This window comes from Erigeron canadensis, chromosome 9 (assembly GCF_010389155.1).
Source record: "Erigeron canadensis isolate Cc75 chromosome 9, C_canadensis_v1, whole genome shotgun sequence".
Classification (NCBI taxonomy): Eukaryota; Viridiplantae; Streptophyta; class Magnoliopsida; order Asterales; family Asteraceae; genus Erigeron; species Erigeron canadensis.
The window spans coordinates 36,840,399-36,984,577 of NC_057769.1; the positions used below are offsets into that span (position 1 = coordinate 36,840,399).

The 144,179-nt window shown below is 32.9% G+C and overlaps 13 protein-coding genes, 1 non-coding gene and 1 pseudogene across 16 annotated transcripts; 6 read left to right on the forward strand and 9 right to left on the reverse strand.

Annotated features, from left to right (window-relative positions):
- Window positions 1-3,484: 3,484 nt before the first annotated feature.
- Window positions 3,485-4,716, reverse strand: LOC122582157 (60S ribosomal protein L29-2-like). Its single transcript, XM_043754513.1, has 3 exons — window positions 4,625-4,716; window positions 4,352-4,469; window positions 3,485-3,731 (listed from the first exon to the last, which is right to left on the reverse strand). Exons 2-3 carry the CDS (start codon window positions 4,451-4,453, stop codon window positions 3,651-3,653), a joined length of 183 nt encoding a protein of 60 aa, XP_043610448.1. The 5' UTR covers window positions 4,454-4,469; window positions 4,625-4,716; the 3' UTR covers window positions 3,485-3,650.
- A 2,721-nt stretch (window positions 4,717-7,437) lies between these two features.
- On the reverse strand, window positions 7,438-17,614 carry LOC122581323 (calmodulin-binding transcription activator 6-like). 2 transcript variants are annotated; one of them, XM_043753537.1, is made up of 14 exons: window positions 17,533-17,614; window positions 17,274-17,354; window positions 15,613-15,738; window positions 15,391-15,506; window positions 14,427-14,515; window positions 14,258-14,303; window positions 13,578-13,686; window positions 13,050-13,160; window positions 12,907-12,965; window positions 11,889-12,272; window positions 10,754-11,451; window positions 9,260-9,824; window positions 8,345-8,653; window positions 7,438-7,883 (listed from the first exon to the last, which is right to left on the reverse strand). In XM_043753537.1, the coding sequence occupies exons 2-14, from the start codon at window positions 17,335-17,337 to the stop codon at window positions 7,836-7,838; spliced, it is 2,724 nt and encodes a 907-aa protein (XP_043609472.1). In that variant the 5' UTR covers window positions 17,338-17,354; window positions 17,533-17,614; the 3' UTR covers window positions 7,438-7,835. The 2 variants fall into 2 exon arrangements, with proteins under 2 accessions (XP_043609472.1, XP_043609471.1); XM_043753536.1 differs by lacking the exon at window positions 17,533-17,614 and adding an exon at window positions 17,444-17,532.
- A 3,791-nt stretch (window positions 17,615-21,405) lies between these two features.
- Window positions 21,406-25,551, forward strand: LOC122582214 (acetate--CoA ligase CCL3). Its single transcript, XM_043754575.1, has 3 exons — window positions 21,406-21,695; window positions 23,179-23,775; window positions 24,455-25,551. The coding sequence occupies exons 1-3, from the start codon at window positions 21,468-21,470 to the stop codon at window positions 25,352-25,354; spliced, it is 1,725 nt and encodes a 574-aa protein (XP_043610510.1). The 5' UTR covers window positions 21,406-21,467; the 3' UTR covers window positions 25,355-25,551.
- A 722-nt stretch (window positions 25,552-26,273) lies between these two features.
- LOC122583762 (transcription factor MYB13-like) lies at window positions 26,274-27,858 on the forward strand. Its single transcript, XM_043756134.1, has 3 exons — window positions 26,274-26,406; window positions 26,929-27,058; window positions 27,189-27,858. The coding sequence occupies exons 1-3, from the start codon at window positions 26,274-26,276 to the stop codon at window positions 27,856-27,858; spliced, it is 933 nt and encodes a 310-aa protein (XP_043612069.1).
- Window positions 27,859-28,278: 420 nt separating this feature from the next.
- LOC122581945 lies at window positions 28,279-32,352 on the reverse strand. The gene is made up of 4 exons (XM_043754276.1): window positions 32,128-32,352; window positions 30,681-30,837; window positions 30,538-30,596; window positions 28,279-30,170 (listed from the first exon to the last, which is right to left on the reverse strand). The coding sequence occupies exons 2-4, from the start codon at window positions 30,793-30,795 to the stop codon at window positions 28,458-28,460; spliced, it is 1,887 nt and encodes a 628-aa protein (XP_043610211.1). The 5' UTR covers window positions 30,796-30,837; window positions 32,128-32,352; the 3' UTR covers window positions 28,279-28,457.
- Window positions 32,353-40,274: 7,922 nt separating this feature from the next.
- On the forward strand, window positions 40,275-44,080 carry LOC122581346 (COBRA-like protein 7). Its single transcript, XM_043753563.1, has 2 exons — window positions 40,275-40,869; window positions 42,480-44,080. The coding sequence occupies exons 1-2, from the start codon at window positions 40,344-40,346 to the stop codon at window positions 43,907-43,909; spliced, it is 1,956 nt and encodes a 651-aa protein (XP_043609498.1). The 5' UTR covers window positions 40,275-40,343; the 3' UTR covers window positions 43,910-44,080.
- A 692-nt stretch (window positions 44,081-44,772) lies between these two features.
- LOC122581332 (two-component response regulator ARR2-like) lies at window positions 44,773-48,844 on the reverse strand. 2 transcript variants are annotated; one of them, XM_043753547.1, is made up of 6 exons: window positions 48,414-48,844; window positions 47,412-47,564; window positions 46,823-47,194; window positions 46,651-46,727; window positions 45,290-46,456; window positions 44,773-45,197 (listed from the first exon to the last, which is right to left on the reverse strand). In XM_043753547.1, the coding sequence occupies exons 1-6, from the start codon at window positions 48,610-48,612 to the stop codon at window positions 45,120-45,122; spliced, it is 2,046 nt and encodes a 681-aa protein (XP_043609482.1). In that variant the 5' UTR covers window positions 48,613-48,844; the 3' UTR covers window positions 44,773-45,119. The 2 variants fall into 2 exon arrangements, with proteins under 2 accessions (XP_043609482.1, XP_043609481.1); XM_043753546.1 differs by having other exon boundaries at window positions 44,773-45,200; window positions 48,414-48,840.
- A 15,994-nt stretch (window positions 48,845-64,838) lies between these two features.
- On the reverse strand, window positions 64,839-64,912 carry TRNAT-AGU. Its single transcript has one exon. It is a non-coding gene; the product is annotated as a tRNA-Thr (tRNA).
- Window positions 64,913-69,504: 4,592 nt separating this feature from the next.
- Window positions 69,505-72,791, reverse strand: LOC122583763 (cation/H(+) antiporter 15). Its single transcript, XM_043756135.1, has 3 exons — window positions 72,581-72,791; window positions 70,898-71,893; window positions 69,505-70,797 (listed from the first exon to the last, which is right to left on the reverse strand). Exons 1-3 carry the CDS (start codon window positions 72,785-72,787, stop codon window positions 69,505-69,507), a joined length of 2,496 nt encoding a protein of 831 aa, XP_043612070.1. The 5' UTR covers window positions 72,788-72,791.
- A 1,392-nt stretch (window positions 72,792-74,183) lies between these two features.
- Window positions 74,184-75,124, reverse strand: LOC122581780 (root allergen protein-like). The gene is made up of 2 exons (XM_043754059.1): window positions 74,944-75,124; window positions 74,184-74,658 (listed from the first exon to the last, which is right to left on the reverse strand). The coding sequence occupies exons 1-2, from the start codon at window positions 75,122-75,124 to the stop codon at window positions 74,363-74,365; spliced, it is 477 nt and encodes a 158-aa protein (XP_043609994.1). The 3' UTR covers window positions 74,184-74,362.
- Window positions 75,125-79,384: 4,260 nt separating this feature from the next.
- On the forward strand, window positions 79,385-81,106 carry LOC122581779 (probable CCR4-associated factor 1 homolog 6). Its single transcript, XM_043754058.1, has 3 exons — window positions 79,385-79,610; window positions 79,821-79,863; window positions 80,059-81,106. The coding sequence occupies exon 3, from the start codon at window positions 80,061-80,063 to the stop codon at window positions 80,910-80,912; it is 852 nt and encodes a 283-aa protein (XP_043609993.1). The 5' UTR covers window positions 79,385-79,610; window positions 79,821-79,863; window positions 80,059-80,060; the 3' UTR covers window positions 80,913-81,106.
- Window positions 81,107-82,086: 980 nt separating this feature from the next.
- On the reverse strand, window positions 82,087-84,804 carry LOC122580811 (cytochrome b561, DM13 and DOMON domain-containing protein At5g54830-like). The gene has a single exon (XM_043752973.1). It carries the CDS (start codon window positions 84,802-84,804, stop codon window positions 82,087-82,089), a length of 2,718 nt encoding a protein of 905 aa, XP_043608908.1.
- Window positions 84,805-87,920: 3,116 nt separating this feature from the next.
- LOC122583764 (acyltransferase Pun1-like) lies at window positions 87,921-89,090 on the forward strand. The gene has a single exon (XM_043756136.1). It carries the CDS (start codon window positions 87,921-87,923, stop codon window positions 89,088-89,090), a length of 1,170 nt encoding a protein of 389 aa, XP_043612071.1.
- A 6,050-nt stretch (window positions 89,091-95,140) lies between these two features.
- Window positions 95,141-100,642, forward strand: LOC122583765 (annotated as a pseudogene).
- An 814-nt stretch (window positions 100,643-101,456) lies between these two features.
- Window positions 101,457-110,691, reverse strand: LOC122582620. The gene is made up of 10 exons (XM_043755039.1): window positions 109,661-110,691; window positions 109,510-109,557; window positions 107,854-108,861; window positions 106,109-107,002; window positions 105,738-105,887; window positions 103,641-103,744; window positions 103,131-103,491; window positions 102,923-102,994; window positions 102,303-102,418; window positions 101,457-101,970 (listed from the first exon to the last, which is right to left on the reverse strand). The coding sequence occupies exons 1-10, from the start codon at window positions 110,594-110,596 to the stop codon at window positions 101,565-101,567; spliced, it is 4,095 nt and encodes a 1,364-aa protein (XP_043610974.1). The 5' UTR covers window positions 110,597-110,691; the 3' UTR covers window positions 101,457-101,564.
- Between the last annotated feature and the right edge of the window lie 33,488 nt (window positions 110,692-144,179).

Consider the following 144,179-nt stretch of genomic DNA (forward strand, 5'->3'; position numbering starts at 1 on the left):
GTATAGAATACTTTAATAGAATATAAATAAAAACATTGATAAATTAAAAAAATTAGAATATTTAAAACAGAAATTCAATGTATACCATAAATTATCACACTTTTTATCACATTTTGCACGAATTCATCAAATTACGACCATCTTCTGTATACTGTAGCTGTTTATTGTTTATAATTAAGATAACTAAGAGCCTAAGAGATCTACTACAATAATCCACATCCTCATTGTTGGATTAATTAATTATCGTTATGAGAGATTATTGTTACAGCCAAAGTAATAGTTCCTATCAACTTATAAACCACACCATACAATTTTTATAATAAGCAATACATGATATTATTATATACTTTTGGTTTGTAGAGTGCTAAAAGCTCTTAAAAAAAAAAGGTGTTTGACAGGAGGGACTCATAGAGAATATAAATGTAATAGAGAATGAAAATGGTGAGAAAGAGAATAACTATTTGAAAAGATAATGAATTTCGTTGTTTGATATCAGAATAGATATATAAAAAAAATAAAATTTTAAATAATAATAAATTTAAGAGTTAATTGCAAGATTGGTCCCTGTGGTTTGTACAAATTAGCAAGGAGGGTCCCTTTTCGAGAATCGTTGCAATGGGGGTCCCTATTTTGAGAATTTTTTGCAAAATTGGTCCCTTTTTGACGGATCCGTTAAAGGTGGTCGTCAAGTGTGCACGTGTGCCGCACGTGTGGGGGTATTTACGTACTTTCTACCCCACAGGGACCCCCATTGCTAAAATGAAAAAACCACAGGGACCAATCTTGCAACTTTTTAAAAATCCATCACTAAATAATACTACCTTTTGACTTTCCCAATTTTTTTTTTATTAAGTTATTAACTTAAATATAATTTATAACACTTTTTAACTTTTCTTGATTATTTGTTGTTAAAAAACTAAAAACATATAACCACTAAAAATTAAAAGGTATTATTTAGTGATGGATTTTTAAAAATTGTAAGTTTATAAAACTTTTTAAAAAGGTTAAAGGTATTAGTTACTGATGGATTTTTAAAAATTGTAAGTTTATAAGACTTTTTAAAAAGTTAAAAGTTATTATTTTTTTTTCGAACATTCAGTTGGTATGCGACATCACGGCCCATGGTCAACATCTCGTATTTAGTGATGGATTTTTAAAAATTGTAAGTTTATAAAACTTTTTAAAAAGTTAAAAGGTATTAGTTAGTGATAAATTTTTAAAAATTGTAAGTTTATAAAACTTTTTAAAAAGGTAAAAGGTATTAGTTAGTGATGAATTTTTAAAAATTGTAAGTTTATAAGACTTTTTAAAAAGTTAAAAGTTTTTTTTTTTTTCGAACATTCAGTCGGTATGCAATATCACGGAAACCTCACCGTATAATGGTGAAGTCTTGCACGTACCCTAGAGAACGAGATGTTGACCATGAGCCGTTACAAGTATTCGAAGGAAAAAACCCCAAGATTTGACATCCCTAGGGATCGAACTCAAGACCTTGAGTAAAACCTGGGATGCCTCTGAGTAGTTGGACTAATCATCATTAGCTAAAAATTATTATTTTAGTGATGGATTTTTAAAAATTGTAAGTTTATACAAATTTTTAAATATTTAGTGGTGCGTTTTTAAAATTGTAAGTTTAAAAAGTAAGTTTTATAAACTTAGAGTTTTTAAAAATTCATCACTAACTAATACCTTTTAACTTTTTAAAAAGTTTTATAAACGTACAATTTTTAAAAATCCATCACTAAATAATACCTTTTAATTTTTAAAAAGTTTTATAAACTTACAAATTTTAAAAATTCATCACTAACTAATACCTTTTAACTTTTTAAAAAGTTTTATAAACTTACAATTTTTAAAAATCCATCACTAAATGATACCTTTTAATTTTTAGTGGTTATATGTTTTTAGTTCTTTAACAACAAATAATCATGAAAAGATAAAAAGTGTTAAAAATTATATTTAAGTTAATAATTTAATAAAATTATTTTATTTTTTTTTTGGAAAAGTTAAAAGGTATTATTTAGTGATGAATTTTTAAAAAAGTTGCAAGATTGGTCCCTGTGGTTTTTCCATTTTAGCAATGGGGGTCCATGTGGGGTGGAAAGTACGTAAATACCCCCAAACGTGCGGCACACGTGCACACTTGACGGCCACCTTTAACGGATCCGTCAAAAAGGGACCAATTTTGCAAAAAATTCTCAAAATAGGGACCCCCATTGCAACGATTCTCAAAAAGGGACCCTCCTTGCTAAATTGTACAAACCACAATGACCAATCTTGCAATTATACATATAACATCTTAAAAACAAAAAGAAAATTTCATTCTCGCCCATTCTCTACATTCTCTACAATTTGTAGAGAATGAAAAGAATGGAATTCAATCTCCTTACTTCATTCTCATTCTCTTTCTTCATTATAAACAAAAAACGAAGTCCTTCTCATTCTTTTTCTCCCATTTTCATTCATTCATACCAAACACCTCTTTAAATGCTTGAATAGTTCCATATATTTATCAATCGTCATAAGTTCTTTATTTAAATGAACAGATTTAAGACCATGTACCTCTTCAAAATCTTTTTAACATCAAATTTTTCATAAAGTTCATTAATCTTAATTAATATCCATTTAACTTAAGAGTTTTGTTTTTATGATATATTGATTGTGAGAATAAGTTAAAGTACTTGAAAAAGTTTACATATGTCAAAGCTCGAAATTTCGTCCTGATGTTGACCCAGCCTAGCCTTAGGAAACTATGCATAGTTGCACCAATTTCTGGAAAAATCTTACATAGGGCAACCCGAGACTTGAATCTCTACCCCATGGGTAAAACCTTGATGCCTCATCACACGGACCATGGAGCATTGGCTAACTTGAAATGGTTTATGGATCGACGTATGGCATAACATTACACACTTATGAACCGTTGTAGATATCCCAACTTAAAGTTACTTTATTACGTATGAATTGTTTCCAGATAGAAACCTAATTTTTGGTTTGTTCTACTATAAGTTTCTTTTGAGTTTTGACTTGGCACCTGCTTCATGTGATTAATTTACTCAAGTAGTATAAAATTCATAGCTTTTCAAGTATACAAACAGGCATATGAACATGCTAACATTGGGAGTATACATCTTCCCTTTTGTAGTCTACATCATTTGAGATTATATGGTTGATCTTCTTTCCATTGTATCAAACATCAGTAACATAACATTCCGATATCAGAATATAGATTCCCAAATAATATCACATCACAATATCCATATCCAAAAGCACAAAATAAATAACATTACAAGCCGCATATATGCCTTTATTTAGTGGGGTTAAATCAACTGTTTTAAATGAAATCGATATGCAAACTGTATACATCATATTGATCTATATTAGCTGAAAGCCATTACACCATATATGGTGTAAATGAAAATAGAGATCACTCTAGGTTTCTTACCTGAAACACAAGAATCTGGGGACAACATAAACAAAGATCTTAAGTCTCAAAATCAATTTTCATTGGAAGCATAGTCAAAAACACAAAATACCATACAAAATCTAAACTTGATTCAAGTGTCGCCAGACAACATAGTAGTACTAATACTTGATAACATAAACAGAAGTAAAGTGATCACAAGCCATAAGAGAAATCCCTATAACATCTATTCCTCGGCAGCAGAATCACCACTTTGCTTGTTGTGCTTCCTTGCATACCTCTGATTCCTCAAGAACTTGGGGTCCATCTGCATCCCATACAAAAGTAGTTTCAATAAATAGAAAGATCAAAAACACCATTACTGCATTTCTACACGTACCCTTTTACAGTTAATTAATGCAAATTCACAAAAAAAAAATTAAAAAAAAATAATACAGACTTGATGATAAACATATTATCAGATTCTAACATATGCATACCTAGCGTTTCTAATATTCATGAACCATTCAGCAATAATACGAGGATCAATTATACAACATTCCTAGTATATAGTATTACTACACTTAGGAGTAGAGAAAATTGAAACAATCCAGCTCATTAACATTGATCCTATTACCGATGTAAACTCATAAGTCGTAAACTTAAAAGGGTACATCTAGGTTTGCTCATTTGTAAGCAATCATCAATGCACCAAGTGCTCGACGATTAAAAATAAGTTCCGTCTATGCCAATAAGCAAAACAAAACTACAATCGAGAGCCGTAACCATAAGTCAATAAAAATCATAAGCAGTTAAACCTAAGCTTATCGGATGCTTTTCATACGTCCATAAACGCATCAAAAATATATATATTTCTAAGTGTAGCAAATATATTGGTGAATAAGACATAAATAAAAACAAAATATAGAAAGAGATTAAAAAACATACGCCTTTGGTGGAAGTGTGTCTGTGTTTCCTGGGCTTCTTGATTCCATTCCTGTGGGCCTTGTGTGACTGGTTATGCGCCGTGTGATTCTTTGATTTCGCCATCTTCCTTCTTCACTCTCTGTTTTCACCACCAAATTCATTCACTATTATTATTACTTCATTACATATACAAATAATAATATACATACAGATCTATGTCATAAATTACTGGAAACAAGACTGTAGGATTTTTTAAAATTTTAATATAAAAGGAAAATATAGGAAGAGAGAAACCTGTTTGGCTGCCGCTTGAGTTTGCTTCAGGAAAGAGAATTATTATTAGGGCAAAAATGAAGGGGTTATATTTCTCTCTTTTAAGAACCCTGATTTTTGTGTTTTTGGGTGGGCTTTGTGTATTGGGCTCAGCCCATGTTGATATATGTGAATTGTTTAAGGTTTTATTATAACATGGGCATAAAAGGATTTAAATCTATAACTTTTTGGTTTTATTTTTATGTTTCATGTGTTTTAGCACTCACTAGTGGTTGGAAGTTGGAACCCTTGTCTCTGGAAACAGAGGTCATGGGTTCGATCCTCATGCCCAGCAAGGTTAGAGGTCATTTTCTACCTTTGGTAGAACCTGGAAGCAGTCTCTCTACCTCTTTGACAAGGGTAAGACTGTCTACATATCAACCTCCCACATACACCGTCGAAGACGGTATTAGGACCCAAAACCCGTAGAAGACGACATTGAGAGTTACTTTTATGTGTTTTAGCACTCGACTAATACCATTGAAGTCTGCAAAGTTAAAAACGACAATGCGTAAAATAGACTCGTGTATATTTGAGTCAGAAGACTTGTTTTGAAGAATTACATGAATATAAAAAACCTAATCCATTTATTGTTACACTAGACAACGCTATGCACGATGTATATTTTCTAATGTGCATTTTCAGTGATAAAGAAAGATAACTGTCCGCTTCTCATTTCAAAACTATAGCATTAGTAACATAAACACATATGTTTTATTCGCTTTAAATAGAAATGTTTATGATTATCTTTAAGTTGATTTTGAAGTGTATGATCCATGTACATGTTACTTTTTTTAAAACATTTTAGATAAATGAAAGAAATTTCCAAAACAAAAACATATTATTGATGTTAAGTAACTTAGTAAAACGATAATAATCATCCATGAAATAGAAGATGTGCAATAAATTAACAATGGAGGTGTTTCTAAGCAACTAGCCAGCTAGGGTCCATGGTTATCTTAAGGCATTTCCCTATCCCGACGCTGTTATCACCTCATCTTGACTGTCACATCAGCCTTTTCTATTTAGGACGCATCCAAGATGATACGTCGATTAACATATACATATTATGAATATGCAATCTAATATCATTATACAATAGAACGGAGTTTATACGGATCACGTGCAACCTAACATAGGATGGTGTGAGGAGGATTAGGATATTTGGGTGGCGATTCCCTGCTTGTAACTCGTATTATGTATGCGGTTTTACGTCATCCGATCCTATAATGGTGATATATGTTTTACTTATATTTGCTAGATGATGATAAGAGAGTTTTGTTCTTCTGAGAGAATTGGAGTGTAAAGAGTTTTATGTGAAAACTTCTTATGTTCTTTCTTTATGATTTGAGTTACTATTTATAGTAATAAGGATGACCCTTGGTGATTTGAAAGGGTGTCCCTTGGTGATTCGAAATGGTGTCCTTTGTTGATTTGAAAGGGTATCCTTTGATGATTCAAAAGGGGGTCCTTTGGTGATTTGAAAGGGTGTCCTTTCATAACTCGAAAGGGTGCGTTTTGGTGATTTGAAAGGGTGTCCTTTCATAACTCGAAAGGGTGCGTTTTGGTGATTTGAAAGGGTGTCCTTTCATATCTCGAAAGAGTAAATTTTAGTGATTTGAAGGGTACCCTTAGGTGACTTGAAAGGTTGTCCCTTGTATATATATTATTCCTTTGGCATCGTATGTATACCATGTTATCTTATGTATACTATCACAAGAACTACCATCCTCTTATTATACCATCATCTTCACCTCATCCTCAATTAAAAAATTATAAACCTCAACACATATATACTCATACATACCACCATTCTCTCTTTTCTTACACACATAATTATAAAATGGACCCCACATATAAGTTTTCCAACCCTTTCTTATTTTTGACGAGAAATGATGATTATTTTTGACGAAAAATGATGACTGACCAAGGATGAGATGGTGCCTATGGCGTCCGCTTATGACGACATGCACGAAGACGAAGTCCATAGGGAATAGCCTCATGAACCTGAACATCCCTTTTCCGATCATTGATATGCATCATCAATAATTCATCATTGTCATGAGAAATGAGTAATAGATTGTACATTTATACAAATATCTAAAACATGATAATTTATCATTTTATTGTAACATTTTTTAATTTCTTTTATTACCAACTAATTGATTAATTTAATGAACATAACTCGACGTTATTTAGTTTTAAGTTATCACAAAAAACAATCAAATAAGAGCAATAAATTTAAAAAAATACTTTTGTTTTTGTAATTTAAAAAACTCCATAAAGAATCGTTATCGACTCTATATTACAAATGCTGCTACTGACTTGGATTACCAACGCAACGCAAAGCATTTTTCCGATATCTTCTACCCTCTCAAATATATGACATTTGACACGATAGAGAACTAAACACCACTACAGCTGCCTACTAACAAATATACATTGGTTAGGGAAAATAAAAATTCAACAGAAGTATCACGCCAGATTTATCAATACAAGTACAAAAATTCAACACAAGTTTAGAAAGCCCAACTATGGCTAACATGAAAATCCAACATCTACAACATCCAGCCAAGATATCTTGTGGTCAAAACAATGAAAAAAATCAATAGATGAAGAGATCAGTAGCATCTTACAAGATATCTAGTAAGTAGTACAGTTCCACCACTTTATGAAACATATCTTGCTCTTCATACAAGTTTAATCTTAACTTAAACAAGAATGAATGGGAACATAACTTAAAAACAATATGCAACATCAAAGTAAGATCCACTTGAGCCTAAATTCAAAGAGAATTAACCATACAACATTTCTACATATATTACTATATATTGCAATCTTTGTTTCCCAATTGTAGGCTTCACTTAAAGGGATATTCAGTTACATAGACAACTGGTAAATGAAAAGAAACCAGATTAACAACTCTTGGTTATACCAAAATGACCCTATGGACCTGGTAATCGAAGCAGTCAAACTCCTCACTTGCATCGAATCTAGTCATAAGGGCCTTTCGATCAGAAGGGAAACTACTATCGATGATAGCTCATACTTAAATTAGAATTGGAAACCCTCTTTCCCATAAAAAAAAAATATGGATGGGCATAATCGACATACCTCCTTAACTATGCATTTACAAGATGTGACAACACCCTAAACATAAACAAGTGCACACTCGCATAATGAAACACATATTTTAGTTTTCCATGTCAGTCGCGGGGTCAAGGCTCTCACTATACGCAAGCTGCAAGAGTCCAAAGAAACAAAAAAAGGAAAACATAAGGATCGGCGTCAATACTAGTCAATAAGATGTTATAACTTCCTATAAATGGGATTTGGGTCACGGCTTATCTCTAACGAGTTAAATAAGATCGGCTAAAGGATTTAACTAGAAAGAAAACGGTCCAAATGGGACAAACAGAATGAAAGTCATGCAACATGTACTCAGAGGCATAAAGATCTCATACAATGCTTTACTTAAGAAAGTTAGCTTGTTTTTGAATGATGCAGTTTCCATTTCAATTTTAACACAAATGTTAGCCAACCAATCCAATCTGTCCCCAACCCTTTTTGACCCACCTCACTAAAAATTACCCATTTTTACATGAAAATATATTGATCTATTGTTCAAACCGCCCACCCACCCAATTTGCCACCTCTGAAAATTGTCATGGTATGATTATTACAAGTGTAGATCCTGCATACCGATGCTTGGATGTGTTCTAGCTTCATTTTTCTGTAGTCTTCCTGAGCTCTTTTTGAGCGGAACATGGCTTGCACCCGAACAACAGATCTCTCTACCCGCTCTTCAGCTTGCTTCCGGCTGGCATGGAAGAATCCCTCCTCACCATTGTTTTCTTGCTTTTCGTCCTTGTCTTCATCTTTTGGATCAACCTGAAGACCTCGAAAACCTCTTCGTTTCAAACGCCAACGGAGAATCGCTTTCTCAAGCACCCCTACCGACCATACTATCTTAGTGTATTGCCTTCTGACTTGGTGCCCTCGATAAATTGACTGCATTATACACATATAAAGACATATTACTAAGCAAGCCCATGAAAATAATGTAAGGTCTGTATTATCTATTACATATGGTGGTATCTCGATTTCAGTCGGTAATGGGTTAACGAGATAACCTGATTCTAATGTTTGAATAAACGGATTTTGCTATATATTATCAAGATTTTGATCTGAAAAATAATCAATTTCTTACCAAATAGATACACAATGGGCGGACAAAAAAGAAATTCACTTATCTACCCATTCTTTCTAACCCAACTTGTGAGAGTATATGTTCATGTCACATACCATCTCTTTTATCCAGTAAATATCTTATTTTATCATTTTATCTAATTATTTCTTATATCATCAGAATTTGCCGAACATTAAAACACGAAATTAACAACTTCAGATTGTAGCAGCACATCCAAACACTAGTTTTTACAGGTGAGTTTATTAATTATACGATTCTGATCAATCAAAATCAAATAAATCACTTACAGAAAACACCCCTTAAGTCGAAGTTCGTATCTTAAACTTTGATCTAGTATGGCTTCAGGAAGTCACATTCATATAAACTTATTAAATGAAGATGTCTAACGATACAAAGTGAGATCTTACTTGAATTTTGATGACTTGACGACGTGTCTTCAAAAATTCATTTCTTAGCTTCCAAGTGCGAAACCTATACTGTATGCGTAAAGCAGCTGCCATTTGTTTTTTTGTTTCATGTTTTCTATAAGCATGTTGAATCCTCATTGCTGCTATGATACTCCGTGCTTCATCTTCTGTGTTTGAAGACTCAACTTCTTTTGTTCTAAGTTTAAAGGATTGCTCTCTAAATGCAGCCTGTATACGAGCTGCAGCATCTGCAGCTGTTCTATAAGCAGCCAGGGTATCCTTCAGATATTGCTCCTCTTCGTTGGCTTGAGTCAATCGGAGATTAGGGGCAAAATCATCATTAGTAGGTAACGTACTTTGTAGTGAGCCACTAACGTTTCCAGCTAAGGTCATGGCCTCAAAATGAGACACAAGACCCTTCTCAGCAAGATAAGCACCCAATCCCTCATAACCACTCTTGGATGCAAGATCAGCAGGTGTGCATCCACTCGGGTTATCTGAAGTAGGGTCCGTTACCAAATCTGGCTTGGCCCCTGCAGAGAGAAGAGATGCAACCATCCTTTGCCTGGATGTAGAAACTTTTTAATCAAATAACATGAACACTGAGCATATCAGTAACGTAATATACAGGAGTGATAGTTGCGCCTGGAGTCTCAATAATCAGTTTTTAGTACAAAATAGCTTATTTACCACTCACTTTACTCGCATTTATTGTGAATAGCACCATTAAAAATAGGGATAAGTATCTTGAAATGTAACAAACTTTGGACGAATGTCTATAGTAGGAAATAACTAAAGTTGTGTGTATTGTATGTAAACAACTTAAAAAATGTTTATTGTATGTAAGAAAACATATGTGGCAACCATATAGAGGTGACACTTGTCTGATTTTAATTGGTTGAACACATTTTCTTACATACAATAAACATTATTTTCGAGTTGTTTACATACAATACACATAACTTTAGTTATTTCCTACTATATACATTCGTTCAAAGTTTGTTACATTTCAAAATACTTATCCCTTAAAAATATAGTATTATTAGATTACACAAGAAAAAAAAACTAAATGTTTTTAAAAAGCCAAATAATTACACTACTAGAACGCATTTATACCAAGGGAGACTTGAACCGCCAACCTCAGGGTCAATAACTTCTTATCTTTTAAAAAAATCTATTTTTATAGCTAATACAAAATAAATTTATCATAAATTAAATTCGACTATTTCAACCTTATATATAGATGTTCGTTATGGTCACTTTATTTATGAGTTCCCTAAATAATCAGAATTTTTGAGAATTGATTTATTGTAATTTTGTTTACTTTGTTAATAAAATAACTGAGGCACCGCCATAACGGCCTCTTTGTTAAAGAAATATCAATGAACAGCAGATCAACGTCCATACAATATTTCCTAGCCTCCTACAACCCATTTTATTATATAAATAATGTAAAAATCTGTTAAAGAATGCTCTCTGAGAAGAAAAAAGTACCTCCCATAGTGTGCGGCCCAATGAAGAGCCGTCCATCCAAATTTGTCACGAAAATCCAGAGATAAGCCAGACCACGAATACGGGTATATAGCCCAATTATAGTCCAAAATTGCACACAAATGGATTACTCCTTGACCTTCATCATCTCGGTCAGGGATCTTACCACCATCCAACACTCTTTCCAACAGCCATTCAAGTAATCTGTTTTGCAATGTGAGCTCCAATAAGCTATTTTTTGCTCGCTGGAAAGGTATTCTTTTTTCTGTAACTGAATTTACCAGATAATCCCAACTATTAACAATGTGGCGTGTTTTCTGCGCAAACGTTACTGCTTCCTTCAGGGTCTTTTGTGGTATCTTACTAGATAAGATATTCAGACTTTTAGAAGTAGAAAAAAGTAAATGAGCTAGTCTCATATTGATTTGAAGATCCTGCCAGTCAGGCTTCTCGTCTACAGAAGTCACTAAAGTAGTCATAGGTTGATCCCTGAATTCAAATGCCATGACTTGACTGATGGGTTTATGGCCATCAAAGCTGAGGAAAAGATTCACAACACCAGCATTTTGTGGAGTAATCATACACCTAAACACTCCTGATTGGATGATTTCTGCTGGAACACAAACATCCCCGCACACACAAAATAGATTTGAGTTTGATAGACGCATATGTCTTTCATGGAACACTCCGACCACTAAGATCTGTAGAAAAGATACTAATTTTAAGACATCTATATTAAAGGAATTTCGACATCATTAAAGGCAAACTTATAAAAAGGCAACTAAGGTCATATTTCCATTTTAGATAACCAATGGTCAAACGGAAGTCTGTAAGATAAAAAATAAAATAAAAAACTATTTTCATGGTCCACATCAGGGAGAAATAAAAGAAGTCACCATTGTCAAATCTATGGAAACATCAGCATGTTAACTAGATAATCATGTCAGGTTACCTTGAATCGATTTTTTTTTGTAAGTTAGTTATCTTAAGTCTAATATTATGACAATTTGATGCTTTACTCTGGCCAAATTCGGTTACATAAAATAGAAATTTAACCGAAGTTGGGTTACCTTCTTTAAGCAGTTAGACCATAACTGTTAAAGTGTTAAGTAAAATAATATAAAAAGGGGAATGACACCTTTGTTTCCTCATTTGATAGAGCCCATGAAGGAGAGACCTCGGTTATCTTGAAAACTTGAGATTCAAGGTGACCACCATTTAGTGTTCCGAGTTGTTGCTCACAACTCAACAAGGGTTCTGGAGTTAGTAACGGGTCATCTATTGCTCCAGGAGAATCTGCTATGATGTAATTCATCCATCTTCCAAAACTATCTTGTGCTGGCAATCCATCTTTTCGCATCATGTCTAAAACACCAGTGCCAACATTTGCAACTTGAGTGTCCTTCATTCCCGCCTTCGGAAGGTCATTGTAACTAACGGTATTACCTTCTCTCACTGTTTCGTTACCAAATGGTGCCAAAGCATTTTCCATAGCAAAATTGTTCCCCAAGATGAAATTACTCTGTAAAGATGCATCATTGTCGCATATTTAAGACGAGAGGAAACAATTTCAACCCATTTACTTATAAATATGTTAATTTGGGTTATGTGTTACCTCTTAAGGTCAAACAGGTTAAATAAAAAGATAACCTAAAGGAAACTGTTCAATTGAGTCAAAATCAAGCCAAAGTGTATATTAATGCATACTAATCGTTTAAAATAATTTTTTGAACGGCACCTCCTAAATCGTTTAAAATATTATTCTTTCAATAATTATTGCCATACTAATCATTTGTAAAATTTCGAACACAAAATCGTGAATCAACTTGACATGAACTCATTTTTGCCTACGAAAAAAAAAAAACTTGACACGGCCCTTTATAAAATGTTGAAGTTAGAAATAAAGCCACAGACATCAGATTAAAATGCAATCACTAAAATTTGTAGATATAACTGTACCAAGTCAGATTAAAATGACAATTTGGCTTTTTATAATACACACATACATGATGACATAGTACAACTCAATTATTCAATTACTCCATTACATAAAATTTGATTGCTTTGTTATATAAAATTTCAGCTTTGTGGATGGACGGACTGCTATAGGAAAAGGAGAATATAGCAATACAAAAGAACAGCGATATGCCACTTACATTATCTACTGATCCGTTTAATTCATATTGGTCAGCTTGATTAAAACGTGCAACATTTCCTGCAAATCATAACCTGGAGTATGTAAATAAAGGATGATTCTCTATATATTAACAAAACAATGCAGCAAATACAAGCTCACTACCTCCTGATGTAATCAGCTTGTTGGACTCGTTTGGAATAACGAGCTCATCCCATTCAAGAGTGTTGAGTTCATGAATCCTCATCTCATGATTGATTACTGTCTCAGTTGGCTCTGTGAAATAAATATTTATTTTTTTAAAAGAAGGAAGAAACTTCAGAGCATTTAGCCCATCGATAAGAATCCACATTTACGTCTTCATCTTATAACTACTACTATCCACCCATGGTTTCAAAACACTAATGCACGACTAATCTTGTGCAACATCGTGACAAAACTGAGGGAGATTTTATGGATCAAACTAGATACCATCTATAACTTGAAATGGTGACAACGATCATATGCATAAATTTACTGTATGTTTTCCCGGAAAAGATACTGCAACTCGGTGGAAATCCAAAAACACGTAGAATATACACTACTGAATAAGGTATGTACTGGAAACTGCTATAAAGTTAACTAAGATGTGTTTTTAGTCTTTTACATTTATTAAGTTAAATTTTTCTTCTGTCACCCGATAAACTTACACACCAGTAAAGTACACCTGATCAACTCCATCAATTTCTTCAGACAGATTAGATGAAGTAGGTGGGTCTGAACTAGAGTTGGAATCAACAGGGATCGCCGGAGAACCTTGCAGCTGCATGATATTTTCAGCACACCCATAAGTAGTAAGTCGCAGTTGTTATTAATAGGAGCCAAAGTCGTGTAACGGATCAAATGGGTAACTTTTTAGTGCAGGTCAAAACAGGACAGATGACAGATCGGGTTCGGCTGACCCAAAAAACATTTGCCTCCTTTTTGTATGATCTATCAACAGCTAATGTGTTAAATATGAGTGAATTATATTGTAACAGAAGAAATCAAACATTTTTGAGAAAAAAATCACTTATAAGGTTTAATGCATCCCGGTCCTCAGGTGACTTTTGGCCCATTTGAGCCGTTTTTTAGTTAAATACTTTAGACTGGCTAGCTTGAGATCAAACATAACCCAAGCCGATCTGCTTATAGTTTAATGGGTCGATGTTGCCATGTCTATATACTGAACGATCCTCTATGCTCTATATATGTCTGCCTTTTTGTTTTTTAGCACCAAACATAACCCAGCCGATTGCTTAGGTATCTTGGTAAATCTCGATGCATGGGACACACATACATGTCAGAAGTGTGGTCAAATATAAAAGAATCGATAATTTATATGATAAACCAACCTCTTGAGTGTCACGATAGTGAACAAGTACAATATGTTCCAGTTTCCTGTAACATGATCAAATTGAATAACTATTGGAATACGAATATATCAATGCAAGAAATACAATGAAAATATGTATTGGAGATATATTGTAACGTATATTAATGAAATTTTAGGTTGTTGCATACTTATCAAGAAGCCAATAACATCTACGAACTAAGGTTGATCGATCTTCGCCATGTGCATAATATACATGAATTCTTTCATTGTTGCCAACCTGTATCAACAGCATTGAGGGCTTATAGATGGTCAAAAATTTTGATCAAGCCTAAAGAACAAAATATACAAGAAATAAATCAAATTACTATCACGATCCCATTGTTAGATGATGCTGAGTTGGCTATGTTTCTGAAGTCGGTTGTCCATTTGGTTCACATTTAACTAACCTTGGTTTTAAAAAGCGATAAGCGCACAAAAGCGATAGGGTCCATTTCGGAAGCGCAAAAGCGGTGAGCTTTTCGTACGCAAGGCGCACACTTATGAAGAAATTTTATTAATTATTTATATAGTATTTATAACACATAAAATACCAAAACAACATCAATAAGATACTCGTTTAAGTCCGGCTTTGATCAAATTTGGTATTTGAAAAGAAATTCTCAAAAGATTGTTGTTCTCGTTGAGGAAAAAGAAAAAAGAGATCAATCTTGTTGAGAAAGAAGAGGTAAGAAAAAAAAAATTACTTATTTCTATAAAAAAAATCCTCTTGTGTACAAAAAGCTCACGCTTTTTAGCGCTTAGGCTCACAAAAAAGGCCCAAAAGCGCGCGCTTTCTGTACACCCTGCGCCTTGAGTACCAAAAAGCTCCAAGGCTTGCGCCTAGGTGCACCTAGCGCTTTTTAAAACCAAGTAACTAACGCAACTCATATAATTACAAAATGAAAATTATGTAAACAAATGTAGATGATCGCAAATTTTGGTTTAACTTTGACTTGTACTATTTTTCACCACTAATAGAAGCTAAAGTAACTAGTTCATACAACACTTAGCAAGGTACTAGCACTATAATAGATGATAAAGAATATTAAACAAAGGAAATATTTGATTACAAAATTTATAAAAAAAAAATTAAAAAAGAAAAAGAGATACAACCTTCAAGTGTTCATGAGCTTCTTTTACAGTTTTTCCATCTTTTTTCTTTTTCCAGTTATGACCATCTCTTCGGAAATTTCTGAGCATCTTACGGTCAAATAGAACGATGGTGCCACCTGTTGAATTGTAGTATGAAAAGGTTAGATATCACTCCTTGACTTAAGCCCTCTTGTATAAAAAGATAATGTCAGAATAGAGATGTTATGCGCTTTCTATAATTACTTGGTGGCAAATTAACTGGCTTCACACTGATGCTGAAATGCTTGTGGTTACAAAGTATTGCATGAATTTCATTTGGCCGGAGCCATCTTGTCTTTGCTTCCTCCAACATGTTGGGCATATCCAAATCTGTTGATGTGGTTAAGAATTGGTTTCATTAGAAAGTAAAACATAAAATTACCAGGCAATTCAAACTAATGATACATATGTTTATAAAATCATGAAAGATATATCTACTTCTACCATTTATACGACTGAACTTTCAGTTAACGAACAACTATCCTAGGAAAGATACATTTTCTGATTCTACATGATCAATCCATCTTCAAACATTTGACTTAGTACTTAATCTAATAAAACTATATGAATATATCCTTCAATTGCTCCTTAATAAGGACAAAATTAAAAAGTAAAATAAAAAGTTGACAGAAAGCAAAGTTAATAAGTGATTACTGAGGGGAAAAAGCAAAGACGTTGCATTTTTATTGACGATTTACAGTAAACAGTGTCACGTTTTTTGGAATAAAAGGAGCAAAATTCGAGAAAAGCATTCTTTGTACCAAACCATGTGACCTTTAACTGATGCATCAAACATCACTATCTCTCTCAAGCTTTCATAGTTTGCATAACATAATCTAACTAATACCAACTGTATACATATGTATTAAATGGAATATATGCTCTTCATTATTCATGTATCAATGTATCATACAAAACCGTGACACTTAACTTGAACATAAATAGTCTAAAATGGATATCATGAACTTCTGATGCAGCTCTGTTGGTTATAAATTAAGTAAGGGAAATGAGATTCACATTAACCCAGTTATTTAATTTATACGTAAGCGGAAATGTTGAATGATCTCTTCCGCGTGAATCTTGTGTGCAGCAAGCAGCATGAATTATTTCCCCATAAAGTAGTTCTTGTTAATATCTTGCTCCCTTCCAAACTTTGGAGTGGGGCCATTTATAATACAACTCATGACTTGGCTTTGCAGATAAAAAAGTAGTTCTTGTGAATATCCAAATTTGGTTAAGTCTTTAGCAATAAGTTATTTAACCATGATATTTACACAATCCTAACCATTTCAAGACAAATAACAATGTACAGTTTATCATCCTCATTAGCCTAGAAATCCTCCTAATGAACATTAGGCATGGATTCATCCATTAAAAAATGGCCATCAGACATACTCCTGCTCTTCTCTTAGATTATCATCATGTATACATTCTAAGGATCTCTAAGCTAATACTTCAATACATAAATCATTGCTCGTTCAGGCGTTTACTTAAGGGAGCTAAAAAAAAAAAAAAACTTGTATTTACATCAATTGCACTGACATTTTGGTGTGCAAATTAAACAACTAATCTCCCTCTCTCAATTCTAGATTTACTAATATCTAAAGCATATGCACAAAGTTCACGCGATTGTAGCCTAGCATTCGAGAAATGCTGCATAAAAGCGGAAATCAAGAATTCAAATTCCAGCATCATGTCCATTTATACATAATATTACCTAATTTGCCTTCTCTCACATTGGCCATAACACCAATCGATGGAGACCAATTATAGAATTTACAAGAACAAATAAACAAAAAAAACAAAACTCAAAAATCAAAATTACACAAAAAAAAAAAGGAAAAGAAAAACTCGGAAACACAAACCTTCCATTGTCTTGAAGCCATGAATCTCTGACCCAATAAGTCCTCCTGGTACTCCATGTTCCATCTCATATAATCCAACCTCTGTATTTCCAAAATTAGCGACTCCTTAGCAACAACATATATATAATTATTATATATATATATAGGAATCAAAAATTCTGTTAAAATACCTAAAACTGTACCGATGCTACCTAAATTTAATCAAATCACTATGATTGATTTACCATAACTATTTAATATTAGTGTAGTGAAAACTTACAGAATCTGCAAAAGCAGAGAAGACCAAAAGGAATTTTTGCAGTGTATATATATATATATATATTATTATATTATTATATGTATAGAATTTAGAAAGAGTGTGTGTGTGTGTGTGTCTGTCTGTAATAAAAAGATTTGCAATGATCCAAAAGTAAAAGGGAAAGTCTTGTTGTGTTGAGTAGTCAAACTTTCTCTGTTTTTCTTTCCGTCTAGATACAAAAGTGTTTAATAGTCTTGGTTTCTTTTCTTATTTTCTAAAATCAACTATTGAAAAATGTATATATAAATATCTTTATCTTTATTACGTATAAAAAGCATGTTTATGTAATATAACGTCATTATCTAGATTTAATCGTACGTGTAATTCATGTGCAAACTATTAATTAGATCATACCAAAAGTAATAATAGATATCTTCAAAAATATTATAAATTATCCGAACATAAATTCTAATGCTTGAAAAAAAGTTATTGGAATACATCTATCAAGTTGGTAATACTTGATGTGGTAGCTAAAGAATAACAGACTCACATTTAAGGCTCTTTCAGGTAGTTTTCTTTGTAAGTTAGCGGGGATTTACCTATTCCTCAAGAGTGGACTGAAGTCTATCGGGGGAGGATGCTACAGGTGTTCCTGAGAGAACAAGTCTTTTTACCCAACAGGCACCAACAGATTTATAACAGGTCTTCAAGCCTCACTCGATTGAAGTTCGTCTTTCTTTCGATGATCAGACATAAGAAAGGCGGGCTTTCTAATTCCAATTAAGGGGAAATTCCCCCACCCAAAAAGCGTAGAGCCTTAGTAACCCGCGTGTCATAAGCTGGTAATCAGTGAAAGAGCAAGAACTTTCAGGTGAAAGACCTGAACTCGAACTCAATTGTTTACCTCAAATTGTAAACGGTAGGTTCTAACCGGAATTTTTATAATCCTATCAACTTTTTAAAAATTCAAATCAGATTATATTCATAAACACTAACACACACAAAACAACATATCTTTGTTATTCAATAGATATATTTATGAACCCTTCCGCTTATTCTTGAATGAATATCAACTACAAAGTTTTCTTTTCTTTTAATGTATTATTATCAATCATCTACATATATGCGATTTATTGAAACTCTAGTTATTTTCAAGTAAATAGTTACTATATGTGGTTTGTGTTGTTTGGGGTATTGTTAAATAATTGTTCTGTTGTTGCTCGTAATATAAATAAAGAGTATGAGTTTTATTTCTCCAAGTCTCATAAGGACGATAACGATAAGAAGTCAAGTCACGAATGAAGTGAAAATAAAGCATCAAAGGATAAAATTTGATGTGTTGTTGACATCTTGTGAAATGATCAACATAGATAATGTACCATTGAAGACAATAAACTGGGATACTATGGAGGAAGTTGGACCGAAAGACACCAATGGGTTCTATAAGTAATATTATACATTTATATTGATTTAGTTTGTTTACAATGGTTAGAAACTGTTTATAAGTTAAACTAATTTATCGTCATGTTGTCAAAAAGAATGCAAAATGAAGACCTAGACGACAGCTTGGGTTGATAATGTCACGACTGGTTCCTCGTAATTAGCGAAGCATAGATAGTTTCTTTATAGCTAATTTGTAATGTGCTTCTAATTGTTTGCTACTTAGCGAGTTCATTATACATGGTATGGCGTATATAACTCGAATATGACAAGTTTGTCACATTATATGTACTAAACGCTAATTGTTGTTATAATATATGATCGCTAATGCTGCCAATTCTTCTTTTCTTTGATTTCTGTTATCTACCCGAGCTGGTGATCTTGACATAAACCTCTCCGCTACAGACATAATGATTGTTTGAGAGTTATTGGAATCCTCATGCCGATCTAAAAGTTATGGCCAGAGCTCTTCATTTAGGACAGAAAATAAGGTTATACGTCGTTACATAAGGATTTGATCTTGTTGAATGCTTAGCATGACTCTACTTTAAAGTGAAAAGATGGGTCGGTTGGTTAACATGTTTAACGGGGTTTGGTTGGAACAAGTCATTATTAACAAAGATATTTGCACAAGGAAAATGATAATGACAGCCCTAAGGGTTGTCATTAACAGCTTATTACATGCATAAAAAGTAGTACTTTATATATCAATAACCGTCCCCCTAAATTTTCACAAGAGAAAGTACAAATTTTAATGCATCAAATTAGCTAATATTGACAGCCCTAAGGACTGTCATTAACAAAACTCTTCTCACAAAGTAGTTTAGGTATAAAGAAGTTGTGAAACAAATAAAACCAAAAAATAAAGTATATAAAATATATTTTATAAATAAACTAGCAACAGAAGTTCAATTTTAATGCATATAACATAAACTAAAAAGATTAACTTTCAAGAAATGGATTATTTATTTAATTTCAATAAAAGATTTAATTATTTATTTTAATAAATAAAAAAGTAAAATAAGATATCTTAAAATTGAAAAGATATAAAAAAGAAAATTTCACCATATCATTTTTAATTTAACGTTAAAATAACTTGATATATGTAAATATTATTCTAGATAATAACTTAATTAAGTACGTTATTAAGTTTAAAAAATGAAAGTTTTTATTCATTTATTATTCTTAAATAACATATTTGTCTAAATTAAAAAAATATGACAAGTAAGAAAAAATTTTAGTTGACATTTAAAGATTTAAGCCACAACGTGGCTGAACCATTAGCCCTAATATACGTTTACTTATAAATAAAAATGTAAATAATAGCAAAATAATAATAATAATAATATTAATAATTATGAATGAATTATATAAATATAAATATAAATATACAATATAATAATAATAATAATAATAATAATAATAATAATAATAATAATAGAAATATAATTAGCGTCATGAAGTCTTTCAGGATATAAAAACTAAAAAATTGAATTTGAATATTTATTTATTTATTTAATTCTAAGTTATTATATTATCAGTTATGATTAATTAGAGTTAAACTGGAATATAATATAATGTATAATTAATGAATAATTAAATGAATATTATATGGAAATTGTCAAGTATACAAAACTATAGTCTTTCTCTCGCTTACAACTTGAACCATCAAATTCTGGGTCGATTAGGAAAACTGGAACTCTTTCAATGTATAGCTCTGATAATTCTTGTTTCAATCTTTAAAACTATAACTTTGTATCTATAAATTTTTATACTTCTTAATAGCTCTAGTTCTTTTTCATAAATAAAAGTCTTCTCTGAATATTAAAAATAAAAAAAAAAGTCAAACTTGTACAATACAGTATTAAATAAGAATTTACTTATCAATGATGAGTTGGTGGAGTGGTTTGGAGTTCCCCTGGTGACCTATAGATCTCAAATTCGAATCTCTATTCCATCAACTTTGAGATATAGGTAGTCATTCTATGAGGGCTTGACTTGGGTATACCCATGTTCAAGTCTGGGGAGACAAGGTTTACCCCTATTAATCGTCATGCTTTCGGGCGGATTAGTAGGAGGTTTTCCTCCATTGGGTATTTGAAATAGTCATTTCTATTTCGAGTGAGCTCTCTAACACGGATGGACCCGACTAAGACAACATATGCTAGACCTATCACTGTCGAATCATGACACAAAATTTCAAGCGAAATTCACCATTAAAGAAAAAAAAATTTACTCCTTCCAAGTTAAAAAACACAAGATAAACACTACTTAAAAACACACACTACTCATCTTGATGTGTCACCCTCCCATTACTTACATATATAAAAAATACTGTCTATTTCACCTCCTCCTAAATATATAAAAATCATCAAACTATTTCTCATTTGACTTTGATCATCCATCAGCCACCTTCACAAATACCACATCGTTATATCCATCCCACACAACACCTGCAAAACACACACACACACACACACACACACAGAGTTCCTATAAACCCGGAAGAAAAAAACATGAAGAAGGCAGCAACGACAGAAAAAGACATAGATGATTTACCTAAAAATGAAGCAAACTATACAGCACTCACACCGCTTTGGTTTTTGAAACGTGCTGCTTTGGTTCATCCTGACCGTCGATCGGTGGTCCATGGCTCTCTTCATTACACGTGGCGACAGACTTATCAACGTTGCTGCCGTTTGGCTTCTGCTCTTACTAAACTCTCTGTTGGTTTTGGTTCAACGGTATATTTCATTATTATATATACATACACATATTTGGATATATTTCATTGTTGTTGATTGGGATTTAGAGATGATAATTAAGATAATACTATGTTATAGTATTAATTAATGGAGTTTGGTTTATTGTAGTAATTAATTAATAGTAATAATTAATTAAATGAGTTTCTCTTAAGAAAAAAAAAAGTCAAATGTTTCATACTCGTACAATCTTTGGTCAGTAATAATTGATAATATAAAGTTTTAATATAATAAAGTTATTAAATAAACGAGGATGAAAGTCCTGATAAACATATTTTGGGGGTGGCTAAGGAACTGGTTTACAAATGGTGATACAAATAAACCCGGTTATGCCACATACATAAATCTAGGAATCCTCTTCCGCGTATGGCCTGAATAAGAAAAACCTTATCAATTTATCCGTTTTATTAGATCTTCAAGTGTTAGTTTTACCCTTTTAAAGTACACTCAGTTTAGCCTTGCGGCATTTGAGCTGACTTATCAACCAACAGGTCCGGGTTCTAGACCCATGCACTTGTTTATGTGTTAGTTTTGTTGTCTTCAACCTTGCCCTCTGAAAGGGTGTTAATATAGAAGAGAATGAGAAGCTTATGTTGTTGCCAGATGAGTAACTTTTAAGCGATAAACTAAACTAGAGATAGAAGTTTTTTTTTTTTAGGCCATGAAAAATTGTAGTTTGACTGGAAAAAGTCAAAATGGTCATCTTATCTTTGATTTAGGAAGAAGGTCTATAATATTTAGGTTTATGATGTTTTCTTTGATCTATAATTAGTGAAGCTATCATAGTCATATAGTTGATTTATGTTAGAGAATTAGGGGAGTTGGATGTGAAAGATTTAGTGCAGCTCAAGTAATGAGACCAAATAACTACTTAACTAGTCTACTAAAAGTCAGACGTGGCTTGAGAATTATACAGATAGGTACCACTTACAACCCTGAGCGGTTCGTTCATATATGAGTATTTCGATAGTAATTACTTAGAGAACTAAAGTTATAAGTACATTACTATTCGTTACAACTTCACATCACAATAGTTGGTTAAATGCACCTCTTCGACATTGAATATATTAGGTGCACATGGATTAGAGCTGAAAGTTGGGTCTGCATCTTTTTTTTCTTCTTTTCAAACATACTTTCACTAGCCTTTTGTAGGGGCTCTAATGACCTTTTTGGAGCCGTGCCTTTCTTTTTGGGTAAAAGCTACTTGTACATCTCAAACAAATCTTTTCTTTCTCTTCCAAATATGAGCTTCTTTTTTTTTACACTAAAAGCTTTAAGCCTTGAAATGATCCTAAAAAGGCCCTTGCCAAACACACTCAAATGTTCATGTAGAAATGTTGACGCATACAACTAGATTCAAGTTGAGATATAGCTATACACACACACATATATCAATTTTACAGTTTTGAAAAAGCATTTCATTTGAGTCAAAGTGCACCTCCAACGCATATACTTGTACTGGCAGGTTGCCGTGATTGCACCAAACATCCCAGCCATGTATGAAGCCCATTTTGGAGTTCCAATGAGTGGGGCGGTCATAAATGCAGTCAATATTCGTCTAAATGCTCCAACTATTGGCTTCCTTTTAGAACACTCATCATCTGCGGTCATAATGGTTGATCAAGAGTATTTCAAACTGGCTGAAGAAGCTTTAGAGATTTTAAAAGATAAAATTAAAAACAATTTCAAATCTCCACTTGTAGTTGTTGTTGGAGATGAAAGCAGCGATTGTGATCCACAGAATCTTCAATATGCTATAAGAAAAGGTGCGGTTGAATACGAGAAGTTTCTAGAATCTGGTGACCCTGAATTTGCATGGAAGCCGCCACAAGATGAGTGGCATAGTATTGCTCTGGGATATACGTCGGGTACAACATCAAGTCCTAAAGGGGTGGTGTTGCATCATCGAGGTGCTTATCTAGCGGCTAGTAGTAATGTTCTGGTGTGGGGTATACCAGAAGGGGCTGTGTACTTGTGGACTTTGCCTATGTTTCATTGCAACGGTTGGTGTTTCACTTGGACTCTTGCTGCTATTTGCGGGACCAACATATGCCTCCGACAGGTACCTCCTTTGTTTACAAATGCCTCTGAATATATAGTGAGATATCTCTCTCATGTTACTGGGCTAAAGGTGGCAGTTTCAATCTGTGTACATATGAAAGGGTTGATTAAGTTTATGTTTTATCTCTGACCGATGCATCAAACGGGAATACTACAAATTTTGTAGCTAAAAGTGGAATGGGTCAAACGGGTTAAAAGCTCGTCCAAGTTGTACCTTCATTGTTTATTATAATAATTTAATTGATTTTAATAAGTTGTCTTTTTTTCGGACAGAAAATGTTTAACATCATAATTATCTATAAAAAAAAGTTGAAAATGTGACAAAATATAACACGTTTGGAGTTATGGTTCAACCGGACCCTAAAGTTTTAAACCACCACTAACAGGTACCTGTTTCAACTTTCAACACATTTTGAGACGTTACCATAGATCATTTTTTCCAAGAAATTATATTAGCATAGTTGTGGACTCGCGACTTGGGCGAGTGTAACAACTATGCTGATTGGTATCATATAAATTTTTAATCGTGTTTGATGGACCGGTTCACAAGGAAGAACGTATTTATATAGTCCCCCAACATTATCCATTTTGCCACCTCACTGTGGTAGATTTCCAAATGTATGATGCTAAAACTGTGGCACGTTCCTAAATTTATGTTGATGATTTCGCATTTTATTCAGGTCACAGCAAAAGCTATTTACACCGCTATAGCCGATCTTGGTGTCACCCATTTCTGTGCCGCCCCAGTGGTACTCAATACAATAGTAAATGCCCCACCTAACGACACCATTCTGCCACTTCCTCACCTTGTACACGCCATGACAGCCGGAGCTGCACCACCTCCTTCGGTTCTCTTCAAAATGTCTCAAAATGGGTTTCGCGTGACCCACACATACGGCCTGTCAGAAACCTACGGGCCATCAACTATATGTGCTTGGAAGCCGGAATGGGACCACCTTCCTCCTGAAACACAAGCCAAACTAAACGCCCGCCAAGGTGTCCCATACACCGCTCTCGAAGGACTAGATGTTGTAGACACCCAAACAATGACACCGGTCCCATCGAATGGGACCACAGTTGGTGAGATCGTGTTTCGCGGGAACATTGTAATGAAGGGCTACTTGAAGAACCCAAAAGCTAACTCTGAAGCTTTTGCAAACGGGTGGTTTCACTCTGGTGATCTAGCTGTAAAGCACCCAGATGGCTACATCGAGATCAAAGACCGGTCAAAGGATATTATTATATCGGGTGGTGAAAACATTAGTAGTGTAGAGGTCGAGAATACTTTATATCAGCACCCATTGATCTCTGAAGCATCAGTGGTGGCACGACCCGATAATAAATGGGGTGAAACGCCCTGTGCTTTTGTCACATTAAAAGAAGAGGTCGAGAAATCGGAAGAAAGTAAAATTGCAGAGGATATAATGAAGTTTTGCCGTGCAAAAATGCCGGCTTATTGGGTCCCAAAGTCAGTAGTTTTTGGCCCGTTGCCGAAAACTGCTACAGGGAAGGTTCAGAAGCACTTGTTAAGGGCTAAAGCTAAGGAAATGGGGCCTGTTAAACAACTGAGCAAGTTATAAACGCATTTTCTTGTGGTGTATGCAAATTATCATTTGGATATTGAAAAGGGTCTTGTCATAATATCATTACGTTTCGAACAATAACGATAAACATCGTGTTAAAATTGTTATGATTTTTTGTGTCGATTTATTGTTTCGTGTAATGGGTTTATATTATGTGACGGTGTTTATGTGATTGTATTTGCGGGTTTGTAAAATTATGTTTCAGTTTGAAACCTGAGCCACAATACTTAACGAAAAAAAATACGTCCATTTTTATCCTTGTTCTTTTCCTTATAACCCAAGAAAAAATGTCATCTACTCGTATTAATCAGTATTCTCGTGCTATGTTAATGGCATTTGGTAAAGCGAATGTGTACCTTTCTAGTCACTATGAATCAAATCCAAGTACAAGTAACACAAAAAAGTTATCATATCCTCACTTTATACATCAAGGTTTATTTAGCTTTCCATGTGGCTTAATTTAATGTTCGATTATTTAAGTACTTTATTAAGTGGTTTTGTTTATTATGTCATGATAATTTATAAGCCATAAGATGAAATATCAATTTTTTTGGTATATTTAGGTGACTTATAATAAATGTGTCACTAATTGAAGGATTTATATTAAATGTATGAATAAGATTATCGAAGTTACATACATGCAACTTAGCCTTATATATGTGAAAGAATTTATTAAAATTTTCATATATTATATTTAAGCATAAACAATAATTAAAGCAAACTATTTAAATCAACAAAAATTCTTTATAGTTAGAGCAATATTACCTATATATTAGCAAACAATGCATTTATTGTAATGAAGATCATAAACAAGAACTTACTTTTATCTTCAAGTAACATCATAATCATTGAAACAGTGCATTTTTCAACTTCTATATATCTATTCAAGTTCTATGTATTTTTCATACACATAAAAATGGGAAGATCACCATGTTGCGATAAGGTGGGCTTGAGAAGAGGAAGATGGACACTTGAAGAAGATGAAATCTTGACCAAATACATTGAAGCTAATGGTCAGGGTTCTTGGAAGTCTTTACCAAAGAATGCAGGTACGTATATCTATGTTTGTATTTATTTATATGAATGTACATGTACATGATATGTACTCGGACTTATGTATCAGGGGTTAGTTATCGTAAAAGAAAATGCAACAAGCTAGCTTTTTATTAATACACTTGTGCACTACCTTTTTTTTTTTTATGTCATTGATACAAATTTTGCGATGATCTATCAGTTTGAATTACTATTTTTTATCTCGATCTTTTTATCTTTTTACGATAGAACCTTTTATTTGATCACTATCCACATGTTCATGAATGCTAGAGGCTATTGGCATGGCGAAGCCAGGAATTATAAATTGGACGCACCAAAACTAAAGAATGAGTAATAAAAGCTATAGTTATCTTGATTTGGATGGGCCATCTAACTTATGGGCTAAATTTTCATAGAAATATACATATAAATTATAGTGTTAATAAGAGGTAGAGACGTGAACGAACTTTAACAAATGTCATTGTTATATAATCGTTTAATGTCTCACATGTTAGCTTACAATTTTCGATCTTTGGAAGGGTTATTGAGATGTGGGAAAAGTTGCCGGCTACGATGGATCAACTACTTAAGAAGAGACATAAAGCGAGGCAATTTTACCCCGGAAGAAGAAGAAAAAATCTTCAAGTTACATGGATCCTTAGGTAACAGGTTTGTAAAGAACTGTTTCTATATATTTACGAGTATATTGTTTATGACAGTTAAGAAAATGATAAAAGTTGGGTCTAGTTTAAAGACTAAGTTTCCATTGCTCAACTATTTAGTTTTTTAATATTCGTAGATGGTCAAGTATAGCAAGTCAATTACCTGGACGAACAGACAATGAGATCAAGAACTATTGGAACTCTCATTTGAGCCGCAAAACCTACATGTTCTTCAAAACTAAAAGCAGCTCAAAACAACCCTCCAATAATAAAGTCGAGCAAACAAAGCCTAGAATTGGTCGTGTGAGCCGTAAAGTTGCTAAAAAGTATAACCCCAATAACATGCTTGATAACTCCACCATGCCCACAATGGGTAAATCCGGCGATCAAACAATGGGAAAGGATTTAGCTTATGTCAACGAAAACATTATAGAAAGTCAAGTTTGTTCAAATGAGATTAATGTGACAGAAATGGATGAACTATTGTTCATAAATGATGAACCAATGGGCATGAGCTTTGTTTTAGGAGGTGATGCCATGGATTCAAATAGGCTTTTGAGTCTAGATGATGCGGATCAAAGCGAAAAATGTTTGACTAAGGCTGACTTGGACAATTTCGAGATGAATGCAAATTATGTTGTTGATGATAAAGAAGATGAAAGCCTGACATCAAAGTCATCCCAAACCATGGGATTTTGTTTTGAAGAAAACTTGGTGAGTGATTGGGAGTTGGGGCTTGGATTTGAAGGATTTAGCATTTGTGATGATGGTGATGAAGATGGTATGTTTCTTTGGCCATGGAACTAAGGTGAATTCAAGATATCGTAAGCTTTTCGACTTGTTATTCTCATTGAGATTCAAAGTTACTATAACATCATTAAAATGTTTATCGATCAATCTGAGTTTGATACATATATTTGTAGAAGTACAACTTTGTATGCATTCAAATGCAGGTTTACTATTTGGTCAATTAAGTTATTCGATCTTATGATGCCTATTTCTTTTTCATCCATTTCGAGATCAATAAATGTATGCTGAATGAGTAAAAGATATATTGTACGAGTAGTAGTTTGTTGTAAAATACAAGTTTTTCACCTCAAAAATTGATAAAACATTAAGAAATGTCTCCTAAAACAAAACGCAAGACATATGTTAGGTACTACATTGAAGTAGTATTACATAACTTTCCTGGATAACCAAAAGTCAAAATTCATAATGCAGAAGACATACGCAATGGCCAGATAATTTACAGCAATTTTCTTATTGTGATTTACATAATATGCAATAGAATCAACCAAAAAAGGATAATACTTGAAATTATTTTGAAGAAAACTGTGTAAAGAAGCAATTTTTTTGGGGGAAACCATAAAGATATAATGAACCAAGTTTTTTCTTCTCTATCTTACCTATGTTTCCAAGATATCATCAACAAGTTCATCGATTAAGGAACTGAGTAATTGCTTCTCGAAGTCTACTCCAACTTCGAATGCTTCAAGGTCATAGTCAAGCCATTTTTGGTGTTGACTGCCACTCATATCCTTGTCAACAAGCTCCTCGACCATACAATCTTTCATCTGTTCCCACCCCGAGATCTCGTTACACACTTCTTCAGCTAGCAGATCTTTTCTTCTCACGGCTGCTAGCCCTAGTGGCCAGACTCTACATTTCAAGTCAACACACTCACTCACACAGTCAAACACAAGCTTACGTCTTAACTTAACCTCATGCTTCTTCTCAAAAACACGTCTTTTAGCTTCTAGTTGATCAAACCGACGGGGGTTCACAATCTTCCCAGTCCTGTTTAAGACGAAATCCTCAAACATAGTCCCGATATCAGAAAGTATGCCCTTCACATAACCTGCTTCTGACTCGGTGTCAACCTCCATGGTCGTAGGTTTCTTTGGGAAGCCTGCACCATGTTCTTGAACAATTAGGTTGTGGTCTATACTTGCTTTATATCGGTTTCTTTTGTCTTGGAAGATCGGAGTTGTGTTAATTCGTGATTCTAAAGAAACAGAGACTGCAGACATAGCAGTTAATTCCCTTAGTTTTTGGTCCAAAAGGGAACTCAAAGAATCACCTCCGGCTGCTAAATTTAAACCATCTTTACTCCCAACAAAGTTGATCAACGCTTTTTTGCCATGAGTATTACCTATAAAGGTGTTCTTTTTGTCTTTTGAGTGTGACATAGGGGATGTGAAAGTGAAGGATATAACATCCAATCCATTAGACTTTACTACACTGTTTCCACTTCGATCATTCTTACCACAAATCTTGTTCTTTGCATCTTCTATAGAAGGTTTCTTTCGATCATTGTTTTTTTTCAAGGTGTTCTTCTCAGAAACAGGTTTTCTAGGCTGAGAATTGACTGAAGATGCTGAAGATTTTGCAGTGTATTTTCCTCTATCAGTTGAGCAATTTTGTTTCTGGTTGTTCTGTTTAAGTATACTATTTGTAGAAGGTTTCTTGAGGGTATTCTTTTGCCTACTAACCTGACCATTGATTGGTTCAGCTCCATAAAAACTCAAACCTTCACGTTTTTTAACGTTAACCTTCGCCTGAATAGCTAACGAAACGGACTTTTTCCCATCTTCTGATACCGGTTTTCGCTCTAAACAACCATCCCAACTCTTGTTCATCGATTGTCCTTTTAGGCTCCTAGCAGCATTTGACTCCACTGGCCTTCGAGAAGATTTTCTACCTGAAGAAGGAACTGCAGGTGATCCAACTAGCGGTATTTTTGATGCTGCTTCCATTATATGAGTTGGATCATTTGAAGACACGAATCCTGAGTTCTTTATAGGAGATAAAAGTTTTTGTTGAGTGACCGAAACTGATCTAGCAGATTTTGGAGGTAAACTTTCGGTTTGAAATTTCTCTATTACTCTATGTTTTCTATCCATTTGGAGGTTATCTTTTTGTTTAAATTCAGGGGGATTTCTAATAGAAGGTATAGACGGGGTGTCAGGGAATCGGTTTGAATGTGTCTCGGAACATGAAGTTGGTAAAGAACTCAATCCCATAAGCCTAGCAACCACCCCAGGTGATTTACCATAATCATCTTCATCAACTAGTGAAGATGCGCCAATCAAACTTCCTGCTGTATAATTTTCAATAACCTATGTACATATAAAATCATATAAAATCATAAGGTATATTTTATTACCTCAAACGGTGAACTTGTATTAATTATCAGAAGATATCTACATAAAACAGAACTAAACATATTGTGCATACAATGCATCTCACTTTTGCTTTCATGGTCAAACATGTCACTATGCCAGTTTTAAGCTTCATAACGATACAAATCTATACCGGCTATAAAATCATAAATGCCATATACTAGTATACATAGTTTCATACTTTGTCTCATTTTGACTTCATGGTTAAAATAGTCAAGTTTCAGCTTCAAAACGAATTCGTCTATATTTGAACACCCTGAAGGCCTGAATTGAATGAAATGTAAAGCTGTAGAGAGATTTATACCGGATGATACTGAGTGATTGGCATGTGCATATTGCTACTCGTTTTCTGCTTCATTTGTTCTATAACAATCCATTTGAAAGTTAATAAAACAGAAGATCAAAATGCACAAAAGGTCTCATTGTGGAGTACTGAGTTTAGAATACCTGATACAATGGGAGTCTCCAAAAGCAACTTTTTACGCGATTTTGCATTCCAATCAAAAAAATGTCGAAATACATGGCCTCCTTCAGCCCTGGAACCTTGTTTCTCCACTATCATAGTTGCATCAGGGAGGAACTGAGCTCAGTTTAGTAAATTTATCTGCAAGCAAAAGAACATCTTTAACATAGGCATAATGTTCAGATATATGAAAGGATATCGAAATCACAAGTCTTTTTCTGCATGAATCATGTTCAGTTGCTTAGAAAGGCATCAAAAGTATTGAATATATTAAAATAAAAAAACAATGTAGTTTATCCACCAACCAAACCTTTTGGGGTTGCTTGCAAACTATGTATGTGATACTACTTTCTTTAGTCCATTTTTTTTTTACTTTTAAGAATCAAACTCGAATATTCTACTTTTATAGTTTTCAATAATTTCAATGTACTTGTATCGGGCATTTGGACATGGACAAGTATTATTTTCTTATGATTCACCCATGAGGAGTGATACATATGCCGTTTTACTATTCATTCAGTGTTTCATATCTTAAATAATGACATATTACTAATTTGCACGCATTATGGTATGATTTGCCACTAAAATAACTATGCAGACCACATTACTTGTTGACCCTCTAATACAAGATTGTATTATGTGGTGTGTGAAGTAATTCTAGTGCTATACAAATCACCTCTTTTTAGATGAACAGTGCCTAAACAAAATCGTCAAACGTTTAGTAAGCTTCATACTGGTAAATAAAATGGGTGTTTCCGTGCCTGGAGTAGGCATTATAAATAGTACAAGTGCTTATTCTTATAAATGATTTCAAATAAGCACCTCTCCAACACTGCTTAAAAAAGTGCTTATATCGGTGTAAAATAAGCAAACAAGCAAGTTTTTTCCTTAAACACTCAGAAAGGGCCTATTCTGTTAAATGTAATTAGCTATTAGCACTAAAAGGCAATCCCAAACACACACAGAAAAGACCTTGGATACTCTAGTATAACACTATTATATGAAACACACAAAAAAAAAACATGATTTTTCTAGTATAAAACTGTCATATGAAGCACACACAAACAAATAAATGTCAACTGCAACAAGATTATCACCTACAGTAACAAGCACCCCCTCATATTTTACACCAGAAGTAGACTTAATTATCTGAATTTTGCTCATAATCACATACATCAGTAAAAAAAAAAAGTTACTCAAACCCACATGATAATATGATATAACCAACAAAAAAAACACTCAAAATTCAGCTACATTTGTAGAAAAACAACCCCTAAAGTAAAATTTCTTCACCACTGACTTTAAGCATAAATTAGTCAACTTTCCACTTTTCATTCACAAACCCAGATCAAAACAAGCATAAAATTCAAAACCCACATCAAATATTCAATAATTTAACGAAATAAACACAAAAAATATTAAAAAACTTACATTGGTATGAAGAAATAATGATCTTGCAAAATTCAGCTTATCCTTGTTTTCACTCACTTCTATGTTTTGAAACTTCCATTGTGAATAAAGCCAACAAATTTACATTTACATATAAAAATAATGATAAATAGATACAAAAGAAGAGGAAAAAAAACAAAGACTTGTATCTAATTATTTTGCTTTGAATTACATAATGCAGGGATTTTGAGAGAATTTTTAGAACATTATTGTGAAGTGGTTTTTAAGTGGTCGCATTCTTTATTATTGTTTTCAAAAGCATTAAATGGGACTCATGGGGTCATCAAATTGGTTGGATTTTTTTGGATTTTATTAGAAAACAAGATTGGTCTTTTTTTTTAGAATTTGTTTTTAAAAAATTTGACTTTTTTGGGACAAAAGTTATTTGGTGAATCAGGAAAAAGGTTAAAAAAATCTTTAACGTCTCTTTTCATGTTTACTCGTATTATATTTCTAAATTCAATATTCTGAATAATAAAAATGAATAATATATGGCTTTGCTGAAAGAGGGGAAATTTTCAAAGGGGGTATAGTGGTTAAATGGTGGGGGCCTCAGGAGAAACTTTTTCATCATTACGTTTTCACTTTTTGTTTTATTGGTTTCAGTTTTACACATAAATAAATAATATTTGAACAACATGCTGATTTCATTTTACACATAATAAAATACGAGTAATTGTTTTTGCGTTTGAGTTTGAATTTCGTTAAGTCGCAAGGGAAAAAAAAATAGGAAACGATCACCGAATATCTCTATTAAACTATGCACATCTATATAAAAAACATACTCATTTTCTCATAAAAAAACTGAATAGAGAAAAATTATCTATTCAAATTAAATAGCTATTTGTATAAAGGTATCAAATCATATCATATGTTTTGGAAAATTAGTTGTAGTTGGATCTTGAGCTAAGTATTATGCAGGCCTTTTTATCCAGCCTCTTCTGAGAGGTATGCTCTCTTTACGGGATCTAACATGCAATGTACATTTATGTTATAATGTCAAGATTTATGAATGTAGTTTTAAACGTTTTGGCTTTATACAAAAGAGAGTCGCAGCACATCTTGTTGCTTGTTTACATGCCATTTCTATGTAATTTCTTAAGTTGAATGAAAACTTTTCAATTTATATATAAAAAAAACGACCATATTAATTTTGTAGCTTTACAAATGAAAATTGATTTTAGAAATTTCGGATAAAATAACTTTGTTAAACACACGTACACTTAATATGTTAAAAAAACATTTTTTACTGCTATCAAGTCATCAATGTCCAGGAGTATATACTTAGACAAATTTTACAGTTTTTATATCGTGTGTCAAACCATATTCTAACAATCTAAAGCTAGTTGTTTAAAAGATGTGTCTTGTTTAGAAAAAAACGCAGATAATTACTTATTCTAATTTTTGGCAACATGTACTAATCGAATTTTACGTAATTTATCTTTAGATCTGATTTACAATAATTTGATTTTATTTTTATTTTTTTTGAAACCATACATTCGCGTTGTGATTTGTGAATACTATTCAGCTGTTTTAGTATAATAATGATGGGTTTATTAGAACAATGAACATTGATATATCTGAAAATGTTAATTAGAAATGTACTGGTAGTAAGTTGGAGTGGAAATATGGATAACTGACTCTTTACTATCAAAGAAGCAACCCATTCACCACTATATATATATGCAGGAATGCAGGATTGTTCGATCAATAATTTCGTTTCCAGTAGTAAATGAGTGTGTACTGTCTTTTCAGGAATCAGAGAAAACCTGGCCTTTAAGAAAAATGATGCCTATAATTTATGTTTTCACTGTACTAAAAATCTATAATTGATTTATCAATGAAGTTGGTATATACTATACTGGGTCCCAAGTTGTATCATTTATGTTGTTTTTTTTTCTTGTGTTTCATAATGTATACAAAATAACAAATGACTTTCCTTCCCTTGAAATTTATCTGACGTTGTAATGTACAACTTAATTAACATACTTTCACTAGTCTTAATTTAGATTAATTACAAACTAATCATCATATAAAGGATATCCGTTGTGTGAATAAGTTAATGAAAACAGCTAACCATTAGATAACACATATCTTGTCATGTGACAACGGTCTTTTGGTCTAGTGTTTCGATCATTTTAGTTTTGTATGTCGCAGCTGGAGTATGCATACAATCTCTCCTATACTGATATATATTCTCAAATATCATACGTATGTGAGTGGCTCCTCCCCAGTTAGGAAGAAGGTGATTTATATGGAAAGCACGCAATAAGACGGATATTAGAATTAGATTAGTGCTTAGGGAGATTAAATTGGTTAGTTTCTTATGGGTGAAGAATCGATCCAAACTCTCTTCTTTAGAGTGGTCCAATCGGTTTCCTTTAATTTGAAATGATCTTTTTATGTAATTTAATTTCTTGGTTAAATTTGTACATTTGTAATTTTGTATAGTTGTTTGTTAATAAAAAGCTGCCGTTCAAAAGAAAAATGAAACTAATTACATATATAATTGTTGATAAAAAGGAGATGTAAGAGAAATGGCAATACCTTCTATAATATATTTCATCAAATCAAATATAGGTTAATTGTTATGAATTCAAACCAAAGTAAACAAGACTTAACAGTAAACATACATGTGTGAAGAGGTTCCCTTATTTTTAAATAAAATCCACAGATCAAGAATTGTTTATATAACCCACATACATAAAACATTTGGAGTTACGAGTTACGACAGTAAAGAAACACGAGTCATTTTGATCGAACTAAACAAAATATATATACTCGAACTATTAAATCCATGTTGGGGAGGCCAATTAGTCATGTAACACTCGCAAATGGTTATTGCTGTAAAGAGTCATGCCACAGTGTGTTGTGGCTATGCATTCTTCGCCAAATATTCTTTAGCAGTATAGTTTACAGCAGTAAACAACTGTCGAGCTTATAAGTTATAAATTGAGTGAATGCAAAGGGTTATTTAGCTGAAAACATTTTTCAAAAAAGGACCTTATTAGTTAAATAAATGTTGATATCAATAAAATTTTGTATGTGTTGTTAGCTAGAAGACTAATTATGTAATTACTAGATTGTTAATGTAGTTATTTACGTTGTTAGTTACCCATGTATTTAAGCTAACTTATGGCCTCATTTTCCAACTAATAAAAAACGTCTGGATTGTCGTTCAAACAAATATTTCACTTCACAAAATATCTCTACTCGAGGGAAATGTTTTATTCAACATAAGTACAAAGATTTGTACTTGTCATGGCCCCAATATAATGTAACCAGGCTCATCGTCTCAAGGTCAGCATTGATTTTTGGACAAGGCAGGATATTCCTAGCCCAAGGACCATAATCAGATAAGGCCCAGAAAGTTGTAGATATATGGGCCTAGCAGGAGTGTATTTACCGATTTTAGAAGGACATGAAACCGGTGCAGTCCTTGTTATAACTAATTCGAAACCAAAAAAAGTTAGAATATCGATTTGCCTAATCATACTTGCATTTTTTTTCTATTATAAACTTAAACCTATGATTAAACGAATGTCCCATTTCTTAAAAGTTAGTGTCTATACTCTATCGGCAGTTGTTTAGAAACTGTCAAATTATGAGAAATTGAATTTCCATTTTAACAATTTTATATTTCTACATGGAATTGAAAGATATGTTTTAAAAGTATGCATAATCTCTATCTCTACTACATTACTAAACATTTGTTCTCTCTAAATTTTTTCAACTTTCAACTTTTCAACCATTTATTTTTTCTTCCTTCAAATCTCATCCACTCATTTTTTTTCTCTCCTCCATAAATTATTTTAATCATCTAATTCATTCAAAATCTTTTATCTCAAAAACAGTACATCGTAAAATTATAAAAGTTATATGGGTGTTTTTAAAATTTCATGCTCTTTCATTAGAGAGGTTATTCGATATACTGTAAACGAATTTTTAAATCCGATGGTGGAGTCCGTACGGCTAAGACATTTGGCTATCACACTCTATGGCCTATCACCACCTATAACATATCACACTCTATGACCTATAACCCACCATTTCACAGCCGCAATGCGCGAGTATATTTTCTCGTTCATTCTAAATACATAATTACCTTTTTGCCTGTTTTAAAAATTCTACTGCTTATAGTTTACGTGATACATATTTCTAAAATAACTTTTTAAATCCAAAATCATACATAAATTGAGTATATAATAAATGAATGGAGAAAAATCATGCATTATCTTGTGGTATTATATACCTTCAGAAAAAAACAAATTTAATATCTTTTTCTTTTCCTAATTCCCTTTAGCTTACTTTTTGAAAATAAATAAATCTCGTTATTTAAAAACTAGAAAATAAAAAATATAAGTAGAAAATTGCTTCAATTTATTTCACAAAATAATTGCTATCTTCTTTGCATGAGGTGTGGCATGTAGACTCTGCGTGGGACTTCACCGGGTTTTCCGCCTACGATTATTTAAATCAAACCTTCAATTCCAATAGACATGCTACATAAAAAATGTTATACCATTTCTAACAATAATATCTTTATTACTTATGTTGCATCAAAATGTTTTGGATTAATAGCCCAGTGTCAAATGCAAATTCTTCGATAAAGGCTTGGATTCAACGAGATATGAGTTCGAGTATTAAAGAGCAAAGTTTAGCTCTATTAATTATCATGTCTTCGAGCAAAGTAATAAGGTTTTTTTCTACTAGATATTTGGTGAAGAGGTTCTCGTGAACCCAATTAAGACAAAATAGTCTAAACCTTCAGTTGTGATATTCGATCCACAATTTCACACCAGTAAAAATATATATATGTATATTTCAAATGCACACATTTTTACTAACCGCAATTTCATTCATTACTTTATTTTATATACACATAAATATACATATATTCACCAAATGGACTCCACCTCTCCTCGGCTCGTCGCTCTCTTCAACGCTTTACAGAAACCCAACTGACGAGCCCAAGTGAAAATGGTGTACTAAGGGTGGGGGAGGGCTTCCCCACTCCTCCCCTTTTGCTAGGAGCACCTCCCACCTCTCTCCTCCCCACCCTTTTCTATTTAATTTCATTTATATTTATTTTTAAAATTAAAACATTTTATAATAAATTAAAACTAATACAATATTAAATAAAACAGCAAAATAAAACACCAAACTACAATATTAAACGAAACGACAACACAATACATAAATAAACTCATGATCGATGTCCGGGATGAACTTGAGTCCGATTGCATATTTGGGGGTGTTGGGCCGTTTTCCGAAAATATAGGATTGTTGAAGAAAGGGTTCATGATTGTTGTTTGATAAATAATATATGTATATATGATATATGTTTGTGTATGATTTGTGTAAGTATGAAAGGAAATCAAAAAAAAAAATGAGTTTGCTGTGTGAATGAAAAGGAAGAAAAAAAAAAGAGAAATAGATTTAGAAGAAGAAGAAGAGACCGTTGGTGAGTGGGCCCCTCCTCTTTTTTTCTTTTTTTTTTAAGTATGTAACGGTCGATTTCATAGGCAAGAGAACCGGCACAGTGGTGCCCAAACTCCTCCACTCCCCACCGGTACCGGCAGTCGGCGCGGTGTGTCATCCGGTACCGGTCCCCTCCCCTCACGACTACGTCCACCCTAATGGAGTCATCAAACCGAAGAGAATGATGAGCAAGTGACAAATTCCATTAGTACGAGTCTTAAAATATATTGTAATTCAATATAAAATGGAGATAGACCAAAACAATGCATATATAATAAATTAACCACGAAAGACAAAGTTTGAAGAGAGCTAATTCGTAATATCATAATTGAAGCAGTCATACGGTATTACCTAGCAATACTAATGATTCTACTTTTATATTTTGTCATACCTAACTCTCTAAAAAATCATCGATAAACTTAACTCTATAACACAGTAGATCTTTGTTACTTTTTTTAATTCCTAATCAAAAACATCCTCCTTTAACTAAACGAGATAAAATACTCGCGCATTGATGCAGTAAGATGGTGGGGTGATAGATCATATAGTATGTAGATAATAGGAGGTGATAGGTTATAAAGTGTAATAGACAAATGCCTTAGCCGTCCGGGCTCCGCTCTCGAATTTAAAAATTCGTCGAAAGTATATATCGAATGACATTTCTAATGAAAGAGCATGATTTTTAAGAACACCTATATAATTTTTATAATTTATCGATGTATAAGTTTTGAAATAAAAGATTTTGAATGAATTAGAAGAATAAAATGATTTATAGATGAGAGAAAAAAATAAGTGGTTGAGATTTGAGGAGAGAAAAAAAAAATGAGTTGTTGAGAGTTGAGAAGAGTGAAAAGTGTTGCATGTTGAAAGTTCATAAGTGAATTTGCTTTATATAATACGAGACAAAATATCCGCGCGTTGCGGCAGTAAGATGGTGGTGGTGATAGGTCATAGGAGATAATATGTCATAGAGAATGATAGTCAAATGCTTTAGCCGTACGGGGTCCGCCCTCAGATTTAAAAATTACTCGAAAGTATATAGAATGACATCTCTAGTGAAACACCCATATAATTTTTATAATTTATCGATGTATGGTTTTTGAAATAATTGAAAGAATAAATAATTTATGGATGAGAGAAAAAAATGAGTGGTTGAGATTTGAGAAGAAAGAAAAATGAGTTGATGAGATGTATATATATGTATTGTATATTATGTATTAATAGAGGTATATTGTTGAAAAGTTAAAAAATTTAAATTGTACATAATGTAGCAGAGAAGTAGAGATAGAGAAAAAGATATAGTATAAATGAACAATTTTGTGTTTTTTATTGTTCAAATGTGTAGTATAGTTGTATAAACAATGTCAAAAGAGTGAATAGAATAAAGATTGCGTACGACAATTTCTATAAAGATGTTGTTTCCTCGCCTAATAAAAGCGTGTAGCCACGGCCCACCCATTTCAAGTCACCATCATACCCCCAACGTTCACATTTTTCAAATTTTCATAAGTGCTAGTGGATTATATTTTATATTTGAGAATGGGTATGAGAATAGAAATAGGGTTTAAGAAAGAAAAAAAAAAAAAATAAATAAATATCCTTTTAAAATTAACTTAATAATTCTCTTGACATTCTTAAAATATGACAAGTATAATTCACTTATTATCTTTCCTCAACTTATTCTTTAAATTTACTATTTATCATCATTTTATGATTAAGATAAATTTTAGGCTATTTTAGTTAAAATAATTAATCATTTTTCAAATAAAACATACACACACATATATATATATATAACTTTTTTTAAAAAAAAGTATGAATTACTAGTAAATATTAGAAACTCTAATACATGTTGTTTTAATTTGATCCGTTGTAAAGAGCTTTCTTGCAAAATAGATTCACAATTTAATCACAGATAAGAAACTTGTATCAAGTATTACCTAGAGAACCTACTCAACCACATCAAATGTTTGTGGTCATCTCAAATATGTTTAAAGTATGACTTGAACATAAGGCATGTTGTGAGGAAAGACATCTCCTTGTCACTATACTTATTATTAGGCCATTATCTATTAACGCTTTAGCAATATGGATTGTTATTGGTAGTTATTGATTTATTATTGTAGGTGATTTGATAGTGAAAAAAAACACACGAAATGTTATATACAAATTATTCAAAACATTTAATCATTTGAAAAACATTATTAATGACGTAGTTTTCTAAAATGACATTGTGTTTCGGTAATTTTGCGTTATTAAAAACACACTATGATTTGAAATTTTTTGAAAATACATTATATTAAGTTCAGATCACATTCTGTTTTGTTTAGTTTTATTATTTTCATAAAAATTATAGTTTTCAAATAAATATTTTTTTAAAAATATAATATACTCGTAACTTTTAAGACAAGAAACTAGAAAATCCTAACAAAAAATAAAATTTTATTAAAAAGAAGAAATAAAAAAGACATACAACTTCCATAGTTTTGAAAAGATTAAGACAGCTAGTAACAAGCTGTGTCAGCGTTTTTGCCCAATTCCACTGCTTTTCCCACCTCCCTTCTCCTCTGTATCTCTCTCTCTCTCTCTCTCTCTCTCATATATATCTATACATCTGTATCTATCTATTATATATATATACACTCACACTCAAAATCAAAATCACTTCTCTCTCTAAAAAAAAACACACACTAAAAAAAAAGAAATTATTTCAAACTATGTATCCAACTCTCTCTGTCATCACCATCTTCACACTCTTCCTTCTCACCACCGCCCAAACACCGCCAGCACCGCCGCCAATCTCCGACGCCTGCAACGGCGTCTTCTTATCTTACACATACACATCCGGATCCAAACTCCCACCCGAAACACCCGACCCATCAAACCAGCCGTACAGATTCGAATCATCTTTAAGAATCCTTAACAACCAAGATCAAGAACTAAAATCTTGGAGGGTTTTTGTGGGGTTTCAACATGATGAATACTTGGTTTCTGTATCTAATGCTGTAATTGCTGATGGGTCTGTTAGTTTACCGGGTCGGGTCGGGAATGGGACTGTTTTTTCTGGGTTTCCTGCTTCGGATCTTAAGACTGCTATTGAAACTGCCGGTGATGTGAATCAGATGTCTGTGAAAGTTGATTTTGTTGGGACCCAGTTTGGTGTCGGGTCGACCCGGGTTCCTATGCCTAGAAATATTTCACTTGCTAATGATGGCTTTGTTTGCCCTACCCCTACTATGCAAGGTAAATAAAAAAAAGTTACCTTTATATCTGTAAATTAATTTTTTTTATTCAATTGTTGATGGGTATTTGTGAATTTTAAATCTTGCTATGTCTGTTCGAAAATTAAGTAGAAATTTTGGAAAAAGTTTGAATTTTTTATTCATAAAAAAAAGAGTTAACTTAAGGGTATTAATGGGTATTTGTTAATTTGAAATCTTGTGTTCATATATGAAAATTTTAGTAGAATTTTGAATTATTTTTTTAGTAAAATCAAATCTTGTGTTCATATGTGTAAGAAAAGATACTAAATATAGGTTTATTGTTTGATTTTGAGAGAAGCAAGTTGTTTTAATGTTATTTGTGGAAATTATTGATGTTTTTATAAAACTGATTTGATTTTACTGAAAAATCGTAGGTTTGGTCTTTAAATTTTCAAAAAAAATAATAATATTCGAAATTCTTTTTGATTTACTTTGTGCTTTTTTGTTTTTCCCGAACTGCTTGATTTAGTTTTTAGTTGAACTGTCTTCTGCTTTAAGAGCTACAACCAACTCTTGTTTGTGTTTGTGTCTGTGTCATGAAATTTTAGCTAATTTGATTGATGTATTTGAAAGTTGAGCTAATTGTTAGCTATTCAATAATGTCTTGACCGTAATTATTTGACCATATTGTTTTAAGGGTTCTTACATCTTTAATGTGTAATATTTGGTGGCATTGAAGGGTTGTTACTGAAGGTGTTCTATATAAGCACTAAACTTTCAAAAATGTTAAATTAAAAATCATTCAACATTCTGTGAACAAGTGACAATTTTTTCTGGTGTTCACTACTCAAAATTACCGATTTTGTAAACGTAGTGGTTGTGTGACGCATTTAAATTCCAGACTAAACTATCAATGTAGTGAGTATGTTGTTATTTGATTAAAATGCTTAAAACGTGTAGTTGTAACTTGTAAGTTTGATTATTGTGTGTGTGATGTATTTGGTAATCCATAAACAGTTGACTTTTTCTAAACATAGTTTGATTTGTTCATACTTCAGTTGGGTTTTGCTCCGTGGATTTAGCTTTGTCTGTGTTTAGTTGACGAGATATCAAGTTTAGTTGACTCTGGAAACTGTCAATTTGCTTCTGTAAAACGGGCCAACTATGACTTAATCGTTCTTGTCTTAGATCGCCATAGAAATAATCTGTCTATTTTGTTTAATCATCTTTGATTTGGTTATGAGGCCTGATACTCATAAACAAAAGTATAGTTGACCTAATTTGAACAATTCATTACTTCTGAATGCATGAATCTGTGGCACCATGGAAGGAACAACCAAGTTTTTCAGCATATGTTTGACTTTGACTCGTTCACAATCTTTTATATTTATTTTGACCATTATTGTTTCCTTTACTAGATATTTTGAATCTCATAACTAATAAATTACATTTTGTGATCCGATAAGAGATCTAGCTAGATTTTTGTTCGTATGAATCTAACATGCTTGTTATGCACTGATATTGATTAGGTCATCTTTTTCATTCAATTGTTTACAACTCATGTTTTGGCTAAATCTTGTCTACTTCCCTTAAATCTTCCTTGACTTTTTGTTTGAGATTGACATATCTTGTGGATTTTAATCTTTTCAGGGACACGAGTTATGAATGTTTGCTGCACGAAAGATCCAAATGCGGCAACCAATGTGACTGTAGCTGACGAGTTTCTTCCACGCCAAACTGGTGATCTCACTATCATGTACGATGTGATGCGGACCTACGACTCACATTACTGGGCTGAGGTGACCATTGAGAACCATAATGCACTTGGGCGGCTCGATAATTGGAACCTAACCTGGACCTGGATGAGGGATGAGTTCATCAATGACATAAAAGGGGCTTATCCTTACACCCGTGATTCAACAGAGTGCATATTCGGGAAACAAGGCGTGTTCTACCAAGATATGGATTTTTCAACTGTTTTAAATTGTGAAAGACAACCCACATTGACCGATCTACCCCTTGAGATGACCAACAATACCCAGCGCGGAATGATCCCATTCTGTTGCCGGAACGGGACGATTCTACCACCGACTATGGACCCCAGCAAGTCGAAGTCGGCTTTTCAGTTGCACGTCTACAAAATGCCTCCAGATATTAATCGCTCTGAGCTTGTCCCACCACAAAATTTTAAGATTAGTGGAAGGTTGAATCCAGATTACAAATGTGGCTCTCCTATACGGGTCAGCCCAAGTGAGTTCCCAGACCCTAGTGGACTACCTGGCTCGACAGCGGTATCTAGCTGGCAAGTGGTCTGCAATATCACGCAGGCGAAAGGTTCAAGCCCCCGATGCTGTGTATCGTTTTCTGCTTACTACAATGAGTCGATCATACCCTGCCCGACTTGTGCTTGTGGTTGCCCGAGTCGTGCAAATTCCCAAACATGCAGTACAACTGCACCTGCATTGTTTCTTCCTGCCCAGGCTCTTTTGGTACCATTTGATAACAGAACCCAACTCTCGACAGCTTGGGCTAGCCTGCAACGCCAAAGCGTCCCTAACCCATTGCCCTGTGGGGACCACTGTGGGGTCAGTCTCAATTGGCATCTGCTTACCGACTACCGTGGTGGATGGTCAGCCCGTATCACTCTTTTCAACTGGGACGAAACATCTTTTGCTGACTGGTTTGTTGCTATGGAAATGAACAAATCTGCCCCTGGGTTTGAGAAAGCGTACTCATTTAATGCAACTGGTCTTGAGCTGAACGGTGTCAACAACACGATTTTCATGCAGGGTCTACCTGGACTGAACTATTTGGTTGGGGAAGTTGACGGGGATAACCCAAAAAGAGACCCGAGGGTACCTGGGAAACAACAGTCTGTGATCTCGTTCACAAAGAAACTAACACCTGGAATCAATGTTGCTGGAGGCGATGGGTTCCCAACTAAAGTATTCTTTAACGGTGAAGAGTGTGCACTTCCAAAGGTACTTCCAACAAGTGATGCTTTACAAATGGTATCCAGGGTCGTGTTATTGAAATCTGTGGCATTTGTCGTCTTTGTGATGTTGATGCTGCAGCTATAGTTGGTAGTGATATTCAATGGAGATTGATTTTTGTAGATTTGTTTAATTTTTTCAAGGAAAGATGGTATAGACTCATTCAGCCATTTGTATAGGATTGTTGTAATATCAAATCTGCTACACATTGATATTGATTTTATTAGTTTTTTTATACCAATTTTACTTTTCAATTTAGTTTTGTTTTAAATTAGATTATCTCTGTTCCCAATGTTAGTTTATCTGTCGCCTGGAATGCTTTGATCCTCAACCTATGTAAATCTTACTGAAGATTATAAAGGATCTCCAACACCATAATAGGAAGGATTAATACACCACACTGCCTATTTGAATCAAACTAGTTCAAAATAAGGTAAAAATCTGAGTGATTTCTTTGTAATGTAAAGCCGATTTCTTTGTAATGTAAAACCAATAACTATAAGCCTATAACGAACATGCGATAGGTTTGTTTTGTCTATTCATTGCTTGCACCTTCACCTATTGATATCGTAATCCCAGCTCCAAAAAGAGTTATGATTATAGAGCTCAAATGTTGCAGATTAAGTTTGACGCACATTACAAACTTTAGCCAATAGCGTTGTAATTGAAATTTATGATATCTAATATTTACCTCCAATACCGCTCAGCCCAAATGTCATTTGGTAATCTCATAATTGAGATCCAAAACTTGTGTCATACAGTTGTAACTTTGCAGTATCATATTTGCATTTACTGTGTACTGCTAAAATAGTAAACATTACTATCAAGAACTGATTGTTTGAGACAGTCATGACTCATGCCATGTACGACATGACGAATCTTTCAAACAACATAAATAACTCATTATTAAGCTACCATAAAGTTGAATGAATACAATTTAAGTCAAAATCTTAAAAAACATGCACAAAACTCTTGAATTATTTCTAAGGCTTTGATAAGTAGAATTACAGTAAATCTTCAGATTTTTCAGAAAAAAACCAAATTCATAATCCTAGAAATCTTACTTGCTTGTTGCTACGGTTTTGGGATTTGTACGCTACCTAAGGCAGTCAAAAATTTCAACACGTGTTATGCCTTTGCATATCGTGTATTTATGTGGTATCATGTCCAGCAACAACCATATTCACAACAAGAATATAAAAAAAGCTACCGGAAATTTAAGAAATCTCGTCATTTGGTGATTCGGACGGTAGTCAATCTATGTACATCAGCTGAAGCACAATGTATACACCCTAGTTTAGGCGGGTAGATCATCTAATGCATACCCATCAAAGCCAAACTCGTTTTCTGGCTGTCCAATACCTTCTTGTTGTTGCTGCTGTAGCACAAAATCAAAGATTAGTATATTGAGTAGTTTTTAAAAAATTGAAGGGTATATTGAACATTTCACTAGGATCAGAAACATACTTGCTTTAGAATTGCAGCTAGCAGATCATCTTGGCCATACTGATCCTGATATAATGTGTTTTGAGAGCTTCCATCGTGCTCACTTTCGGTTTTGACTCTAAATGAACTGTCCCCGATATAAGTGTTACGTTGTTGACCAGCATTTGACCCATTATGATGAGTTCTAGCTTCAACACCTTGAGAGAATATCACCTTATTTCCACCAGTTAGATTACGGTTATGCCCTCCCATTTCAACTCCAGAAGAACGGTTATGTTGGAGTAACATTGGAGACGATGCATCCAATCCTCCTTGCATTGTATGTGGAGATGGGTCAAAGTTCAAACCAACATCTTGTAAACCACCCCAATCACGTGATCCGTTCTGATTCAGATCATTAAAAATATCATAACTTGGAAGAATATTTCTTAATGAGACCTTAGTATCTAACTTCCCACTTCCTTGGAGGGTTGATGATGCAGCGGAAAGACTTGGAATTCCCAAACTACCCCCGTGAGGATAACTACTTCCAGATGAATCGGTTTTGTGATTCACTGAGAAATCCACGAGAGATGAGGTTTGTGATACCGCAGGATTGTACACAGGCGTTGCCATGTCAACCACTCCCCCACGTGTCAACATCTCACTAGACAAGACAGGTTGCCTCAAACCATGATGAGGGTTTGTGCTCGACTGAGCTTGACTTTGAATATGATTTTGAATATGACTTTGACCACCCATCTGTATTAGAACTTGGTTATTCATGCTCCCAAAAGGATGCTGTGCTGACTGTTGCAAACTCACAAACTGCTTCGGCTCCATGTTTGTTGGAATTCCTGGAAGTAAATTCAACTGCTTACCACTGCTATTATTGGTCAAATGTTGACTTTGGACTTCCGTGTATCTTGACTTTGGATTCTCAAAGCTAAAAATATTTCTTTGATCAATAACGGGCACGGAAATAGGAGACTTGGAGTTATTCGACCTGCCAAGAGCTGCAGCTTGAAGAGTTGCGAGACTTTGGGGAGGGAGTTGACCCAGTTGACCACTTGCAGCTAGAGCTTGTAGATCAATCCCATTAAGTGACGACATTGATCCGTAGCCTGCATCTGAGCTTCCCATAAATCCTGTTGCCATTCCACCTGGATGCTGGGAACCGCTGAGTCTTCTAAGATAAAGGCGATATTTCTGCACCAAATTCTTGCAGTTGTGAGGAAGAAAGGTCTTCAATGCATCACATAAAAATGCAAAAACGAACAAAAACAAAGTCAAAATGGAAAAAAAAAAACTTTTTTTTCCATTTTAGAAACTGTAACAACCCTTTAGCACATCTATCTTAAGTTTGCATGAATAAGAAAGAGGAAACCCGAAAAGATGTTTACTTGAAGGTGACTAGCAACGTTTTCTCTAGTTAATCCAGGAACATTCATCAGCTCCAAGATTTTCTTCGGGACAGCCTCTGAATTCCATACATATTCAAGAACATAAATTGAATATTAGTACCAATATTGCATAAACAATTAACAATTGAACATGAGTTAAGAGATTTCGTACTATCAATTCCAAGCTGATTAACTGCTGCTACAAACTGTTGATGGAGTTCAACAGACCAAACAACTCGAGGCTTCTTCAAAGAAGAAGAATCATCTCTTTCATCAGTTTCATCATCATCATCTTTTCTCCTTTTCGAGTTTTTCCAATTATGCCCTTCATTTGCAGAAGAAGAGTAGTCAGGCTCTTCCGGTGGTTTCTGCTCATCCGCACTTGCTGACTGCTCGATGTCTTTCCACTCGTGTTTCCGTTTTCGAACCACATGTTGCCATATATTACGTAATGCCTCAATACGAACGGGCTTTATCAAGTAATCACACGCCCCATGAGTAACACCCTTCATTACTACACTTTTGCTGTCATCAGCTGACATCACTGTAAACAAGCCCAAACAGATCAGAACACGTTCATTTCACAAAGTCTTCATGAAGCTAACTAAGAAATTAAATTATCCACATTTCATCGACAACTACACCCGAAAACCAAAAACGGATCAAGTATATGAAACCAAACGGGACACGAAATATGGAAGGTGAATCAGGTCAAAAATTAGACTATTAACCGAAAGTCAAAGCTAGAATGTTTGACTTACTGATAACAGGGAGATCCATTTCAAGACCAATGTGTTCAAGGAGTTTGAATCCATCCATATCGGGCATATGAACATCACTTATCACGACATCAAATCCATTTTTATTTTCTCTCAGATGTCTCAAAGCAATCTCAGCTCTGTTGCATCTAGTCACTGCAAAAATTCAGGTTACAATCAGATCACCAAGAATTGATTACCAAATAGATTAAATCTAAACCTCAATATAATATATATACTTTTTTTTATTAAGCACAAATACTAAAATTACTCAATTTGATAGCTACCAAAAATTTGACCTTTTTGCAACATATAGAGTTAAACTCAAGCTCAAGTTTAGTGAATTATATCTAAATCTTTGACTTTTATCAATACCACATATCTGTAATCTTCTATGGATAATAAAAGTAGTATATAGAGAAAAAAAAAGTTTTAAAAATTAAATTAAAACAACTTTTTTTTAACTAAATGATGAAATCACTGATATGAAAACCAAGTAAAAATTTAAGATTAGTATCATTAAAGAAAAGAAAAGGCAAGATTTATTCACACAGTTAGTATCAGTATGTATTTATATATAGCTTCATAATAATTGTAGTGTCTACATGATAAAATCAATGATATGTTAATTAAAATGAAAAGGGTATATAGATTTAGTAAATTAGAACATTAATCACGTAAAAAGATGAAAGCTTTTAACATAATTAGTGTGTAATTTATATATGTATATTTGTGGTAATATACCTTCATAGTTGAAGTCTCTAAATGATATGATAGTTACAGTGAAAAGGGTATTTAGTGTGTGTTTGTATGTATATATATCCACCTTCACAGTTGCAGAAGTGATGAAATCCAAGATATGATTATTGGAGTGAAAATTAGGAAAAAGGGTATATAGATTTAGCATATTCAAACATAAATCACACAAAAAGATTAGATTTTTACACACAGTTAGTGTGTAATTAGTACATGTTTGTATATATGTATATATATGTATATGTATACCTTCATAGTTGCAACGTCTAAGCATAGTCTCAAGGATCATAAGACAAGTTGGGTCATCATCAACAACAAGTACACGTAGACCTGCCGGAAACTGATCAGGTACACCACCATCTCCGGCACCGGCGCCGGCAGACTTCCAAGATGTACCACTTGAACTGGGCATCATTGACTGATGTTTATTAACAACGCCAAGATTCATTCTTTTTTTGTTTTCCACAAATGAACAAAATGAATCATACCCACCAACCTAACATATGTATGATTCTTAAACAAACCAAATTTGTATAATACTATTATTATTATATTTGTTATTATTATTACTTTTAGACAAAAACATGTAAAAATAAAATCTATAAAAAAGGAAACTAATTGAAGGTTAAAATTTAGTAAGATTTAAAGAGAGAATAGAATAAAGGGGAAGTAAAATTACTTGTGGTTGTATATGAGATTTATATTAGCACATGGTTTTGTGCTCCATTTTGTGAATATAAATTTGAGTTATATTTAGAGTTAAATGCAAGAATGGTCTTTGTGGTTTTTTTTATTTTTGCATCGGCAGTCTTTTCTAAAATTTTTAGCAAGGATGATCCTTAAAGGAGCAAAGCCATGTTTTAGTTGCAACCTTGGTTCAATTTAACAGTCCCGTCCATTAGCATTCGTTAACTATGTCATGTGCCATTCACACAAAGGGGTACAATTGTCCTTATACCTATCTTTTATTTTCTTTATTATCTGCCAATAATCTAATATTCTCTATCATCCTTTTCATATCTGTCTTCAAATCTGATGAGCGACAATTATACACTTTTACCGTACTAGTTTTGGTCATTTTATATTATTTTGAGTGAACTTATGATACTTAATGAGATGTATATGTGATTTCAGATTCATTGTTTGTCGAATAAAGGAAAACGTCAAGAATGGTGATAAGACTTAAAGGAAGATAAATGATGGTTCGATGAAAATTCGGGTCGAGATTCAATACTTAAGATGAAGAGAAACTTATGCTAACATGAAGCCAATGACCATGTGTTAATATTTTGGGCATAACTTCTTCATATGAACTCCGTTTCTAACGAGTAAGCTATCCACGGAAAGGCGAGAGAAAGATCTACAACTTTCGTGTTGAACCTGAAGCCTCCAGCGCCACTCATTTCTCTCTAGAGCCGCTGGAAGCGATCTTGAAGCTTACCAGCGCCGCTGGGAGCCAGCCAGCACCGTTCGGACTTCTGCCAGCGCCTTTCCCAAGATCGGTTCAGCTAGAGTTTATCCGAAAACCTATAAATACCCCTATAAAACCCTAGGACCGCACTACACTTATTCCAGTTTACTTTGGGGCTGCTTCTAAAGTATTTTCATTAGATCTAAACCCTTGCAACATCCCCATAACACCCACATCATCCATAATCATTCCAACCATCATTTCATTCATGCATCAAATATTTTCTTCATCAACCATTGAAGATTTGAAGATGGAGATGTCCGGCTAAATTACTCGTTATCTCTCCCGGTGAATGATTCTTGTTTAACTATGTTTAGCAAACTTTTTATTTACTTGTATGAACATTAATTCTTCGTTGGTGATTTATGCAAGTACTTGAATATTTGTTTATTTAAGTTGTTATTTGATTATCGTAAGACAGTCTATTGCGAGTCAACAATTTGTGTTGAGTCCAACTAAATTAGGGATTAAGACAAGTTGTGTGGTAAACATAGGTTGTGTCGAAAATAGTTTATATTAACTTAACAGATTATGTCTATGTGATTTAGAACAAATAATTCATAGGGTTTGTTAAACTAATTATTTCAAGTATACAGGAGCCGGAAGGGATACACCTTTTTTTATTATTGTCTACAACTTTTAATTTACTTTTTGTTTATTTAGTTTAATTTGCATCTAGTTAATTACCGTCTTATTTAATTATAATTAGATTTAATATAATTTTCCAAACAATCAAATCCGTTATAACTTGACTATAACCACATACGCTCCTCGTGGGAACGATATCCACTTACCCTATCTAGTATAAGGTATTTAGGTTTATTTTTTATCGGTACTTCGACGTTGATCAAAATCCAACTACACTTGTTCTTATTTGTAACATAAATCATAATTCCCACAAAACATACTATATTCAAATATTCAATCCACGTAAATAAATCACAACTCCAATCCATATAAAAATGCATCAAAACTTATTCTTATATTTAAACCTATATTAAACATGATAATACATACTAATAGTAAAATGTGAGTAACTGTTTGAAAGTTCAGAAACAAAAAATCAGAGTTTATACATTAATATATATATATACCCTCTTTGGAATAAGTCTAGAGGCAAGCAATCTTGATGGTTATGGTAGGTAAGTGGTGGCGGTGGTGTATGGAATAAAATATCTCAAAATAAATTAAAATCCATTGTATGCGATCCAACAATGACCATCGCAACCTATTGCAACCATCACCAATGGTGAACCCCATGCCTAGAAATCACCAAAGCGAAGGAAGTGGATGGAGCAGTAGTAGTTGTAGGTAGCGCCGCAACCAGGGGTGAGTATGGATCGGTTTAGTTCAGTTTTTGCCTAAAATCGAAACCAAAATCGATCCATTCGGTTTTTAGAAAACCAAAACCATTGGATTCGGTTTTTGTTTGGTTCGGTTTCTCGGTTTTCCGATTCGGTTTGGATCGGTTTTGGTTTTTTTTCGGTTTTTTTAATAAATTTTGTTTTTTAAGTTTTTTTTAAATATTATGTTATAAATTTAACTTTCAATTGTTAAGAAAAAAATATGATATAAAAATTCAAATACAGAGAAGCTTTTTATTAAGTAATTATATTTTTTAGGTGTTAAAATTTGTATAACTTTTACAAAACGAATTGTTTTTATTGCACGTTTTTATTAAAAATATACAATTCGTATAGATTTGTACAATAAAAAGATAAAAAGATAAAATTATTAACATATTTATAAATTATAAGTAATAAATATAAATGTAATATGATATAAAAATAAAATTAATTAAAATATATTTAGTTCTGTTCGGTTCGGTTTTGATTGGTTTTTTGGCATATGAAACCGAAAACCGAAACGATCCGTTCGGTTTTTAGAAAACGAAAACCAAACCAATGGATTTCGTTCGGTTTTCGGTTTGGTTTTGTCGGTTTTTTTTTGTTTTTGGTTTTCCAGTTCGGTTTTTGCTCACCCCTAGCCGCAACCGTTGTGGTGGTTTTAGGGGATGATTCGTCATGTAGTCCACCAACAATAGAAGTGGTAGATGCAGTTATTCATCATTCCTAGTGACTGACTTCTTCGTTCGTTTAGCTTCATCAGTTTGTTGAATAGATTAAATCAAATACCCCCACATAATATGGAGATGATCGAACGGATATAAAGCCAAAAAATGCCCGGATGTTTGTCAGATTCGTCTTCTTTGTCGTCCTAATTGTGGTTTAAATCTTTATGTGGAGTATTGTATATGTATATATGTTGTATGTACAGTTGAGTGTTGACAATTATTTACATCAAAAATGAACAATTGTTATTGTGTTGGATCTGAGTTGAAATGAGAATGTTGGGTATGAAGCTAGAAATACAAAGTTATCCCTCATGTGAGCCACACATGGGGCATTTACACAACCTTCATTAGATGGAACTGTTAAATTGGATCAAGGTTGCAACTAAAACATGGTTTCAAGGATCATCCTTGTTAAAAATGTAATTGAGGATTGTCGATGCAAAAATCAAGAAACCACATGGACCATTTTTTCATTTAACTCTTATATTTATTTTTTGTTATGCTTTATGTTTTTGTAATATAATATTCTTGCTGATTAGAAAGTGGGTCTCTCCGTTGAGTGTGGATCCAGCTCATGTATGATGTTAACTAACCCATGCCAGCCAAAGACATATCACATGTGCATACATGTCATGCATCGGTTAGTTTTTTTAATTTTAATTTTACTATGATGCGAGTAGTTTAAACTTTAAAGATAAAGACATGCAAAATAAACATATAAACGCATTTAATTGACTAATTTGTACGAGTATTATTTTGGGATTGGTTTTAAATCTTTTCAGGATCATTTTAAAAATGTTTAGGTAGTAAAATATAAATTCAAATCCGAGAGATATAATGAAACAGTCAATATAACGTGGAAATCTTAATTTCTTTATTTAGAAAAGCACCTTAAATTAAAATTGATGAGTTGTTATCAAATGAATTCTTAATTTTAATTGCAATTAAAGTTTATTTTGTACATTTTACATTGTCCATTTAATTAAAGCTTTTCATTTTTCATAAAATTATTATTTAGTCTTCAAATTTACATTTTCAAACTTATTTTTTGTTTTTTAGTAATCAAAATTACCTTCAATTTTTTTTTAATGCTTTTCTCTATTTTTTAAAGGGTTATATATATATATAATATATATATATAGGGTGAGATATTTTAAAACCACCTCTTATTTTAGGACCAACTAGAACCATTGATTTTTGTACACCATCATCATCTACTACGATATACAAGACTTTTTTGTAATAATATTAAAACTTTTCGGCGACGGACCCACCAGAAAATCATGTGTAAGTTAACTTACACATGATTTTTCTGTGGGCCCGTCGCTGAAAAGTCTTATATCTCACCCTATATATATATATAACATTCCACTCAATCCGTAATATTTAAACTAAATTTAACCAACTATTTATTTTTAAGATTTTACTAAATGCAGCTCTAAGCGTTATGTTGCATTAAATAGTTGTATATTTGTGTCACCGTCCACATGGACTGGTGCAGTATAGTTCTAATTCTGCAAATTAATGTACAATCAAGCTTTAGTAAGTATCCACCCAGTCGTTGATACGAAAGCCTCTCTTTTTATGGGTTCTTGGATACTTATCTCAATATTAGTCAAACATAAGTATATATATATATCGGGAGGAGACATATTACCTAAAATAACATAATATTATAGATTGGTTAGAGATTGCACCATAATTCTACATCTAGCCTAACTGTTTTCATTTGATTACTTCTTTTGAATGTCTCGTTGTTGTAAGGTGAAATATTCATTAGATGGCTCGTGAGCTGTATGTGAAAGTAAATATTAACGTCTATATATTATATATATGTCTGCCTATATTTTGTCTCCTGAAATGTTATTCAATTAAAGGTCATTCCGTCTTTGCACAATCAAAACAGAAATGTTATTCAAAGGTCATTCCATCTTTGCACAACAAGATGAGATTAAAATGTGATTATTTATTGTGTCTTAATGCATGCATATCAAAAGATCTGTTAGTATATAGTAGGGGTGAGTATGGTTCAGTTTGGGTTAATTTTTTGTTAAAACCGAAACCCCAACCGATTCATTTGGTTTCTAGAAAAGCAAAACCATTGGATTCGGTTTTTGTTTAGTTCGGTTTGTCGGTTTTCCGGTTCGGTTTGGATCGGTTTCTGTTTTTATTACGGTTTTTTTTTTAAAAAACTTTTTTGTTTATTATATATTATAAATTTAATTTTCAATTGTTAAGAAAAAATAATATGATATAGAAATAAAAATATAGAGATGCTTTTTATTAACAAATTATATTTTTAGTCTTAAAATTGATATAACTTTTAGAAAATGAATTGATTTTATTGTACGTTTTCATTTAAAACATACAATTTATATAGATTTGTACTCTACAAAGACAAAAAATTTAAATATATTAACATATATACAAATTATAAGTAATAAATACAAATGTAATATGAACTAGATATAAAATAAATTGTATTATATTTTGTTCGGTTCGGTTCGGTTCGGTTTTTGATAGATTTTTTGGTATATGAAACCGAAATCCGAACCGATCCGTTTGATTTTAGAAAACAAAAAATTTCGTTCGATTTTGGTTTTTGATTTTTTCGGTTATGTTTTGTCAGTTTTTATTAACAAGTTATATTTTTAGGTCTTAAAATTGATATAACTTTTAGAAAATGAATTGATTTTATTGTATGTTTTCATTTATACATACAATTTATATAGATTTGTACTCTACAAAGACAAAAAAATTTAAATATATTAACATATATACAAATTATAAGTAATAAATACAAATGTAATATGATATAGATATAAAATAAATTGTATTATATTATGTTCGGTTCGGTTCGGTTTTTGATCGATTTTTTGGTATATGAAACCAAAACCCGAATCGATCCGTTTGATTTTTTGAAAACAAAGAATTTCATTTGGTTTTGGTTTTTTGGTTTTTTTAGTTCTGTTTTATCGGGTTTTTTCGGTTTTTCTCACCCCTAGTATATAATCACAAAGAATCAAAAACACATAAGGATGTAAGAATTACTGCAGAAGTGCCTACATTTCTTTTACGACATACTTTATTTGGAACTTCAATGATACGGCATAAACGAAAGTAGAGTTCATCAACAATGACAATAACATTATACAATCTTAAGTATTGTACACCATAACCATATAGGATAACGAACATAACCTTTACACGCTTCTTTCCCACAACGTATTGGTTTCTCCCGTCGTCCATTAGTTGATTGTATTTGAGAAATAATAAGTATAACAGAATCATTAACGAGACTCATAAGTTCTACGTGAAAAAATTATAAAAATAGTCAGCTGAGTAGAGCACTCATCAGTCATCAGGTTAGGTAGCAAACTACCTTTTGCTTAGTTTCAAATCATGTATTAACGATCACACTCCTTAACTCGATGTTTATTTTCATTTAACAATGGGAAAAAAAGAATTTTGAATTCGATAAAAAAAAAAAAAAAAAAAACACAACATGTATGTTCTTGTTGGACTTCCCATGTTATATGTATATACTTTTAGTTAATTATGTTTTTAAACTATGCAAAGTGGGAGAAAAAAACTGAATGAGTTTATGTTATACAGTATATAATAACCTAAATAATGAAGAAACCTTGTCACAACCGATTGAATGAGATATTTATGAACCATGAAGCCAAAAGGTCACATTGAAAGCAAATACATATATCATAAACACATATCATTATAATTGAATCAAATGCAAAACTTTATTGAAAATAGCTTGGAAACAATTCAATCAAATTAAAAGAAACATTTAACATAATCAAATTCATAAACTACATATAATCATTATTAATAAGAGAAATGGATTTAGTTTCAAAATCGATTGCAAGCTAGCACTCAACTTTTATACTGAGTATTATATTATATTTATATATTTTCGCAAATTTAATTTCATTAAATACATCATATATAACCCGTTTGTTAGGCGCGGCATTAGTTAGCAAAGCCTTTTATTTTATATACTCCGTAATATTTTATACGTTTGTATATGTTTTGAATAACTCAAGAAGGGGTAGTGTTAGTTTTTTTAGAATGAAAAGTTATCTAATAATGTGCCATGAAGCATTATGGATGAAAACTCGCGTTTAAAATTTGTTTTCCTTCTTTATACTCGAATATTATTGCATGTTAAAATTTGAACTTAATTTGGTTTTAAATGTTCTCAAAATGTAAAAAGTGATTTTTCATTTTATATTAAAGCTTATAATCAATAGATACTCTGCCCAATTAGATGTCAATGTGGTGTTTCGAATGTTAACTACTAACTACTAACTCGTTGTAAAAAAAAATAAAAAATAGATACTCGTAAATATAAATATGTTTTATATATAACCACGAGTCAATACAACCTTTTCTAAAATATATACATAACCAACTTTAAAATGCTATTCGATTTAATTTAATACTCCATGCTTTTGCCGTTAAAAAAAAGTGCAATCAGAAAACCTTTATTTTTGAATGGCACTGACGGACCACCGGAGTATCATCATGCCATCAGGGTACAACCCAATCATATCCTCACTAGGCAATAATATATCAATACACCAATTCATGAGAAAACTCAATAAATGTAAGAAAACCACCCATGTGGGTTTTTAACCCATGACCTTACCAACTATGTCACTAGGCAATCAAGCCATGAACAATCAGGAAACCTGATGAAGATTAAACTAGGATCAGCAACTTGACTCCCCATTAAAATTATGTGTACAAATATATATATATATATATGTTAATTTTGAATTGTTGATGTATATTGTCTAGTAAGAAATAAAGAAAAGTAAAGCTACTCCTTATAATATTATTGAATTTAAAATGTTGCTTTACTTTAGATATGCTTGTCTTCTACTCCGTATTAAACAAATGAACTTTGTTTACTTTACACAAAGGTTTGGGAAGTTGTAGCATGAAAGATTATGTGAAATATATTGACCAACTTTTTTTTGTGTAACTCCATAAAGAAGCTGCCATGCTCTAAAATCCTTAAGAAACTACAAAATAGCTAGTTGATTTAAGAGCTAATTGCATTACATGGAAATATGGAATATAATAGATTTTATCTAAAGTTGTTTTACGTATTCTAGAATTAATCTTTAATGTAGTAAATTGACATTAATTAAGATGCTATGTATTTATGTAATGTAGATGAGTGTATCATTTTTATTTTATTTTATTTTATTGTATCTGATGTAACTACTAACTACCATATTACATGTACCGTCTCTTTGTTGTGGGTATAAAAGGTTAAATGAGGTAATTATAAGTTTATAACTTTTTATATAGTAAATAGTATTCTACAATTTATATTATATAATGATATATAAGTCCATCTTTTCAACACATTGTATTGCATTTTCTAAAACTAGCATGGTGTTTGTATAATGCGATGGGTCATAATGGCGACGGTGAGGTGGTCGGGGTAGTATCAAGTAGTGTAGTTAATTAATATAAAAATAATTGATATAAATAGCTAGATATTATAAAAAGTAAAGTACTGATGTATAGTTTAATTATTAAAAATAATTTAGACCTAATATTCAACATGAGAATTATTATTTTTATATGATACTAGCACGGCACCCGCGCAATGCGGCGGTAGTCGTTGTGGCGATGATGTGGTAGTGGGGCCGATTGTTAGTGACGAAGGCGGTGTCGGATGGTGTAAGTTATTGATGTAAATGTAATTGATCTAAATTGTTAATTGTGATATTTTGTAAGATAAATTATTGATATTATAAATTAATTAGTACTGTTAAATGGATAGTGTAATAAAACATTTTAAAAGGTGTTATGTGTAAATATTACACAAGTTTCAACATTTTCATAAATAAAAAGCTATTCTTTTTATAATATAATATAGATATGTTTTACAACTTACAAGATGAGTCAGTTTCTTGAAATTCGTTATCTAGAACAAACCATGAAAAAGAAAGCTTCTACCTCTGTAGATTTACAAAAAATATTCAGGTTTTACGTAATAATTTTGAAATTTTTTATGAACAAACTTAATTCTCTAAAACTTATGGTAGCACTCAGCCACACCCCACTCTATTACTTTAGTAGAAGGTTAGAATATACTCACATGTCCATGAATCAAATAATAATTGAATCCACGTTTATATATTTCCTTTATTTTATTTTTGGTGCTTTTAATGTTTTCAAAATATAGTTTTTGCCATCTTAATCTATATTTCATATAAAAAATATTCATAAAGGTTGAATTACTTAAAATTTAGATAAACAAAATACCTAATATACATATCTTTACAACTCATATCTATAATACCTAATAAAACAAATCTCTTTTTTTTATAATTAAATTTTAAACTTTTGATATGATTAAAATATCCTTACATAAAACCAAAAATCTTCAATTCACACATATCTCATATCCTCTCTATGAAAACACATGCTTTTCATTTGTCTCATTGACCTCTATAAATATTTATCTTAATCACTCATTTGAGGGAAATGATTTCACACACACATTTCGCTTTGATAATTTGGTGGCATGGACTAATGTTTATCACCGAAAGAAGATATGAGATAGGTAAAAAATATAATATAAACAACCGTGTATTTATATAAACACAAAAGGATTGATTAAAAATTAATAAGTGACATAAAAACTAGAACGCTAATGACATCCAATTTGATCGGAAGTTAATACGAGTAATAAAAAGCATGGAACTTAAATAGATACAATTTTATTCAACGAATACGGTGTTAGAAATGAGAGGGGTTGGTAATTACACAAGAAAGCTTTGCATGCCAAGTAGTTTTACTTATGTGATTGTTTAGTCACATGTATTGTTGTTTGCGAAAACTATCATATTTTTTCTGGTTTGATTTGATACTAAAGATCTAATAAAAATTGAAGTTTTGTTGGCTTTAAAGCATCCACAATGGTACCTTTTTAAAATGTTTTTTTTAATAAACATGCGTAAAAGTGTATAAGAGGGTGCCCAATGCCCTTGTCCCTGAGCTCGTCTGGTGTTGAGAGACGAGTCCACACCATTGAGTGAGACTCATCCCTAGTTCGTCCGGTTGTCTCCTTCGAGGGGTTCGTTTTTTGAGGGACAAGTTGTGATGACTAATTTGTTTTTTTCCCATATATATATATATATAAAGACATAAATAGATAGATATATATGTGTGTGTGTGTGTGTTTACTGTAAAAAAAAAGAAAAGAAAGTATTACCTGAATTTTTTCCGACGGCCAGAAATCATCACGAAGAAGAAGGAGGGGACGTTGGGGAAAGAAGAAGGAGGGGATGTTAGGAAAGGTTTTGGTCTTTTGTCTTTATTACACATTTTTCTTTTTGTACCCAATACTTTTTTTTTTTTTAAAAATAACCCTAAACTAAATAAACTTCTTTTTTTCTCTAAATAAATATACTTTCTATTATTATTATTATTATTATTATTATAATTATTATTATTATTATTATTATTATATTATTATTATTATTATATATTATTATTATTATTATTATTATTATTATTATTATTATTATTATTAATTTTGAATGTGTAGAATTAAATAATTGGTAGGTCCATGATTATTCCTTGAGGGATGAGTGCATTGGCTATGTTTTGGGAAGATTAGTCTTTGAAGTGTTTTTAGCTGATATGGCGCTGATAGAGACTAGTCATTGAAGAATGAGTCCCTGGCATTGAGTAGCCTCTAACAGATCTTTTAAAACAACTTTTTTATTCCAATAGTAAAAAACTTTCAAAAGCTTAAAGTTTGATATAATATGATTTTTTAAATGAAAGGGGAAATGAAAGATTTGATATTTGTCAACCTATAGCTCTTGTTTTTAATCTATCTCTACATTAAATTAATGTGTTTTATTCAATTTGAAGCTTTTAAAAGCTTTTTTTTTCCATGGGAGTGGAAATCTTTGTTTAGAAAACCCCTTACACACTCTTACATATTTTTTTACCAAAAAAAAACCTTTTAACAACAATAATTGGAGATGCTCTAAGATAAAAAGAATAGATGCTCTTACTTTTATTTTTATTCAAGCTATTTATGTATAATAATAATTGTTTATTATGTAAGAAAAAAGTTTTTTTAGTATGAAGAAAAAGACTTGGAAATAAAAGCCCACAAAAAGAAACAAATAAACTCAAAACTCAAAAGAGTATATCAATAAATAGTTTGAATAATGATAAATCAAGTTAATTTATATATCTAATAATCAACCTAATCATAAGATATGACATGTGAAAAAATTAAGTGAGAATATTGAGAAAGAGACTTAGAAAAATCAATGTGTCAAATTTTTAAAATTTTAAATTAACTATTAGGCTTATAAATTAAGTTGATTGATATTTTTTAAATATTTTGACAAAGTTTGAAAAATCAAATAGCATAAAAAGCCACGTATATAACCGTGACGTACTAAACGATCTTAAAATAAGGCGGCAAAGGAAGGACACGTGTGATGTCCTTATTTGCTGTTTCTGGAGCCCATTCGCACCCAAATAAAGGTAGGGGTGAAGTTGGAGGGGGATTACGTGGAGCAGACCAATTATTTCATTGGAAATTGGGTCCCACTAATTTCACTGTCACGGGCTTACCATCCCTATCAAAACCCACGAGACATGAGTTGGCAACTTCCTACTACTACTTCCTCCTACGAAGTTTTTATTTTATCAACAATTACATCTCTTTCCTTTTCTCCCTCTCAAAGAACACATCCTCCCTATTTCCAAATTATTTTCATTTTTATTTTACACAATTAAAACAAATACGAGACTTTACACTTGCATACCCGAATGTAGCTCTATGAAATGAAAAAATGGAAAAAGAAGAAAAGACGAACACGTGTGTTCTTTTTAACACTATATGTTATAAATATAATGCTCATTCATACTTTATCTCTTTTATTTTATAAACTATAACTAAACGTCATTGATGGTGTGTCGAGCTTTTGGTGAACCATAATAAGAGAATACCTTGACTAACGTCAAAAATGTCCATGGATATAATTAATAGATAGTTTATAACTTATATTGATCTTAAAGTAGCATTATGATACATGTTAAACTTGTATCGATTTAATAAAATATTTTTTAGAGACGATAAAGATTTTTTTTTACAATGCATTATAGATTGTGATAATGAATTTGTGTCGGGGAAGATAACCATAAAAGGTTTTTTTTTCTTTTCTGTATCTATTGGGATTATCTGTGGGGCATGATTAACCATTTTGATTTCGATATGTCTAATCAAGATATCCTCTGTTTGTTGGCGACTATTTTATTGACCAACCTTAAGATGTGTGCTTAAAGAGGCTTCGAAATCAATACATCTTGTAAGAATACAATAAATTTAATGTTTATACCGCTTTAGTTTTCTTGATGGATTCTTAATTTATTCTTACATGATGCAGATATAACATACACAAAAAGTTGAATATATATAAAAAATATATATTTAACTTGATGAATAAGTTTTTGGGAAACGAGCATAGTGCCCGCGTGTTGCGGCGGTTAGAAGGCGAGGGCAACATAAAAGGGAGACGGTGGAGAAATAGGGCGGCCCGGAGGGTGATAGAAGGTTGATAAGAGCGTGTAATGATTAGAAAGAATGGGGAAAAGAGAGTATATAAGAGTTTTATGTATAAGTAAGGGTGTAAGGGTATTATGGAAATACTGAAAAAAATGCTTAATTTCCTAAAATAGATGTTCAATATGTTTTATAAGGGAGTATAAATAATCAACATTGCGGATTTATGAAGAAAAAATAATCTACATTCTCTCCTAAAGTTTATTAAATGTACAGATTCAGCCCCCGTATATAAGAGGAGCAGTACCCAAACTATCTAATAATTTGACTTGTAATGATACCTTAAATGTGGTTTAATCACTTACATTTTAAATTAAGCCATCATTGTCAAAATACATATAGAAAATAAAATAAAGTGTAAATTACTGAAATGGTATCTGTGGTTTGATCGAAGTTATTAGTTTCATACTTGTTAGATTTAAATTACATTCATTATACCCATTGTCTATAATTTTGCACTCGGAACATACCTCCACTGACAGTCGTTAGTTATATCGTTAAGTAGCCAACGTGCTTTGCACGTGAGGTTGAAACATGTAATATTATACAAACTATAGGTACAATCTGTGTAATTTACAGTTATTATTTATTAAAAAAAATTTGTTATATAAAAATTATTAATATTGAAAAATAACTTATAAGTATTTTAAATTTACAAAATATATACTATTTATATTGTATAAAAACATAATTAGCTCTAATTGATAATCTATTTTATTTTATTTTTATTAAAATCACATTGAATGTTTAAGAAAGATAAAAAAATGTTTCATGTAAAAGTATTTTAATATAGTATACTAAAAAAATTAACTCAACTTAAAATGATTTTTATTTACAATCAATTCAATTTTATAAAATCTTTTTTGCCTAATAATCATTAATTAATGTTTTGGCTTAGTAATCAAATGTAAGAATGAAACTCGAACCTTGGTGAAATAACACAAGACCAAAGACCTTATCAACCGGAAGAAAGCAATCTTGCCCAAGTTGTAATGACATTTCATCCCTGTCGATGAAGAATGTTTCGAAATATCAACCCATTAGTGATAATAATAAATAATTAATATTTTTAAAATTAATAATCTTAGATCTTTAATATAATCTTTTTTAAAAAAATTATATATAATATTAATTTTCTTTTATAAATTTATAATAAAATTTGTAAATCAACAATCGTTTTTAAATAAATAAAATAATTTTAAAATGATAATAGTTTATTTAAAATAGCATTAAATTAATTATAAAAATAAACCTCTTGATAAATAACAAGTGCAATTTACACGAATGATACCTGTGGTTTGTTTAATATTACAAGTTTTATACCACACGTGCAAGGCACGTTGGTTATTTTACGATACAACTAATGATCGCCAACGCGAGGTATGTTCCAAGAGCGAAATTGTAAATCATGGGTATGATGGACACAATTTAAATCTAACAGGCAGATATGAAATTAGTAATTTCGACCAAACCACATGTAACATTTCATTAATTTACTAAGAAACAAAATATATAGCCATATACTAAGTACTAACATATAAGATAGTGAACAACTTATAAATACACATATTTTAGTAGGATGTTGCAACGTTTAATTAGAATTTCCAGAACTTTTTGTTACAGTAAAAGAAAAAAAACATATATTTTAGTAGGATGTTGCAACGTTTAATTAGAATTTTGAAAGTGTTAACAGAAGCGTGTTAATCAAAAAACGGACAACATTGCCCTTGTATTGACTAGCTGTAGGTCATCGAGGCATAAGAGCCAAGTGTTTATATGGTCCTCAATGGGTTCGTACCTTCCTAAGGACCATGTGCCCATTTATATTGGGCAACCTTTGAAACCGTAACATGATTAATTGCTACTTATAGAAACCAAACTTATGGTACAATTACTATATAAATGAAATATATAGTAGATCTTTATCTTCCTATAATAATATGAAAGTACATTTCTACATCAAAGTTGTAGTGCAATAAAGAATAGGAAGTAGACCAATAAATGAAATGAAAATAAACAATAAAATTTATTGGAATTAGGATAAACCTAACCTTTATTTATCAAAAGAAAAGCAAGTTTAATTCCGGATCCTACTCATTTAAATGGTTAAATTGAAACCATTATAATGTGTTTTTTTTTGTTTTTGTTGTTGGGTAAGATAGGTTTTTGTATAGGTTTGTCCAAGAGTTTGACATTAGCAGTCCATGCATGATGAAAGATATACATTTCAGTTATTAGAGAATATGTAACCAAGTATATTCGTTCGGATTGTATAAATGGGCAAAAACAAGATATTAATTCTCATCCAATACTATAAAAATAGTCATAATAGTTATTGTTACACATCAGAATGTCAAAACATATACTAAATAATTGTTGTTACATTTGCCATCTAAAACTTTTTATTTTAGATTAATATCAATCAAATAACTTTTTATCCCTATTTAATAAAGTTGGTGATGTATTCTTTTCATTTGATGGTTTATGGACACGTGACATTGGCATAACGCATAAGGAACTTGACTAAGGGGTGTCATATTCTTAAGGTACAAAATATGGAGTTGTATTCCACCATCCAAAGTGACTGGAATTTTGATTTATATATTTATATTTTTTCCGTAGGTCCAATTCTTTGAATTGTGTTTCATTAGGCCGACATCTTAGTTTCCTTATTTTATTACAATATGCTTCCTAATTTTACATAATGACATTGGATTAAGTATTATATTTTCGTTACTCAGCTTGTTATCCGTTTATTTAGTTTCATGTGAACTCATAATTTCGGATAAAGACTCCTAAATTAATTGTTTTTTATAGAACCATTTTATATTATCAAAGAAAAAGGTCCATGTAACACGCGTTGTTTTTTAAGACATATATTGCAATTCATGTGGAAAATCAACTGTTCATATTTAAGAAAATAAAAATTAAATAACAATGAAAAATTGAAAATAAAAAGATATACTTGGATTATTGATTAGTCACGCTTGAATCAACAGAGTTGAGTGGCATTAGGTTTGATCAAAACCACTATTTGTATACCACTCCACCCATTTGAAATAAGTAAATAATAAATAGAACACCTTTGTGAGTAGTGTACCATCACATTCCAAATGAGTTGTGTAACATCATCTTCCAAGTTTCCAGCCAAGATTTAGCTATTTACTTGTCATCACTCGCTACATGATTGTATTTAATACTTGTATGTAGTGAATGTATTCAGTACTACATATAAGTACTATTTTTAGTAAGAAATCATCATTAGTTGTCCGTTAAGGAAAGGTCACATTTTTCTTCTTATTTTTGGACAAAGTCGGTAAATTATGTTAGTATCTATGGACAGTGAAAAAGAAAAATGCACCGCAATATTAAGTTTAGTTTTCTTTTATAATAACTGGGTTGAAGCCCAAGATACTGTAATGTGAATAGAGACAAAATGAATTCTGTTGAGGCCCAAGCCCAACGTCCAGGCCAACATACTTAAAAAATGTGTAATGCTCTCGTTGAGAGTCGAACTCAAGACCTCCCGCTTACTAAACGGGTGCTCTAACCAACTGAGCTACGAGAGCAGTTTTATTTTTCTTTTACCATTCTACTATTTTAACTAGAGCATGCTTTCAAGATGAACAAATCTTTCGGTAAAAGAAGACCGTGGGATGTTTGGGAGGATGAAATGAACGAGGTAATGGAATGAACATAGTAATTGAATGAGTTATTACCATTTCCTGTTGTGTTTGATAGTCATATTGGAATGGAATGAACTATTAATACATGTTGTTTGGTATATATAATTAAAAAGGGTTGAATGGAATGAGATTTATGCACAATTATAAAAATACCCTTTTTAGTATAGGAAGAAATTGTTGACCGGGTTGTGACTAATATATAATAAAAATAAAATACACTCTTCATCATAATAAAAAACATATGAATCTGATGCATAGTCTATCAATCATTTGTAATGTTTGTCATACGACACAACATAAATCATCATTATAAAAAAAAGTTTACTTAGCATTAAACTGAACTATATCATAAATGACTAAAAAATGATTTATTTTGCACTAAATTAAAAAGTAATATGCTACGTGTGTATCATGTGAGAGTTTATAGCCAATTAACCTCCCACTAGTTGAGATTTTGTAGGAATTTAAGGGGCATAGTGGGTAAATTATTTTTGAAGTTGGAATGGAATTGAAAAAAGATAGGTATGCTGGCAAAATGAAAATTGAGGTATTTTGAAGGAATGAGTTTCTTTAAGTAATGAACCATTCCATTACAAAGTGGTAAACAAACACATCTTTTTCATTCCATTTGAATGCATGATTCCATTCCAGCTTCTATTACAATATATCAAACGTAACTAAAGAGAAGGAGAAAAATTTATCTTATTTGTTTACAATTAAGAATGAGAATGAAGAAGTTACATTCATTTTCATACGTAAAGAATGAGTGAATTTTTTTTTTTAAGATGTTATATGTTATTAACTTTATTATTATCCAAAACTTTCTATATTTTTATATTTATTCTTTATTGGTATCAAACTAAAGAATTCATTTCATTTTTAGATGCTTATTCCTTTTTTCAGTACATTCTCTCTATTACAATTTCATTTTATATGGTTCTTCTCTATCAAATATCCCCTAACACTTAACTATATCCTTTGTTATCCAGGAGGTAAATTAAACACCAAACTCTCAAAAAGTCAAATAGTCTTAGACTTGAAAACCTGAGTACTGCTTTATCATTATTATTAGGCATTAAAACCAATGCTGCAATATATCTACTCTTGTTTTGGAAAAGAACCTTATAATTGCTTAGGACCTACGTCTGGTTTTTGCAAAAGCTTCATGGAAAAAGTTTTAGCCATTTATGTCTGGTCGGTTAGTTAATAATAACATTTGAAATTAGAAGCGGTACCAGGAAAAAATCCACAAAGGAAGCAAAAATAAAAATTCATGAAAAACAAATTCAAAAGGGACAATATGTTAAGAACTTATAAGAAAAACTGAAAAATAAATAAAAAAAATTCAAAACTATATAACAAAATTTAAATTTTTCGAAGGGACATTCACCCCTCTTGGTATTGCCCCTGTCAGAAACTTTATTAGAAAGTGGTGGAACGTTAAGGTTACGTATCCACCCAAACTATTAGGCTTTAATTAAATGGAGTAATCACTTAAACGAATTTTGAATGGCCTGTTGGACTCTTCCTAATCTCCAACTCTAATCTACAACTCTGCTTAGCTAATTTACAATATACATAACAGAGTCTTAAATTCTTTTATAGAAAAGCAACTATCGTTGGATGGGTTCAAACTTTTAGTTACAACCGTTAGATCAAAATAGTATCATTATCGAATTTATCTTTAGATAAACACAACATTAGTCTTTATATTTTATATATCTAATTATATTTAACAATATGTATTACAACCTTTATCTTTTTATTATTAATTTGTATAAAGATCATTATATTAAATTATTGATATCGTATTTATTTTCTTAATTTAAGCAATGATTAATTTAAGAAATCTTAATCTTAATCTTAATCTATACTATAAGATAGTTGAACTAATTACTTATTAACCAATCAAATTGTTCAATTTCATCAAATTGTTCAATTTCATCAAATTGATTTTCGCTTATGTCATCATTTAAATTAACTACAAATTAAAAATCATACTAATCATTATCCAAATATATTATTATATTAGTATTTATATTATTTTGTAGAAAAAGTCTCATTAATTTACACTTTTTTGTTTTCAATCAATAATTTATACCTTTTATCCCTGAATACTTAATTTATATTTATTTTTAGCCATGAGAGAGTTTTTTAAAACTTACAATCATTTAATTAGTTAAAAAAGTTTCAACACACGAAATATTGTTTATAAAAGTTTATTTCAAAACCCTAGGACTTATTAACAAATATTAGATTAAGTATTTATTTATATATTTTTATTATTTAAAAAAAAAAAGATTAGATTTCTATAAATTAAAAATTTTAATATTTAGTTATCACAGAAAATCAGACGATCACAAAACAAAACACGATTTACAACTGAGAGTTACTTGAATACTAAATCTAAATCAATATGAGCTCCATTCAAGATTCATTCAATCTCTAATCAAAAAGGTATATAATTTTTCTCTTTTTTTATATATTAATTTTGCGTAATAATGTTTAAAGTTACAGTTGTCACATAAATAAAGAGTCATAATTGTTATCAAAGAATATAAAAACAATCCTAATTGTTATCTAATTATCATAAGGCAAGTGATTGAAAATAAACGTATGCGTGTTATGGGTCCGAATCATGATCAAATACATATACTTGAATGTTAAGTACATGATTACAAATATGTTTATATTTTAGTTCTAATCTTTCATAATAATATCACATTATGAGTACAACTTGGTTCAAAATATTCTATAATAAAGAAATTCTTATAACATGTGCCTTGTGGAATGACTACGTCAAACAGTTCCATCTATATGTCTCGGCTAATAATGGCAGTGACGAACCTGTGATTATTGTTCTAAAACTTGCAAAATATAACACTTGGAACCTTACATCTTCAAAATTAAAACTTTTTATGATTTAATTGTATGATGATCTAATATTGTTAATATCGTAAACCCGTGTCCAGTGTTGGACACGGGTCTAAAATCTAGTTCATTAACTATCTAAGCCAAGACTATTAAACGAACTGATTCTAATTCTATTAATATTAGTAGTCTTAATGCCCGTACGATGTACGGTTTATATAATATTTGATGATACAATTATATTTATATAAAGAATAGAGAATATGTGGTTGTTAGATACCTAATTTTGGATACAAATCCTTTCACATATTACATGAAACCCCATGAATTGTATAATATATTTGTTTAATTAGATATTAAAAACTTAGCATAGATCTTATCTTCTAAAATAGTTGTATTCGGTATTGATGTTAATATTATTAATTCTTTTTTATAAATTATAAATATATGAAAACTTAATATATAATTAGATATATATATATATGTATGTATATATTAAATTTAAAAATTAGTATTTGATTACAATTAGTTAATTATGAATTAAGAATCTTTTTTTGTTTCACTAAAGTGACACATGTCGTGCAAAGAATACGCCAAGTGTCGATCAAAAATCTTTTTTGTATTAAATCTAAAGAAAGATTAGTATTTGATTACAATTAAGTAATTATGAATTATGAATTTTTTTAAGTACACCAAAAGTGACACATGTTGTGCAAAGAAATGCGCCAAGTGGCGATAAAAAACATACACAATCATGTTTTAGTATATTGGTAGATTATTATTATTATTATAATTATAATTTTATTTATTTATTTTTTAAAAAATATTATTGCATTCAATATAAAAGAAATCTTTTACATGAAGTTAGACCGGAGTCTAGATACAAGTTGTGCTCCAATTCCTTTTGGAATACAAAAATATAACTTATGAAAGATATAAATACCACTCCTAGCATTATTTAAGTGAATAATAGAAATAAACTTAACACGTGAAAGTGTGTCTAAGGCCTTTTTATCGAATTCCCCAAAAGCAGAGAAAGCGATGGTATGAACTTGTATATGTTGTCTTCACATTTTGATCATTATTATTATTATTATTATTATTATTAATTTCATTTTATATAAAATAGTTTTTACACGAAGTTGGGTGAGAGTCTGGATACAAGTGATAATTTGACTAATAATTACCACAAAATAATTATTATATTGACTTATTATTATTATTATTATTATTATTATTATTATTATTATTATATTGACTTATAATTAATTACCACAAAAATCATTACAGAGTGATAATTTGACTAATAATCTAAGCAACACATAAGATCAAGATAAAAAATAAATGGATGAATGCTTAAAATGTAACCAAAAAGGAAGAGAAATGCGGCTGGAAATAATGTAGTATTAGGATAGAAATGAGGCAAAAAGGTTACTAAGTTTTTAAGCCTTGGGGCTTAAATACCCAAGGCCCAACTTACAATATTAGCCACTCTAGTATAAGAAAATACAATTCAATACAAAATTTCAATAACATGGAGTGTGACATAATAAACTAAGTGACTAATGACATGATCAAAATTTATTTCGGCTACGTATGTATATCTACATATACGAAGACGACCCCTTCGGGGATTGGAATGGGTGGTGCTGGTTAGTATTCTTTGGAGTAAAAGGGGGTTCTTGGTGGTTTCTTGGGCTATCCGTCGGGGATGCTGCATCACCAAAATCTTCTAGATCATCGGATCCCACATAGTGTTGGATCACTAGTACTGAAACCGTAGCTGCAAAATCCGAAGATGCGAGCAAATCACCAATTGCTCCTAGCTCCGGGCATTCACTCCAGTCTGTCAACCCAGCGGTCAACGGTGACATCCCCTGACCTCTCCCTACGATAAACAAATCGTGGTCGTTATCAACTGATCTTATCGCTGCCATTGTTTCCTCCCCGTTGTTCACCACTGTTTCGTTGTAAACTATCGACCCCTCATTTGCTATCCTTGCTTTGAACTGGTTTATAAACTCTTCATCTTTTTGTCTCTCTCTATCGCTATCCGTCACCACCGTCAAAATTCCAGGGTCATCGTTTCTACCAGAAGTTTGTGGTTCACCGGCAATAAACCGCATAACTGTGAGAGTGTTGCTTGGATGGCCGGACATACGCCACGCGAATGCTAAAGCTTCACGGTCATCTGGTCCGCCAATGAATACAACAGCGATATGGTGTGCAATCTGATTTCCAACGGCGATCCTGGAGGTGGCACCGAAGCCTCGGTCCACCAGAATGCCAACCGAGCAAGGAGAGTTGGCCAAAACATTTTGATTAATTAGACGGTAAGCAGGGTTTGTAGCTTCCATTCCGCCGTCTACTGTTTGTTGCTTATGAAACGGGAGGATGATAAACGCTACACGTTTGTCCTCCGCAACTCTACAAATGTCTTCATGCATAGTGGAGTAAGGGGAGATTGCAGTAACGGGTTGGACGGATATGTATCCTGTCTGTTGTTCAAAGTTTTCAAAAGCCTTGATGATGTGATCGGACTGGGCTTGTGTCCTGTTGGCTGCAGGCCGACCAGACTTGCGGCTGTTGTGTACAATGAGCATGGCGGAGGCTCGACCAGTGAGCTCCACCAGGTGGAGGGCGAAGATGCATAGCGGGGACCTCTTAGTTGGGTTGGAGGCTTCCAGAAGGTTGATGATGGTGGGTACATTTCTTGGCGTGTGGATGCAGATAAGGGTTCTCAAATCAGTATCCGGTTTTGTTTTCAGGATGGTTCTGCGCTTGTAGGTTACAGATCTTCTTGCCGGTTTGTAAAGTATTGTCACAGCCGGAGTGATTATCGCCGTCATCACCAATGCAACCATCACCATTATGGCAAAAGTTTTCTCATCCAACACCTAATTCATTTCTTGATCGTTAGAAATTATTAGAGTACGTGCATAATTTCATCAAAATTATACGAGTATTAATTAAAGCCCTAATAATGTAATTACGTACCTTCTGATCCTTTCCAACGTTGAGGACAATCATTTCAACTAGGCCTTTAGTGTTCATTAGAAATCCAAGAGCAACTCCATCGTAGAAGGGGATTTGGTAGAGTAAAGCAACCAACAAAGTCCCTGCTATCTTCCCCGCACATGCCAGCACTATCACCAAAGCCAAGATACCCCATGTGTCCGCACCATCAATCGCCCCGATGGACGTTTTTAGCCCACTGATGGCAAAGAAAAGTGGCAACAAAATCCCTGACACGAAATCCTCCAATCTTTCTATCAGTGTGACCCCTAGAGGCCCATTTGGAATCACCAACCCAAATATGAAAGCCCCAAACACGGAATGGGTGCCTATCGCATCTGTTATGAAACCCGAGATCATTACTCCCGTCAAGATTAGACCGATGTAGAAATCACTAACGGTTTCCCCTTCTGGTGTCTTCCGAATAACCCATGATATCATGGGACGAACCACAAAAACACAAAACACTATAAACCCAACACTGGACAACACTACCCATAAAGTAGCAAGGTTAACATTCTCGTTTTCAGCTAACGCGATAGCTATGGCAAGAAGGATCCATGCGCACATGTCATTCACGAGGGCTGATGACATGGCAATCCGGCCAATGTCCGTGTTCAGTAACTTGAGCTCAGCAAGGACTCGTGCAAGCACTGGGAATGCGGTTACAGAGAGAGCCACTCCGAGGAACAAAATGAAGGTGCCTTGTTTAACTAGTTGTGTTCTCTGGTGTAAGAGGAAGGAGAAGGAGATGCCAATGAGAAACGGGAGGACCATTCCCGCAACTGCAATAAAGATTGCTTTCCTACCGGTACGACGGATCACTGCTATGTCCATTTCTACTCCTACTAAGAAGAGGAAGTAGAGAAGCCCGAGATTTGCCATTGTTTCAAGAACCGTAACACTTCTTAGTGGGAATACTGCATTGGCAAATCTTGTACTTCGTCCCATCACAGATGGACCTAAGATAACCCCACCCTGCATGCATGTGTGTGTAATTTATCATCAAGTTCATCAAATGCTAAAACTAATCCGCTTCTTTTTACATCAATATTATCATGATCCAGTGGTCAAGATTTTAATTTATTTATTTTACATTAATACCTTTTTTCACAATAACCAGCTATGTGATAACTATTTAAGAGTATAATATAGTTGTACGGAGTACTAATTAACCAATAACATACATAAATATATATATATATATATATATATATATATAAACGTTGTATATTTGTAATTGTTTGTATGTCTTTGTATTTTATGTTTTAAGAAGACAAAATGAAAAAGATAAATTCTAAAATACACAAATACCCATATGTTTAATGTTATTTAAACTTAAACGAATGACCAAGAGGACAAAGTTCCATCCATTTAAGCAACCATGTTTATTCGTTTGTTTGGCTAAATTTGTATGAATGTACATAAAAATCATTTAGGTACAACCTTAAACCGGTAGAATCGATTGGAGTAATTACTCTCATAATGACCCGATTAATCAACAAATGCAGGATATAATTAAATAAAAAAATGAAAATAAGAATTTCCATATTAAATGTTTTTTTGATGTTTCAGAATTTGTATAATTACATAACCTTGACATTTTGGGTTTTGAGAAATAACAGAATAAGAAAAATTAAGAAGCCAATGAGAAGGCCAACTTACAAGGATCTCCGAGATAACACGAGGCTGTCGAAATGGCTTCAAGAGGAAAACGAGAATGCGAGTAGTAACAACGACGAGAATAAGCTGCAAAAGGAAAAGCGAGAGCGAGTAATCCAAAGGGTTATCTCCTTGCCATATTCCATGGGTTGTGATCATCAACGGAGCATAGCAAACGATTGTCTCTTGTGAGGCGTTTTGAGGCGGCATTTTCAATGTTATATCCAAATGCTCCTGAATATCTAGATACAACAACGCCTATATGCATGTATATATAGATTCAAATTATCCTTTAATCAATCGATAATAATATCTCATGCAAAATACAGCACTCAAATTAACGTTAGATACTTGATTGATAACAATATTCCAATCATATAAAGGGCGGAGAGAGGAGTTCCAAGGTATGAAGAGGTTTGTTAACTAGTGGGAAGAACCATGCCCATTGATCTATTGAATTGGCTAAAACTTACTTAATTAAATCCCTAGCTTTGACTAATTATTAGGAGTTGCCTTTTGTGTTAAATTTCCTTATAAATTTAGGAAATAAAGTGAGTGATTTACCTATTTTTTCTATGGGTTTTAAATCTATCGTTTACCTCATATTTTTGCAAATCTATCTTTCGGTATTTATTTAAAGGGCGCGGGTAATGGGGGAACCCTAACCCCGTACTACAATTGGATATCCATCAACTCACCCGTATGAGCCATATGATGTCGCTAAAATACCTCTATCATAATCCACACATGATCTGGGTACCCCAAAGGATCGAACCCACGTATTTAAACTTAACATATGGGTCTAGGCTTCATTGGTAACGGGTACCTTAAAGGAATTATTTTTTGTGCCCAGCATGGATCGAACCTGAAACCTTAAGGTCACCAAGTGTTTGCCTTACCACTAAGCTAATTACTATTTATTTAATTAGTTCATATAAATCAATAAAACAACACACATGTAAAAATAATAATACTAATATATAGCTTTTGACACTAAATATCGATGTAACCATCTTATTTAGTTAATTAGTTTGTATCTATATTGGACCTAGATGAGTTTTCTCCTCCATATTTTGGATTCCAAACTGATAAAAGACCGCCAGAGTGACCACGAGCTAGCCGAAGAAGCTGCGAAGTCGAATTGACCATATATTGCCCCAAAGCTCACGAATGTGAAACAAATTAGGGGTACACATGAAAGTTTCTTGAATAGAGCAAAAATTGACACGATGTTTAGTAAGTAACGCAGCTACCTTTTTGATAATTTTTTGTGGATCCTTATTACCCCCGAGATCGCAAATATTAAGAAAGATTACATTAATCGGTATTTACATTAATAATCTTCAAGATGGCCTAGTGTTTAAGGTGACTTAGTATTTAACATCGTGGAAAAAGTCAGGCGGGGAAATGTTCGAAAACGGTCAAGGGATACAACCTGGTTAATTGGTTATGTCACTAGCTTCTTGAACAAATTATATATGTTCGTAACTCGCATGTTAACTTTTAATCACCATAAGTTTTAGTTCTAAAGTTACATAAGGAAGGGTGCTTTAGATATTGGATACTTAACAACCGAATTATATTCTTTAATCAAATGCGCGCTACGGTTTGCAAGATTAATTTTTTCTTCAACATATCTTTAATCACACTATAACTCTCGTACAAATGTATTGTAGCACACAAAACAAGTACACATATATTATAGAAATACATTATAACCGGACAAAAGTCCGCTTATGTAAATTTTGATGAGTGAAGAACACATGATCAATTGATCCAAGGCGATCAGTAAGCATGAGGATTGGCATGGAGATGCCCCTCGATTGCCTTGAATGTTTTCTTCAATGCTTCTTTTGCGACGTTAAGGTATTCCTCGGTAAGGTGAGTGTCTCCTTTGCAGTGATACTCGACAGTCTGCTTGTAAACGCACCCTCCATCAGCCGAAGGTGTAAATTTCATGTGATGAGTTGTTGAGTCTAGTATGCCCATCAAGGCGTCTCCTTCAAAGACCGTGTAACTGATGCAATAGTTTTCTTTATCAACAACATCAAGCTTTGATTTTCCACTCTTGAATGGCATGGCTGCATTATGAATTCGTAGTAGAGCTGAGTTACATGTGATACGCAAATATATATAGGTCTAAAAAACATGTCTAATTGACTAGCTAGTGAGTTTCATTCTTTACTAGTATTATCATTTTTCTTTTTTCATATTACCATGTGTGTTAATCATCAAGTTGTTGATAATACTTTTAGCCACACAATTTAGACATCACATGACTTATATAAAAGAAACTATATATTGTAGCAAACGCGTTAATTAATAATATCATGATATAAAACCGAAACAAATTAATGTACACTAACCATCGCCAAAGAAGACGTCCTTAATGGTTCCGACGCCTCCATCACCTTGGACGGTCACTAGGGATTTGTATGTTCCGGGGTCGACCTTTGGTGCAACATTGTCAAAGTCATCATAGGCCTTGAAAAGTTTGGAAGCTGGGAGGGAAGAATGGATCTCAAACTCTGAAGTAACAACAGACATGATTTATGTATATATAGTATAGAGTAGTCGTATTATATATATATAGTTCACTCTAAAGATAGTTTTGCGTTTTGCTTCTATGAATGTGGTATTTATATAGGGTTGTGGACTTGGAAAGAGTTGAATTTTGGTGCATTATCCTGTTTACAAAATATATAGTGGGTGGTTGCATTATTTCAACATCTGTTTGAACGTTTCTTGGTTCCAAAAACAGACCCTTTCTAAACAAATTTTATATTACAACTTGTTACCGTTTGTTATTTACATACCGGCTATTAATATATCTTTCTAATTCATCCTTTCTATGCCATCTTTTGATGATTTTAAGCTAACTTTTAAAAAAATTAATTATTTTCTTTATATAAAATATCATATCAATCAATTATATATATAAAAAATAAATAAATATGTGGCTGTTAAATACCTAAGCTTAAGTATATAATCTATTACATACTACAGTAACTTTTAAGTATTTATTGTATAATAGATACGGAGTAAATGATTAAGCTCCCATGTTTGGTTCAAATGGTAAAACGCGCAACGAGCCAGCGACTGAACATAAGTTCGTGGGTTCGAAACCTGGTAACCTTTTTCCAGCTGTTCGGAAAAAAAAATCTAATTTCACCAGTCCCAATTTAAATGTCATATTTTGTTTTTCAAAGTTTTTCTTTCGCAACTTTGACAGTAAATTATTTTGTTTGTGTTATACAATACTTGATGTAAAATATACCGATAGATAGAGCTTTACATGTATTTTTCATTGATATAATTTTCATTAGAATTTACGGGCACATAATCCCTCTCTTATATAAATTAGGTGAAACATTTCAGTGTGACGATACAAACAGCTCAATCATAAAAAAAACCATCAATCTCACTCTGCATTAAAAGAAAATATGACACATTGTTATATCTCTTTTCACTCTCTTGTACTGCCATTGTCAACAACGACTGTCAATCACTACTGACTACCAAGGTCTACCGTCCGTATTATGCAACACCATAAAACAAGTATCAACATATAATTTTTAACAATTTATTGAATACCATAAAAAACATTAATAATTAAATCTCTCTAAATATAATTAGTTACTGTCACATTACACATTTGTAATACTTATGTTATGTTATATTGGCAATCAACACCCATTATGAGACAATTCTTACCTTTTCTTTTTTGAATGGCAAACAATTCTTAACTTAGTTTCTAACATATTGTAACTAATATTAATTAATTTCTAACCAAACATATATATGTAATTATTACTGCATTACATTAATTATACAACACACTGCACATTTTTTCTTGGTATTCATTTAATCATGTATTTATTTTTTTTAACATTATTTAATCATGTAATTCATCTAATTTTTCTTCTATATACAGCAATTAAGAATTCTTTAATTATTTATTAATTTCTTTTGTAATTTTAAAATCATATAGAGCAGGCGATAATTATTGCCGATTGAAGAGATTATATACGAGTAAAGTTCTACCATTAATTAAGAGAAGAATCATATAATTTGAATATTACACATACAATCAAACAAAAGATATAAAATGTTTACATTGAACAAGTCTTAAAGCATCATGTGAACATGATTGTCGACTTCTTAGCACTTGTATTTAAAAATCGTAAGCATCATCATGCGAGCCATGCAATTAAGTAGACTTCTTAGCACTATTATCTCGAATTATTATTATTTTTTGAACAGTATTATCTCAAATTATAGGACCGTCCAATAATTCTCCTTCGACGTGTGAGGTTCAATTGAGGATATGCTTTGATATATAAATATTCCTTTACATTTATATCGTTATCAATTATATGTTTAATTACATTGTTTATGATCTACCTTTCAAACGACTTCGTTACAAAAGTACATATGGATCAATTGTAAAAACCGATTGACCAAGTCATTGTATTGTATAATATATAAAGAAAGAAGAAGCCAATTTAATTCCAACAAGATAGTCACCCGTTTTTACCCGTTCGAATTCGATCCGAACTTAACTGCCCAAGAAAGTAACGGGCCAAGTCATGTGTCACGTTTTGGTGCACTTCCGAATTTCGGGTCAGACCGGGTCCACCGGTTTTTTTCATGTGCATGAACAAAAGTCCATTATACCCAAGAACCGAATTGAAACGCGCTAGAACCCAGCCCGAGCCTATCCGCACGAGAGGCTAACGGGTCGGGTCACGGTTGTACAGGTCGGACTGGTTTTTAACTCGTACACATCCCTAGTCTAAAGATTAGACGTACAATGTCTCATATTCAAACTATTTTAGAAAAAATATATTGGTGCCCAGGAAAGAAATTGAAAACGGTTAATATCCATATTAGATCACTAGAGGCCTAGAGGGATACCCGCACAATACGGTAGTGGAGATGACGACGAGTGGTGATAACGACGTTCGTCGGCGGTGATACCGGTGTGATTATTGATATAAAAATAATTGATTTAAAAAAGTTTAATATATCATATGTTTAGTTTTAAGTTAAAAGTTTATCTTTTCTCAGATATTTACGATTTCATCAAGTTCCCATCTCATTAGTTGCAGTAAGTTTACAACATAATATATACAAGAAGATAAATACCAGATATAAATGTTATATCTTATATGATAAACCACCTACACAAAGTACACTATAAAGTTTCGTGCGGTTTAGACCCATGATTTTTGTATTTATATTGTATATCATTCGCATTAAGTTAAGACAAAGATATAATTCTGGAATGCCATATACTATTCTTGAAACATAACTCTAATCATTTTTAATCTCAACTTGAACAATTATTTGACTTCTTGCCATGGTTTTCTTTCTTAATGCATGATAACAGGCCATTTTTCTCAATTGAGAGGAAATTAATGCCCATTTCTTGGGTTGATTATATATAGTTGATGTGACAATTAAGGTTAGAAAATGACATGAAGTTGTCATATGCCACGTACGTGGTTAGGTTAAAAGTTAGCTAGAGGTAGGCAAAGTTATCCATTTTTATGCAAGTGCGTGGTATTTTTTTGCTGAATATAATGACCGATTCAATATCAAATGTCAACTATAATAGTTAGAAACTTAGAATGTCATCAACTATCTTTGTCTATTATGTAATTCATTTGGAAAAGAATTTTCTTGATGGGTATGTAATGATCTTATAAATTCATTAACTGTAGTCTGTAGATAGGAGACTTTTGTTTACATAATTTCTTTTATATTTGACCTTCTCAAAAAACTAACCAACAATCAAATGCTGATTTTTCATCTCAAACATATATATTCCCCCTCCCTCCTATACTATGTCAGTATGTCTGTAGTAAACTACAACATTCCTATGTTTGAACCGAAGCTTATATGCTAAGGGAACTAATTTTTACACCAGACAAACTATACATGAAACTGTACAAATTCTGGATTAGACTATGCATCAATTTGATTGATTTTTACCTCTTATTGGATTGACCCAATATAAGTTACGCTTTGTGTCCATTAACTCATTAAATAACCTTTATTTAACCCATTGGGCCAATGGATTTATTGGGTCGTTCTAAAATATGTCAATATGTCACTTCACTTTTTCCAATTTGATTTTGGTATTAGTTCCCACGAATGTAAGAAACTTTGAACGAATATCTATAATAGGAAATAACTAAAGCTGTGTATATTGTATGTAAACAACTTTGAAATAATGTTTATTGTATGTAAGAATTTTGTTTCAACCAATTACAATCTGACAAGTGACACCTGTATATGGTTGTCATGTATATTTTCTTACATACAATAAACATTTTTTCAAGTTGTTTACATACAATACACATAACTTTAATTTTTTTCTACTATAGACATTCGGTCAAAGATATTTTTTTCTACTATAGACATTTGGTCAAAGATAGTTACATTTTATGAAAGTCTTTCTTTAAAATATTTAAGGTCAAAGTTTATATAGGAAGACTTTGAAATTCAAAGTAAGACCCATCTAGTAGAATGGAGGGAATACTTAAGTTTATGTTTTGTCAAACGATTGATATCGAAAATTCGATGATCTCATACAACACTAAAAACAGACATGGATAATATCTGTGAATAAAGTCATATTCTATAGAAATATTTAATAATGTTAACAAAAACAATACATGAAAAAAATACGGGGTTATTTTTCATAGTCTTATCATGAAAACCACATATATATCTCTCAAAACGGCAGCGTTTTTAACATTTATCTATACATCCGACACTTCACTTTATCTCGTATTATTGATTCATTTCCCAACTCACATTCACATCTTCTCCAAACACAAAAAAAGGAAAAAAAAAAGAAAAACAATCAATATCTCAAAAGAGCCTTCCAACTCAAACACCCCCAAACTTCTCCCCTTCTACTGGAAGGCTCTTTCTTTCAATCTCCAAAAACATATAACAAAATAAATATATATAAAAAAAAGAATAATTCAAATCGACAAGATCTGTTGTCATACTCATAAAGGTTTCATCTTTATACCAATCTTGAAATATATACATGTACATACATACATACATACATACACATCCACACTTCATTTTTTTTTACTAAAGTTTCAAGATTTATTGTAATTAGCAATTCCCAGTAATTTATTTTGTTATTATTATGTGTTTTTTGTTTTTATTTATTTTTTAAAATTTTAATTTAAGGTTTTTCCTTATTTGGTTAATGCAGATCTTGCTCGAATCTATTCAATTGGTTCAATAAAGCACTAAAGGTACGATCTTTATACAATCTTGATATATATAATTTACATACATATATATTGTATATGTAGACATACATATGCACTCGGTATCTGTTATTAATCTTCAAGATTATTTGTAATAAACAATTCCCAGATTTTGTGTGTGCGCTAAATATTGAACTTTAGGTGTTTTTTATTTTTGATTTAAATTTGTGGGTATTGCAGATATGGGTGAAATAATGGATAATAATATGTCTGATGTGATGCCCAATAGTGATTCAATTGAAATAAGAGAGGTATGGAATGCTAATCTAGAAGAAGAGTTTGATTTGATTCGAGAAATCGTTGATGATTACCCATATATTGCTATGGATACCGAGTTCCCTGGGGTTGTGTTAAGGCCTTTAGCACAGTTTAAGAATATTAATGATTATAATTATCATACTTTGAAGGATAATGTCGATATGTTGAAGTTAATACAATTAGGTTTGACGTTCTCTGACGAGAATGGGAATCTTCCTACGTGTGGGAGTGAAAAGCATTGCATTTGGCAGTTTAATTTTAGGGAGTTCAATGTGAATGAAGATATCTTTGCTAATGATTCAATAGAGATGTTGAGACAATGTGGGATTGATTTTGAAAAGAATACGCAAATGGGTATTGATGCGTGTCGATTTGGGGAGCTTTTGATGTCATCCGGTATTGTATTGAATCCAAATATTTGTTGGGTGACTTTTCATAGTGGGTATGATTTTGGGTACTTGCTTAAGTTATTGACTCGAAAAGAACTGCCCAAGACTCAAGAGGGGTTCTTTAATTTGATCAACGTTTACTTTCCGATGGTTTATGATATTAAACACTTGATGAGATTTTGCAATCATCTTCATGGGGGTTTGAATAAACTTGCGGAGATCTTGGAAGTTAAAAGGATTGGTGTTTGTCATCAAGCTGGGTCTGATAGTTTGCTTACGTCTCATGCTTTTAAGAAACTCAAAGAAAGTTATTTTGATGGAGCTACAGAGAAGTATGCAGGTGTTTTATACGGATTAGGAGTGGAATCGGAAGTGCAAAATAAGTAGGGAAAGAAATACATGAAGTTAAGTTTGCTTTCGTCTATAAGTGTTGTTGCCGCTTTACTACTTGTGTTTGATAATGTTTTTCTTGATCCTTAAATTATCATGAACCCATAATATAGGGTCTTGTAGTTGGAGTTATGTAAATTAGAGTTGAATAACAAGTTATGGCATTTCAATATATCTTGTGCCTTTATGTTTCTTATAGTGTTCTGGTTGTCTCATAGCTCTTATACTTGTGGCTGTACTATTGTGTCTTTGGTTTATTGTTTGTATGAACAGTTTTGAGAATCTATGAAACTTTAGCTTGGTTTCTTTCAGTTTGCACGAGCTTGTTATCTTGGTTTTTATCTATATTATATTTGTATGTATGTAATACAGATTTCAAAGATTATGCATATGTCAAACAAAAGCATCTCAAAGATCGTATGCTAAACAAAAGCATCTCTGAACGTGTATACATGGATTGCATTTGTTTACAGCAAGCAATTGAGCATCACATACTTGTTTGATTAGGGTGCATACCTCCAATAAACTTGAATCAAATTTTATCAGTAGAAGCAATGTTAAGATGGTGTATTTTTCATGGTACACCTTTCTAAGATCCATAAAACCAATAAAATACAACTGCAAAAATGAAAGATTTGTAATCCAAGTTCTGTGTGTGCTGGGATTCAGCTTCCAAGGATGGCTAGTCTTCGCTCTATGAATCTTCACTTCTTTTTTTGTAACAGCAATGTTCTACATGAACATATGATCGAAGAAAGTCAATTACGGAATTGATTATTGATGACTAAATAAAGATTATGACAAGTGATTTCATGAATATCAAGATAATAATGCTACTTCTATCAAAGAAGCAAGTAGGAAAAGAGTTGCAGTGTTACCTGGAGAACTAAGTGCGCTACAAGCCTACAACTGCAAAAATGTATTCTAAACTGCAAGAGAGTTAAAATCAAAGCAAAACAAGTCTTAATATTTTTGAAGTATGAATGTTAAAAACGAAGATAACACAACCCAACATATGTTAATTAAATGAAAGCTATACTTAGCATCGAAAAGTATGTGCGAGATCATTTTGTCTCTTCAGAATGCAGTTGCCTTTGGTTGGGTATGGGTTGACTACTCAGATGCCTTCCAATATTTCACAAGAATGCCAGATTTCATTGAAGAGGTTAATCTATCTGGTTAAAGGTTCTAGCTGAATTTCTGATCTTTCTGAAGAACGGGCTAGTTTTTCTACATTTACTCCATGTATCCTGCTTGGGTTTAATAGATCAGTTTCCTCATCATCACCATTACCCAAGACCCAACGGCCTAACCCGAAAAATCTTTCTCTTAGTCTCCTCTGACTAAATTCCAAATATACTATGGTTATAACACCCACCAAAATCCAAACTACCAATGCCCACATCAATCCTCTAATGTTTTCACCATCATATCTATCCCCTAAATGTTTCATCCCACTAAAAATAGCAACAAGGCCAACAAGAATTGCAAATCTGCCACAATAAACATGTATATATTCCCAAATAACTCGTTGGGGGGATGAATCTTCACCATCATCAGCTTTTTTAGGTCTTAGGTAAGCGTTAATAGGTTGTATGCAACCCAATATTATAGTCAATATTCCAAATTTTACATGGAATGTGTCAATGTGTAAAACCCGTAGCTCAGCCACAGCAAAAAGAATTCCAAGGAAACTAATAGTTAAACCCGACCACTGTGAATAAACATGAATCTTGAACCATACATTACCATTTAAACTTTTCATGTATCGAGCAGCCAAGATCCCAAATGGAAAAAACATACCCCATGCAAGAAACATCATAAACCCGTGTACTGCTAACACGGGTCGTAAATTCTCCTCTGCCTCAGCCGAACCACGTATAAGTGAAACCCTGACCGGTTTGCTACTCGTCATTGAGTGCATATTGCTTAGAGTCAGGTGGTCTGCAGACCATTTAGCCCCCATGGCCCATATGACCTTTAGAGGAGACGTGGGCTCCACAATGTTCTTGCATTCAATCTTTTTATGTCCATCACAATTTGGATCCAACGGTCGTGTAAATTCTAGAGTGATGACACCTTGTTCAGACTTGCATCTTACATATGTTAGATTTTCCTTTGTTGGATGTAAACTTTGAGCATTCATACCGTCAATCCAATACGTGTTTACATGACCCGTGCCATTAGAATCAACCCAACCAACATATGCAAAACTGTTCACCATTTTAGACCCGAACCCAATAGCAAGATATCCACTTTTTTTTTCACCTCGAGCTGCAATAGATATTGACTTTTTGGAGAGTGTCCAAAAGAATGTAACTTGCTGATCATCCAGAAGAACATTGTTGTTATACATATCACCAAGACCTCCATCAACTACTTGAACCTTCCAGCCCATTTTTTGGGCATAAAAAGACTGATAGTAGACTTGATTAGGAGTGTTTCGGTTAGGTGCCCATTCTAACTCCTTGGGTTTAGACCGCACCCCATGTGCCTTGGACCCACCTACATAGATGGTCTCCAATAGGTTTCTTGATGTTGCATTTCCACCAAGTGGGTCAGAAGTGATATAAAATGCCACGTTATGACCAGCTTGTATTGAAAACTTCACTGGGACCCCTCTTTCGACTCTTAAAAGCGGTGATTCTTTCTTGTTGATATACAAAACCTTAGAAGGGTTTGGAGGGTTCGGGTAATGCAAGCTTGGACCTGTTGTAACAACGAGTGGCTCTTTCTCTTCTGCTATTACAAGTTCTTGATCTTGCTTATTTTTGGCATCAAGTGGGCCTACACATTCATTTACACTCTCTGAAACATTAACATGAACATGACCATAAGTCTTGAAATGGTTTTGTGGAAGGTAATGAGGTATGACTGAATCAGGTGATTTGATCAAACCTAAAGCCCATATACAAGTCATGTTCTTTTTATCATCTACATTCCAATCATACTTTTTGTCAATAGATTTTAACGGTCTTTGATACCGAACAAATGAGACACCATCTTTTCTATGCCCATAAACCAAAACTGTATTGTTAACAGAATCACGATCATCAGTATCATCAACGTACATAGTATCCGGACACACACCTTCAGCCTTACCATTCTTGTTAATCGAACACTCACTATACTTAGTTACATGATAGTCATCCACAAACGGCATTCCCTTATCAGTAAAACCCGTCACTGCCACATCTGCACCAAGCATGTGATCGTGTTCTTTAAACGGATCTGCCCACCCAAAAGCCATATAACTTTGAATATCAACCGCCCCTTCTAACCCAATATCAATCACATTGTCTTCCACTCTCAACGTCCATCTTAACCTAAACTTATCCGACAAAATCTTACAACTATCAAACATAGTAGGCTGTCCATCAATCTTAAAAACAGAACTCCCTGTAAAATTACTACTACTAGACGGGTCAGGGGCAGGGGCCGGAGAATCACTTCTTTCTTCCAAAACCACATGCCCAAAATCAGACGCTAGCGATTTCTTCCAAATAGAAACAACCTTAATGTCATCCCATGTTACATTACTCATTAAATCAACAATAAAGGTATCATTTTTATATGTGCTAGTGTTCAGTTTATGATCAGATATAATAAACCCAGATGTTAAATTCTCATAAGAATCACCAGAAGCACCCCACCAATAAACATCAGAACCACCGGGAAGCATATCGAATTCTTGAACCTTAAAAGAACAGTCATTGATGATACTAAATGACCCTCTTACCTGATGTTGTGACATAACAAACTGACATGTGAAATTAACTAATGAAGTGTTGGTCTTTGGGCAATTTTGATGAGAATTAGAAATGGTGAATTTGCATAGGAATATTAAAAAACCGAATGAAATTAATAAAAATGATTTTGCATTTGCCATTCAATTTGATCAGAATTTTGAGATCGGAGGTGGTTTTTTTTCAAAGATTTGAAAAGATTGTTAAAGATCACAGGATGAAATAAGAATGGCAACGAAAGGTCACCTTTTTAATGATTATGATCACTGGAAATCGGTGAGTCTGGACATTGGCCATCCAAAGAGAGAAATTTTTGGAAGGAGAGTTTGCTGTTAATCTGTTATGTCTTGGGTCTGTATTTTTTTACTTTTGATCCCTTGATAATGTGGTTTAGACGATAAACGACACATTAAATTAAGGCAGAGAACTTGATATCCATTTTTAGCGAAGGAAGACATGCATACAAACTAAATGTGTCGTTCAAATTATATTATACGAGAGCAAGTACTCGCGCGCTACGGCGGTGAGATGATGGGGTGATAGGTCATAGAGTGTGATAGCCAAATGACTTAGCGTCTTAGCCGTACGGGCTCCGCCCTCGGATTTAAAAATTCGTCGAAAATATATCGAATGACATCTCTAATGAAAGAGCATGTAAATTTAAGAACACCCATATAATTTTTATAATTTATCGATGTACGATTTTTGAGATAAGATTTTGAATGATATGGAAGAATAAATGATTTATGGAGGAGAGAGAAAACAAATGATTGGTTGAGATTTGAGAAGAGAAAGGGTGTTAGGTAAATATAGAATTGAAATATGAGCATTTTGGGAAAATAAATGTTGAAACTTAAAATATAAACAAGGGAGATTTGCTTTATAATGTAGTATAGATATAGATATACAAATTATATATATATATATATATATATATATATATTATGCATCTTTGTTCTAGGCGAGACTAGATAGGTTAAGTGAACTTTCGTTATTTATTGAATACCAGTAACAAAAAAGGGTAGTGGGGAAAATCCTAGCCCCGGTATCACAATTGAATACCCATCAACCCATCCTGTATGAATTTATTGAATACCAGTAGCAAAATGTTACTCCGTATTTAGCAAAAGTATATAAAAAAAACATAACTGTATGTAAAGAGATATCAGATAAGAATCTTCTAAAGTTGATTCATTTAAAGTTAGATCACCCTTAAAACTGTGTTCTTGAGTTTTTCTAAGGAAAGGAATACAAAAGAGTTTATGATAAATTGTGTTTTTGAGTTTTTTTAAAGGAAAAAAAAAGGAAATGAAAAGAAATGACTTGAATGGAATTTCTAGTTGATTTTGTTCAACAAATTTTCTTTCCACATTTTTCCTTGCCTCTGGAGACAGAGGTCATGTGTTCGATCCTCATCTCATGCAAAGGTTGGAAGGCCTTTTCTACCATTTAGGTAGAAACTGGAAGCAGCCTTTCTATTTAGGTAGAGGTAAGGTCTGCCTACATCTTAACCTCCCCCATACACCGTCGAGGCATTGGGGCTCAAAACCCGTAGAAGACGACACTGAGCAGTTACTTACTTTCTATTTGAGATGATTTAAAAGGATGAAAACTATCCCCTTTCTCTTCCATTATCTTCTCTTTTCATCTTTTCATTTTTTTTAAAAAAGAAACTAGAGAACACAGGGTAAGTTTTGGATGAAATTCAAAGATTAAAATTCAAACTTGATATTTTAATGTTAATCCTTAAATTTATTTTAAAGTTTAATGTTGTTTCAATTTTACCTCCCAAAACCACAATAAATGGCTGGTATGATGTTTACAACATTGAGGCTACTTGCCACACTGGCATGGTGTGGTTTCATGTTTGGTTACTTGGTGATGGGGTTTACGATCTCATATCGTGCATATATAATACTTTGAATGTTTTATTTATTATCTAATAATAAGATTAAAATGATTAAAAAATACAAAGGAAAAAAAAAAACCAAACAAAAAACCAAATCATAAAATTTTTAGTTTTCATAAATAAATGTTTCGATTCGATTTCTAATTTAACCAAAAGACAACCCCAACCACACCCTATTCACCTTAACAAGTCAATAAAGATAGACTTACATTAACTTGATTATAAGTGAACTTAAATGGTAACTATTTGATAGCACACAAATTTATACTTCTATTAGTTCTCACACCCTCATTTTTAAAAGTAATTACACAATAGTTATATACAGAATTACTAAATTATCCTTAATAAATGCTCACTATGAAAATAGTTTATATAAAATACCAAATTTGTCTTTAATGAATTAATTTATACTATAAATTTTTATTTTAATAATTAACAACTTTTATCTTCTAAAATTTCAACTATCACAATTACATTAGCTTACACCACTTGACACTGCCACCACCGCCAATAGTACCATCACCGACAACAGTAGACCGTCATCCCCACCATCACCGTCGCATTACGCAAGTACCTGCTTGTTTAAAAATCTGTTGTCGGTGCTTTGTCATTCCTTTTGATTCAACATACTAAGTCTTTACATAGAAATAGAAAGATAAACGGGTAACAAGGTGCGTTGTCATTCCTTTCTCATGTAACAAAACTAAGATGTTTAAAAACTTCATTCATATATTACTCTGTATGATCAGTTGGAAACTTGTAAATAACGGCCTCATGCGTAAAAAAACGAAATGTATAAAAAGTTATCACATAAAAAATATGAAAATGACTGGAGAATTATTGGATACCAAATGATACATGGGATCTAAGATTCTCATGTAATTAATTTTTTTGAAAAAAAAAGAAAATAATAAAATATGACAATCACCATTTAAGATACGTGGACCAAAAGATTGGATGAAGGAACTATATCTTCTAGAAATATTACTAAAATGAAAAGGATAAAGAAACAAAGCCGAAAAGAGAAATATAACAAAAACTGGGTGGATTCACCTAATGAAATTACATGACACTCGAGATTACGTGCTTATATATAGACAGAGATGCATATGTATTGTTTCCTTTTTAATATACATCACTTGATTAGAGCACTCTTGTAATCATAATACTAGAGTGTAATATAATGATGAAAATAATCTTGACAAAACTCCATAGATTTGGGAGGATTAGGCAACTTCATACAACAACCATATCTCAAGAAACTATCAAACCATTTTCCCCAACACCTTGTCACCTCAAAACTTACAATCTTTCGTTGATTGATAAGTATATGTCACCCATCCCCATACAATGGTTTTCTTCTATAAAAACTCCAACAAACTTTATGGTGACATAATTAACACCCTAAAGAAATCCCTATCACAATGTCTAACACAATACTATCCGTTTGCAGGAAGGTTGTTGCTCCCTGATCACGTTGATTGTAACGACGCAGGAGTCGAGTTCTTGGAAGCTTCCATCGATAGCCGACTTGATGAGTACTTTGTTGTCAAGAAATTAGAGAAAGATGACGACGACACCCTTCTAGGCCAACTCCTTCCCTATTCTAGACTTGGTTTGGCTGTTAACAGTAGTACTACTAACAGTAGTATAGCCGAAATCCAGCTGACCCATTTCACTTGCGGTGGAGTCGCATTGGGTGTGTCCATAGCCCATAAGGTCGCTGATGGTTTCACAGCGGTTAACTTTATGAACCACTGGGCCGCTGTCACACGTGGTGAGACGCCTCCAGTTAAGCTTAGTTTCTCGTCATCCCCGTCCTCGTCCCACATATTCAGCTACAAAGATATTATTACGGATCCAGAGCAGCAGGTGGGCGTCGTGCCAGTTAAGTATGTAACAAGGAGACTCTTATTTCCTAACTCCAAATTGAATGAGCTCAAGAACAAGGTTCTTAGTATAGTGAACCCCACACGGGTCGATTCCTTGACATCTTTAATCTTTAAATGTGCTATGGGTGCAGCCACAGCCAAATCAGGTTCTTCTTCGCAACCCTCAAACTTGATGCAACCGGTTAACTTGAGGGGTTCAATATTTCCCAAACTAGGTGCCGGCAACATGATTGGACTGGCGAATGCGAGGATTAATGCGGATTCAGGTGAAATCAAGTTAAACGACGTGGTTACTAGTTTGAGGAAAGAAAGGAGGGAGCTTCAAGGAGTAAAAGATGTGGAAGAAATTGGCAAAAAGTGGTCAAACATATTGTTAACTATTGGGGATGGTCGGAGTAGTCGAACTTATTTTACTACTAGCATTTGTGGGTTTCCAGTTTATCAAGTGGATTTTGGTTGGGGAAACCCGGTACGAGCAATGCTACGAGTTGGAAATGAAGATGCGAGTATTTTTATGGATACTCCTTCCGGAGATGGTATTGAAGCAACCGTATGTTTGGAACAAGAAGAAATGGATATCTTCCAACATGATCAACAACTTCTTGAATACACACAACAAAATATATGATCCATACCCAAATACATTCAAAAATGATGAGAGTTTAGTATCCAAAGTTTATAAGTAGAAGTTTTAGTGTCAAAATAAAAGAGATGATCATGTTGTGTGTTTCCATGAGTACTTTTTTTCCTTTTTTAAGGTCAAGATCAAAACCAAATCATCATAATAATGTATAATCCCAAATATCGACAATATTAAAATCACTACATTGTAGTTATGTATCCTAAAAATTTTAGCGTTTGAGATATAAATTTATTTAGAAACAACACCCATCATTCATGAAGATTGAAAAAAAAATTAGTTAAACCACAACAACACATGGCACCATTTAATTGGGCCACCTCACCATTTTTACTATTCACAATCTCTTTAACTAAATAGAATATATATATCCTGTATGAGATATAAATTTATTTAGAAACAACACCCGCCATTCGTAAGGGTTGATAAAAAAAAATTAAACCACAACAACACATGGCGCCATTTCATTGGACCACCTCACCATGTTTATTATTCAAGATCTCTTAACTTAATAGAGTATATAATATAATGACTTTGATGTAATTAATATGAAGTTTAAATACTAAGGGGTGTTTGAAAGTGCGTTTTAGAGTGATTATTATCTAATTATAACATTTGTTAAAAGCAAATAATCAGATAAATTGTTTGACTGAAAAAGTAATTATCTGTATTTTCATAGAGAAAAAACACAATTTTAGAAAAACATGTGTAGACATGTGTTTTCGAAAATTAAACACACTAAAAATTAAACATTTCCTCAACGTAGCTCCAGATACCCACTAAAAATTAAACACAAAGTAAACAAGACAATTTATGCAAACATTTTTTCCCCCTTTTGTGGATGTTAGAAAGTTTGGCCGAAACTTAAATGCATAAATATGCTTTCATTAATTTGAGAGCAACAATTTTGATGGTACTTTCCTATGAAAATTTGATGAAGTGTAGAGTATATACCGAATAATAATAAAGGAGACCACAACATACTGATAAGTGATAACCACAAGAAATTTGTTTCAATTTTTTTTTTGTACTTAAGTTTTTCTTTTTATCAGCTAAGGAAGGGAGGTCGAGTGAGTTTAAGCTATAAGATATTAATATGATCGAATTTGTTAACACTCCAGTGAATCAATTATTTTATTGTGTACAAATTCCTAATTTTAAAACAAATCTCTTTTCTTAATAAAACAAGGTTCATGAAACTAATTAGTTTTAAAAAACTGCCAGGTGGCAACATATCCCTTCCCTTCACTAACTCCTTCCGTCAAACGTATCTTAAGGAGAAAAAAAAGTTCTTCAGATTTGTTATTCTAATAGTTTTTATTTTTCAATCCTTATGATCAACAAAATCAACCTTTTTAAGAAAAAATCTCATAGATCTCCGTGATTAAGAAAACTATCTTCAAGGTTCTCAACTTCGGTTTAGAGTTTTTTTTTTCTCTCTGTATCCATGCGACCAAGCCTATACTTGTATTTGTCAAGAAACCAAATATACGGTGATTGAGAAGGTCATAACCACCAATCAATATTATTAAGCCATTGAAGGTACAAATTTCTTATAACAATTAACAAGTTTTTTAAATTTCAAATTTTAGGGTTCTTACTTATTTTTCTAAGTTTCCACATTTAGATTTATTTTGAATGTATGAGTTGGTATTTGAGACTAACAAAGCTCTATGTTTCACTACATTGTTACTTGTGAAAGTCGGCCCATTTTGTGATGCTACTGTTTGGGAATACTTATTAAAGGTCCCTACAATCTGAGCAATTTGAAAGAATATGGGATGTGAGTGTTGTATTCTTAGTTATAAAGGGTCTGTGATCTATTAGTTGGTTAATATCGATATCAAAATAGTTGTTGTATGGAGATAAAGATTATTGGTTTGGGTTGTCAGTGGTGATCACCTGCCTTGTAGATCCTATAATCTATTCTATCATTCAAAAGCCATGCTGGTGCATTGACATCTTGAGAAGGAGCCGCAAAAAGAAAAGGCACCTTATTTTCATGAGGTGTTATCATTGGGGGGGAGTTGTTGTTCGGTGGGTTTTTGTAGCCGCCAAAAGTGAAGTTTGGCGAGGAGCTACCAATATCCATTTTTGCGGAAATTTTCATAACAATTATTTATAGCTAACCTTAAATAACATAATGATCTACACAGGGGGACTTAACCGCTGTACTGAACAGCGGGATTGTCATCCTTACCAAATTAAAAGTAAGTTTCAAAACTCACATTTTCTTGAGGCGACAGTGGCATAACTTTAGTTAGTTTTATTTAATTAGTGAGTTTTATAACATGAATGTTGTGATTTTCTTCTCATATATGATTTGTTTATGAGAGATAAATCTCATTTCTTATCTTTTATATATATATATATATCAAACATCAAAAGCTAAGTTTAGACTTAATTTGTGTTTATTTATGTTTTTGTGTCAGGACTACCATTGCATGACTGATCTTGCAACGTAAGTATCTCTCCCTAATATTATGAAAATTGCTCTTAATTTGCGAAGCCGTCAGTGCAGTCTCTTAATTAAAGGCTCAATTTTTATTACATTTGTTTCCCCTAATGGTGATCTGACTTCTGAGAACATTCATTTAGTTTCCCAAAAAGCACGTACGTTTGTTAACTCGTCAGCTACCTTGTCAACTAATAAACCTTATCAGGTTTGTGGACTCTCCCTTCTTTTCAGGCTTGCAGATGATCTGGTTCCATCCATTTATGCAAGAATACATCACCAATATCAGAAAAGTATTTAATACCTTCGACAGATAGCACTTTCAGTTCAGAAACTGATACTTACGTTATAAACGTGCAGTGGGTGCTCATTGAATTACCCTCACAGGTGCTATTAGTGTCAAACCCAGATAAAAAAGATTGGATATATGGAAAGCTTATTTCTAAGGTAATTCAATTCAGATGCATTTAATTGTTGAAAGTGAATTAACATATCCAATCTTACGGTAACATATACATTTCAGCTAGCTCCCATTGATTAGTGGAAAGAGTCTCATAACATATCCAACAGTAATTATATGATAATCCACTTCTATACATTATAAGTCACGAAGCTAAGAAATTAACAATCTTTGTTCTCTCTATTCTTAAAGAAATTTTGTGCCCGCCTTTTATCTCAGGCATTGCCGCCGCTGGCGGGTGGACAAATGATTATCTCAGGACCTGAGCCATCACTTAGTAGGTTAGGGGCGCGTGATTACGTTATTTTAACATCAGGGCCAAAAACATGAGTTGAATAAGTTTAGTGCACAGTAAAATGAATATGTGCTTTCTACCAATATAGTCAAATTCTATGTTCATCCATGAAGTGTTCAACTTCATGTTTCAGCTTGATATGATGCTGCTAGGAATCTGATGTTCATATTTCTCTTTGCTTTTTTTTTCCGTATTAATTGTTAAGTCATCACTATTATGATGATATTGAAGAGAGGATGTACTACCATTTCCTTGTCAATTAAGTGGCCAATTCTGTTGGGTTATATAACTATTTATCACAACAAATCATAAAGCACGCAACGGAAGACAAGATCTATGCAGTTTAAGTAATTAACCAAAGTATAGAATATGTACCTTATAATGGAGAGATTAAAACAAGAACAAGGTTTAAATTAACCTCTCTACGATTGCACACTCAACGTTGGAACGTATGTATGCTAGTACTTAATCACGAATCGAACAACCCTTTGTTTCTAGCTAATAATTTCGACCCAAACAAAAACCAAAAACCCCTTTTTTTTCGTGTGGAGGTCGAACGAACCAAGAGGGAGGGAGAGAGAAGAGATTATTAGGGTTTTAGAAAACCTAATTAATTGTGTGTGAAAAACAATTAACCTAGGGCTCTATTTATAGTGTTTAGGAAACTTAATGGCCAAGTTTAAGGGTTTTGGAACCCTTAGTCGACCGTCCCCCACCCCTAGAACATTCTATAGGGGTTTCCTAATTGTTTCCTAATTCCAACTCTTCTCCGTTAAGTCCGTTAGTTAAGTACCGTTAACTTTTAACTCTTTTAATGAACCTCCGTTAGTTTTTCGTGACCAAATTAATTAATAAATTACATTTAATATATGAATCACTTTATAGTTACATTCACGTTGAGGTGTGACCCCGTAGGCTTAAATACTTTTCGGACATACGTTCATTTTACGTGATCATATTTCAACAACTTCTTCTATGTTCTCTAGCAAATTTTGTTAGAGAAACAATAATCATGTCTTCATAGTGTTGGTGTTCATTTTGCAACATTGTGCATGACTACGTATTTTTTGATGTTAGTGTAATTAATAATCATGTCTTCACAGTTACGATTGTATATGAAGAGAGGATGTTACATTGTGATACTCACTAATCATGTCTTCACAGTTATGATGATATATGAAGAGAGGATGTTACTGTAAGGCCTGCACAACATTTTGCATGACTTTGAGTTGTCATCATCTTCGTAGTTTGGTGTTTCCACTCTTATGTTATTCTGAAGTTGGGAACATAATACTATAGTCTTATTGTTACTTTAAAACTAGATGTCTGGACTAAAGTCATAACAGGGACTCAGGGAGACTATAATAAACATATATACATACCACACTAGAACGGAGGATTTATTTTTAGACTATAGTTGAAACGTGGAGCTTCTACAAGCGTTTGCGCATCACGTGACGACTTTTGTTGTGGATGGTATTATAGCTAAATTAGAACACTATGTTATTTAGTTTATAGAACAACTTAGTCATCTATATCTACGTGTTTCATTTTGTATTTATATTTTATGATATCATGATTTATCTCATGTTTTGTTTATATGATACTAGCAATTGTATATACGTAATATCAAATAACTTTTTATTTTTTGTGATTTATTAATCATGTCTGGGTAACCATCCGGGTTGATTAGCTAGTATAAAATATTCTATAGGGTTGAGTGTTGAGCTTAACTTAGGTGACAAAGAGGCAGGGACCGTACCTAATAAGGCCTTCTATCTAGAAAGAACACAAACTTTTATTTCATTGCATACGGTATTTATGTATCAATCAATAGGTTACAAATTAATTTTAATTACATAAAAGATTTTTGGATGCGCATATAGTTGACCAACAAACCAAACTAATTCAACTTCTATATCAATGATCATTAAAATCAAATTCTAAATATAAAATAATAATTTCTAAAAACTAAAATACTTACTTTTAAAGAATTTTATTAATATAAACTCTGTCATGAATATCATAGTTATCGACTCGTGATTTTTGACTAGACTCACAATATGATTTTTGACCCGTGACTCGAATCGTAAGAGTCAGGATATTTGAAAATATATAATTTTATATTTATATATAAGTATTTATTGTAAAATATAATATTTCATTGATATATTCAGCTAAAAATAGAATATACTATTATAATAATGTCAATGTAATAGCAAACAAAAGAGTTAATTTATAAAAGAAGACAAAATTTTTTGAAAAAAAAGGCTAAAACTTATGACTTGTGACTCGGAACATGACTCGGACAGACTCGCACAACAAAACACGAGCCATGTTACGAGTCTGGAGCAAACTCGAGTCACCAACCGATTCGCCTCGTTTTCACCTTGTTTTGACTCGACTGGTACGAGTCGACTCGTGACTCGTACGAATTTGACAATTATATATGGTTACGATTATGTGCTTATCTCTATCTATAACTCTTATAAAAAAGTACTTAACCAAGCTTTTTAAAGCCTTCTTGCAATCTAAAACTATATTAAAAAAATGCCACATAGGATTTTATCCTATGTGTCAATTCCATATTTTTTTCAAAAATAAACTGTATATTTAGAAAAAAAATGAACTTAAATATATATTAATTAAATAATAAATAAATAAATATATTGTAAAAATCTAAGATTTTCTCATTAGATAAAATGATATCTTCTCTTTAACTAAAAAATCACGTCTATACCTAATGATATTTCATTATCTTTTTTATTTAACATTATATAAAGTTCCCTTCTTTTTTTCTTATGATGATTATATGGAAATTTTCAAAACTATATGAATATACAAAAATAAAACAAATAAATAAAACAAATTAAGTGTAAAAAATAAATTTAAGTAGTTAAAAGATAACATCGAAACTCATAAATCTTAACATTATATTAACTACACCTTGAATATATGTTCCAAATTTAAACTTTTTGTTTTAATAAACAATATCCTCTTTTAAGTATAAAAACTACCTTGGTGTATACCTTCTTCTTTGCCAATAGCCGGTAAGTACAAATAACATGGGTTTTATGGTAAACGTAAAACTAATTAATACACTTTAACAAAAACCCTTAGGGTTTCGTTTAGCAAAACCCAAAAAAAATTGAGTCATATAAATTCAAGTAATTGTAAATCACCTGGAGTCCGAGACCTACCCCACCCTTAAGCCAAATTCTACATCCTAATTTTCTTTTTCTTTCTCTTTTGGAACGGCACATTCTACCTCTTTTGGATTAGTCAATTAGATTAAACAAAAATTAAAACCACCATGGTGTTGATAATCCATTTCTAAAGATCGCAGCAACACTTTTAAATGAATATAAGTGTTTTACTTTTTGGATGTTAAGAAGAACATTCAACACATAAAGCATAGTCAAATTATCCTCTTTGAATTATATATCCAGCCAATTGTAATTTTTCATGTGACTTTTAACTTTTTTGGAGAGAAATGTAATGGAATTGTCACTCTACATTAAGGATCAAATTGTATGTCTTTGAGTTCTGTTGTAACAAAACGACTACATGATACATGTTTTAGATGTAGATCATTTAGTGACAACAAAAGGCAAATTACTAGAATTATTAGAAGAAAAACATATTACTAAATTCTTAATGACAATTTAAAGTATAACCATATGTTTCAATGTTACTAAACTATTTATATAGTTCACATCACGTAATTCTAATGAAATATGTTCGCTATTGTTTCTTCATATATAAAGTGTATTATATAGTTTTTTATACAGCTCGCGCATCGCGCGGGTCAAAAACATATATATATAAAAGGCTATCAGAAAGTGCTCACGTGACACTCTCTGAGCCTGCCATGTCAGCTTTTTCTGATGTGTCATCACCATATTATTCCGCTCGCCACATCAGATTCCATGTCATATTATTCCGCTCGCCACATCAGATTCCACGTCACCTTCCACCTAAGTATTAGTGTTAATCATCAAAAATTAAGTTGCCTGCGCTAGAAGTCGAACGCGCGACCTATTGTTTCATGGGAGAGAGCTCTAGCTAATTGCTCTATTGTTTTATGTTGATAAATTTCTATTTATAATATATATATCATATCAGTTGTCTTTTGCATTTTGTTTTTCAAAACATGTACAGTATCATTTGTTAATTTTTCATCTCTTTCTTGATTATACTACTAATTAATTGCTTTCTCACTTGAACCTTTTTTCTTTTTATGAAACATTGATTTTTCTTAACATATATAAAAATTATTACACATAATTTTCTTATATTTATTGATTTATTAGATTGTAGCTATCATCAACTAAATTTTATATATTAGTTCACATCATTTCCGTTATTCCGCATTATATATTTTTGCAATAATTTGTAAACCTATGAGCTTAGATGGTTTGAATATCAAATTATATATTAGATGTAATTTTACTTTTACTGTCAAAAAGTGTCATTTTTAACCATCAAAATATTTACTAGATCATCTCATTGTTAATACTACTATAATAGTTTGTTTTTTCTTTTTTTTTCCCCCGATATTGTGCATCTTTTTTTTTTTTATTTTCATAAATTTATTGGTTTCGTATAGTAGTTGTCGTTATTTTGCTATTGTTATTTAAAATATATTGTTTCTTGTCATATAAACAATTTATATTTATGCAGGTTATTGATTATGTTATATATAATCATCTTAATTTAGTTAGGTAATAGTTAAAAATATTATTATTAACCCCACGTATATCTATTATCATCGTTATTTGTTCAATCATACTTAACTTCACTAAAATTAACGCATTTTTAAGTTTGACAAAGATAAACTATATTTTAACACAATGTTGTCGTTATTGTTTTACGTTCATTTTCTCAATTTCATTACAACACGATATTTATTAGTAAAAAGTAATAAGAATAGTACTAATGGATAATATTTAGTATTAACGAGTCCGTCCAACGAACGGGTACAACATCCTTTTTGTTGCATGTTATTTGCATTGAATTTACTAGGAAACAAAATAGGGCGTACAATGCACAAGTTTCACTTAGATAGTGTTTGTACAAAAAGACGGGTGATGCCACCATTCACCAGTAGAGTCACATAGTGCTTGCACCTTTGTGAGACCGCGTTTGGTTTTTTCTCATATCATCATCATCTTCATGAATGCCACTAAAGTAGAGTGTGTAATTTGTTAGCTTTTCGGCATGTATGTCATACGTACCATGGTCACAACTCCCATCACCAAGGTCGTTATGCCTTAATACGTGTCTAATATCGGGTGGTTTCCTAGCTTATCAGGAGATGGTCTACGTCTGTAAGCTTCTTTGATGGGTAATAATATGTGTCTTTTGGAAAAGCTAACTTTTTCTTTGGCCTAGAATCATTTATGATAGATACATTATTATTTTTAATTTATGATATTTTAAAAATTATAAGTTTACGACTGATACAAATAATAAAATTATAGCTTATGAATATATGATATATGTTAAATATGTTAAAACATGACTAAATAAATATAATATTTAATTATAACAATTATTATCTGAAAGTAATAATAATAGTAATAAGAACAACAATAAAAGTAACAAAATAAAATTAATAATAAAAATAATTATAAAAAAAATTAATACGTTTATATAACAGTATAAATACATTTAATAAAAATAGAAAAAAATGACAACTAAGCAAATGCAGTATGTCATATCAATTATATTATTTAACATTTATTTGTTGCTAACTAATAGTGATTAGGATTTACATTGGATGGGGTGGAGTATAAATAATAGAAAAATTAAATGGGAAAAACATAAGAATTTGACACATGTAAAAAAATTTCATCTGGTTTAGTGTATGTAATTAACTTTGTAAGCAACGAGCTAATGCTGATGCTGAGGACACTCATTGTGTCACGTCTCAGATTGAAGTCAGGTGATACCACGTCAGCATCCAACTAATTTCTTACACAAATTATTTAAATTTAGAGGTTAATTACATACAATAAATCGAATGAAAGTTTATTTCACACAATTAAAAAAATGTACATACATCTCTAGATATATATAACCCTTTAAAATATGTACATATTATTATACATATATATCTTTAAAGTCAAAATATACTAGATAAAAAGTGCATACTAAAGAACATATGACCTTTGTCCATCTCCCGAATCGATCTCAAGAGTGGTTTTAAATTCATTTATAATTGCTTTAATCCATTTATGATTATTTTTATCTTTTTATTCAATTTATTTTTAATTATAATTATTATGATATAAATGAACAATCCAATTTTTGATTATGACCAGCCAGTTGAATGTTGTTCTTTTAAAAGTTAAAAGTAAAAAAGGATCGAATGTTTTGATTTTTAAGTCATCTATAACTCTTTTTTTGTTTATATTAAGGAAAAATATTAGGTACTGCACAATTGTACCTACATTAGGTATTGCATATACAAAAATTAAACATAAAGTTACAAAATCAACCTTCATGTTTTATAAATATACATGACTACACACCGAATATAACCCTGCAGTACCTAACAAAATATACAGCCCGGTGAACATAAAGTTACAAAATCAACTTTCATATTTTATATATATACATGACTACCCCTGATTATAACCCTACAGTACCCAACAAAATGTACAGCCCGATAAAGATATGCTTCAACTTTTTTAAAAACATTTTATTATATTTAAATCCAATCAATTTTATATCTTTTTCTTTGTAATACATATTAATTAACTTCAACTTTTTTAAAAACATTTTATTATATTTATTTTATTATATATGATTATTCATTTGAAGTTATAAGATCTTTTAATTACATGTTATTTATGATGAATTATGAAGAAAATAGAAAAGCCCGGTGTAATGTACGAGTATCACTTAGTATTATATATATATATAGAGAGAGAGAGAGTCAGAGAGAGATGCATGCATATTTATTTTTCCATATCTTCGAATAAATATATTGCCATATATTTTAATTAAGAAAATGATCTTCATATCTCAAGAAACAATCAAACCATCTTCCCCGACACTTTGTCACCTCAAAAATTATAAACTTTCGGTGGTTGATAAGTGTGCTCCAAACATCCACATTGCATTGATTTTCTTCTATAAAAACTACAACAATGGTGATATTAACATCCTAAAGAAATCCCTATCACAATGTCTAACACAATACTATCCATTTGCAGGTAGGTTGTTGCTACCTGATCACGTTGATTGTAACGACCAAGGAGTCGAGTTCTTAGAATCTTCCATCGATAGCCGACTTGATGACTTTGTTGTCAAGAAAGAGCACGACGAGGCCTTAGACCAACTCCTTCCCCATTCTAAACTTGGTTTCGCTGTTAACAATAGTATAGTGGAGGTCCAGCTGACCCCTTTCACTTGCGGTGCAGTCGCATTGACTGTCTCCATAGAGCATAAGGTCGCCGATGGGTTCACGATGGTTAGCTTTATGAACCACTGGGCCGCTGTCACACATGGTGAGACGCCTCCAGTTAAGCTTAGTTTCTCCTCGTCCTCGTCCTTGTCTTCCTCCTCCTTCACCTCCTCCATAAGCAACTATAAAACAACTACTCCAGAGCATAATGGAAAAGCAGTTAAGTATGTAACAAGGAGATTCGTATTTTGTAACTCAAAATTAAATGAGCTCAAGAATAAGATTATTAACTCCATCATGGGCACAGGTAGTAGTACTACTACAGTAGTGAACCCTACGGCGGCTTGATTCCGTGACATCTTTAATCTCTCAATGTGCTATGGGTGCCGCCATGACAAAATCAGGTTCTTCTTTACCACAATATTCATACTTGACGCAACCAGTGAACTTGAGGGGTTCGAAATTTCCAAAACTAGGGGCTGGCAACATGATTGGATTTGTGATGGCAACGATTAATAATAATGCGGATTCATCATCAGGTAAAATCAAGTTGAACGATGTGATTACTAGTTTGAGGAAAGAAAGGATGGAGCTTCAAGTAGTAAGAGATGTGGATGAAATTGGAAAAAAGTGGTCAAACATATTATTAACTATTGGGGATGGTCGAAGTCGAACTTATCTTACTACTAGCTTCTGTAGGTTTCCTATTTGTCAAGTGGATTTTGGTTGGGGAAACTCGGTACGAGCAATGCTACGAGTTGGAAATGAAGATGTGAGTATGTTTATTTTCATGGATACTCCTTCCGGAGATGGTATTGAAGCAACCGTATGTTTAGAAGAAGAAGAAATGGCTATCTTCCAACAAGACCACAGACTTCTTGCATACACACAACATCAATATATGATCAATACATAATCTGAATGACACGGAGTAATAATAATAACAATAATGATATGATCATGTATTAAATAATACGTAGTCATAAACAGAAATATGAAGATAGTCAATTAGCTAGAAAAGAATAATAATAAGGAAGTATCTATTACTTGATTATTGATGGTTTTAAAAGAGTGAACTTCAAATTACAACGAAATGGGATGATTTATGTATAGCAAACAGGTTTGGGTTACAAATGAAATAAATTTCAAGGAACATAATATGCAACAGTCAGTTAGTCACACAAACAATCATTAAATAAATTTTAAGTAAGATAACCTGCCTTCTCATATAACATTTTTTTTAAAACAATTTTACATACAGTATAATTGTATAAAGAACTCTTAAGGTAATTAAATTCCTACTCAAAGCTGGTTAATTAATCGGTCCAACTCACGCATCATCCACTCTTTGTCTCTCCATGTTATGCATGGAATGTTTCATTCAGGCATTTCATCAAACAGGTTGTGTGCATATGCCAAAATAAGCAAATTGAAAAGCATGGATCTAAATATCTAATCAGCCAACAAAACTACTGTATCGAGCTAGAAAAAATCTAAATTTCAAACAAAAATCAGCCAAAAACAATTGCCAAACAATAAACTATTGAAACCGCGAGCTCGTTTTATCATTAACTGAATCAAATTAATCAATGAATGTTTAGCAAACTATCACAATCTTAATTCACAGCTGTAAATTTGAAAACGACGTTACTGAATTGGCAGTCAATTAACGAGATGTAAGAGATGGATTAAACACATATCCGATTACAAACTCCGATTCCAGCAGCCTGTAATCACTATCTAACTCCTTAGATTGCTTTAAAATCAACAGTAATCAAGTGTAAACAACGAAAATTAAACACAATATTCATTCCGTGCAGTTATAATGATATACATTTTTACATTGACCGAAACTCGAGGCCACGCACAATAAGGCCGGACAGAGTTCCTTCGTAAACTATCAGTTTTAAATTGATAGGGATATAATCATTTCTAGGCTCAAAACCTGAGTTACTTTTCCAAACAAGAACCTCCATCCATCCATCTTCTCTCTTTTCGGGAACGTGATGATCATCGCGTAAATTCCATGGGCTTGGGGATCTAAAATAAAGGATCCCGACCTCTTTGCTTCTCCAACGGAGTAGATCTCGTATTATTACTGGACAATGTAACCCACGACACTTTTCTGAAAGCTTAAAGACAAGATAACACACATATTCTGTATTTGGCAACAACTGGGTTTGAGTAATTTTGCACTTGATATGAAGTACTTGTTGTGATAGAAGTTCAATCTCTTCTGGAAATCTGAAGGTTTAATATATAATGCGATTAACAAAATATTCTTCGGGATATTATCCTAAAAAACCCATGTTCTTTCACTAATCTTGCATGATTAGATCATAGCACTAGTTCAAAATTTTCAAGCTTGCAACTAGACGCCTTGTTAATATTTTCAAGAGTTTTTGTTCTTAAAATATGAATATAGATAACTAGAAAAAGTTTTCAGTGATTAAAGCACACTATTTTTTTTTTTTAATAACTTATGTTTTTAACTGGTGTGTACAAGAATATATAAAAGAACGGTGTCAAACTTGTTATAATGGGAATACATAATGAAGTAAGAATGATAAACAAACCTGGACTCTCCAGAGGAATTCAAGTCGAAAAGCTTCACATTAGATGAGTCAAAAAGAGCACCTTTTGCCGAAATCATAGGATGTTTTATTAGTTCAGCTTTTCTTAGCAACGTTAACTGTATCCAAGGATTGAAAGAATAATATTACAGATACCACAAAGAACATAGATAAATACCACAAAGAATAGTATTACAAATACCACAAACCTATAGGATGCCATATGTGTTTGTAATTTTTGTGAGTAAAAACTTGTTTGTTAGTCTAACATTGCTCTAAAAAAGATAATAACTTTGTTTGTAACTCCAGCATTAGCATTAATTTTTATAGGATTAAAAGGAACACCTTTTCAATTCTGATCCTATGTGGCATCCAACCAAAATTGTTGAAACAGGTAGTGGTTTCTGGTAGCCAAGATCGACGAATTTGAAAGGTTTATACTCACGTAAGACGGTTTTTAGTTGAGTATTCAAGATAAATAAAATAAAAATCCATATATAGTTTGATCATTTTAGAAAGCAATAGCCGATAAGAAAAAGACATTCTTTCTATCTTAACCTTTTCTCTCTTTTTGGGAATTAGGCTATTTAAAAAAACTCTGCAGAAGTTGACAATACTCTCACCTCATCACTATTCAATTTTGATTTCGATGCTTGTTGGACTTCCTTCAACCTATTAATTTCTTCACGTTTCACCTGCATATAGTTTTGAAGAAAACGTTATTAATTTGTAATGTGAAAGTGTAAAACCTCAATATTGAATTCAGAAGTCAGAACTTGAAAACAAAGATAGGTCTACTAGAAGATAAACCATAAAGTAATTTTAACTTACATTGTCCATTGCTCGAAACTCAAAGCCTTCAACATAGATAGGTCTACTTTTGCAATAATATCGTGAAAAGCTCTCTAGTTGAATCTTAAAATCGTATACATTCTTGTTATTTAAGAATTGGAACAATTCTATCATCATCCAGTCCTCATCTCTCCATGTTGCAAAATACGAATGTAAGGTTTCATTCCACATCTTGTACGTTAGATTCACAAACATGGGTGTACTTGAAGCTTTTCTTGGACAACAGAACTTGAAAACAAGATGAACCCTGTAATTGACGCCTGGAGATAAAAATTGTGTCCTGATCTTCACTCGGGTCTTCAGTTTCGAAATATCTGTTATCTCAGCTACTTTGGGAAACCTGCACTTAGCAGTTAGCATACTATAATCTGTTAATGGTAGAGCTCAGATCCATTACAATTATCCAGTCATCTATACTATTTTGACAAGTAGTGCAGCAAACACCAACATGGGTCTGTAAAAACAAATAGACAAGTGAAAAAGAGGAACCTTGATTCCAGAATAGTTAGCCACCTATGGGACTTCGGGCTCTTGTACGAAAACTTTGCTGATATCATTTCATGTCTTACTCCATTAGTTCCAAGTGAAAACCACTGTTATACAAATCAAACAAAATGACCCGATTTTAATTATCTTTATATGCATGTAATATTTCCAACCATTACTCAAAATATTTATGGTATATTATTTGTCTCAAGATTTAAGTTTGTTAAAAACAAGAATTAGGGATAGATCATGCCCAAGAGTTCAAATGTGTAACAGACCACAACAAGAAGTAGAAAATACCAACAGAATGTATAAACAAACAACAAGTAATAAACTAATAACACAAACAAATTAAGCCTATAGAAGTTGGCTGTTAAAAATAGAAACATGAATTAGAGCTCTTGTAACTCACTATGTCTCTGAATAAGACAATAATAATAATCTCCGATGCCTGGAATACGGTGGCTACAAGCCTTATTTAATTAGGACACAACCCTAACTTGGAAAATAAGTAATTAACTCATAGTAAAAAACTTTCAGCCGTATTCAGCCCAATACCCAACCCACTTGATCCCTATCATTACTCCCCATCGTAAAATACAACTTGTCCTCATAGTGTGGAAACTTGACTTCACGTGATTCCAAGATTCCAAACTTTCACTGGGAAATTCGACTTCTCATATGAATCCTTTGGCCACAATCGTATATAGAAATATCAACAGCAAAACATCTGACACATTGAAAAAACACTTCCAGGAGAGACCAACGCTCACTATTTTGTTGCCGTTGACTTCCAAGACAGGCCCCTGCCGAATAACTCACCACCACTTTATTCCTTTCCCCTTGGCGACCGCCAATATCTTCCTCTTTCTTTGCCACATGCTGGCAAGCCCTGTTATTGTCTCTATGGAAATTTCAGTCACTGCTGTCAAGGTCGACTGTGACAGGGTCGAAACCTGATCGATTCAATGCCCGTCATCTTAGAAGTCGAAACCCCAATCCCCGGCATTGAAGTCAGACCAGAATCAGGCATAGTTGGCTCCAAATGTGAAATACGCTATTTTTGACTTGCTTTCTGATTTATTTGCCGATTTTCTCCTTCCTTACTCTTCTCAATTTCCTCGGTTTGCCTAACCAACCAAGTTAACATCCGGTAAACGGATTTGTTTTCTAGCTGACCTTATCTCTTCCCTGAATTCCTTTATAAAGATCAAGGCTTGTTTGACATGAGCCGATATGGCCCGTAAAGCATCATTTACATCAACACTCATACAAGCCATTATACCCACAAGTTGCAAGATGCAAAGTTCCGATACCAATTGATATGAACCCATCCCATAACAGGCTGGCATCAAAAGAGAAGGGGACACCTAGACTTATAAACAATCAACCAATGCCATACTTGGCCGATGTGGGATTGTAACAATACCCCACCCTTTGAAGGCCCAACGTATCATTGGTCACGGCTATTTTCGTCATGGTAGACACCCTTCTATTTGGGTCCAACCCACCACTCGACAAGCCACCACTCTGAGCTCGTTGGTCACAGTTGGCACCTCTTCTTTTTCAGATCCAAGCCACCATTTCATAGGCCACCACTTAAGAATGTTGAAACAATGAAACTTCAAAAGGTAAAGCCGGTTCTGATGCCAATTGATACGTAACCGACCAGAAAATAGCAACAAGTAGACAATACCAGCGGATGTATAAACGAATCATAAGTAATAACTCAAACAAAGCCGATGGAAGTCGGCTGTTAAATAGATAAACATGAGTTATAGCTCCTGTAACTCCCTAAGTAAAAATAGTAATAATCTCCAATGGATATAGAGGGGCTACAAGCCTTATCTAAATAGGACACAACCTAAATTGAAAATTAAGTAATTAATAAATATTAATAAACTATCTGCGTATTCAGCCCAACCCAGCCCAACACAAAACCCACTTGATCCGTATCAAGTTCGTAAGATGCTTATTGTTATCCAAACGAATAGAGACCATTTCCATAATTCAATAATAAGAGATGAAGATACACATAACACAAAATAAAATAATACGGAGTATATGTGAATACAGTAAACACACTATAAGGCACATTACCACTTTTCCATCTTGAAGGAGAATTCCTTTGCAAAGAATGTTGTAAAGATCCTTTTTGCACATAACAGAGTAGAGATCAGGAGTTTTTGACATTTGGATTATTTCTTTATAATCTCCTGGTAATTTGGGCTCCCATATTTCATGATCCTCCTGCATATTTTGATTAATATTTAAATTAATAACTTAGTCCATACATGATACAAAATAATAACAAAAAATGGCTTTCAAACAGTTATCAACCTTTCTTTTTTGATCTCAATGTAAACGATTATTTAAAATTTAGTATTTCCCTTATTGACGACATATTCTAGTTTCAACATGCATATAGTGGAAGTAGCCCTCTGTATATTTTCTTATTAATGTAAACTCACTTGAAATTCCAATGCTTGCTTAAGTTGTAAGACTACTTCACCCGCTGTTGGTCGTTTTTCTCTATCTTCGTGTAAGCATTTAAAGGCAACCCTGGAATATGTAGTCAATGATTCTGGCACAATTTGCTCCTTTATTGCCTCAAACACTATATCCCCAATCTTTCCTTCATACATGTGTTTTCTAACCAAAATGTTTAGAGGCACATGTTCATAATTTATGTATGAACGTCTACCACACAAGATCTCAAATAAAACCACACCAAAGGAGTACATATCAGATTCTTTGGTTAAGATACCAGTGTTTACATATAACGGGTCACAATATCCCATTGTGCCCACAGCGTAGTCGATGACATAGTCTATTTCCTGATTAATTGGACATATTAAGGAAAGCCCGAAATCAGTAATTTTCGCTTTCCAGTCCGCAGTTAGTAGAATGTTAGCACTTTTTATGTCTCTATGTATCACCGCATCATTTCTTACAACACCTCCATGAAGGAACTCCAACCCACTTGCTACATCAATGCATATCTTGAGCCGTTTCATCCAAGTAAGATCAGTACTGTTCAAGTGGAGTTCGAGACTTTTATAAGTTGCATACTCATAAACAATGATTTTTTCATCGCATTCATCACAGTAGCCTACAAGACCAATCACATTATCATTTTTATACTCCATAAGAATTTCAAGCTCTTTTATAAATTCAGGCTCTCCTTGACCAAAACGACGGTCCAACCGTTTTGCAGCAATGACGTGATGTTGATTAGCATGAGTGACTTCTCCTTTAAATACACCCCCAAAACCTCCATTTCCAATGAGATTATGATTACTGAAGTTTTGGGTGGCCAATTTAATGACTGCAAGTGAAATTTTCAGCTTATCCTTGTTGTTCTTCTGTAAAATGTCAGTATTTATTAGACACTACTAGCTATAAGTCTGGTAGATAACTATATTGAATTTAGCAAATCAAGGATGTAGGTTGAGTATTGTTTCGTATAGATGTCAATAATGGAATGTTGAGTATTAGAGAAGTGAGTTAGAAGTTGGGGATGTGGAAGGATTAGGGATATTGGGGAGGAAGTGCTACCCTAATACCCAAACATGCCACATCATTTTTACCCAATAAAAGCCCTTCATATTAAAACTACATAATTCGTAACCTAATTACCCAAATCTAGTGGTGGAGTGGTACCAAAATAGCCAACACAAATTTCATTTTTTTTCCATATATTTACAATACACAAAATCTCAAACATTATGAAAATAAAAACATAATAATTTAATGAAAATAAAAACATAATATTCCATTAAAAATAAAAACAGATACATTCTCATAAGCTAAAAAAAAAAAAAACAAGTGAAAACTACAAGTTTAAAAGTTGCAAGGCCAACCATGTTTCATCGCTAGTTCAAGTTTTTGGCCAAGAACAAGTTGCTAACATAATACAAGATTAAACTAAACTTCATATTTTAAATTAATGTAAAACAATCATTTTATTGACCATTAGTGGGCCCACCACACTCAATGTCTCTTTCCTTTTTGTTGGCTTCACTACTTGATCGTGATACCCGATCTCACTACCCGATAGTACTCCCTCCCCGGAAGTCACAAATTAAAAGAATAATGGAAAATTTATAAACCAACAATTCTTTTAAAACAATAATGCATGATAACAATGCATGCTCACAAGTAGGCCTCAAAAACATGAACCAAAAAAAGGCAGTACTTATAAAAATTGACTAACTTGGAAGTATAAAGATTTCTCAAGTTCCGCAATGATGACTCCCATTGTTGGACGCTTGGACCCAGTGTCTGCCAAACATTGGTATGCGATTTTCATGAAAGCATCCAAAGAATCTTGATTGGGTCCTCTATTTAGATGAAAACTGTTTATATCAGTTTCTTCCATTACTCTACGATCAACAATTTCCTTTAATAATCCCTTATTCTCTAAACGCCGCACAGTAGATGGAAGCCCCTTGTCATTGCCAACATTATAACATTCATCGGTTGCCAACCTCCCACACAAGATTTCAAATAAAACTACTCCAAAAGAGTAAATATCTGATTCCTTTTTCAGTTTTCCAGTCTTCATATATTCAGGATCTAAGTACACCTCTGTGCCAGCAACATGATACGTATTAAGAGTGCTTGCTTGATTATTTGCATGTTGGATTCTAGAGAGTCCAAAGTCAGCAATCTTTGCCTCCCAACTCTTGCCCAATAGAATGTTGGCACTCTTTATATCACGATGAACTATCATCTGCTTCTCCACTATAGTACTGTGGAGGTATTTCAATCCGTTTGCAATATCAAGACATAATTGTATACGTTGCACCCAATTAAAGGTAGTCATGTTATCCGTGTTTCCCAAATAATCATCAAGACTTCCGTGGGAAGCATGTTCGTAAACAAGGATTCGTTCATCACCGTCATCACAAAAACCAAGAAGGGAAACTACGTTTGGATGCTTACATCTAATAAGCAATGCAATTTCCGAGTAGAAACTTTGTTCACCTTGCCCATCTGCTCTATAAAAAATACGTTTTATAGCTACAGTACTGCGCCTTCTAAGAAATTCACTTTTACTCTTCCCTTCGATTTCTGTTTGGCAGTCGCTATCAAAATGTTCCAACTCTGCTTTGTACACCCTACCGTATCCACCATAGCCGATACAATATGCTTCGGAAAAACTCTTGGTAGCCAACTTTATATCAGCTAGTTGAATCTTCATGTGATCCAAGTTTTTCTCCTACATAATTGTGGTATATTTTCAAAAGATAAGATATACAACTAACACTAATCCCAAAGAATCAGAGAAAAAAGCATAAAAGATTTTCTGCAGAACATTCTTTGGGTTAAAAATTAGTTAATCCCCTGATTTATAATTGTCTTCTATAATTCTATTAACAAGTTATGTTTTTTTTAGAACAAAAATCTATCCTACTCCTACTTCTAAACTACACGAATATCAAGGATGCAACCTAGCACTTCCCAAAACCCTCTCAATAATCCACTCTCACAAAGGTGAGGAGTCAGACCCGAACCCAAGTAGATTACCCCAAGGTCAAAGACCTTACCAATGTGTCACCAAACCCATTGGCATTAATATGTTACGCTTGTTGCTTTAGAAAGAAAAAACAATTCAAAAACAATATTATATCATAATTCTAAAGGAACCAGGTCATCATAATCGCATTGGTCATCTAGTTGAAAAAATATAATCTCTTTTGTCTCATCCAAAAGGTGCCTGACTCGATTATACATTTATACTTGATCAGTTGATCAACAAGTGAGACGTGATTGAGCAACCTACGTACAAACAAATTGCTTGGCTAGGAGAAATTAATTCAGGTTTAAAATAATAATATGAACTTCTAACACATTCAAGATTAGTTACCTTGTGGTAGTTGGGCGAGATACGAGTGACTGGAGGTCTTAAGTGTGCCTGTAATATCAAAATTACAATAGATATATTAATGATTCAACACATATATAGGTTCTTAATGCCGATGGATTGAGAAAGCAAAAGGATGTGATAGTATTCTTACGGGATTTTCATGTTTCCGTTGAAGTTCCCAGGCTTTCTCAAGTCTTTTCGCAACCTTCTCCATATCTGGTCGTTCTGCTCGGTCTTTCTTCAAGCAATGATATGCCGTGTCTGTGAAGAATTTAAATGACTGTGGGTGCATTTGATTCCTTAGGCAAGGATCAACAATCGCATCCAGTTTTCCCTTTTCGTAATGGCGTGTGGCGATTGGAGCTAAAAACTGATATTTACCGGCCGCGTCTTTAACCAATGCTTGTCTTCCGGAAAGGACTTCAAACAATACAACGCCAAAAGAGTAAACATCAGAATTGCGTGTCAAACTTCCAGTTTTCACATATACCGGGTCTACGTAACCAATTGTGCCAACAGCACTACCGCTGACAGGACGATGTCTTTGAGTTGCAAGAACTTTTACTGAAAGTCCAAAACCAGATAGCTTGGCTTCCCAATTCCCATCTAGAACAACATTATAGCTCTTGATGTTACGATGTATGACATCATAACTCCGACCTGTATCATAGTGAATGTAACTCAAAGCCCGGGCCACACCAATACATACGTGTAATCTTTGCAACCATGTGAGGTTTGGGCTGCTTAGATGTTTGTCAAGACTTCCGTTTACTTCACAATAATTTACAATAATCCTCTCGCCAACCTCGTCACAGAACCCAACAATAGAGTCCAGATTAACATGATTGAGGCTAGAACGCATCGCAATATCCGTCCAGAACTCTTTGTCCCCTTGACCGGACAATCCATCTCGATCTAACCTTTTTATAGCAACATCGGTCAATTGACCGCGCTGCAACAGTTGTCCTTTGTAAACTTTACCAAATCCGCCTCTTCCAATAATATGTTCATCAGCAAAGTTGTCGGTGGCCGATTTAATTTCTTGTAGTGGGATGCGTAAATGAGCAAACTCTATGAGTGGCGACATAATATATATATATGGGATGATTTGTAATGGGTCTGGGCTACAAATGAAAAGGAAGGAAGGAAGATAATATATTCAACAGTCACTCAAACATTAAATCCAAGTCATCTATATCTACCAGGTTACAAATCACGACAAGTCGGTCTGTCATTTCGGAAGTTGGGCGTCTTTATATCTGAGAGAGAGAGAGAGGCCCTTGATTTCCTTCAATACATTCAACACGGTTTTGTTATTTTACTATATTGTAAAGAAATTAAGTGGAATAAAAGTTGGAATCATTATCCATATCAATTTTTTTTGTTATTCGTACCAAAATAACTAAAGTCAATACAATAATATGCTAATCATGATGTTTTTTTTTTTTTTAATTTATCTTTTTTATTTGATTTTTGTTATTAAAAATAAAAAAATGATATATGATATTAACATCATCTAGCTTAGATGATGTTCCCTCACAAACTCACACACATTAATTTTTACATATGCCAAAAGGCCCCCATGAATTTTATTGTTTTATGGTTTATGAGAACAACATCATTTAACTTAGATGATCTAAGTTATCTCCTTAAAAATATAGTAATAATGATATAATAATCATGATGTCTTATCATTTTTTTCTTTAAATATATTATATATTATTGTATTTCATTATTTAATTTATAATATCATACATTTTACTTTTTATTGCAATTGAAAGACTAAAAGTATAGTAAAATCCGTCACACGCACCTTATATAATATACATAATAGTAAAAGACTAAAAATATAATAAAATCCGTCACACCACCTTATATAAATAATAATTTAATATATTTTATATCATTTGCTTAATCAATATTAATACAAGTTCTCACACCTATTGAATTACGTCTGGAAAATTTAATCTGATTGTACACATTTTGTCTATGCAAAAAAGGATTTTCTCATGTTCGATCAGTTGCGTGACTAGACCATTGTGAATGCATAGGAGGTATCAGAAAATCTCCTTGTAACACGAGTCTCACGAAATGATTACCATTGAAGCGTCCAAATACACTGCTATATACAAGAATAAAATATTAAATTATTGTAAGAAAAAATATTAAAAATAGCTTAGCCTAAAATTTATTTAAAAAGTCAACAGAACTAAAAAGGAAAGAAGGATCCTTAGACTAAGAGGAGTGGAGAGTTATGAGAATGCTCATCCTCCACTCATTACATGACACATGTCCAAGCTCAATGATGAGGGGTATCCCCCCATTCCCTTTTCTTTTCTTTTTTTTTTTTATAAAAAATTATGATTTCTAAATAAACTAAATAAAACATACTACTTTTTTTTAAATAAAAAAAAACATCACACTAAAAACATTATATAAAAACTTGAAATAAAACTAATCAGAGTCGTCGTCGTCGGTGCTAACATATTCTTGAAGATTTGTGAAGGGATTGGCTGGAGGCTCGAAGTCATGTGGTGTGTTCGCCCAAAGATGGTCAACCAAATCTGCCGTTAGCATGTTGTGGGTTTCACGGTTTTTTACAACATGCAGATTTTGGATCCGAACTTCCATTGGAGTTTGGTGCCTTCAATAATCCGGATTTAGGCTCGGTTCTTGATCGTTTTAGTCTTGGCACACGACTTTGTTTTCGTCCTCCAGGATCATATTATGTAAAATGATACAAGCATAACAAACATCCTGAATAGCTTTTTTGTGCCAATATAGTGTCAGATGTTTTAGAACCTTCCATCGTTTTTTAAGCACACCGCCCGCTCAATACCCTTTCGTGCCGACTTTTGTTTTTTCTTAAAATGTCTTTTTTTTTCATCAATCGGGTCGGAAAAAGGTCTTCACAAATGTAGCATAATCTAGTTTCATTTGTTGGGTATTGTGATGAAAAAGGCGAGAAGATCATCATAAACAAGTATGAGGCCCGTGGAAGTCTCGACAAATATTTAAACGATTCAAGTCTCACATGGACACAAAGATTGGAGATATGTGCTGGCATCGCACGCGCACTAAATTACATCCACGCAAGTATAGCGTGATACATCGTAATATCAAGAGCTCCAAAATTTTACTTGACGAAAATTGGAACCCAAGTTATCTGGTTTTGAACTTGCGATGAGCAACACGAGTGAGCGAATGGACCGTCTTCTGGTAGCTGAAACCGTTGTAACAATTGGGTATGTTGATCCGACATATGCAAAGACCGGATTTGTGAACCACAAGTTGGATGTTTACTCCTTCGAGGTTGTGTTATTTGAAGTCTTGTGCAGAAGAAAAGTGTTTATCCCAAACGATCAACAAAAACAGTAGGCTTCACCTCAAGATGAAACAGGGGATGTTGCGGGCAAATCACAAATAGACATCGTAATTATATATGGTTGAACTACTATAAGGGGGTGTTTGGTAAGAGAGAATCATAGATAATGGAAATGTAATAGAGAATGGAAATGGTGAGAAAGAGAATGAGTATTTGGAAAGAGAATAGATTCCGTTGTTTGGTACTCACAGAGAATGAATATATAAAAAAATAAAATTTTAAATAATAACAAACAAGAGAAATGGGGAGAATGAAAAAAAATAAAATTTTAAATATATTACATATAACATCTTGAAAAGAAAAAAAAAATTTCTCCATTCTCTACAATTTATAGAGAATGGGGAGAATGAAATTGATTCTCACTTCTCCTTTCTCATTCCCTTTTTTCAATGTTAACAAACAAGAGAAGTCTTTCTCATTCTCTTTCTCCTCTTTCCATTCCATCATACCAAACACCCCCTAATTTTATAACCTTTGTCATGTAGCAATCACTTTACTATGATGTTATGAAAATTATTAGAAAGTTGTTTACTAGCCCTTAATTTTCTCTGTAACCTTTTTCTTTCAAATTCTTTTTTTTTTTTTTCTTTTTTTTGGGATTTATTGCAAATGTTGCTAGAAATCAAATTATCAGTCCTTTATTAGATTTTGATTATTTGAAAGTAGGGTATTTACTGAAATGGTACCTGAACTATCCACCATATTACTGATTTCATACCTATAAATTTAAAATTACTCTTATCATACCCGACCTTATCAATTGTCCACTAGGACGATACCTGACCTGACAGACGTCAGTTTGGCCGTTAAGTTGGGGTATAATTACCGTAAATTTTAAAGTTTTAGGTATGAAACCAGTAATATAGTGGATAGTTCAGGTATCATTTATGTAAATAACCATTATTATTATTATTATTATTATTATTATTATTATTATTTCTTGTAAATCCTATTAATTTTTAATGGAAGTGATGTTTTTACTATAATAATAATAACAATAATAACAATAATAATAATAATAATAATAATAATAATAATTATTATTATTATTATGGTTGTTGTTGTTGTTTTTAATTACACAAAATATTATTTAGAAATAAATAATTTTAAAAAGTACATTGATATTTTTTTGTAAATATTTACTTTTATTTTATAAAAGAATACTTAATTTTTATAAAAAAAATTATTGTAAATATTTAATTTTTTTAATAAAAACTATTAATATATCAAATTATAGCACGGTGATTGATGCTGCACAACGTAAATGCGTCAAATATAAGACTAAGTGTACGGATATTGGATATGGATTTCTCCCCTTCTCATTCTCTTCTTTTGGGGAACTTGAAAAGGATGCCGTGACCATACTAAAGTGGATTCGAAAGTTCTCCGTGACTCAAGACTTTGGAGCATGTGCAGCAGCTCATATATATAGTAGGGTTGGTTTTGCTATAGTTAGAGGAGTGGGGGCCCATATAGTATCTCGGCTTCCCACTAATTTTTTGTAACTTCCATGAATTTCTAATAAAATAATAATAATAATAATAATAATAATAATAATAATAATAATAATAATGGTTAATTACATAAATGATACCTGGACTATCCAGCATATTACTGGTTTCATACCTAAACTTTTAAATTTTATAGTAGTCATACCCCAACTTAATGGCCAAACTGATGCCCGTCAGGTCAGGTATCATCCGAATGGAGAATTAATAAGTTGGGGTATGATGAGAATAATTTTAAAGTTATAGGTAAAAAATGTAACCATTTCAGTAAATAACCCTTGAAAGTATTGAGGGTCGGTACAGAAATTATACATGCTCACGTATAGAGTATAGTAATAACACGAACTATATATATTACTTTTTTATTAAAGTGATTCTCTAGAAATACATGGTCTTATGACTCTTATTTGATCCAAGACCAAACCCTACGTACCTTCTTACCAACCCTTGAGAGAAGAACTTCCTTCGTCGCTGGTGTTGCTATACCGAATTAACCACATACGAGTATTAATTAGATACATATATACTTCAAGTAATATGTGGCTACAACACAGAGACAAAACTAAATGGAAAGGAGGGGTATATATTATAGACCAGTCATTTGTTAGATTTTGATCACATGAAATTAAACTATCACCAAGAACCTAGCTTTTCCGTCAACACATTAGCTTGCTGGCTTGCTGCATTTTGTCCACAATAGCATCTTTGTAAGTTGAGTAACCAAAAGTAAATGGATCTTCATATAAGCTTATAAATACTTATTTGCAAATTTGTCATCTTCACAAAGTAAAGCATATGAAATAAAATAAAGCAAGTTCATTTTTATTTATGTGAATCTGACGCAGCAAGAAAAGGGATAGATAATTGATTCTGTTGATTTTACGAATACCCAGAAACAATCCTTCTAAAATTCGTTGATTCATAAATGAGTACCGAAAATTAGGATAAACAATTGAAACTTGTTGATTTTAAGAATACACAAGAACAACTCTTCAAATTATCGTTGATTCACAATGAATACTGACAACTTGGAAAATTCACACACTAAACACACACTTGTGTAAAGAGAGAAAAATATGAAATTTCATATATCAATCAATAACTAATGAATAAAAAAACTTGATCCCAATTTATATATGGGAATCATGATAAGGAAACCGACATAATTAATAAACCAAATTAATAAAAATATAATTTTAGAATTTATTAATTATGTCAGTTTCTTTATCATGATTCTCATCCATAATGTAACACCCCGAGCTAGGCTCGAAATACTACTGGAAAGATATAGCGTATGCATGGGATTATCGTAGAACATGAGCTATATGAAATAGAGGGGATTCGGTGAATCCAACAACAAACAAGTACATAATGCATAATGCAAAATACGGGCGAATGAATCCTGGATCCATGTAAGTCCGAGCCCCAAACTCTAACACAAACATCAATCAACCGACAAATCTTGGATTCTCTTGAAATACCTGAAAAGTGTACTAAACAAAGTCAACACTAGGTTGGTGAGTTCGTAGTAGCAAATGACAAGGATCTAAAGCCAAATCCATTCGCATTATGAACAAAGATAATGAACAAGGAACACACTTACAATAAGTCCTTAAAAGGCATAATTATTCAATTTAGGTTGGCTCGTAGCGCAACCTAGACCCACATGTATCCATTGCACAAATTATACCATAGCTAGAACACATGTAATGCACGAGAACACAAAATATGCACATCAACAAGTAGCCATTAAGTTCTAAAATGTCAAACAAGTTCATCAATGTTCCTAAATTGTTCTCATGTCATTCAATTCTCATTAAGTACATAAAGTACCCGTTTATTGCACTTGCACATATTGCACCTCAAATGTCCACCCTATTATCTCAAGTACATCTTGTCCATCAAACACAACCAAACACAATACACATACATTTCATATGACTTTACATTTAAGGAATCTTAGATGTTTGTATACAGGGTCACCTGCAGCCTTCCCACCACATCTGCAACTCATTAAATGTATCATCGTCTTCCATGTATGTACAACTATCCTAATCATAAATAAATCAATCATACTCAAACAATCCATAATCAATCAATGTCCATCAATGACCCTCACATATGTACTCACATAATGAACTACGCAAGGTATTTAGAATACGCATAGTAAACAAGAACAAGTAATAATGATATCAATAAGTATCTAACAAGTTCTATAATGCCAAACATGTCTATCAATGTCCCTCAATTGCACTCAATTGCACGTAATGTACTTCGTTGTACTCAATTGCACGTAATGTACCTCAGTGTACTCAATTGCACGTAATGTACTTCATTGTACTCAATTGCACGTAATGTACCTCAATGTACTCAATTGCACGTAATGTACCTCATTGTACTCAATGCACGTAAAGTACCTCATTGTACTCAATTGCACGTAATGTACCTCAATGTACTCAATTGCACGTAATGTACCTCATTGTACTCAATTGCACGTAATGTACCTTATTGTACTCAATTGCACGTAATGTACCTTATTGTACTCAATTGCACCATGACCATCAATGTCCACCCAGAAACAAACACCATGTGTATATACTTCGTACGATACTACTTTTGAAAGGCCTTTGATGCTTATATATAGGGTCACCCGCAGCCTTCCCACCACATCTCCAACCTTTCGAAGGTATTACCGTCTTCCATATATACACAACTAACCTAATAATCAACCAAACATGCACATACAATAATCATATAACAACCACGTATTTACACGTCAACAAATCCATCAATCAAACAATGTCATCACTCAAGACACTCAAACATATGCACAATCAAGTCATGTTATCATCAAGGAAATCAAACGTATGCACAATTGAACTATGTCATCAATCAAGGCAAACACATAATTGCACAAACAAACAAGTTAACACACAAAGGTTGTGCACTTTTCAGCCCGAATCTCAAACGAGTATGGAGCTACGAACTTACATTGATCGGCAAGACTCAACTTAAGAATGATCACAAGCATACAATATTCGTCACACGTTCACAACCTATAGTCATACATATATGCATATCAATACACGTTCATAATTTCATTCTTCGGGATTCGTTCGATCATGAGAATCAAAATGATGTTTGTTGGACGGATATGAGATTTGGGGATGTTAGGAATTGACTATGACATAGATTAAACGAGTTAAAGACATAGAGGAAGAAAACGGGCAACAACATGGGTAAGAATGGTTTGACTAAAAAGTCAAAATTGACCAAGAACATCCAAACCCTAACTAGACACTTGAAACCGGTTTGTAATGCTTCAAAACTGAATTTTAAGCTTTATTAGACATGAAATAACATCAATGAACATAACCCACTTCAAAAGTTTAACCCATGACTCACAAAATCATCAAAACCCGTTTTTGATACACTTTGACTTTTGCAAAAACCCTAAATCGGCCAAATTGCCTTTTTGAAGGCTTGGAACTCATTTGGAAGTATATATGAACGAAAATTAGGTACATCTACTGCAAAAATCGATTTAGAACATCCATTTTTAGTTTAGATTCGGATTTGACCTAGTTTACCCACTTTGAAACCCTAATTTCGACCCATTTCATTTTTGACCTACAATTTCACTCAAGAACACTTGGATTTGACTAGAAACATGATTATAAACATAAAATGGTGGATTTGAGATGAGTTTTACTTACCAAAATTATCTTCAAAGAGTCAAACCCGAATTTTAGCTAGATGGAATAATTTCTTGGACTTTGACCTTCAAATCTTTGATATGTTGTTTAGAAGATCTTGATGATTATTATTCTAGTTTTAATCTTGATTAAATTTCCATAAATATGATAGAAATCTAGAGAGAGGGAGATATGTGTTTGTGTGTGTTCATGGGAGAGAAGTAGAGAGAGAAAGGGAAGATAGAATGAGATGGGTGGAAGGGAAATAAGTCTAAGATAAGGGGGTGTGGGGTTCCAGCACTTAGACTATTACTCCAAAAATTAGTCTCACCCTGTCTATTTAGACTATTACTCTACAAATTAGTCTCACTCTATCTTTTAGACTATTACTCTACGAATTAGTCTCACTTTGTCTTTTAGACTATTACTCTATGAATTAGTCTCATTTTGTCTTTTAGACTATTACTCTATGAATTAGTCTCATTCTGTCTTTTAGACTATAACCCCGAGAATCAGAAACACGAGTTATACACACGAATGAAGAATCCAGAAAGGAAAAGGCAGATGTCACATACATAATTAACGAAAGTAAATGGGTCCAACACCACGAGCGTTACAATTAACCACATAGTCAAAAAAAGTCAAATATAGTCAAATAGGTCAAAATTCACGAATGTTACATAGATATAAATGTCATCTCAAGGTTTAGGTTCGATTTGCACCAACGATGATATCGACTAGCACATAAGTCCTAAATTAAACGATAAATTGATCTATTTTGACACATTGCACTTACATGAACTCCAAATTGCACTTGAACTATATTGGCCAACTCGATTGTTAGTTAAATTGTACATATGGTCAAAAGGTCAGGAACCACGATTGTTACATATAAATTGGGATCAAGTTTTTTTTATTCATTAGTTATTGATTGATATATGAAATTTCATATTTTCCTCTATTTACACAATTGTGTGTTTAGTGTGTGAATTTTCCAAGTTGTCGGTATTCATTGTGAATCAACGATAATTTGAAGAGTTGTTCCTGGGTATTTTTAGAATCAACAGGTTTCAATTGTTTATCCTAATTTTCCGTATTTTCTTTTGAATCAACGAATTTTAGAAGGATTGTTTATGGGTATTCGTAGAATCAACAGAATCAATTATTTATCCCTTTTTCTCGCTGCGTCAGTTGGTAACAGAGCCAAAATTCCTGATCAAAATGTCTCGTTGTGACGATTTTATCTATGATTCACAACCCGTGTATGATGTATACAGTGACGACGATTGGTATCTTTGGTTCGGGTCTGATGGTTGTCCATATGGTGAAAAAATTGATGAATAAGATTACATGCCAATTCGACAAATACCCAAAAACCCGTTTTTGTTCATCCAGATTTGCGCAGTTGCGGAAAAAAGGCATCATGGATTCATTCACCGTTGGATATTTCTGATTTTTGGATATATGATCCAAGACTCATCGATGATCTGACCGTTGGGATTTTCAATTGGAGTTTTGTACAAGAAGTTATGATTTTTCGAAGTTGCTGCAGTTTGTTGAAGAAAGTGATAGGTGGCATGACATATATTTTTACAAAAGTGACACAGTTAAATGTACTCCAGTCAGAGATGTCGTTGATAACTCAAATAAAAATTTTCTTGGTTCCATAATTTGCGTTATGAATACTGGTGATGAAAAGTTTGTTTTGAAAGTTCCAATCATGTTGGAAGGTGGAAATTGTGTTCCCATATATATACTTCTTATTAAAGATTATACACCCCTTAAAATGGAAAGTGTTATCTAAATGTTACATGCGAAATTACTAAAATGTCCTTAATAAACACCCCATCATGGAAGGGTTTTTACAAATTACCAAATTTGCTCTTAATGAATTAATTTACATCTTAAACCCTTATCTTGCTAATTTACATTCGAAGTCCTTATCTTATAAAATAGTTCTATTATCTTAACATCAACTTACACCACTCGACACCAATTGTCGATGTCATCACCACGCGTTACCAACCCCACTATACCGTCGTCGCCGTTATCGCCGCCGCATTGCGCGAGTACCATGTTCGTGTAATCTTAAAATTGTTGAGGTAATGTTAGGAGTGGATCACCTTAGACATGATTCAGATCATTCCGCAAAAGATTTTGGTATTTGAAAAGTTCCAAAAAGAAAATCTAGATTGGCATGACAAAGTAGTATTACATATTGTCATTCAAACAAGGATTGATGTACTTGAGTATCAAAAGCTTACATGCATGTCAAGTTCATGAAATAATTGATGGAATAAATGGAACATTTAAGAGCTTTACAACTGTTCTAAGCTAGTTCATCATTTGCTTACGTCGATTGACTTTCATTGGTTATGTTCACTATATGCCATTAATGATGTGGTTGATCTTGTTACATCATTAAAGGATGGAAAAAATATGTGCAAGACTTTTGAGTATAATTCTTTTACTAGACCACCTTATATGCATGAGTCATCTGAGATTGCATTTAGATTATACAGTGGGCTACGTAAAGTTACCGGCAATCAAGACTACGTTGGGTTCAACAAAATTGTGAATATGAAACGATCTAATCCCCCCTTCAACCCGGGTGGTTTCGATCCGAAGGTGAACTCGGGGACGAGTTAATTTTTCGAAGAGAGGGAAAATGATGCGGTAACATTTAGACTTGGACTCGGCCTTACCCTATACCCGCATGAAATAATCGAGAATGATATAGAAGATTCTAAAATTATATTTTTATTATTATGACTCTTTATTTTTTTAGGTAATTAATTTAGTTTATTTATGGTTTCAGTTTCATTATTAAAATTTCTCTCACTACAAAAAATATTGCATTTCTTCACACTTTAGTAACTGTAAACAAATTAAATATTTTGTCACGTATTTTAGTGTGTAAAAAATATAGAATTAAAAGTGTAGAAATTTCTCCACACTAAAAAGTGTGTAGAACTAAAAGTTCACACTTTTTAATGTGGACTTTCATAATTATTTTGTAATACCTCATTTGTCCATGGTAACTAAAGATTTTTATCATGTAATTATAAATGGGGATCTAAATTTTATTATTATGTAGTTTTTTATGATAAAGTTCTAGATTATTCCGTAATAATCTAGATGTTTGACCGGCTGAATCGGTTATCAAATAAAATGTTAGTTAATTTATATGTCAATAAATAGGAGATTGATTTTAATAACTTCTACAAGAAATTTTTTAAAAAAATGTTAAAGAAAACCGTTAGGGCTTCACTTAACGTGCATAAAAAGGTTATACATTTCCATATTAAATATTGTCCTCTTGATTTTATGGTAAGTGTACAACTAATTTATGCATCTTAAAGAAAGTCCTTAAGCTTTGTTTAGCCAAACCAAATTTTTAATTCGGTAAATTTATCCAAAGTTCCTTTTTATATTATGCATTTATGATTTATTCAGTATCTATTTCCTCTCTTTCCGGCCTTTTTATTTTTTTAGTGTAGTTTCCATGTCATGCATGTGCATTGAAATGGAGATTCCAATGCCCGAACTACAACTTGACTAATTTATTTATTCAACTAAAACTTAGCGATGGAAAACTAATCTATTGGATGAGCCGGTTGTTATTATAAATAAACAAAAAAGATATGCAAGTAAACGCATGGTATCGGGGTATGAAAACAAACTGCTCCATTATTGAAGGCATTGTTTTCTATTTGATCGTCATAGACTTTGGCCCCATGTGATTTATTTAAGAGGCTAATGACTCAATTGAAGGACTCAATTTAATTACTATGATAGCAAGTATTCGCGCGTTGCGACGATGAGATGATGGGAGTAATAGCTCATAGAGTGTGATAGCCAAATGCCTTAGTTGTACGGGCTCAGCCCTCAGATTTAAAAATTCGTCGAAAGTATATCGAATGACATCTCTAATGAAAGAGCATGAAATTTTAAGAACACTCATATAATTTTTATAATTTATCGATGTACGGTTTTTGAAATAAAAGATTTTGAATGAATTGGAGCAATAAATAATTTATGGAGGAGATGAAAAAACAAATGATTGGTTGAGATTTGAGGAGAGAAAAAGGGTGTTAAGTAAATATAGAATTGAAATATGGAAAAATAAATGTTGAAACTTAAAATGTAAATAGGGAATGTAAATAGGGAGATCTACTTTATAATATAGTATATATTAATTTGACAGGTGAAGTTGAGATTTTTGTGTCCACACAACTACCGAATGGGACCAGATCCGGTTTTTAATTTATTAAGTTTTGTTCTTCCATAAATTGAAATTCATGACCTATCAAGTAACTTGGAGGGTATTTTATCCGATTTTAAATAACAAACTTTTATTGATTAGAGATGGTCATAATATCTGGAATCTAAATCTACATATAAAAAGTACGAGTATTTGTTTTTAACCCTATCAACCAATGAGACCACAAACAATCGTCGGCAGAGATAGAGGCAATAATACGACAATAGTTTATAAGTATTTCATACTTTCATAATTCTTTAACTTAGTAGTTACGTTACCCGGGATTCGCCCCGGGAGACATAACGTTGTTTTCGAAAACCTTATATACACGGAAGATACACTCTTTTTTTTTTTAAACGCATGTCCGAAAATATATGATAGTGTACAAACGTAAAATATAGTAATCATTTATATGATCAATTTCTATTAATAGTTGAAGGGAAAAAAAATTATTAATCATATAGCTAACTATATATGTTAAATTAAAAAAAAAATGTGTCAGGACGCACTAAAACTATACTATTCTATGTGAAATATGAAAATAAATGAAATATATCATATAAATCATTGTAGAAATTGTACAAAATATAAAAACAGATAAACGCAGATACCATATTAACTTTGTACAATATATTGTAAAAAGCCAAAAACAACTTAAAGAACGACAACTTTAGTTAAAAGTATAAAACAAAAGTAAAAACGCAAAACAAAAAAACAAACTCATTTGAGTAAAATGGACATGATTTGCATTAGCTTTTTGTAACTATCGTCGTACACTAAAATACCATCTAACGATCATTAACACCCATTTGAGAAAAAGACTTAACTCTTACACTACATTCTCAAGTTTTATATGAAAGAAAAGGAAGGAGAAGATTGGATAGTGGAAGAAAGGGAAAAAAATATACATCAAAAAACACATTCTTGAGTTAAAGGGAAAGGAAAAGAAAAAGAAAAGTTTTACAATTATGTCCCTTTAAATATTTTTTTTGAATTTTTGGTTGGAGGGTGTATCAGTAATTTTGAGTGGATTATAACACTTTCCTTCCAAATCATCTCATTTTTGGTAGGAAAGTTTTAGGATTAAAATGCCTTAACTTTTCCTTCCCTTCCCTTTTTATTCATTTAAAAAATAAACTCAAGAATACTAAAATTGAAGTTTTCTTTTCTTCTCCTTTCTTATCCCTCAAAATAAAACTCAAGAATGAAGCATTAGTTAGGAAAAAGGACCTCATTTCCATCTGTTATTGTTACTCGTTAGAAACTCAAACAGAAGTTAATGGCCGTTAAAAAAGAGGACTACTCTTGCAATATATTAAACAACAGGGACTAATAATGCTGAAAAATTCATTAAAAACTCAAACAAAAGGTAACGGCCGTTAAAAAAGAGGACTATTATTGCAAACTATTAAACAACAGGGACTGATGTTGCTGAAAAACATGAACGCATAGATTTCAAGTAACGTTACTTATATATATATTTATATATATATAGATGAAAGTTAATTTTAGTACAAGGGTTTGAAAAAGTACAAAAAGTACCAGGTATGTCCTCCTTCTTCTTACTTCTTCCTTCCATCTCCGACCACCACCACCACCACCATGATCATCTCCGACCACCACCATGATCCTCCGGCGACAGCGACCATCTCCGGCGAGACTTACACATGTGGAAGTACAACTTTAGTAAAAAAGGAATATACTAAAGCAAAAAGAAAAAAAAACAAAAAGGATTACGCAAACCAAATAAAAGAATTATACAAAAACCAAATGTTACATGTGAAAAAGATATAAAAACCAAATGTTTAAAGAAATACAAAAGAAAACATAAGTTTTACAAATTCAAAAGGATTTATGTGATGCAAAAAAAATTTAAAAACAAAAGTATTACAAAAGTTATAAAAAATTTAAGATGGTAAAATACAAAACAAAACAAAAAATAAAATACAAAGAATACAAAATTATTGAAAACAACTTAGTTTTTATATATAAGAAAACTAAAACTTGTATATAAAAAAGAAAATGTTATAAATCAAAAAAATACAACACATGTCAAATCCTATAAAGAATAAAAGTTATAAAAACCAAAAAGTTAAAAAGTAAAACAAAACAAAAACATTTAAATGTACTCATAAAAAACCCAAAAATAAAATTATTTAACAAAAAGTAAGCCTAAAATATACCATATATTTTTTAAATTTTGTTTAAACACAAACAATTAAATGAAATTATATATCCAAAATTAAAACTTTATATAATACTATAATCAAATGTAAAACTTCAGGGTTATACATGTAAAGTTATGAGAGGCTAAAATGAATTTTTAAAAATCTGAAAGAAAACAAAAAAAACTTATGTCAAGATTATACACAGTTTTGAAATAGGGACCTCTCCATTAAGGGTGGGGGAACGTCTCGCCACCCCTCCCCGATTTTACTTCTCCTCCCATCCCCTCCCCTAATGCTAGGAATGTCTCACTACCCCTCCCCACCCTATTTAATTTAATTTCTATTTATTTTTAAAAACTAAAATTTTCATTTAAAAATTAAAACTAATACAATATTAAAATAAAACAACAAAATAAAACACCAAAGTACAATGTTAAACGAAACGACAACACAATACATAAATAAACTAGCGATCGATTCCCGAGATAAATGTGCGATGAATATGGTCAATGAGATCCATCCGAAGATCTTCGTGAACATTTGAGTCCTATATCCCTGCCAGTCAAGTATCTGATGGCTGTGGCGCAACCGGGGGACCTGGAATATGATCAGGACATAATGAGTGGTCCTAGTCTTTTAAAGTCATGTTGTGAAGAATACAACACGCATACATGATCTTACGGATGGGGAATTCATGCATTTGTTGTGCCGGTTCTCTAAGTATTCTAAACTTTTTTTTGATAATACCAAAAGCTTGCTCCACATCCTTCCTTGCAGCCTCTTGTGCCTTAGCAAATCAAATACTTCTCACTAGTTGGATGAGGAATTGTTTTCACAAACATCGCATATCTTGGGTAGATCCCATCCACGAGATAATACGGGTACTTATATTCGGTTCGATTTACAGTGAAAGGAACCACCGGTACTGTGCCGTTTTCAAAGCCATTGAACAAAGGAGATTAGTTCAACACATTAATGTCGTTGTTTGAACCGATAACACCAATGTATGCGTGCCAAATCCAACAATCCTGTGACGCCACTGCTTCAAGCGATATCGTCAGCCCGTGATGGTCATCTTGCGTGTACTGGCCACGCCAAGCCACTGGACAATTATCCCAAGACCAGTGTGTACAATCAAGACTCCCTATATACACATTTATTAAACCAAAAGTATATATATACACACATTACTAAACCGAAATTATTAAGTAAGCTATGCAATATATATATATATATATAAGTAAATATATACCTAACATGCCGGGAAAACCATGATAAAACGCATGATGATCAAAAATGCGTTGCATATCATTACGTGTTGGCCTACGCAAATATTCATGCCGGTATAACCTAACGACTCCATCACAAAAAGCATTAAGGGTGTCACGTAACGATCTTTCCGACATATTTAAGTAATCATTTAAACTGTCGGGATTACTACCGTATTCTAACTAGCGAACGACAGATGTGCATCTCTGTAAAGCCGAGAACCCCTTTTTCCCACGACCGTTGACCTTCCTTTGAAAATATTCAAAGTTGCTTTCCAAATCTGTAGCTATCTTCACAAACAACCTTCTACTCATCCGAAACTGTTGTCTAAAAAAATCCTAATCAAATTTCGGTTCCTCGGCAAAGTAATCTCGAACAAGACGGTTGTGTGACTCAATACGATTGTCTCTGTTTGTATACTTTTTTGAAGAGGAGGCAGTATAACGGACATCTTGTTCAATCGCATAATGCGCCATTGTGAAAAGATTAATATATCGTCGGATGAACTCGAGTCCGTCGGATTGCATATTTGGGGGTGTTGGGTCGTTTCCCGAAAATATAGGATTGTTGAAAAAAGGGTTCATAATTCTTCTTTGATAAAATATATGTGTATATAAGATAATATGTGTGTGTGTATTGTGGTGTGTTTGAAAAAAAAAAGCACAGACTGTGCGAACAAAGAAGAAAAGAGAAGGAGCCGTTGGGGTGGGTCCCTGTGATTTTTTTAATCTTTTTTTATAAGTTCCCAACGGTTGAATCAATAGGTAGTGAAACCAGCACGGTGGTCACCAAAACGCTCCCCACCCTACCGGTACCGGGGGTCAGCGCGGTGTGCCAACCGGTACCGGACCGGTACCCCTCCCCTCCCAGGGCACTCCGACCAAGTGACATGCCTTCCAGGCTTTCACTGCACCAAGTATAGAACTTTGTATATTATTTGTATATCTTTTATTTATAATAAAAATACATGTGAAGACAAAAAAGATACTGTTCACATCCATTTGCTTTATTAAAGAGGTAATTTGTCATTCTCCGTTTAAAAAATTACAAAAACATGATGGCAATTTCATTTTTTATAAGCCAGTATTAGAAAGATACAAATCCCATGTCAAACTACAGTGAAACCTCTATAAATTGATACTCGATAAATTAATAACCCAAATAAAACTAATAATTTGTCTGGTCCCAAGTTGGGAGCAGTACAAAATTGGACCCCAATCAATAAAATAATAAGATAATAACTTTTTTGGAAATCATAGTGTATTTATATTGGTCCCAACAAAACTCTAAATTAATAATTTCTAAAATATTTCAAACTTTAGTATAAAATGATAAATAGTCACTTGTTTTTTGTAGAACTTTAAATCTATATGGAGTTTTCTATAAATCTCATAAAACTCAATAATGTAGTGTAACTGTGTAAGAGTTTGGGCATTGTTTACTCGTATTCTAACAATAAGTTGTGAACAATTCTATATTTAAATCACCCTCGACTTCATCATCAATTGGATTTTGAATGGTATCCGTCACAATTTCTCCAATGTTTTGAACCTCATAACATGTATTATTTTCACTAGCATAATCTAGTAAGTGATTCACATCTATTTTATGTTGATAATGCATACGGGTAATCAAGGTTTCATACTTACAAATAGGGCTGTCAATTTCGACCCAACCCGAAACCCAACCCGAACCCAACCCGAAAAAATCAGGTTAGGGTTGAGTATTTTCGACCTACCAACCTGCCAACCCACCATCCTGATTTTTTCTGGGTTGGGTCCGGGTTGGGTTGTCAGGTGGACCCGCCAACCCAATATCTTTAAAATAATTGAATTATATATAATAGTTCATACTCCACATTACACTAATTCATACGTGCTATTCTCATTTTTTATATTTCTAACCTAAAGTAACTTCAAATATGAAATAAAAAGGAGGATTCAAAATTCCGTGAGATGATAAGTGATGTAGGATGAGGCGGTAAGTTTGTTAACTTTGTGCCAAGTATTAACAATACCCTCGTATTTCTTTCTTTTTTGTACCATTCGTTTTCGGCTTATACCATCAATGATAAAGCTTTATATTGGTTGATTTATTCCATTTTATATTTATATATATTTGCTTCTCGGGTCACATGGGTTGGGTCATGGGTTGGCGGGTTGTGGGTCAGGGTTGAAATTTCTGACCTGAAACTTTTAGTGGGTTGGGTTAGGGTCGGAGTTTTTCAACCCACCAACCTGTCAACCCGAACCTGTCAACCCGAACCCATTAACAACCCTACTTACAAATGTCTTCTTCAAAATTTACATCATAGAACCTCTTTAAATTAATGAATTATTAATTTATCAATATAATAATATCTCGTTAAATTGATAAAATGTGTTAGTTTCAACATTATTAACTTATAGAGGTTTCACTGTAGTATAATACTCCGCTAGGTGATCATGTAAAAAACAACAAAGTTGTCTTTAAAGTTTATACAACATGCATGTTCTACATTCATAAATATAAACCAATTATGATGATATATTAAGATGAATTTAAATATAATAATTCAACATTTGTATCAGTTTATATTTATAGTAGAACCCTGATTGTCCATATTTGACACAACCTAAAACCCAACTTTAAAGTTTTTTTTTTTTTTTTCACTATTTTCGATACACCAACCAAATAACCTAATTAAATTAGTACATTCCCACTTGACACAAAACCAATTCATTTGCCTTTCCTAACCAACCAACCATTGACTCACTTTATTCGTAAGGAACAAACTTGAAAGCATTAATTATCAACCACTTCACCCAAAACCAAATTATCTGGTTTGTTCAAAACTTTGTATATTATTTGTATCTAGTTTGAAAGCATTAAATCCACTAACCCATGTATTAACCGGATGAAACCGGGTGGATATATTTGACCTAAAACTTTTATTTGGTCGGTTTGTTCAGAGATTACGGAGACGACACCAGAGAAGTAACGGGCTTCTTCGAGGTCGTCCACCAACTCTACCTAGGTCGACTGATTGAGAGTCCTACTATAAAGCATGTATGGGTTGGTCTTCAACTTTTAGAATTTAAAGTATAAAATTCGACAGGATTTGAGGGTTTATTCTTCTATTTATAAGGCACAAAGTCGAGTCTGGTCGTGGGTCGCCAGTGGCGCTGGGAAGGATTCGACACTGGGAGTTACTATTTAGGTGTCAGCGGCGCTGGTTGCTCCTTCTGCTCCAAATATTTTTTGTTTGGCTCTCGTTTTGCCTTCTTGTGTCTTGTAAGTTCCATTGGCCTTCATGTTGAGTTGATAGATGTCATTCACCTTCGTTCGCAATCTTCGTGAATCTGCGTTAAATTGAATCCATTAAGTACCAAAAGTTTACACTTATAAACTCATCTAGACATTAAATTGTGGCCAAATGGTGGGGGAAATTATCACAAAATGAACGTTCATCATATTCCTAACCAAAACTATCTTATTTTGCCATTGAGTTGCATTTCATTCAAAATTTCACTTGATGAGTTCAATTTATCAATTTCATCATTATTCCTTTCAACTAGTAAAATCACAATTATTTCATAATCAAAGTTTCATTGTCAACATTTACATTCTTAATTAAATTTATTATGCAACTCAATAACAAATTATACTGTAATATACAAGAATTTGGAGAAAATCATATAATAACTCAATCCTTGCAAAACCCCCCAAATTTGGAATTTGCATCTCATCCAAAAAGCTACACCAACATCACATGAATCACACAACATGTAACACGTCAAATATGAGGATCATAACCATAATAATCACCACACAACAACTATCAACATCAAGGTTACGCAAGGATTTAACCCAATACAACACGTATACCAAATGAAATCCACGAGGAATCCTTCACATGTCTCTAGTAGATTGTACCCTTGAGGGCACATAACTAGCATATCTAGTAGATGCATGGTTAACTAGAAAATTCTAGTTGATTCAAACTAGCACAAGTATCCACTGGGAACACAACCCAAAAAGCAAGAATCACTATGGAAACTACACCCAAGAATAACAAAAATCACCATGGGAAACACGTCCGAAGTATCACAAAGAATCACCATAGGAAACACATCCCAAGTATCAAGTATAATAACATTTATTCTATATAATATCAATCACCAATCAAACTTCGGTTTTGATATACCCTTTGGGTATTGGCAGGGTACGTACAGAGGTAATATCATTGTCTTTCCCTCCATCCAACTAACGCCATCAGACATATCAGTCTACCTACCATATTTTAATCTAATCCTATATGTATTCTTACATTGGTCGAAACTCAAGGCCATATACAATAAGACCAGACATAGTTCCTTCATAGCTTCTAAATTTCAAATTCACTAGAAAATCCTTCTTAAGAGCATGATCAGAGTTGGATTTCCACACATTAACCTCCATCCATCCATCTACTCTTTCTTTTGGAACCTGAGTAATATCATGTAAATTCCATGGGCTTGGGATTTTAAAGTAAACAATTTCAGCCTCTTTGTTTCCTCGATGGAATAGGTCGCGTACTTCCACTGGACAATGAAATCCTTGACAGTCTTCTAACAGCTTGAACACAAGGTAACACGCATATATTGTATCTGGTGACAAAGTTTGAGCTTTGACGGTGCAGTTGATGCGAAATACTTGCTGTGTTAGAAGCTCAACCGCCTCTTGAAATCTGTATATATAATACTCCAACAAAAGAAACTTCTGTCATTTATCCACGTATAAATGATCATAAACATTTAGAATGAGAAGATGTATATTGAACTTAATTTGAAAAGCAAACCTGGACTCAGCTGATGGTGTTGACTTATAGAGCTTCAAATTATAAGAATTGCAGAGTGCTGTCCTTGCCGAAAGAATAAGATGTTTCTTTCCGTTCATTTTGCTTAGTGGTAACAACTGTTCATGATTCAAAGACATGTTACATAACTAAAGGGCATTTAATCCCCTTACCAATAAATCTTGTTAGAAATTAAATATGGACCTTTTCACTATCATTGGATTTCTTAAATTTCTCTTCACTTTTGGATGGTAATTCTTGTACCTGTACTAAAATTAAAAGATGATGTAATTATAAATGTGTGACTTAGAAAATAAAAATGTTCTTCATGCATCAACCCATGATTTTCATAATATATATTGTATAAAGGTCTGGATTGATAGACAAAGAATATATTCAAACTTGCATTTTTAATGGCTTGAAACTCAATGCCTTCAATGTAGATGGCATCATCTGCGTAGTAGTGTGGTGAAAGACTCTCTAGAAGTAACTTAAAAATGACCTCTTCTGTCTGATTAATGAATCGGTCCAACTCAATCATCATCCACTCTTTGTCTTTCCATGTTGCAAAATATGCATGAAATGTTTCAGTTCCCTTTCTGTACTTGAGGTTAACATACATAGGTCTACTTGAGACTTGTTTAAGATTGCAAAACTTGAAGACTAAATAAACACCATAGCCAACAGCTGGTGATAAATATTTAGTTGTTGTCTTGATCTTAATCATCAAATTTGATATATCTAACATCTCAGCTACTTTCTGAAACCTGCAAGATATTGTAGTCTATAAATTGGTTTGTCTCTTTCCCCACATACACACCTATGTTTCTAAATTTTATAGTTTCCACCTATATTAATAAATCATGAAACAATATATCTCTTTAACTTTCAGGAACAAGAGGTTTCACAAAAATGTATTATATATATATAGGAAAAAAAGACGCATTTAGTCATGACATTGGCAATTTTTAACTTTGAACGGAAAACAACAAACTCAATTATACGTGAAAATTCTTTCAGCGATGATTGTCGTGCCACAATTAAGTACTAGCTTTGCAAATGCATAAGGACTAGCTTACTTTGCTAATCGTTATACAACAATTAATCATTCATACAACGGACAATTAAGATATAACGAAGAGATTATTAATAAATAATGTACACCTAACAATGTTGCACGCCTAAATCCACACACAGAGCACAAGGGAAAGAAAGATGAACCTTGATTCTGAAACAGATTGCCACTTATGTGGACTACGGTTTCTGTATGAAAACTTTCTTGCAGACACCATTGCATTTCTCTCGCCATTACTTCCTAGTGAAAACCACTGTGATGTAAAACAAAACAAATCAGACCCAGATTTAACTGTGCACAAGTGCATGTGTTTTTGTAAACCACCCTACGCTATAATTGCGATATACGTAAACATATATCTCCATGTGTTTCTTTTAATTAAAGTTCCTTTCAAACCAAAAGACTAGACACAAATCATAAATCAATGAATGCTAGACATGTTAAGCTAAAAACCCAAGTCCGCCACACGAACTAATGAACTTAAATCGTCCCCTCATTCTGATAATATAAAAGTCTGGAAGGCAGAAACACCAAATAAGCAAAAAGGAAGAATTAGACAAATACCACTTTGTCATCTTCAAGGAGGATACCCTTGGTAAACGTGTTGTAAAGATCCTTTTTCCTTTCAGTAAATGATGAAGACTTTGACTTTTTCATTATTTCTTCATAGTCTTGAGGCAATTTAGACTTCCATATTTCATAATCCTCCTGCATAATCATTGAACAACACAAATTAATATTTTTCAAACATTTATCTATCTTAGAAATGAATTGTATAATACATTTACCCCTCTCATGCTTTAAGATTAAGTGTTATTTACCATCCCAAACCTATCAAGTGGAAAACATATATGCATGATGCTCATGTATGATTTCAATATAAAATCTAATTAGTGATAGTGCAGTGGCCAAGCTTATTTGTTAGGATCGGAATTTCCTTCATCAACGTTGATGTCTTGATACCTTCTATAGATATGCTATAAAAGAAAGTCACTTTTGTATGACCATGAAAACTTACCTGAAATTCTAGTGCCTTGTTAAGACGTTTCAACACCTCATCTGCTGTTGGTCGTTTTTTCCTATCAAGTTGTAAGCATTGACTCACAATCATTTGAAAGGTAGACAATGATTCTGGTGAGATATTGTTCTTCATAGCCTCAAAAACAATCAAATCAAGCTTCTCTACATCATGGATCTGCTTAAGAATCATGGGTACTTGTTCTTTGTCATTAATCTTTGTATTGGGCACTAACAATTTCCCATACAAAATCTCAAACAAAACCACTCCGAATGAGTATATATCAGATTTTTCAGTAAAATGACCAGTAACCTCATATAGTGGATCAATGTAGCCATCTGTGCCAACAAGATTGCTGATGACTTCCTGATTTGCTGTAGTTATCTCGGATAACCCGAAATCAGAGATTTTTGCCTTCCAGTCACCATTAAGTAGTATGTTAGCACATTTGATGTCCCTATGTATCACAATCTCGTTAGTTGGGGCCCCTCCATGAAGAAACGCTAACCCGCTTGCAACATCAATGCAGATTTTAAGTCTTTTTGTCCATGTAAGACTATCATCTTTCAAATGCCTTTCGAGGCTTATTTTAGGCGCGTACTCATAAACAATGATTTTTTCATCCTTCTCGTTACAATATCCTTCAAGACCAATAATATTCTCATGTTTATACTCGTAAAGAACTTCAAGTTCCGTCAGAAAATGATGTTCTCCCTGACCTCCTTTCCTATTCATCCGTTTTGCAACAATGGTATGACACTCGTTGCCACGTGTAGCTTCTCCTTTATATACTTTCCCAAATCCTCCTCCTCCGATTATATTCTCTAGAGCAAAACTTTGTGTGGCTGACTGAATTTCTCCAAAGGACATTCGAAGGTTGTCCATCTTATTATCCTGTTAAACGTGAACACTTGAATCAACATAACAAGTCAAAAATAAATTCGAAGTCTTATCGCAAAATTTATACCAATTGGTTAAGGATCCAATCGCGCACAGAAATTTGAGAGAATTTCTAATCCCCAGTTTTATAATTTACCGAACAAATCGTTAAACGGTTGAAAACTTCGAATTAAACTACAAAAATTTGAGGATTGATTAATTGAACATAAACAACGGGAATCTACTAGAAATTTACTTAATTAAATAAGTAGATTCATTATTTTTTCTGGGTGAAATGAATCATGATTTGCAGCAATTTAAACATGAGTTCAACAATAATAAGCTTCTAGACGTTGTGCTCTGATACCAAATATAAAACGTACAAAACGTGATATTAAGCTAGCTTGTGTGTGTTTAAGTGCATGAAACTAGAGAGAATGAAGACGACGAAAGTTACCAAAAGTTAGGATTAAGAAATAAGTGGAAAGGTTACATTTCATTTTGACGATATTTTGTTTAGGACTTGATTAACTTAATTTAAATTAGTTAATAAAAAGTGTATTTTTTGACTTCATAGAAAAAACAAAGGTTGTTTGTGATTGCATTCCGAGTTAATTATCTGATTATTATGTTTGCATAACACAATTAATGAAAAAAGTGTTTAGCAAAATAATTTATTATTTACATTTTCATAAAGACAAACACAGTTTTGGAAAAGCAGATAAGAGCATGTTTTTTCAAAATGCAATTTTTAAATGCATAATTTATTTTACAATCGCAATCTCAAACACCTCCTTTATCCATTCATACATTAGTTAATATCTATTTTCAGTCAATTTATCAATTCAATCACTTACTAGTTAAGAATGAAATTCTCGTAACAATGTTTCGTATTGCCCCTCATTCTACTTATCAACAAAAGTATTTCATGTACAAACAAATATAAATCACACACTATTTTATGCTTTTATAAGGGGAAGTGAAGGTGAGGTTGTTTAACACCCAAATTTGATAAAATATCTTTCACATCTTATTTTTTTATTCCATAAAATTCATGGGGGCCTCATCATTTATTAATTATACAAAAAAATTAAAAAATTAGCATGTGAAAGGTTTTTTAACCCAAATTGGATGATGTTGTCTCACACCGGCCTTTACTTTTCCCATCTAATAAATACTCCATCCGTCCCATTTTAATTGTTATGTTGACTAACTTTGACCGTAAATAACTTTGTTTGTACTATATATAGTAGTTGGTGAAACTTATATGAACGAAAAGTACATTAAAAACCAAATTCATTCATATATTTTATATTAAGTGTTACATGACACAAACAAAGTTATTTATGGTGAAAGTTAGTCAACATGACAACTAAAATGGGACGGAGAGAGTATCTAACTTGGTACTGTGTTATACGGAGTACCTTATTTTAAAGATTCTGTTTGTTTCTGAAAGTTTATTAATGGATGTGAGGATGACAATTAATCTTTATTAACAGAAAAAAACGAAAGAAAAAAAAAAAGTCAACATTAATTACCTTATGGCGGTGATCCGATGGCGTTCCTTCCTCTTCCTTGGTAACTACGGGCTGCTTCATTAGAATAAATTGAATCAACGAAATATATATAAATTAGTAAATGTATAAATTAACCAATTAGAGATTAAAAAAAAAAAAGGGACATGCATAGATAATTGGTCTTACAGGAGGATTATAATTATCAAGTTTTCTTTGAATTTCCAAGGCTTGTTCAAGAGTTGTAAGAATCTGATCAATGTTGGGACGTTGTGGTCGCTGATCCTTGACGCATTTAAATGCGGTTTCTGAGAAAATCTTGAATGATTCTGGATCTATTTTTTGGTCTTTGAGAGGGGGATGGATGATATCATATAGATTTTCTTTGTTATCTTCATCATAGTGGGATTTGACAAACTGCGCTAATAAGTCCTCGTCTGGAGCATGTTGGTACCGATCAAATCTTTTCATGGTAAATAACGGTTGTAATACGAAAGGATGTATAACCTCGGAGGAAGAAGTTTCACTTGGCATCAGTGGTATATTTCTTGAAGGATCTACTACTACTTTCGACTTTTTCGGTGGCACCAAGTCGTTAATTTCCAAACCCTCTTCATCCTTCTCTACATAATATGCTCCTGGGTTAACTTCCATAAATCTTCTCCCTACTAAGCTTATTCCAATAAAATCGGACAGACTTAGGTTGACATCATTACGACCATGTGACATTGGATAGCCAGCTCTAGTAGAGATGTTCTCATGGGTTAGGACATCAGAATGATCTGACATTCTAGAGCCACCTGTAGATGAGAGGTTCTTACGGACTACGCCAGAAATATCGGCCCGATTCGATGGATTTGATTTTGGAAGTGCAGCGAATGTACTCCAATCCGTGGAAATTGGAAATGACGAATCCCAATCGGATAACTGTCGAATGTCATTCAATGACGAGTTCCTGCAACCAACAAATGGTCTCGACGTCCCAACTTGTACACCGCTTTCAAAGGAAAGGCACGGCTCTACGATTGAACCAGTCCGTTGATATATTTTACCTGACGATTGGCCCAGCTCCATCTCTCCTTATCTTTCTTACTTATCAGAGAGTATATATATATATATAGGCAGAAGGATGGGATCAGAGATACTATGTCCCTTACACACACTTAACTAAAAATAAAAGAAAAAAAAAATACTCATAACAATAAAGTCTTTGATCCATTTTGTCTTTATGTATTGAGAAAATGTCACAGTTGGTACCTATTGTTTCCTATATTAGCATGTCGCCCCATACTTTTTTTATATTTGTCGCTAATTGTCTTTTAACTTTTCATTCTCATTGAAACTAACAATCGTTAGTTTAAGATCACTAACAAGGATATAACCATCCATTCACGTGTTACCACCACCATAACCATATCACCTTCACACTTTCCGTGAGGTCTCTCAATCAACAGCATCATCATCATCTTTAACATAACAATTAATAACACAAAACGCAGAGTTTATATATTATCAATAAAAACAATAACAAATTCAAATAACAATAATAACAACATACTCATATCTACTCGATCCATCATTTATCATATTCATATCTTTGTATCATCTTTGGTCATCCAAAAGTACGTATTAATAATAACAGAGAATTTAAGAACTTTTGATGATCATATTAATGTTGGGTTTTATAACTAATTATCACAACAAATCACAAAGCACGCAACGGAAGACAAGATCTATGTAGTTTAAATAATTAACCAAGGAATAGAATTTGTACCTTAATATGGAGATATTGAAGACAAAATAAGGTTTAACTTAACCTCTCTACGATTGCACACTCAACGGTGGAACGTTTGTATGCTAGTACTTGATCATGAACAACCCTTTGCTTAAACCCGAAAACCTAGCTAACCCGAAAACCTTTTTCCTAGCTATGAAAACCAAAAACCAAAAACCCTTGGGGTTCTTGGTTTCGGTCGAGAGAGAGAGGAGAGAAAAAGAGGAGAAAACCCTATGGATTTAATTGTGTAAAAAACCAAAAGCATAGGTTTATATTTATAGGTTTAGGAAACTTAATCACCAAGTCTTTGAGGGTTTTGAAGCCCCTAGTCGACCGGCCCCCTTAGAGAACATTCTAGGGGAGTTTCCTAATTGTTTCCTAATTCCAGCTCTTCTCCGTTAAGTCAGTTAATTAAGTACCGTTAACTTTTAACTCTTTTAACGAACCCCCGTTAGATTTTCGTGATCAAATTAATCAATAAATTACATTTAATATATTAATTAATTTATATTAACATTCACGTTGAGGTGTGACCCCGTAGGCTTAAATACTTTTCGGACATACGTTCATTTTACGTGATCATATTCCAACAGCTCCCACTTGAGCTCATAACGAATGAAGGTAATAACATTGGTAAGCGTCTAGCAACACCCCAATGCTCCCGAAAACATTTAAGTACTGTTTAAATGGTCAAGGCATTCATTATCCCTTTGTTCAGATACCTTGGTTAAATATGAATATGGATCGAGATCATTTCATCATTTAACGATTATGTTTTTCATTTTACAACTAATTAATGATTACCAAATATAATTGAGAACAATCTGGATTTATTTGGGCACGGCCATGCAAACATCTTTAATCAGTCCTAATGAGGGCGCCAAATGGTATCATACTTCAATTTTCAAATTGAAGGAACAAATCCTATATTGACTACACGTGTCAGTCATCATATTTCACGACGCTTTCTGAAAATAGCCCTTTGTGTACCCCCTTATACAGGTGAGATAGAACTATATCTAGTAAGTGCGATTCATATATGCTGACCTACTTGTGTCTCAAGTCAAAGGATCAATAAAAGTAACCATTTACGAATTTCACTTAATGACGACGATCCATAAAGCGATAATTCGTTAGTGGGGTAGTCCGATATGCATCCGCTATGGATATCATGTGAGTTTGGTGGGATCCATCCATTACATATTCCAAGAATATAACCAATCACTCACATTTGTCTTCGTTTAATTATATTCCCATATAATTAATCGACAATGGACAATTTAGAATATTCGATAATATATAAGATATTAAACGAAATATTCAAGGATTAAACATGCAAATATAGGACACAATTTAATATTGAATGAAATCAAACATATCAAGTACTTCATTTCATTATAGAAAATATAAATTGTTTAACATCCCTTATCCAAACACTGAAACTACAGATTTACATGAAATAACTAGCTAATTTAAGTCCTATGCCATCGGCATGCCTTTCAAGCTTGGGCCTAGACAAAGCTTTCGTGAAAGGATCAGCTAAGTTAAAATCTGTGTGAACTTTGAGTAAATTGATCTCTCCCAGTTCGATTTGCTCTCGAACATAGTGATATCGTCTAGCATAATGTCTGGCACCTTTCTGAACTCCGGGTTCGTTGGCAATGATTAATGCACCGGAATTATCACAGTACAAATCAGTGGGTAATTCATTTAAGGGGATCACGTCGAGCCCGCTAATGAACTTCCTTACCCAGACTGCTTCCATTGCGGCTTCTGAGGCGGCAATGTACTCAGACTCTGTTGCAGACATGGCGACTGTGGTTTGCTTCTTGCTTTTCCAGTCCACAACTCCTCCGTTTAAAACGAAGACGAATCCTGATTGAGACTTCGTGTCATCTTTATCAGTTTGAAATCCAGCATCACAGTATCTGGTCACTTTGAGCTCTAGGTCTGGATTTCCTCCATACACCAAGAATATATCTTTAGTAGCTCGTAGGTACTTCAGAATATTTTTAACAGCAATCCAATGGCTTTCACCGGGATTCCGTTGATATCGGCTCACGATGTTTTGCGCGAACGCCACATCGGGTCTAGTGCATCTAACCGCATACATAATAGATCCTACAGCCGAAGCATAAGGAATTCTACTCATACGCTCTACCTCACTAGGCGTAGAAGCACCTTGTTTGACAGATAAACTAAGTTTTTCTTGCATAGGTATAGACCCACGCTTAGAGTTCTCCATCTTGAATCGCTTCAAGATCTTATCAATATAAGCACTCTGACTTAGTCCAATTAATCGCCTTGATCTATCTTGATAGATTTTGATTCCAAGAATGAATGCCGCTTCTCCTAAATCTTTCATGGCAAAACACTTTCCAAGATGGGATTTAACATCTTGCAACATTGGAACGTGTTTTCCTATGATTAATATGTCATCGACATACAAGACAAGGAAAGTAACATTACTCCCACTAGCTTTGCGATATACACATGGCTCATCGGGATTTTGAATGAAACCAAACTTTTTGATTTCTTCATCAAACCGTTTATTCCAACTTCTTGATGCTTGCTTAAGTCCATAAATGGATCTTTAAAGCTTGCATACTTTGTTGGGATGTTTTGGATCAATAAAACCTTCCGGTTGATCCATATAGACTTCTTCATCCAAGTAACCATCTAAGAAGGCAGTCTTAACATCTATTTCCCATATCTCAAAGTCATAGTATGCAGATATGGCTAAGAGAATCCTAATAGCTCTAATGTCTGCGACTGGAGAAAAGGTTTCTTCATAATCAACGCCGAAACGTTGAGTATAACCTTTCGCCAGGAGACGAGCTTTGTAGGTGTGTACATTTCCATCCATGTCAGTCTTCTTCTTGAAGATCCACTTACACCCAACAGTCTGAGCATTTTGTGGAAGATCAACTAAGCACCAGACTTGATTGTCTTTCATGGATTTCATTTCCACATTCGTAGCTTCAAGCCATTTGTCAGATTCTGGATCTAATAATGCAGCTTTGAAATTCGGAGGCTCATCGAGATCTCCAACGACGTCTTTTTCTACCATCAGACATAGTCTTTCAGTAGGACATTTTGTCCTTTCGGACCTACGAAGTGGAATCGCTTCATTATCATCGACTTGAGGTTCATCACATTGAACATTTTCCCCCCCAAGTTGATGATTGCTAGTATCTTCAGAAGGTGACACATCTTTCTCTTGAATCTCATCAAGTTCTACAATCCTCCCACTGTTCTCTTGAACTAACTTCTTTTCAAAGAACTCAGCATAACGAGCAACACGAACAGTGTTTTTGGCGGGATCATAGAAGTCGTAACCCATCGTTTCCTTAGGGTATCCGACAAAGATGCACTTAGTAGTTCTGGGTTCAAGTTTGTCAGGCGTATCACGCTTCACAAGTGCCTCACATCCCTAGACTCTTAAGTAAGACAAATTAGGGACATCACCATGCCATAATTCGTACGGTGTCTTGTCAACCTTCTTGGTTGGAACCATATTGAGAATGCGTACCGCAGTCTCTAGAGCATAATCCCAAAACGAAAATGGGAGAGTTGTACGGGTCATCATCCATCTTACCATTCTAGCAAGGTTCGATTTCTCCTTTCAGACACTCCATTATGCTGAGGAGTGTATGGAGGAGTAAGCTGTTGGACAATTCCACATGCTTTAAGATAATCCTTAAACTCTTGGCTTAAGTATTCACCACCTCGATCCGAATGAAGAATCTTGATGGATTTACCGAGTTGATTTTCAACTTCATTCTTAAACTCTTTGAATGTTTCGAAGACTTCATGTTTATGTTTAAGCAAGTAAACATAACCATAACGACTGAAATCATCCGTAAAAGTAATGAAGTAGCTAGCTCCTTTTCTTAACACATGTCTAAATGGGCCACAAACATCGGTATGGATGAGTCCAAGAAGATCTTTAGCCCTTTCTGGCGTATGCTTAAAGGGTTTTCGTGTCATCTTGCCGGAAACACATGACTCGCATATATCAAATGATTCATCATTCAATTTTAAGATCCCTTCACGTTGAAGTCTTTCAATGCGATTTTTGCCAATGTGTGCAAGACGACAGTGCCAAAGATAGGTAGAGTCCAAGTCAGTCTTGGCTTTTTTGCTAACATTATACATTGAATTATTTGAAACACAATCACGCATATCAATTTCATAAATACCATTAAAAGCAATAGCATCAAAATAATGAACATTATTTTTAGAAATTGAAATACCAATATCATTAAAAACATTAATGAATCCGTTGTCTTTCAACAAAGAAACTGAAATAACACCTCTAGTAATAGAAGGTGCATAATGACAATTGTCTAGTACAATAATTAAACCGGAAGGAAGAACTAAATGAAATTCTCCGATTGCTTCAACAGCTGCTGGTAGACCATTGCCCACTATCAACTGCAAAGCTCCGGGCTTCAGTTTCCAACTTTTCCTAAGCCCCTGTAATTCATTACAGATGTGAGTGCCACAGCCAGTGTCATAAACCTACGATTTACGCTTAGTTAAGGAAAATAATTCAATTGTGAAGATACCTGAAGTACTAGCGCCGTTAGTATTCTTCTTCTTCGAGTTCAACTCGACAAGATACTTAGGACAGTTCCTCTTCCAGTGCCCGACTTCATTACAATGATGACAACTCTGGTCTTTAGCCGGATGCTCTTTCTTAGCTGGAGGAGTCTTCTTTGGCTTGGAAGGGTTTGCAATTTGCTTGCCTTTTCCATTGCCATCAGCCTTGCCTCTAGCTCTTCGCGATCTTTTAGCTTTTTGGATCCGACCCCCTTTGACCATAAGAACATTAGAGTCGTTGGCCTTTTTAGGAATCTTCTTCTCAAATTCAATGAGCATAGCATGGAGTTCATTAACACTCTTTTTCATAGAGTGCATGTTATAGTTTTGCACAAAACTCTCAAATTCATTAGGAAGAGATTTGAGGATCATGCCAACTTTAACATCTTTATGATAAGCATACTCCATGGATTCCATTTTGTCAAAAATGCTCTTCATCTTGAGCACATGACTGCTGACCGGCTTCCCAGATTCAAGTTTCATGTCATGGAGTTCCACGACGTTGTCAAAAAGTTCCACTCCGGCTTGTTTCTCATATAGAGATTTCAGCTCGCTGATCATATCATATGGAGTGTAAAGTTCGAATTGTTTCTGTAGCTCAGGAGACATGCTCGCAAGCATCAAACAACAAACTTCATTGAATCTAGTTTATTGAATTCTATATTCAGCTCTTTGAGCTGCTGTAGCATTCTCAGCCGGTTCAGTAGGCCATTGTTTTTCAATGACATCCATAAGTTCTTCAACTCGCAGAACAATTCGTAGTTGACGAAACCAGTCATTGAAATTTGATCCAATAAGCTTTTCTCTTTCAAACATTTGCTGAAAAGCATTGGTGTTTGTGGAGGGATTCATCGCCATCTACAAAACAGATTAAGTTCAAAAATCAGTATTTTCGATAATCAATCCTTGAGAAATTAATTACCCAAATGTTTATGGAATAAACAATTAATCTCATCAAGGCTAGGATCCAATTGATATGCAACCATTTCATCAGTTGATCTGCTAGAAACAATTGCACTCAAAAGGTAAGTGACGATCAGTAATTGCATTACTAGTGCAATTCTTAGAAAGTATGGGACCTACGTAAGACGCTCGATTCATCAAGCGATCTATCGTAGTCATGTTTTGTCCCATCTTTTGCCACGGGTCAAGGTCTTACCGCTTAACTCGCTTTAAGTCGTCCAACTAAGAACGTGCAAAATTGACCACCACTGTGTACCAGTGAATGGGTTTTGCCATGCAATCGTCATTTCACCACTGTGTACCAGTGAGTAAAATAACGACCCCATGTGTCCTTGACAAATTGGATGTCAATGACTTAAGTTTATTGGGTTATTCAATTTGATATGTGATCAAAAAGTTATGTTTAGAAGATTCATGCACATCTTCCAAACATAATATTTAATAAAATCATTTGTATAGTCTTAGCAACACGAGAGATCTCGGTAGCTCCATTTGAACTCACAAAGAAGCGCAAGGGCAAAGGTATGCGATAAACGCGATTTAAAAACCTGCTCTTTTAGAAGGCTAGCGCACTCCGGCTTATACCTCTCTTAGAGTTTGTTCAAATGGGTGAGCCGGTGTATCTCAAGGTTGTAGGACTCCAATTTTATTAAAAAATCTCTTATTTCGATATTGCTTAGTCATGTTTATCTTTTCTCAAAACAATTTTACATCACAATTTATCTCAATAAATATGCAAAATTATAAACTATAACTATTTAAGCATGCAACGAGTTATGGTAGACCACCTAAACATGTCACTATGGTTTATTAATGTCTAATCCGGCTCCCCCTTCAAAGAAGAGGACCACATACATCAAGTTGCCTTGATTGCGTAAGCCTCAAACATGTACAACACAAACAATTATCAAATAATCACATAGTTAGCTTTCTGGAAATTCCAGTAGCTTCACGACCTGTTTAGACCTATTTCTGGTCCGATTCAGATTTCGACCAGAACTACAAAGTTTTAGACCTATGTGTTGAGAATCTACAGTTGAAAGAAGAGCTTCTAAATCATTACGGATTAAAAGATATGAAGTTTTTAGTAAACTGTCGCAAAACAGAAAGTTTATACGAAAAATTCACATTGTCACACAATTAATTTTACAATTATCTAGCATAATTAACCCTAATGATCAAGATTTCATATCAATATATCTAAGTAAGAATCATGAATGATTTGCATGAAAAATTCATGATTTTTACTTCTTTTTAACAATTAAAAGTAAAGGTACAACATATAATTACATACGATTTATCACATAAACATGTAATTAAATCAAAAATTGGATTAGGAACCCTAAAAAAACTTCTTTTTTTTTTTATTTTTCTGGAAAAATTTCGATCCATATATATATATATATATATTAAATAAAACCTTTTTCTTATTAAATAATGTAATTAAATTACAAAAACAATTTAACAATATGTATATATATATATAATCGAAAATTTTAAATCAAGAACCCTAACCCCCCTTCAAGTTTTGATCTTTTGGTAATCAAAAAACATACATAGTAGGCTCGTGATACCACTGTTGGGTTTTATAACTAATTATCACAACAAATCACAAAGCACGCAACGGAAGACAAGATCTATGTAGTTTAAATAATTAACCAAGGAATAGAATTTGTACCTTAATATGGAGATATTGAAGACAAAATAAGGTTTAACTTAACCTCTCTACGATTG

What these genes read in the sequence shown, in the direction of transcription:
- LOC122582157 (XM_043754513.1), bottom strand. Translation starts at nt 4,453, where the DNA reads ATGGCGAAATCAAAGAATCACACGGCGCATAACCAGTCACACAAGGCC. An exon ending in GACACACTTCCACCAAAGGC is followed by an intron (nt 3,732 to 4,351) that starts GTATGTTTTTTA and finishes TATGGGATGCAG; the next exon opens with ATGGACCCCAAGTTCTTGAG.
- LOC122581323 (XM_043753537.1), bottom strand. Translation starts at nt 17,337, where the DNA reads ATGGAACATGGAGTACCAGGAGGACTTATTGGGTCAGAGATTCATGGC. An exon ending in TGGCTTCAAGACAATGGAAG is followed by an intron (nt 15,739 to 17,273) that starts GTTTGTGTTTCC and finishes CCACATCAACAG; the next exon opens with ATTTGGATATGCCCAACATG. An exon ending in GCCAGTTAATTTGCCACCAA is followed by an intron (nt 15,507 to 15,612) that starts GTAATTATAGAA and finishes ACAATTCAACAG; the next exon opens with GTGGCACCATCGTTCTATTT.
- LOC122582214 (XM_043754575.1), top strand. Translation starts at nt 21,468, where the DNA reads ATGAAGAAGGCAGCAACGACAGAAAAAGACATAGATGATTTACCTAAA. An exon ending in CTGTTGGTTTTGGTTCAACG is followed by an intron (nt 21,696 to 23,178) that starts GTATATTTCATT and finishes TTGTACTGGCAG; the next exon opens with GTTGCCGTGATTGCACCAAA. An exon ending in CCAACATATGCCTCCGACAG is followed by an intron (nt 23,776 to 24,454) that starts GTACCTCCTTTG and finishes CATTTTATTCAG; the next exon opens with GTCACAGCAAAAGCTATTTA.
- LOC122583762 (XM_043756134.1), top strand. Translation starts at nt 26,274, where the DNA reads ATGGGAAGATCACCATGTTGCGATAAGGTGGGCTTGAGAAGAGGAAGA. An exon ending in GTCTTTACCAAAGAATGCAG is followed by an intron (nt 26,407 to 26,928) that starts GTACGTATATCT and finishes GATCTTTGGAAG; the next exon opens with GGTTATTGAGATGTGGGAAA. An exon ending in CATGGATCCTTAGGTAACAG is followed by an intron (nt 27,059 to 27,188) that starts GTTTGTAAAGAA and finishes TAATATTCGTAG; the next exon opens with ATGGTCAAGTATAGCAAGTC.
- LOC122581945 (XM_043754276.1), bottom strand. Translation starts at nt 30,795, where the DNA reads ATGATAGTGGAGAAACAAGGTTCCAGGGCTGAAGGAGGCCATGTATTT. An exon ending in GGAGACTCCCATTGTATCAG is followed by an intron (nt 30,597 to 30,680) that starts GTATTCTAAACT and finishes GGATTGTTATAG; the next exon opens with AACAAATGAAGCAGAAAACG. An exon ending in CAATCACTCAGTATCATCCG is followed by an intron (nt 30,171 to 30,537) that starts GTATAAATCTCT and finishes ATATGTACATAG; the next exon opens with GTTATTGAAAATTATACAGC.
- LOC122581346 (XM_043753563.1), top strand. Translation starts at nt 40,344, where the DNA reads ATGTATCCAACTCTCTCTGTCATCACCATCTTCACACTCTTCCTTCTC. An exon ending in CCCTACCCCTACTATGCAAG is followed by an intron (nt 40,870 to 42,479) that starts GTAAATAAAAAA and finishes TAATCTTTTCAG; the next exon opens with GGACACGAGTTATGAATGTT.
- LOC122581332 (XM_043753546.1), bottom strand. Translation starts at nt 48,612, where the DNA reads ATGAATCTTGGCGTTGTTAATAAACATCAGTCAATGATGCCCAGTTCA. An exon ending in AATGGATCTCCCTGTTATCA is followed by an intron (nt 47,195 to 47,411) that starts GTAAGTCAAACA and finishes GCTTGTTTACAG; the next exon opens with TGATGTCAGCTGATGACAGC. An exon ending in ACGTTGCTAGTCACCTTCAA is followed by an intron (nt 46,457 to 46,650) that starts GTAAACATCTTT and finishes AATTTGGTGCAG; the next exon opens with AAATATCGCCTTTATCTTAG.
- LOC122583763 (XM_043756135.1), bottom strand. Translation starts at nt 72,787, where the DNA reads ATGCCGCCTCAAAACGCCTCACAAGAGACAATCGTTTGCTATGCTCCG. An exon ending in GTGTTATCTCGGAGATCCTT is followed by an intron (nt 71,894 to 72,580) that starts GTAAGTTGGCCT and finishes ACATGCATGCAG; the next exon opens with GGTGGGGTTATCTTAGGTCC. An exon ending in ACGTTGGAAAGGATCAGAAG is followed by an intron (nt 70,798 to 70,897) that starts GTACGTAATTAC and finishes GAAATGAATTAG; the next exon opens with GTGTTGGATGAGAAAACTTT.
- LOC122581780 (XM_043754059.1), bottom strand. Translation starts at nt 75,124, where the DNA reads ATGTCTGTTGTTACTTCAGAGTTTGAGATCCATTCTTCCCTCCCAGCT. An exon ending in GGACGTCTTCTTTGGCGATG is followed by an intron (nt 74,659 to 74,943) that starts GTTAGTGTACAT and finishes TTCATAATGCAG; the next exon opens with CCATGCCATTCAAGAGTGGA.
- LOC122581779 (XM_043754058.1), top strand. Translation starts at nt 80,061, where the DNA reads ATGGGTGAAATAATGGATAATAATATGTCTGATGTGATGCCCAATAGT.
- LOC122580811 (XM_043752973.1), bottom strand. Translation starts at nt 84,804, where the DNA reads ATGGCAAATGCAAAATCATTTTTATTAATTTCATTCGGTTTTTTAATA.
- LOC122583764 (XM_043756136.1), top strand. Translation starts at nt 87,921, where the DNA reads ATGGTTTTCTTCTATAAAAACTCCAACAAACTTTATGGTGACATAATT.
- LOC122582620 (XM_043755039.1), bottom strand. Translation starts at nt 110,596, where the DNA reads ATGTCGCCACTCATAGAGTTTGCTCATTTACGCATCCCACTACAAGAA. An exon ending in TCCTTCAAGATGGAAAAGTG is followed by an intron (nt 103,745 to 105,737) that starts GTAATGTGCCTT and finishes TTTGTATAACAG; the next exon opens with TGGTTTTCACTTGGAACTAA. An exon ending in AATTCCTCTGGAGAGTCCAG is followed by an intron (nt 101,971 to 102,302) that starts GTTTGTTTATCA and finishes TTAAACCTTCAG; the next exon opens with ATTTCCAGAAGAGATTGAAC.